The sequence below is a fragment of the Chelmon rostratus genome, chromosome 1 (genome assembly GCF_017976325.1).
Source record: "Chelmon rostratus isolate fCheRos1 chromosome 1, fCheRos1.pri, whole genome shotgun sequence".
NCBI lineage: Eukaryota > Metazoa > Chordata > Actinopteri > Chaetodontiformes > Chaetodontidae > Chelmon > Chelmon rostratus.
This window is the reverse complement of record NC_055658.1, coordinates 29,030,443-29,174,621: the sequence shown is the minus strand read 5'-3', so window position 1 is coordinate 29,174,621 and position 144,179 is coordinate 29,030,443. Positions and strand designations below refer to the sequence as shown.

General features: G+C 41.2%; 3 protein-coding genes across 4 annotated transcripts; all 3 read left to right on the top strand.

Annotated features, from left to right (window-relative positions):
* The first annotated feature begins 5,709 nt into the window (after window positions 1-5,709).
* smad3a (SMAD family member 3a) lies at window positions 5,710-33,196 on the top strand. The gene is made up of 8 exons (XM_041937549.1): window positions 5,710-6,479; window positions 24,654-24,847; window positions 25,235-25,369; window positions 26,055-26,180; window positions 27,040-27,252; window positions 27,402-27,539; window positions 28,043-28,187; window positions 30,543-33,196. The coding sequence occupies exons 1-8, from the start codon at window positions 6,277-6,279 to the stop codon at window positions 30,664-30,666; spliced, it is 1,278 nt and encodes a 425-aa protein (XP_041793483.1). The 5' UTR covers window positions 5,710-6,276; the 3' UTR covers window positions 30,667-33,196.
* Window positions 33,197-58,575: 25,379 nt separating this feature from the next.
* On the top strand, window positions 58,576-118,677 carry map2k5 (mitogen-activated protein kinase kinase 5). Of its 2 annotated transcripts, none has more exons than XM_041937537.1 (22): window positions 58,576-58,999; window positions 59,317-59,365; window positions 60,032-60,099; window positions 64,026-64,095; window positions 64,822-64,862; window positions 66,551-66,618; window positions 66,747-66,795; window positions 68,465-68,529; window positions 76,038-76,077; window positions 76,220-76,288; window positions 76,780-76,861; window positions 77,970-78,031; window positions 80,934-80,982; window positions 81,096-81,169; window positions 82,635-82,685; window positions 82,812-82,883; window positions 84,380-84,409; window positions 89,237-89,263; window positions 89,611-89,643; window positions 99,031-99,092; window positions 100,245-100,290; window positions 114,712-118,677. In XM_041937537.1, exons 1-22 carry the CDS (start codon window positions 58,868-58,870, stop codon window positions 114,820-114,822), a joined length of 1,350 nt encoding a protein of 449 aa, XP_041793471.1. In that variant the 5' UTR covers window positions 58,576-58,867; the 3' UTR covers window positions 114,823-118,677. The 2 variants fall into 2 exon arrangements, with proteins under 2 accessions (XP_041793471.1, XP_041793462.1); XM_041937528.1 differs by having other exon boundaries at window positions 68,462-68,529.
* A 10,105-nt stretch (window positions 118,678-128,782) lies between these two features.
* On the top strand, window positions 128,783-136,699 carry LOC121606867 (SKI family transcriptional corepressor 1 homolog-B-like). Its single transcript, XM_041937459.1, has 9 exons — window positions 128,783-128,893; window positions 129,949-131,716; window positions 132,364-132,427; window positions 132,523-132,594; window positions 132,774-132,836; window positions 133,878-133,952; window positions 134,164-134,238; window positions 134,851-134,916; window positions 136,602-136,699. The coding sequence occupies exons 2-9, from the start codon at window positions 129,959-129,961 to the stop codon at window positions 136,697-136,699; spliced, it is 2,271 nt and encodes a 756-aa protein (XP_041793393.1). The 5' UTR covers window positions 128,783-128,893; window positions 129,949-129,958.
* Window positions 136,700-144,179: the final 7,480 nt, after the last annotated feature.

The following is a 144,179-nucleotide window of genomic DNA, read 5'->3' as shown; positions in this document are numbered from 1 at the left end:
CATTGGAGCAGACTCATCAGTGAACATGCAGCAGAGTCATTTGTGTGAAGGATTTCGTTGGGTGTACATAGTTAGATCACAGCTGTGTCTTAAAAACAAACATGTTTGGGCTGTTATTCTAATGCTCATCAGGTTTATAACTTCAGATGAATCAACATCCCAAAGCAATTTAGCCCAAGCACTCGGATACAGCATGTGCTGTTAAATGATACCAAATGACAGACTCATATGTGGCTCTGTGCGCTGCTTGCGTTTGCACAGCGCAGCATCTCAAACTGAATGACCTCGACTCAATATCCTGTCTGCTATCAATGAGATTATGCAGGCATGCTAACAACAGGAAATTTGCTCTCACAGGGATTGACCAACAGCCATTTATAGTGAGTCATGACTCAGAGGTAAGTGCCTCAGACCGCAGTGTAACACAAGCTTTTATTTTCTAATCAGGGACGCTCGGTTATCTCTGTCATTTCGTATGATGAGTCGCACCACGAGTGGAGATAAACTGGGGGTAAACATTTCACTGCGAAGATTAGCACACCGTGACCATATAAGGGACGAGAACAGGCCTACCTGAGCTGTGAGTCATGGGTTTTCTCACACAGTGTCAGGGAGAAGTCGCATCAGCAGAGTCACACAGTGCTGATGAGCAACAAACATTTGACTCTGCTGTTCCAGACTGTTACTACAGGACACTCACACTGACCCATTTCCTTCTGACGGTTGCAGCACACGCATGGCTTCGCCTTCTCAGCCCTCCTCAAAAAACAAAACTGAAATTTTACTCCTACTGCTACTGTGACAGAGTCAGGGCCGCGGCTGCCACTGGGAAAACTAAGATCATGCCTTTGTATCCTTGCAGCAAGCTGTAAAATAACACTGTTTCTTTGTCTTTTTATTGAAATTTGACAGCATTTGGACCTTCATTACATTCAGTTAAGTGCATAAATTAACAGACACATAGAAAATCACAATAAATATATAGAGCCGGTCAACATAAAGGTGCTCTGTAAGTCTTAGCTGATTGTATAAACTGTGCATAGACTATCCAACAACCACCTCTGTGTAAACAGCAGCTTGTGATATGCATTATTTGTTCCAGCATTCTTTGCACTGCAGTACCAACCAGACCACAACCATGTTTATACACTGACAGTCATGATTTAATCTGTATATAGATACTGTTTTTTGGTATGTCAAGTATGTGTGGAGTATATATGCTGTGTTTTCATGCTTCTTGTCTGCAAATAACAGATGTGTTTGTTAGCTTAGCTTTAACTTGATTTGTATCTTACTGTGCATTTGTCGTTGGCGCTGTGTGAAACCATATTGAGATGTAAGTGACAGTCAAATTACTTGTATGCGTCCATTTTTCTGAGAGCATTTTGAGCAGATGGGGGCATAACACAGCCCCAGAGCTCCTCCCCACAGAGCAGAGAGCTCATCAAAAGTGACACCTGACTTCAATGCATTTGTCCAAGCATCAAGGGTGGTTTTATTCACTCACTAAGATGAGTAGTTATGTGACAGAGACTCTGTGATTTGTCAACTTGTTCAAACCCAGTGACTAAGAGGAAGCTAGATTAACTGTGTGATAAACAAAACGGCTGCCCACCACAATAAGTCAAACCACACGCTTGGGACTGGCCAACTTTTAATACCATGACTAAGGCTAAATCCAGGTTGTTTACATCAGTGTTGTTGGTGCACATCAGGGAAACGGCCCCTTATGTTCAATCATGATCAAACTGACAAAATGCAGATTTTTCATTTAGAAGTAAGAGAAGTGACACAAGGCCTGTGTCTGTTTGTTGGTGAGTTTAGCATTGCTGACATTTTCCAGACATACTGCATGTAAGCTGTGACCCCAGCCCATCATAACAAAACTGCCTCCATAACAGGGAAAAAACAAAGAAAGCTAAACTACTCTCAAAAGTTCCTGAATCCACATTGTCATGCATACGGTATGTAATTTCAACAAAGCCTCTGTCTTTATATGTGGTTTGCATTTATGCAGGCTGCCACTGAGGACTTTGCTGAGTGACAGGCAATTACACTGAGAGGAAAAATAGCTGTCTTCCTGTTATTCATAGCACAGCGAGTTGTGCAACGGCCTGAAGTTTCAAAAGGTTTGTCACCGAGGACTTATGAACAGAGAATTGTTTCCTCTGCTTAAGTGGATTATCTGAAGTAACCGGCGGTGAACGCACATTTACAGAAGTAAATGTGTGTGCAGATGTGAAAAACGGGGGGAGTTTGTGAAGGGAGTGCCAACAAAAGTGAAAGAGATAGAAGGGGAGACATCTACAGAGAAGTGAAGTGAGAAGGGAGGGGCCGGCTGCATGTGGAAGGGTGTGTTTTCTGTGTGTGTGTTTGTGTGTAGGAGGGCTGTGATGTCGAGCGTACACCGTGTGCTCTCGTCGCTGCAGGAGCTGTCGGGAGCCGTTGAGGGATTGATGGCTTTCTCAGACAGAAAACACTTTTATGTGCTCTTCAGCAGTTCGCCCTGGGCTCCTCGCTCGTAAACTCACCTGAAATAACACCCGCTTGTGTTTGACAAGTAAAGATTGCATACATGCAGGCAATCACACCCACACTGCATGACACAAGGTTCTGACAAATATTGAGCTTGGCTTTGTTAAGCCGGACAGAGATTTTTAAATCTGCAGCTATGGCACAAGAAGTGAGTTTTTCCATTTTTTGGATTTTATACTTCTACTGCACAACATTCCCACATGAAATATTACCTGAAGCTTATTACTCGACTAATCTTATTTATTAGATATCATTCTTGCTGCTTTGCAGACTTTTTACATGCGAAACATATTGTGCATTAAACAGTATATAAAGTAGCTAAAACTATCTCCACCTTGAGCAGCTATAACATTATAAGATTGCATACGCATTGATGCATCTGTAGTAATAATAATCCAATTATATAATACATAATAATATAAGCGGAATCATCTGCTCCATATTGAGAATTTTTTCTTCTGTGGTTGTTCTATTTAGATTACGAATTCAGAGATTTAACTTGTAGTAAAGTATTAGAATAATGTACATCTACGTTTTTTCTGTTTTATATTTATAGTGGAATTTAATATGGTAATGTTTTTTATGCAAAAAAGGTTTGATTTTTCAGCATATAGATACAACAAAAATACAAGAGTTAAATATGATGTTGGAGCTTCTTAAGGGAAACTTTAAGGATATTGGCTTAAAATTAAGTAGTCAGTACACTTTGTAGAGTAAATCTTTTACTTAAATCGCAGATGTGTGTTAAAGTGTTTGTCAGCATAACTGGAGTTTCCTCTTTGAGTCGGCTAAATGCTGGTCATCTGTGTCCTTATCGCATCTATCCAGAGACCCACGGTTTCTATTATTTCTGACCCTTCTACTCCACTGGGACACCAGCTGACATCACACACACCCACACACACACACACGCACTCTGGACCAAGTCCCCTGAGGTCGAAGCCAACACAATGTCATTATCATCCATCGGATCGTATGCGGCCACTGCCCATTCAGTCTTGCTGACGTGCCTTTTGTGCTCAGTAATTCTTCTCACAGAAGAACCCCCCCGTTCCTCTCCGCAGTCCCCCTCGTCCACCCTGTCCTACCCCCGTCTACTGCGGCCCATCTGTAATCCCATCCCCCATCCTGCACCCCCATATCCGCCCTGTCTCGCCCCGCACTTCTCCAAAACAAACCAGCTGTCTTGGCCGGTCGTGTCCCCGGGGGCGTAAACAGGTGCCGAGAGGGCCGCAGGGCCTCAGCATGTGACACATGGCAGCACGCTCCTCCGGCCTTCTCCTCCAACCTGCCAACACACCAGAGACGGAGAGAGTGGTGTGTTTTACAGCTGCAGGCTTAAATGTTTCCACAGACAAGGAGCTGTCGATGGCTAATAGCACAAAAACCCTGCAAATGTGAATTTCTCACTGGGTCTGTAGTGTAAACATTTGAGATAGTGCTGCTCAAAATAGCTCATTCAATAATTACTTAATGTAGTTAATGAGGATTTGACTCTTTCAATTTGAATGCATTATTCAGCCTATTCATTAGCCATCTTTTGGGTGCAGGCATGAAGGAAGAACCTTGACGTGCCTTTAGCAGATATAAAAATATACATCGACCAAAATAGATAAAAGGAAAGGGGTCTGTCCTGCTGCGCTTGAAGCCAGCTGTATTTTTAGCACAAACTACACACTGTTCTCGGAGAGGGGGGAGTGCTGGACGCAGGTCAATGCGCCTGTACACACATACCAAAATGGTAACCACAAGTCGCTGCTACTATTCATGTATGAGTGTGAACTGTCAATGGAGGCACTGATTAAAGGTTTGCGCTTCTTTAAAATAAGCTATGGGGATGGGAAAAATAGAAAATCAACAACAGCTTGTCTTTAGGTTTAGATCATTGCTTAATCAGTTTCGTTAAAAAAGGAACGAACAAACTTTTGCAGCCTTTTGGGGTCCTGATTTTGCAAGGCATGCAAATTTTTTCACTTTTACTTTTAAAGAATTGGAGTTTGGAAATGGCGCCGTCTTCTTTGAGCAGAACTCGCACAGCTTTTACAACTCTTTCAAGCGCTTGCAAATAAGGCACCCGAGTTGCTTTTGAATGCAATAAAGTCTTTCTTTTGAAGCTTGAAGAACAAAGGCAGCCTCACACCCTGAAAACTGTCCTACCATCGCTCCCTCTGCAGAGAGCTCAGCTGTGCTTGCACACTCTATTGTACATCTGGCACTTTGACTCCTTGACACTGTGCGTGTGTGTGTGTGGGTGTGTGTGTGTGTCTATGAACCAGTGACTGTGTCAGGGAGGGGGATGCACGTGTGTACGCATATGTGTGATGTATGAATAAGTTGTGGTCTTAAGGGCTGAGCGACGCTGCAAACCAAACTGCCACCTTGTTGAGTAGGCGGTATGTTCGTACCTCTAACAAGCTCAGGCAAGTTGGCGGCTCAGCTTGTGTGTGTGTGCACACTTTTATCACCTTCCATCTTACAGCAGCTCCTAAGTTATTTACCCATATGGAGACAAACAACCCAGCAGCAATTACTGTGGAGTCTCATGTTGGAGATGCTGAATGTCAAACCCTGCAAGTCGCAATAAGCACACACAGGAATGTACCCTCCTGCAATAGTAGTTACATGACTGCCTGTTGGATAATTAAGAGTGTGTGTGTGTGTGTGTGTTTCCAAAAATAAAATGGAACAGAAAAAATGAGTATTTTCCTCTTAAAGTTAAAAACCTGAACTTTATTACCCTGTGGAGGGAAATAGGGAGGTAAGAACATCATGGCCTTCTTTGGACTATAATTATCTTACGTAGATAAACTGAAACAGATGGATGATTTCATTTGGGGAGTTCTCAAAACGATTCAGCGAGAGTAAATATAGCATCTTTGTCTGTGGAAATATAGCTATTCCTCAGTTTAGGCACCCCTACATAGTTTATATGGTCCACAAAAAAAGATCCAACACTAAAACTAAAAAAAAGACTTAGTTACACGAAACTTTCTAAACGCATTCACGTGCCATAAACTGTTTTGCGCAGTGTTACATAACTAAATCAAGTGATCTGTGCATGTGTTTGATTGTGACAGCCACATGCAATTTTATCAGCAAAGCAACAGCAGGGAAAAGGCAGGGGTTGTGCAATATCAGAGCAGCACATTTGGCCAGCTGCTCAGACTGGCCTTTCACAGGTCTGCTGTGCAGTCTGAAGCCTGAATAGAGACTCTCAGCAGCAGATCCTGCATTTGCATTTAATGCAGACTTCTAGCAGACTTCAGCCGGCGGACCCAGCACCGCGGATGACTCTGAACTCAACCAAACTTTGCTGAGCGAAGGTTAAGAGCATCCGGAGAAAAAAACGAACGAAGTGGTGTCACATCGGTGTTTGAACCTTGCTCGAGTTAAAGACGTAGCTTGGGTGTGACTCGGGTTGGGTGCGTTTTAAATAGCTCCGGCTTGAAGAAGTGGGGACGGAACTAGGTTTCCTGGCGGAGGAGCACTAAATCCACAGCGCAACAAACTGCCGGTGCACAGTTCACCGCTGAGCTCGAGCCAGACGGGCTGAGTGCGCTAAAACTGGAGGGTTTAACTCTGGGATGCATCTGTGTGGCGTTTAACAACAACAACAGGTCGTTTTTTAGCTTAATAACGCCTGCATCTCCGCTGTTTGGACCGCTTGAGCACCAGCCGTCCCCGTGTTTTGTCCAAACCGACGGACTTCTCGACACTGGAAGGACTTAAACTGAACTCAAGATGTCAATTTTGCCTTTCACTCCCCCCATTGTCAAAAGACTTTTGGGCTGGAAGAAGGGAGAGCAGAACGGCCAGGAGGAGAAATGGTGTGAAAAGGCGGTGAAAAGTCTGGTGAAGAAGCTGAAGAAGACGGGGCAACTGGACGAACTGGAGAAAGCCATCACCACCCAGAATATCAACACAAAATGCATCACTATACCAAGGTAAGGAGAGTTTGCGCGCTGTGTTGATGGTGACCGTGAACGCAGCATCCGCGCTAGCTGCGTCCAGAGCCTGAATTTTACACATTATTTATTTGATTACAGCTTTGTCACAGAAAACTCACACTTATGCAAGTGTTTGCTAACTGTGGCACGCTCACCTTACACACGTATCCTTACATGACAGAGAAGTTGACATTTCCACTTCCTGCCTCGCGTCAATATCTCAAACTCTGCTTCACGGTTATTACACAGTAACGCGGTGGCTAAGGTAACGCTAACACTAACGAAAGCTAGCAAACACCTCGTCGGTTAGCTGCCGTGCCATCGTGTCAACACTTTGAATGAACACTTCGCTCAGTTTCTCGTGGTCGAATCGATATGTGACTCGAGTGATTCCGCTGAAGGGATGTCACAGTGTGCGCATCGCCTGGCCAGCAGTGCACATGCAATACAAAAAGCACAAATGGAGTCCAAGTTATATAACTTGGCCTTAATCTGGGACGCTTTCTAGCGCTGTGAGTTGGTGTTAGTGCGTAGGCGAGTCTGTGGAGCTGTGTCTCTCCTTTCAGTGCCCCCCCCCCATGCAGCCATTCGTCTGTCCAAACGTTATTTACAACAAATCATCATAGCACCAATATCAAATTAATGCTCGTTGTTTTAGGGATTCACTTCCCTTTGAAGTAGTCACTTTCCCCGCATGATGAAAGGCTGTGACAGGTAAGAGCCTGGGAGACTGTTTGTAAACACACAGCATGCCCCCCCCCCCCCTTCCTAAACATGTGTGTATCATCAATATGAGTAATGTAATTCTTGTATAAGGTTGTGTCCATCTTAACATTGTCCCATTATGTGAATTGCATTTGTAGCTGCAATAAAACAGCATCTAATACAGTATTTTAATAAAAGCAGCTAAACCATGTCCACCCCTTGCGCAGTATATCAGTGAGGGTATATCTGATTATTATCTATTAGCTGATCAAGAATCAATCAACAATTATTTTGATTACCAATTAATTGTTTGAGTGAAAATACCAAGCAATGGCTGGTTCCAGCTTTTTGGATGTGAGGTTGAAAGCTTTTCTTTGCCGTATATGATAGTGAACTGAAAACGATGTTGGTTTGGCCTGTTGCTCAAACTAAATAAGACATTTGAATGCATCACCTTGGGCTGGGGGACTTTATGAAAGGCATTTTGAACTGATGCCCATGCTGAACAATTAACCGATTGGTCTGGAAAATGATTGGCACGTTAATCATTAAGGAAGACATGCATTAGTTCCAGCCCTAAATGATGGCAGTCTGATTAATAGAAAGACCTCTCACTATACTCCAGAATAATTCAACAGCCAGAAAATCTGGAGCTTCCAAAATGACAAAGTTGAATCAGCACCTCTTTATAACAGTTTCAACAAAAACAGAACATTATAACAGTTCTGAATGTAGGATTTATTGCAGGGTTGTTATATTGGACTGCATTAGTTTCAGTCAGGTGTAATGCATAAACTGGTTAAAATGTGTGTGTGTCCGCAGCTATTTTTAATTCTGTGCTATTTTTGCAAGTTGCAAAAATAAACAAATAGAGGCCTCCAACTTTTTGCTTGTGTCCACAAAATCTCACTTGCATGCGTGGGCAATTTGGATCTAATAGCATACTGTGTGTCAGATGAAAATTGAACCCCACGCAGGGCACTCCCACATTCTTGATTGCCACAAGTGTGCATATCACGGCTTGCACAGGCCTGGGCCAGCGTTCAGAGTTAAGCCTACCCGGAAAGTTGAATAATGTTTGCCATGATCCAGGTTTCGTATTTCTCACCACTAATGCAGAGGGGAAGAGGCAGAGTGCATTAAGATGACCCCAGATCAGAGCTGGCTGTCAGTGTGGGCTAACAGTGTCCCTGGAGAGCTGCTGTTTCTATTAATTCCCCCACGTTCTGGCTCGCTGACAGCAGCTGCCTGCATGTTCAGGCCTGTCCACAGGGAGGTCAGCTCCTATCTCTCTGACACACAAACTCCCTGATGGGGCTCATTGCTACCCCTCTTGATGACGGCTTGCTGTGATGCTGAGTGCTGAGGGAAGCAGGCACTGTGCATTGATTCAGTCAATAGTTGCATACGGTGGTGGAATAGCAGATCAGGTATCTGTTGGGATAATTCAAGGTAGGATTGTTGGTATTGAAAAAGGGGGAAATATGTGATTAGCTCATCACAGCTTATATCATATCCATGAGGGCCAAATACCAGAAGCTGATTTTGAAATCTCAAGGCTGACATTTTCCAGTTGTGTCAAACGAAGTTAATGTTTAGAGATATTGTCCAAAACCACCCCTTCCTGTAAATTTTCTCTGTAAAGCCAACCTCTTAACTGTTCAGCTCACCAGGGGGTAAAAATGAGATGCTGAAGACCTTTAACAAAGCTAGCTGCCTTTTTTTTAAAGAGCTATGTTCTGCTAAATGACATTTAAAATAACGTGATGGTCTCTGGTTAGAGGCCGTGGTATCACAACTGGGTGAGTTTGGACGGGGCAGAGTTATTTTTGGGGTTGGGTTGTGTGTGGGTGGTTCATGTGGGTGGTGTGTGTGTATGTTTCCTAATGTTTACACTGGAGATAAAGACCACAGCCAGTGAAAAAAACATTAGTCACAGTCACTTTGACTTACATTTCCATTTGAAGTTGGAAACAAAGGACTTTTACAGTATATCAGGTTTTGCTGCCTATCACTTGGGCAGGGCTGCGGCTCTGCTTGCCTTTTAGGTCACTGAGGTTTTGTTTTTACTTTCTTGAAGCGCAATAAGCAAAGTGAATGCTAAGGCTCCAGTCCAAGTTCAGGCCTTAGTCACTCAACAAGGAGCAATTGTGGCATTGTGGTATTGACCTACACTCCCTCCCTCTTTTTCTCTCCGTTTCTCCTTTTAAAATTCTCTCTTTCTCTAAGCTGTAAACTCGGGTTAGTCACTAACATTGGTGTGTAAAGTGCGTCAAGCCATGAAAGTCTACCAGTTTCCAATGGCTGAGGGGTGGATGTAAAGTGTGGTAGCCTGTGCTGCATGAACATGAAAGGATGACTCACAAATGACTTTCCTTCTGTTGTTTCAGGGGACTCTCAGTGCATTTATAAACAGAAACCAAGTGTGTTTCAGTTATGCCTGTGTCTTGAAGGCCCTAAGCTGGTGAATATTTCAGGTGGTTATACTACAGCTGCCCGATAGCTAAATGTTCCTACATTGAAGTGACAAACCCCTTGACTCTGTGAAGCAAAGCAGGAAATAGCCACAAAGCCAGGGGTAGAGGGAGGTTAGGTTGGTCAGATGGGTCAACAAAAAATCTGATTTTGACTGAGGAGGCTGCTATTCGGTTCCTGTTTCACAACAACAGGCCAGATAGGTTCTTTTAGCTATGGCCACGATTCTTCCCTAACCAAGACAATGAAGGCCCCCTCACCTTAAGGAAGTAGTTATTTTAACCCAAACCACAATGCTTCCCTAACGTTAACCAATGAGTTATTTTAACCCAAACCATGACCTTTCCCCAACTCTAACCAAGTCATTTTCATACCTAAACATTCCGAAACCGTAACCATAGCAATGTCAAATAAAGGCACAGTTTTATTTTTCCAAAAGTGATTTGTAGCTGTTTAATATTTGAATATTTAATATTTTCTAATATTTGATGTTGTCCTGCTGTTAAGTGTGTCAGATCAGAAAACTCTTGTTGTTGACTGTCGAGCCAAGCCTTGACCAACTTTACACAAGACTTAAGTTTATTTCACACTCGGTGTTGTTATGTACCCTGCACTTGCCATTACTGATGGTGCGAATGTGGCATACTGCAAGTTTCTAAACTGTCACTTCCTCAAAATACAATAAGAGGTCTGTTTTTTTAATTAAATTATGTACACTTCTGATACAGGCTACACAGGCCTCTCTTCTTAAATTTACATTGACAAGCAGCCTTGGAAACTTGAAAGGAGACTGGTCATATGCACTGTGTGTCAGGCACAGTTAATTAGCCAAGTGCACCACGGCACTACTTGGCTGCTACTTTAGTTTAACTGGGCAGACCACCAAATCTTGGTTATTATGTGGGGGGAAACCCTGACACTGTAGCTTTGTGTTTTTGCAGACTTGCAAAAATGTACCTTCACTGAAAAACTGTAGCTTATTAATTTACTGGTGTGATAAGTAGCAGCAGTGTAAACGTTGACCTTCAGCAAGCATAATGCTTATTGTAAGACGACTAAAGCGAACTTGTATAAAAGCCGTTTTCAGACATGCACTGTTTTCTGTAAATACTCGTGAAGGGATGTGTATGGTTGATATTTTAATGGTACTACTACTCTTACCAATACAGTTTATCAGTCCAGTACTTTAACAGTACTTTAGTAGTGGTCAGTAATTTAGTTAACTCTGTGTAGGCCCGAGGCTGCTAACATACATAACGTACGTGAGATGGATGGGACAGCAAGTAATAAGTTATGAGCTATGCAGTCGAAAACTTTGCATTTCCTGTATGTCATGTATTTTTGCAAGGTATTTGGAAAGATTACTAACATGCAAAAAACTTGCTGCACATGTACGAACATTGTCAACATCGATGTGTAACCAGACTTTTGAACATTTAGTTCTTTTCACCGTTGTCTCAAAGAGCAGGATCTCTCTGGCAATTAACAACTTTTTCATTATCTTATCTGTTATTCTTTGGCATTTTTACTTAATAAATATCAATCGACTACAATCGACTGGCAGTCAACCACTCAGTAGTTTCAGCTCTTATGTTGTGCAAACTAATCAGGAGCAACTAGGGAGCAATAAATGCTGTAAAGTGTTTTGTAAATGCTACGTCTCAATGTTGAAGTGGCAGCCGTGATTCTAAAGAGAGAATATTGCAAGCTACAATATTTTTGTATCAATGGATTAAATTAGGAGGAGGAGGACATACTGTAGTTAAACAGTCTATCAATGACTTCTTGCATTGTCTAGTCTTGCGTGCAATTATTGCTAGAACACTGTGTACCTACAGTATCTGTAACAACAGAAAGATTAACGTTTTATTTCAGGCGTATGTCTCATAGTGGTCAAATAGTTAAGGGGGTTGCATAGGAGCTTACAGAGCCGTAAAAGAAGTGGGGGAGCACCGGTGGTACAGTAAAAGAAATGATCCAAGGTGTGTGTTGCATGTATGAGTGTGTTGTGTCTTTTCACAGAGCCTGGGGGAGTGGATTCCTCACTCCTACCTACCTCAACTTTCTCTGAGATTTGGCCAGTGCAGGGGAGTGCTTTCGTCTTGTCCGCACACATCCCTCCTGGCAGGAAGACTACAGTCTGATTCACACTGCTGCATGTCAGGGCAGGAAGGATGGCATGAAGGAGTCCCAGGCGCAGAAATGAAAGATGTGTTAAAATGAGAATTACGGAGATAAGAAGGAAGCAAGGAAGCAGAGTAGGACAGAGACACGAATGGCGAATACCAACATACAAGTACTAGTTTTTATGAGCCAGGTTCAGGCTGTAGTGTTAAGGGGTCTGGGAGAAGACCAGGGTGGAATAAAGAGATAAAGAGGGAATACAGAGGGATGAAGAGGAGTTGGGGATTCCCAGTGTTGTGTCTGGTGCTGGAGGGGAGGGATTGTCATCATAGTGGGAGAGCATGCTTTAATAAGGCAGGATGACACATAAGTGGTAGAAGAAGACAGAATAAAAGAATTGAAAGCCACATAGGTGAAAAAAAGGCACTGAAATGTGAGATGCTCAGAATGTGAAAGAGAAAGGCAAACCAGAAAGTCAGCGGTTTAGAAGAAGGAAGAGAAGGAGACGAAATATTTGTCAAGGGGCAGCGTGTTGGGTTCTCAGGCTTATCAGAGGGAGACTGTGGTTAGTGTGGCTTGCATGCAAAAAAAGAAACACGCTAATAGCTGAGATAGAACTGGTTTGTTTTCCAGCTAGACAGCAGTTCAGCATCAAAGGAAGGGTGTCCTCATGTGTCTGGATGACACATTAAAGATTCCCAGACTCGCACACTGCAGCTACTGTGTCAGGATAATATCATATATAGCTGCACTGCTTCGTACTCCACCTGCTTGAATGCTGCACATGTGTAGTGTACATATAGTATGCATAGCTGTGCTACACATGCTGTAATTCAACATAATAGATCTGCAGCAGCAGCAGAAGTCTGTGCATCCTGTCTTTATCAGTGCTTGTTGTTTGTCTGAATTGTGTGTGTGTTTTGTGTATGCATGTATGTGTGTTAATGCTCGTTTGTGCTTCCTAGTGATTATTACATTGCCGTTATGTCTCTTGAATCAGTTGCAGTCATTTGCTGTCTTACTGTGGTCAAAGTTGAAGTGCTGAGACAACAAATTCGCTTTTCTGTTAATGAGAGTAGACATGCATGGTGGAAAGCAAAGCCAAAGATTGAGGGTTGATGATTATGCACCCACAGAGATTTAACTTTAAGCAACGCCTGCCAAGGTTAAATCCAGGTTTGGGTGCAGTTCTGGATTGCAGTGGATTTCAAGTTGAACCAAAGCTTGATATGAAAAGATGATGGTAAACACTGTCATGGCAAATCACTTATTGTTATAACATATATAACATATAACACATGTATTTGCATCTCTCAGCACCAGGTAACATAGGTAGTGTACTGCTGACACAGTAAACTAATAAACAATCTATTAATCTGCATATTTAAGTCATGGAAAAGCAGAAAATGAGAAAAATGACTTATCAAAGAGTTACTTCTCGGGGATGCCGAGGTGGCTCTGCTGGTCAAGTGTGTGCCCCCTACACTAAGGCTGTGTCCTGATGGTCCTGTGGCCCAGATTTGAGTGTAACCTGGGCTTTGCTGCATGTCAGCCTCACACAGTCAAAACTGGCACCTTAAGAAACAATGCAGTTTTCTTGCATTGGGAGATGCTGGCTGATTTCCATCTCGCTGTTTTCTCTCATCTTTGTCTTAATTATGCTTCAGTGAGGTCAAAAGTCTACCATCTCCATTTTACACAAGCGTGCACACACACACACACACTCTCACTCACTTCGGTAGCTTTCATGTCAAGTATCACACCTGAGTCATTCGAGACAGCATTGTTCAACAGGGGCGCAACACAAGACAGGTCACCGAGAGTTTATGTGTGTTGTCTGGCTGTCTGTGGTTGGCTGCTCTAAGGATGGCAGAAGGTTGGCCTCACGATTCTTGTCATTGTGTGATTTGCTTGATAGAAAGGGGATACTGCTGTGAGTCAAGACAGATACATGCGCTAAGTGCGTGTGTTTAAAGACTACAGTACCTGTGTTATGTTCACCTTGCTGTGAGAGCTTTGACCTAAAACAAGTCAAGAGTCAAAGCTCAGTGCCTTCATCTGGCTGCTACTGCTATTTTTAAATGGGGTCATATAGTCACGGTATTATAATATTGTGATATTAAGATTTTTGTTGCTCATATTTTTGATGTTGAAATGAATAGCAGCTGTGTTTCACCTATAAAAAACTTCACACAATGACGTACAAAACATTTTATGGACAATTATTTGAAAGGTTTTAATTGAAATCACATTGAACGACTATACTGAGATGTTATTTGCTTTTGATTTAGGTTTTTTACCATGTGATTTTCTAAGCTACGTCGTCATTATATGCTCAAAAAACGTGACTGCCTCATTCAGGCCAGTTCACCAGGGGGATTAGTGAACTAATATCAAATGGATTTTTTGTCGTCATACATGTCTGTGTGAGTGTGTGTGTGTGTGTTTGTGTGGTTAGTCAGTTCAGAGGAATGCTCTTTTAGCCTGCTGGGGCCTTGAGGAGGGCGTGGGCTGCTGTTTGGTTTTTCGGCTTGCATTGGGGTGGAGGGGGTTAGTGAGACAGCTCTGCCTCGACTTGGCCCTGGTCTTCTCACTATCTGCGGGGGAGTGCACGTGCACGAAACACACACACACACACACAGTCATATGCAGACAGACAAGTTCACCAGACAACAAGCCTGCCTTTGTGCTCCACTGGCCAGTACCACCACCACCACCGCTGCTGCTGCTACCGCTGCAGGACTACAGCTGGATATGTGTGGGAAAACAGCTTGACATGAAGGTGCAAGGGTTTAAATGGAGAGAGGGAGATTACTTTTAAACCACAAGCACTGGTGAAAGTCTTAAAACACAGAAAGAGAGCAATGGATGGCTGAGGGGGCTGGTAAAAGTTGGCAGATGTTGAAGACATGAAGCATCCATCACAAACGATACCGTAGTGGTCCAGGACTCACTAAAAAGGGGATAGGCTGGAATCTCTGTGTGACACTCATCTTTTGATCATTTATTTTATTAGGTTGTCTCAAACATTCATCCTTGAATTTAGTCTTAAGATGAGAGCACCACTTAAGCCAAAGCAGAAGAACCAGAAGCTAAGAGCTCCCCAGAGACTTTACTGCCAAGGACACCCAATATAGCAACACAAGAGACTCTAGACCCCAATCAAGATTTTGACCTCAGGAATCTCATGTGCGTTTGTCATGAATCGTGTTGGATTTCACTGTTGTAAAGTATCCTGTGATCCAAATATCCTTCCTTATGTATTTTCCCCACGGGCCAAACTCTAGGTTGCGAAGTACTGGTGACATTTAACTATGCTTCATATCTGGGAACCCCGGGCGCTCTGCTCTCCAGCACAGAAACATGCAGGTTAGATCAGAATCAGGATTGTTTGCGTTTGTCTACACGTATTAGCTCAGTAATAAACTGTTGTTTATTGTCCCCTTGATGTGCTTTTCTCTCAGTATTCAGTATTCTTAGTTTGAGATTTGTTTGAGTGCATCGGAGGCACTTGCCACAGCATATTTTCTTTAACTTCAGCCACACCTGAGTTCACATAGCTTAATTAGTTTGGACTACATTTCAGATCTCTTACCATCAGTTACTGAGCAAACCACCTTAAAACTACGAATGGTTGATTGTCAAGCATTAAAAAGCAATGTAAAATAACAAATGGGCTCAAATTTGGATTTAAATGATAAAATACTGAATTCAAGTGATTAATGAAGCTCTGTTGATTTTAGCCCCAGTGTGGTCACTCTTAATAGTCGTAATTTGTCATCTGAAGTTAATATCAGCTGTTTATCAAATCACACTCAGCGCTCAAACATACTGCGAACTTACTGAATTTTTTTTTTTTTTTGGGTTGTGTATAACCTTCATATTGTGGGATATCAGATCCAGGTGGAGGATGGAACGTGTATGTCTGTGTTGAAGAATGAACAGACATTAATTCACTGGACAGGTAGACCCGCCTGCACTCTGTGCGTCTGCAGGAAAAAAGCTGTGGAGAGAAATTTATTGATGACTTGCATCTGGAATATTTTCGGTCATTCATCATTTTGATTCAGAGAGAGTGAAACGGGCTGGCCAACTCATTGACTATTAGCAGTAAAACTAATGGTTCCCAGTCCTCTTTTGTCCCTCTAGTTTTTTGAGTCCAGACTCTGTTATTTGTCGTCTAGCCCTGCCGGTCGCCTGTCTACTGGTTTCTTATTTCACATTCGGCCCTCGTTCACACTCCAGCCCTATGATATCACCTGTGGGGCACAGTCAGACTGGCTTTTCTCTCACACTCTATTCTTGGTTCTCTTCCTTCACTGCCCCCCTTCCTTTGAAAGAAAAAGAGAAGTCTGATGGCTTTTCCAGAGAGAGTGGGAGGTGTGTGTGTGTGTGTGTGTGTGTGTGTGTGTGTGTGTGTGGAATATGTTCCCCTGTGTGAGTCGCACCAGTGCTGGAATGAACTCACAAGCTTTGAGCGCTTTGAGCATATTTTTTCTGTTGATCGCTGCAGGCCCACAGTGACGAAATGTTTGTGTAAACCAAAAAAATCTGAATAAAAGATGTTTAGAGTTTTTTGAGAAAATGTCCATGTGAAAAAAAATCTGACCAAGACTCAGCCTAAAGTTTTACCATCTGTCCCTTGTTATCAAAGGACTTATTTCAAGGACTGTGACAAATCATTATTTTCATTATTGATTAGTCTTTTTGATAAAGCTTCTTTTTTTTTTGTCTTTTATGAGACGTCTTACAGGAAACAGGATAGACAGGGGTTTGACATGCAGCAAATGCTGCCAGCTGGAATCGAACCGACAACATTGCAAAGGCCATGCGATCATGCGAAGTAACCATTCAGCTGCCAGGGCGCTCCTTCAAGATAGATTTCTTGATCTTAGAACCAGTAAGGTAACATGCGTTGAACCCACATCCTCCTGATCGGGGCTGAATGTAGATGCTGCCCAGCTTGGCTGAACAGGTATTTCCAGGAGGGCCTTTAATCAGTGTTATTGTTGCTTCAGTAACATTTAACACTTCCCTACAACAGAGTAAAGTGGGACAGCAAGACAAAAAGAGAGTTTGCGGAGCAATTTGCTGCAGAGAGAACTGAAACTTTATTTTATGATTATGTAATTTAAGCAGTTGCAGATTTTTTGAATGGTGGCACAACAGTGGATTAACATGTGATAACAGTCGCACAAGAGTGGTCCAGCGTGGGATGAAAATGCGTTTATTAGCGTGTGACGCAGGTGTCCTGTATGAAACGGGGAAACGTGCAGATGAAGCAGTTTTAGGGAAAATTAATTTGGCAACAATTCATTGGAAAATAACTACTGAAACACATTGAACTTCACAGATCAGTGAAGTAGCCTCCAGAATTGGTGAATAATTGTTCTCTTCTCATGTTGTTACTGGAAGACGGCAGCCCTCTGCCAAATGTCACTGGACTGCGGCCCTGTTGGACGTGGCTCCGCAGACCGGCCACAGACTTTATGAAAGGCACAAAGGCCATTTCAGCCCTACACCCCCACACTCCCACCCTCACCCCTCACCCAGTACTGGAACGGAGGCAGGGCGGTCAGGATAGTGGGACAGACGGAGGAGAGGGAGGGGGTTTTTAGGGGCCCGGTCAGACACTCTGAGCTGCCCTGAGCTGTTGAGACAGTCTGCTAGCCCTATTGTCCAACAGCACCCTCCTTTCTTTATCCATCCACCCACTTTGTCCTCCCCCCTCTGAGCCCTTATAGGACAGATTGTGAGTGGAGGTCCTGATGTTTACATACACTTGCAGTCACTTAAAATGTCCAACATTATTTCTCTAATTTCTGAGGTAAACATGAGAGCTAAGCTACTTTAATAAAGTTTATATATAAGAGCCTAATGACCAACACTGGATGACAACAAAAACTAAGAGATGTTTAGCTTCTCACATTGTTTTCCAGCATCTTTGCAGTGAGCTTACACTTTCAGTGGAGTTTGAAGCTTGGCAGGGAGTTGTAAAAGGCCCATGTCAAAAGGTCTGAGCCCACAGTGAGAGAGTGTGTGTGTGTGTGTGTGTTTGTTCAGCACAGCTTGGACCATCGCCAGCCTGAAGACACACACACACACACACGCACAAACACACACAAACACACACACACAGTGTATATGTTTGTGTCTCTGAGCGGAGCTGGGCATGCCTCAGAGTGTTTGTTTTGTCCACCCCTCCTCCCCAGCTCAGTGAAGCTCAATCTGCTCTGTCTGAGTCTGTTTTATGAGTCAGCCAAACACACACACACACACACACACACACACACACACAAACACGCACATCCAAATGTGTGTATCTACTCCTCTGTGTGTCCTCCTCCTTTTCCATTCAAACACCTCCGTTACACAGATGATGACTAAACGTGTAACTCCTTTGGAAGTATAGTAATTTTATCTCGCTCTTGCTCATACCTGCGTGTGTGTGTGTGTTTGTGCGTGTGAGTGTGCGTGCATGCACAGATTGCGGTCCCTACCATTCACACACAAACAGAGCTGGTTGGGCGTAAAGGTCAGGTTCAACCTCAGCCTCGGGTCATGGAACACAATGATGTTGACACAATTTCCCCCGTGGCACAAAATCTATACCAATTTGTCCCTTTTATTTTTGGACATCAATTTCACTCTGACTGTCTCTTGACAGTGAAAAGTCAGCATTGTGGATCTTGTTCTCAGTCAGAAAAGGAATCAAGGGGACCTAAAGAAGCCACTAGCGTGTTTTAGCTTAGCCTCATAGGTTAAATCTGTCCAGGACAGAAAAGTAAAGGGAGGTTTGGGTATTTAGACTCTATCGAGTCATTGCGAGTGCAGTTTTGAGACTCTCTCTTTGATTAACCCTGATTGTTTTTTGTCATCTTTTCCACCCCTACGGTAAACTGAAGTGGAAATGTTAAATTTACTAGTGCCGAAATGAGTCGATGAATCAATTCATCTGTTGACTAAGAAAAATAATTGGCAGCTATTTTGCTTATTAATTAATTAGTTAGTTTTCCAGCAAAACTGTCCCTTAATTCTGTCCTGTCGGTAGTGAACATTTCAATGCTTTTATTTGTCTTATATGACACAAAATCAAGTGTTGCACTGACAAACAAGCAATTTATTGGCATCACGAAATTTCTGTGCCAATTGTTCATAATTTTCATCCTCAGTTTTCATTTTGTAACAACTTAAACTCACTGTGGCAAGTCAGATAAATGTAGTGTAAAATCAATTAAAATCACGTTCATGTCACAGTAATGTGATATAGATGAGATGTAATGTGCTAAAATGATTTGAAATGAAATGAATGACTATTTGGATGAAAAATGTAAAAAAAAAAAGTGCTTTTACAGCTTCTCCAATGAGATCATTTGTTCCTTTTCTCCTTTTTACTGGAAACTGGATATCTTTAGATTTTGGACTGCTGGTCAGACAAAATAAGACATTTGAAGTTATCACATCGGGCTCTGTGATGGGTCCACTTGACAGTTCCCTGACTGATTTTACATAGAAAGTGAATAATTGATTAATCAAGAAAATAATTGATGGATTGATGATGAAAATAATCGCTTGTTGCAGCCTTTATGCCAGACAGCGCACTACTCGATATACTCTGAACGCAGTGTTATGTATCTGCTCATAGCGAAGTCGGCCCTCTCCAGCCTCAAATTATACAGTATTCTTTTTGAGGTAGTGCTGTGTGCGTTCTTGAAAGCCAAAATCTGAGGCAAAGAGAAAAACGATTTTACATAAAGTCAATATTGCAAAGAAGTGCATCTTAAGCAACACAACATCAAAGCTGTTCCTTTGTCATTTTCCTGACATTTTTCCTGACTCTGTAAATAAAATCAGTCTGTGGCGATCTGTGTTGACCACTCTCTGGTGCTGTAAGGAGGAGCTGAAGGTTGAAAGCTGCTGGCCTGAATTCTTGGAAGCCTTCAGATCCCACCCATGTCCCTCAAAGCTTCAGTCTGGAACACACACTCACACACACACACACAGGAGCACAGCAGGGAATTTGGGGTCATGGCTCTCCCCCCTTCTGCCTCCCTCTGCTACATAGCTGAAGCACTCTGAGCTCCAAATCATTTTAAAGTGTTTAGCAGGATCTGAGGTTGGCTGTTTAGACAGTGCTACTGGCTCTTCCTCTAAACAACAGGCTGGGGCTTGATGGTGGCGCAGGAGTGGTTTTGCTGTCAGGGTGGTGTTTCTCATTAAAGTATCATGCGACGTGCTAACACAAATCTTTTCAATGAAGTGAGTAATTCAGCTCGAGGAGGGCATAGTGTGTCTGGACCTGTCTATGTGTTTGATGTGCACAGTGTTTTGACTGTTGCTGTTTGTTTTTCTTCTTCTTCTTTTTGTCTGGAGATAAACTGAATTAAACAAAACCAACATGAAGGAGAGAAAACTGGCATGGCCTGAGAACACTGTCGAGTGTACCGGTTAATTCAAATGTACCTTTGAAGTTCCTTAACACTAGTTGTGCCAGTTCTGCTTGTATTACACGTACACAGAAGTACACACATTTCGGTTCATACCCCAGTTTAGGAGGCACGGTTCAGAGTTCGATACAGCAGAAAAAATAACAAATGCATGAGGATATGTTTCTTTTTATTTATTTTGAACAGACAGTCATGTCACAGATAGACAGAGTCCTCTTACTGGGATGTAACTTTGGTGTACAATTTTTTATTATAAAAATAAGGAACATTGCTGTATTGCGCTGTACAAACAGTGAATACACTCTTTCTGAAAAGGATGCAATAGGCTATTAAACTGAAAAGCATCCCTTGTGCCATGAATTTCAAAATACAAAATAAAAAGACTAATACAAAATAAAAATGAGTTCCACCTTGGCTTGTTTTTCAAGCAAAAACTTGAGTTCCAGCTTCTCAAATGAGGCGATTTGCTGCTTTTCCTTTACTTACGTAATAGTAAGCTGAATATCTTTGGGTTCTGGACTCTTGGTTAGACAAAATAAGACATTTGATTATGCCACCTCGGGCAGGAATTGTAATATTTCATTTTCCCATACTTCATCAACAAACGATTAATTGAAAAAGAGCAGCAGATTGATCACTAATGAAAATGATTGTTAGTTGTAGCCCGAAGTCATAATTTTTAATATTTTGAAAATCAGCTTTTGTAAAGGTTTAATCAGGAAATGCTTTGCAAGCATGTTTTTTTAGGCATGGATATATGTAATATGTTTTAGTAAGAAACACTGAATAGAAGCATAGCTTTTGTTTGTTGATAAGGAAACACCGCAGCACCACCTCTGAGGCCATGGGCAAACTACAAGAACCTCACTGAAAACATGTCACACATCCAGTCAGTTCAAACTTGGATTCCTTTCACAGAAATGTTTAAATGTGATGTCTGAGGTTCAGTCAGGAGGCTGGAGATTTTAACCCTGAGCCTCCACACACTATACGATAATACACAAGATGTACACGATAGTATGGGCTGATTGTCCATGTTGATTTGTCCTGTGTTTCACATTTAAATCAACCTCACTCTGAATGTATTTTTTCCATATTTGCTAAGTTTTGGGGAACTGTTTCCTTGCCTTCTCTGAGTATTTGGCCTGGTGTGTGAACTGTTGCTTTTGTGAACCTGTAAATCCCACTGTGACATTGTACTGCATCTATAAATGAACTTGACTTGATTTGACACACTCTTGAAATAATGGCCAAGTGGGGCTTGTAACTCGGCTCTAACTCACACTTTGTGTTCCCAACATTGCTGTCTGCCTGAGCATTGGTGGCTGTGTTACTGTTATATGAAGTCATATCCATTGTTTCTGCCTGTGTGTCCACCCTCTGTTGTTTTGCACATGTGCAGTTCAGCTGTTTAACTTATTAGTGACTCATACCATACTTTTACTGTAAGTGTTTTCTTTAAAAACACTGACTGGAAGGGGCTTCACAAAGAGGAGGACACTAAGTACTGTGGGACACCAAACAGCCAGTAATGCCACTGCAGTTTGTGCATGTCTGTCTCAGCCCACGCAGTCCAGCCCCACCAAACACCCACTCAGCAGCAGGGACCTAACACACATGCCACTGCCATCAGATCAGTCCTGTCTGACCAGTTAACACATTCTTTTCAGTGTAGACCACAGTAACTGTGCATTAAATGCTGTCTTTTTAAGGATATTGCTGCACTATTTTTGTGGATGCTGTCAGAGAGGTGATGGCTGGGATTATTTCTGATTGCACAGTTTGCATCATTATTAAATAAATGTCTTGTTTCCTTAAGTCAGTGCTGTGACTGTCTACATGTGATCACTGTTCCTCCTTATAAATGAACTTTTTCATGTGTTTCCCTCCTGCCACCATCAATTTCCTATAATTCACGTTTGTAGTTGCCTAACTGAGATTTAATTACTTCAAAGATACGAGCGGTCTTTATTTCAGTGTTTGTTTGTCTGTTAATTTAATTTTGTCCAACCCGTGTAAAACAAAGCTGCACAGTGAGTCAGTCAGTTAAATACCAGGTACCTTTAATGGTTGTCTGACAACATTTTTAAGTGAGTTTTGAGGCAACTTACAGAGGTAGTGAAAGGCCTGACTTCCTGTAGCATCAGCCGCTAATGCAAAATGCACTAATGTACTAGTGCAAAAATTATGCAATCCGCTAAAGGGAAGCAGCTCCAATAAATCATGGTGATATATGACAAACACAGGAAAACTGCAATAGAAAAGAGGAACAGTGGTCACAAGTAGACCCTCACAGGCCCCAGCCAAAAGACATTTAACAGAATGTTAGCTTAACATCACTACAAGCTACAATACAGCTTTAAAAATGTCGACAAAATTAGCATTTAGCTTTACACAGATGGTATTTATTGCAGGTGGATTGTTCTTGATTGCGTAACGACCCAAGGTGTTCCTGTTTATTTGTCGACTCTGTGTAAGTATCTAGATTGTGCTTGTCTGAGCAGCCACATCTCTTTAGTATTGTTAAATGTTTTCTCTCAACACTGAGATCAAAAGCCTCGATTTAAAAGCCTGAAGTGTGGGAGCTGTTTGATGAGACACTAAGTTGTGTGTGTGCAGCCTGTTATCACGAGGCACCCCTGCCCATTGTTATGTTCTTAGCCACGATATGAGAGATTTATTATTGTTATTCTTAATATCACTGTGTTGCTCACTTCACTTTTTGATGTGTCAGCAATGATAATCTGCGTCATGTTGCAATGGCTCATGCTGAGAAAAATGACTGTATTACTAAAGACAAGCTTTAGCAGAGACATCACAATACACCATATCAGAATGTGCAGTGAGCAAGACACCAGTTCTGGTTCTGTTTTGCCATGTGTGAAGAAAAACATGCTATTTTTGTTATTGATTGACCATAATAGCATTTCATGGTTGAGGTAAGCTCTGCTAACAACTTTCAGTTCTCTAACTGTGGCTACTGGAGCACTAAGGTGTAAAGCCCCAAGAAATGGCTGCTTTGTTTACAAGCTGTGAAGAACGTTGACAGCTTAATTCCAGCTTTTCAATCATTAGAGGCCTATAAAGGGACTCCTCTTTTAACCCCTGGGTTACGTGACTTTCATCATATGGGGGATCTTACATACGGTGTAGGACAGTTCTTGTGAATTATATTGATTTATTCTCATAAGCTTTGTGTGCTTGTGTGCACATAAAGTACTCACACACCATTTACAAATTCAAGCCCCCCCCAAACACACACACACACACACACACACACACACTCCCCAGCCCCCTTTTACACAAGCCGTGAATGAAAGCCTTTGCCATGAAAAATTAAAGCACAACTCTCTGCTAGCTGGATGTACAATGGTTGACCCAGATGGGGCACTACTGAGCCTTGTTTTTATTTAGAACAGACATTTGTCCTTCTAAAGGGCTTTAGCTTATGCCTTTGACCCTTACTCTGCATTTGTGTGTGAGAGTGAGTGAGTGAGACAGAGCGATAGAAGGGACATATGCGGTCATTGCCTCTTGCATAAGATGATAAGTGTGTTTTTTTCCCCCCTCTCTGTCATGGGTCATTGTGCTTAGCGATTACAGGCTACATCCCCATTATGACAATCTGCAGCGTCAAACTACCGCTCATTACTCTCTGGCATACTAAATCATCATCCCTCCAACAGTATTGTATAGCAGAAGAGTGCAGACGTTATACGACACAATGAAATTCCTGTCGCACATACTGTAATCTCATCACGGGTTGTTTGTTATTATACCTCACAGCCTGTGCACACACAGCTGGGACCCTCGTCAATAGAAGGCAGGGTCACAGCCCAGACTTGACAACAATAGCAAACACCACACCTAGTGTTGCATTGTTTATGATGAATTCTAATATTCTTGTAAGAAAGATTTAATAGTTAAACTAGACTGAAAGGAAGGGTTGTTTACCTGCACACAGTCAATGCTATTAGAGACTCAACATTTGCTTTGTTACTGTTCAAAACATGATTTATTTATGTTTATTCTCATTAAAATGAGACAAACAATAAATGTCAAGGTCTTCAGAACATAATACAATCAGAGATTAAAAAAAGAAATATATATATTATATTTAATGATTAGATAAAAGATTAGATAGGAAATACAAAATAAGTGTTTTTTATTATTTTTAAAACTCCAGAAAAGACATTGGGAAGGCAGATCAGACAGTAAACTTGAAGAAAAACATTCATCTATAAATGAAGACAGGGACAGTAGAATTAAATTAGATTAAGGAAAGAGTAAATGGTAGTTAATAGTCTAATATTAATACAGTCCAGTATTCTTTCTCAACTGAAAATAATCCGTCTTTTAAATGAAACGTTTGCAGGCTTTTGACAAACATCTGCGCGTCTCCGTGTCCTCCTGTCTGCAGGTCTCTGGATGGCCGTCTGCAGGTGTCCCACAGAAAAGGTCTGCCCCACGTCATCTACTGCCGTCTGTGGCGCTGGCCCGACCTGCAGTCCCACCATGAGCTGCGGGCGGTGGAGCTGTGCGAGTACGCCTTCCACACGAAGAAGGATGAAGTGTGTGTCAACCCGTACCACTACCAGAGAGTAGAGACGCCGGGTATGACAGCTTGAAGTGTGTTTGTCTACTTCAGACGTTATCATGTTCCTAACATGAGTCTGGGAAGAACAGCTGTTTTTACCAGAATATCGCTTCGCTGTCAGGGACCGTTTCTGTGGAACGAGCTGCCGTTTTGCCAAGTCACATTTTTATAGGCCTGTTTTTATCTAGAGGGCTTATCCAGTATCTGTCCTGTGATTTATTACACATAACTTTGTTCTCTTTTATTGTTATATTGCGTAATTTCATTATTTTGTTGTGAAATGGTCTTTCATTATATATATATGTGATCCAGACATGAAACCGACCTCGAATGCTATGTTCTAAGGAACTCTTGTGTGTGTGTGTTTGTGTGTGTGTGTGTGTGTGTGTGTGTGTATTATACAGTACTCCCACCAGTGCTGGTGCCCAGGCACACAGAAATCCCCAGCGAGTTCCCACCTCTGGATGACTACAGCCATTCAATCCCTGAAAACACCAACTTCCCTGCTGGCATCGAGCCCCAGAGTAACTACATACCAGGTACCAGCATGCTTCCTAACATGACTCACACTGAGAGTCAGATGCCCCTTTTAAACCAGGACTTGCATGAGAATCTTTCAGATCAAGTGTGATTATCCGCAGTATGCCAGTGTCTGTTCAGTCACTTTATCACTCAGAGAACTCGTGGATCAGTATGTCAGATCATCGGGAGCCTTGATTTGGGGTTAGCCACATAAGGGCATCTGTTAGTCATCTGTTTGTACATTAAAAAAAATCTACCTACACATTAAAACATGGTAATTGAGATTCTGACAGATTCTGAAAGACTTACTGTTCAATACTGAACAGTACTCTTCAATACTGTGCAGTATTAGAAAATGATCAAATTATATAAATTGGATCAAATCCAATCAGGATTTTTTTTAATGAAACATGACCAGAGAATAAATCCAAAAAAGACAAGCTAATGAGAGAAACAGATACAGAGAACATGCAGGTGAGACAGTGAGAAACTCAATTTTTGCTATATTTGATAATGATCTTATGTGATTCTTTGTAGACTGTGAGTGTTTTCTTTTCCTTCTTGTCCTTCTGTGTTTTTGTGTCAATCAACCAGCTCCTTTACATATATAGCAGAGATTTCCACCAGATCTATCTTTGGGAGCTTTGCCACATTTGTGATGGGTTGTTGTCGGTGTGTGTGTGTGTGTGTGTGTTTTCTCAGAAACGCCACCACCAGGCTACCTCAGTGAGGATGGAGAGACCAGCGACCACCAGATGACCCACAGCATGGACACAAGCTCCCCAAACCTGTCACCCAACCCTGTTTCACCCACACACAGCAACTTAGGTAAGGACTGTGTGTGTGTGTGTGTGTTTGAGTGTGTGTTTGTGTACTTTGCTGTCTGTCTGCCTTCTCTCACAGACAAATGTTTCAATAGTCTCCCTCCCCGGTGGGAAATCTCTCTTTGATTTAACTCCCGTTTTTGTGAGAGGAAACCAGGTGATGAAAGAAGCCTTTGTTGTCTCTGCATCATGTAAGCGGTTGAACAGGCCGAGACACCGTTCAGTCCACGCTAACATCAATGACAATATCCTACGTTTCTTCTATCAGGATGGAAAACGCCAGGGGGCTTGACTGGAAAGCTGCTGGTGAAATAACAGAATCACACGAGTTTAATTTGGCAGTACAGCTCTGTTCTGGCCTTCAAAGCCAAGGACAGAATTACCAGAACCAGTTGAAGTTACTGAAAATTATCATGGATAAGCCTGTAATTTGACCGTTTTGGCTCCAGCGTCCCACCAGTGAGGGTTGACTTTCCACATTTTGTCTGGTAAATGCTTCTGGGAAACAGCGCATGGGTTTGACATTTTGTGACGCAAGCTCGGCCCGATATTTTCTTTGGTGGTGTTTTTCCTCCCCCTGTACATCCACCTCAGCCCCTTTTCTCCCCACATTTCACCCGTTCTTCATCTGTCTCGCTTGCGTTGCTCTTCGTTTCCATGTTCCCTCTTGCACCCACTTCTCATCCTGTTAACCTCGACTCATGTCTCCCGTTTGTTTCTTTCCTCCTGTGTTATTTCAAGCATTCATTTTCTTATTGATCTGCACACTTCACTCTGTGTATTCCATTCTTTAGTCTCTCTTACAACTTCCCACCTCTGTCAGATGAAAGCAAACTGGAACTTTCTCCGTCTCTCTGTGTCAGACCTTCAGCCAGTGACGTACTGCGAGCCGGCCTTCTGGTGCTCCATCTCCTACTACGAGTTGAACCAGCGAGTGGGAGAGACCTTCCACGCCTCGCAGCCCTCGCTGACAGTGGACGGCTTCACGGACCCCTCCAACTCAGAGCGCTTCTGCCTGGGCCTGCTGTCCAACGTGAACCGCAACGCGGCTGTGGAGTTAACACGCAGACACATTGGTAGAACTCCATTCAGATCTTCTCTGCACTTATGATAATTAATTCAGCTCATTTCTCATCCTGATTGCAAAGAGAACATTACTCTGCATCCGTAATTACCTCGCATGTCTTATTATCTGATGAGCTGCTCTGTCTCTGTTTCCTTCAAGGCCGTGGAGTGCGGCTGTATTACATCGGGGGAGAAGTGTTTGCTGAATGTCTCAGCGACAGCGCCATCTTTGTCCAGAGCCCCAACTGTAACCAACGCTACGGCTGGCACCCCGCCACAGTCTGCAAGATCCCTCCAGGTGTGTGCCAATCAGATTGTTATTCTGACCTTAAAGACTAAGATCCCTCTTAATTAACCAGGAACAGCAGCTATATCGCGGAATATTTTCACGTCTAACAACACATCTAAATTATTTCCAGAGTAATGACCATTATGACCAGAGAGATTTTCGTATGTCAGACTGTCCTGGTAAAAAAAAAAAGACAGTGATTACTGGCTAACGTAAACTCTGAAATGCAGTCCATTTTTAAATGCAGTCCATTTGCCAAAAAAAGCAAAGGCCAGTCAGATGCCTGTCCAGTCCAGTGTGAATCTGTGTTGTCTCTAACTTTATTAGCTTTGTGCACAGTTTAGGAATACACAGCTGGAGGAGAGGCTCTGTGTGTTGTCTGTTTCAAAATTCCCCAGTTTGAGCCCCTTCAAAGTCCGTGGCAAACGACATTGAGGGAACTTGCTAGCTGGCCCAGATTAAAAAGGACGATTCTGAGCACTTGTGACGTGATGTTTGGTTGTTTCCTCCAGGATGTAACCTGAAGATCTTCAACAACCAGGAGTTTGCTGCCCTGCTGGCCCAGTCTGTCAACCAGGGGTTCGAGGCCGTGTACCAGCTCACCAGGATGTGCACCATCCGTATGAGCTTCGTCAAGGGCTGGGGAGCCGAGTACAGGTAGCTGGATCAGCTTTGCTCAGTTAATGACAACCGCTCACTCGTTTCCTGAAGGGTAAACCCCAACCGCTGCAGAGTTGAACTGCTTAACAGATGATAAAACCCACAACCACCTTGTCAGCCAATATTGTAAGTGCTGCTGTGCAAAGATCACGTCCTCGGCGAGCCCTTATGTAAACGCAGACAATAGAAAGAAACAGAACGTGAATCACATCCCACAATCCAGCCGCCCCCGCTCCCAGGCATCTGCTCACACTCTGGTGGATCCGGCGCATGACGTCGTCGAGCCCTCATCAATAGAAACAAGCCCCAGTTGGCACGTCAGGCTATTTTTAAGCAAACACACATGTGCTTTGTCAAAAAGAGAGGTCAGACTTTCCCTCTTCCATCCCCTCCCTGTTTTCCACACTCTCTGACTCACTGATAGTAAGACAGGAGGAGATGGAACAAGAGGGGGGCAGATGATTGGCCCAAAGTTGGCTCGGCGCAGGAGGTTTCCTCAAGGGGGAAACCTTTGTGCCGCGAGCTAACCAGTCCTGTCCAGACCAAACTCTGACATGTGGAGACACTTAAAAACAGGATTCAGGTTACTGGACCAGCCAGGCTCCGTCTTCTCTACCTCCACCCACACCTCGCTCTCCCCGTCTTTTCCCATGCTGCCTGCTGGTTGTTTTTTTTTTATCTCTTTGTCCCTTGTTCCCTTGTAACTAAAAAAAAGAAAACAAAATGTAAACAGATTAATGTAAAGATGAATGAACCTTCTTGCACCTAATTTATTCAGACAGAAGCGTATTTCCAGTACTCATGAAGCAAGCCGTATAAACCAGAGGAGACCACGCAGCTGTCAAGTCTCTCTGCTCACCCGGCTGGCAACATGCAGGATGCATTGCGTCGGTCGTTGTTGTTGGCATTCACTGAGACAGTTGTTTTTTTATTTATTTAACTCATTCAAGCTGCCTCAAAACTTTTAACCAAACGAAATGTTCGGTTGTGAAAGAAGGAGAAAAAGAGCCTTTCTTTTCCCTTAAACCTGCTGCCGTGTCCACACATCAGCCCGCACAACTCTCAGGTGCCAAGTTAGGGCCGACCTCAATGCTTCAAAGCTTCTACCACTTCCATTGCAATCAGCATCCAAATCGGTATGCAAATGCCGCGTGTTTAGCGGGGGGTGTTTTGTTTTGTTCTGGTTTGGGGTTTTTGTTTTTTTTGAAGAGGAAGGAGAAGTTCCATCAGCTGCACCGGAAAAGAGGCAAAAAAACTGGCTGTCCCAACTATTTCCAATGAATTTAATTAGGCACAGGTGGACTCCAGTCACGTTTTAGAAGCATCTGAAGGATTAATCGAAGTAGGATGCACCAGAGCTCAGCTGCATGTGTTGCAACAAAGGGTGTAAGGGTCCAAAAACCTGTTGTTGATTTGTCATTGTGGAGTATTGTGTGTAATGTGATGAAAAAAAAACAGAACTGACATGACTTGAATTGACTTAAAAGTGTCTGAGAACTTTCTGTGTGCAGTGTGCAGTACAAGCTGCGTTTTGTAATACAGATCAGCAGAGTTTCACCAGGCACTTCAGGCACAAGAGCTCATTAAACTCCTCTGACACTCACACATACGACGACTGTAATCAAGGAAGGATATGGTGATAGAGCTTGAATGTCTGGGGGGAAAATTATACTGCCTCTCCTAAAACAGAAGTACATTATACTCTGAAAAACATCTTTCTTTTGAAGAACGTAGAGAAATTGACACTACAAACATTAGCAGCATTTTGTCCTGAGGCTTTGAAAGGTTTGTAGAGCAAAGGTAACAAATGTTTATGAAACTTAACTTCCTACTTTCAGTTGCAGTGTGACGCCAGTATGAAAATTACATTTTCTCTCAAGCATCATTTGAATTCTAAAGAGACGCAGGAACTAGCAAATTTTGTCTTAGGTCATCGTATTTATTCAGATTAAGATAAACTCAAGATAAACCTATTGTAGACATGTGATATACTGTAGATCCAATCTTAGGCTTTCCAATCCTAACAGAAAAAATAATCCCATCACCAGGAAAGAGGGGGTTGGTTTTTAAGTTCAGTTCACACTTATTTGAGGCTAAACTGATCTTAAACTTGGTCTTAACTTGCATTAAAATGTGTGAAAAGTGTAACTCACAGAGTGTTTTTGTGCTCTTTAGTCTTGTTGTCTGAGGCCAGCTTCTCGTGCCCGCCTCACATGCGGACTAAAATCTAATGAGAGTAGTTTGACTTTGCCGAAAACTTGACTTTGTAAGTTTATTCACAGGCGTTGTGCTCGAACACAGCTTTCTCTGTGCACCTAACATCTGTTTCTGCATTCATTGTGTCTCTGCAAGGCGACAGACGGTGACCAGCACCCCCTGCTGGATCGAGCTGCACCTGAACGGCCCCCTGCAGTGGCTCGACAAGGTGCTCACACAAATGGGCTCCCCCAGCATCCGCTGCTCCAGCGTCTCTTAGGGAAACCCTTGATCTACCCACTTCCTGTGCACCACGTCTCCTGTCAGTGACTAAAAACACACAGACTGCATGCAGACCAGAATGGCTACACAAGTCCGGAAAGATGATGAACCCCCCCCTCCTCATTCAGCCAATCCTCAATCTGTTACTTAGTCCTTCCTCCCCACCAGCTGTTCGTAGCACTTTTTATATACGTGTTGTTTGTGGCAAAAGGAGACACGTGCAGTAAAGCAGTACCATGTTAGTATGATCTCCACGTTTTGTCCAGAATTATTTTGATCATCTCATTGCCAGAAAGGTTGTAGCAATGGGAGGAGGTGTTTATCAGTCAAGAGATTCTCTTTTCTTTTCCTTGTTTTTCATGATTTCTACTTTTTTTGTACAGATTTAAAGTGAACCGTGGTTTTAAAAAATGAATTACATTTTTTAAGCATTAATAAGAATTTTGTAAAGCATGTTTAACATCATGCTGAATGCATTTCACTTGACTTTGTTTCTGCATTTGGGCTTTTGATAGGTTATGAAGACATTTGCAAATGTGACCCAGTGATAATGTAATGGAAATGTTCAAGCACCGTTTGTAAACACTGTGTGAAGGAATGTACTGTAAGCCTAGCACAAATGTTTGTCATTTTATGCAGCCTGTGTTACTCTGACAAGACAAAAAACACGATGTTAACCAAGCATTTCAGACAGAAACAAAGCACACAGCAAGGAATCAGTCCCACTTTAGATACAACACCTTTTTCTCCCTCTGATAGCTGTATACAACATACCTTGACTTGAGCCGTGAGCCTGATTACAAAGCGGTCTGATGCTTCAGGATACAGTCGAGGCGACAGGAGGTACAACTCTTTCAACCCATATATGAGTACTTAAGATATTGACATTCATCAAATGTCATGAGGAGGATGATGCACTTTTGTAAAAAGCAAATGTTCTAGTAAAGTGATGTCGGCAAAGTACATCCAGTGGCAGTTGTAGTTCACTGCTGCAATTGTTCTTGTCAGAGGGTTATATGAAATATATCCTGCATTAATTTCAGGAAGCTTTGCCAATTTGCAGAATACTTTTGCAGCATTGCATTGTGTAGTAGATGGTATATAATAGGCATTTACACAGAACTTGAAAATGTCTCACATCCTGTGCTATTCTGCAAACTGTTAGAAAGTGAACATACAAAATGTAGTTTGAATACATGTGTGTGATATGAGTCCCCTACAGAAGGCTGCGTAAAGAGAGCAGGAAGATGCCTTTGCTTTTCTAATTTTCTCTCTCAGCAGTCCATAACATTGGTCTTATTTTTAGCTATCAGTAATATTGACTTTTTGCACACTCAGGACCGTAACAAAAAAAGAAGGCAGAAAAACAGCTGAATTATGTACAGAAACCATTGAAAAGGACAGATGCATGACTCTCGAGACTTTAAAGCCAATTATTTTTGTAGGACAATAAGGTGATAACGTGGTGACGACTTTGTCCGCCCCAAGTGTTTTTGCATGCCGTGACAGGAAACAACGCTAGCAGGTGCGGGGATACTAACCTTGTATTTTTCTACCTGTGAAGACGAGGCGGTTTCAGTACAAAGCACAGCTTTTTACAAAGGGAAACGTTTAGATAGATGGAGGCATGTGAATAACAGTAGCTTCTCAAAATCTGATGTCCCCATTTTTTTTAGGTCTATGTACATAAAGTACATACATGTGTTATAATCTGACCATTAACCTTTATAATGTTGATGGTTTTGTAAACAGGAGAACAAAAAAAAAAAGCTCAAAAAAATGTTGGAAAAAGCTATTGCTGAAATAGAAAAGCAGCTTAGCTTAGCTCGGGTCCTGTTTCCTTGCAGCCACCCACTGTGGTGGAAGTGCATCGATTTCCTTCTGGTTCTACAACACTAGACAAAGACACAGTGGGTGAACATGGACAATATTTGGATTCTTTTTACAGTACTTATTTACATTAAACCAGCTTTTGATGTTAATGCCAGCCCAGTGGTGCTAATCTTTAACATTTTGGGGACTCAAGAGAACCACAAAGCCATAAGATTTTACTCTTAAAGCTGGAAGATTTTGATTTCTCTGTTAATGATTTTTTTTTTTTTTTTGACTTTTAAACCTTGGAGCTGTAGTGTGGGATCGTCTCAGAAACAGTAGCATCTACCAATCTGAGACAAGACAGCTCTTTGTAGAGCTTCTAGTGTCCTTGAACGCAGCAGTCCTGATCTTAATGGGTTCTTTAACCCTATGGTCAATGTAATTACCCAGTTGGGAATATTTTGCAAGCAAATTTGTCATTTTTATACACTTTTCAAGTTATATTGCTTGTGCTTTTCCCCCTTGTTTAAATCGTTCACTGTAATCCTGATTATTAGTTGTGATTTATGTTTTCGTGCTCTCAATTGGTCTTTTTAGATGTCTTGTATAAAATTATACCCTTTATTTTTCTCTGCCTATAAAAAGTTGATGTGATGCTTTATATTTTTGTTTATTATTGTTGGTCTATGAATAAAATATATATCTTGTGGTGATACTGGGGCCGATATGCCATGTGAGAAGGAAACTGAAACATCTTAAATGTCAAACCACATCTGTATTTCAGTAACTTATTCTTATATGAAGTCAGATATGGAGTAATTCAACATCAACAAATCAGACTTACCATAGATTTTTTTTTTGTAGCTTAAGGAGTTCTGTAAGCATGAAATGTACTTAAAGACAGTTATTACAGGCCTCTCTGGGGATGTTTCAGGTTTTAGACTCTGGTTTCTTCTGTAGTTTGGGGATTTCCGAGCCTGTGGTGGATAATATGGCGCTGTCCTCAGAAGCAAACAAACAATAATTACAGGCCCAAAGCAGACACTCGCTTCTTCCCTTTTTGCTGCATTACAGGCTAATGCAAACAATAACCATTTGATCAGTCATGGAGGCGCGACGTGACTTTGAACATGAATGCAACCGTTGTTCTGATGCCCTTAAGGTAAAGAGGGCTGAACAACCTGCTCAGCACTTCTGAGACAACTTCACTGTGGTGACAAATAGATTGGGTGCATGAGCAAATCAGTTGTTGAAGTGAAAGGATGACAGCCCCAAATTTAAATGGTGTTATATTCTGCTGGTTCACTCTTTAAAGCTCAGTCAGTGCAGCAGCAACGAGTCTTCATAGTGCATTTTTAAAATTTCTGTAGGACATGAGACAGTTGAAGGCCTGAGTGCCTCCATTGTGTGATGGCATCAAAGGGCAGACAGCTTTACATTACGTCTCCACCACAGTCTGTTCTGCCTGAGCCTCGTTCCAGACAACACAGGCATTGAATAATTCAATTTCAGGGTTTGCAGGGAAGTCAAACGCAGGGCAAATATGAATCATTGATTGAGACTGTGTGAATGTGCATGCGTTCAATCTGGAGCCGCTCCAGTAAAAACGGATACAAGGCGGATTTGTTTTTCAAGGCATTGGGGCAGTAGGTATGGCAAATACAGTCAGCAAAATAAATACAATTTAATATTGTTTATGAACACATTTTTACAGTTTGAATTTGTTTTAAGCAGCCTGACTTATGACTTAGTTTTAAATATATGGCTACCCTTTCCTATTTCAGGCAGTTAATGAGTTGTACTTCACTTTTTAAGCTGTTTTGTAAACACTTACACTTGTACCAGAAATAAGATTTAATGTACTTTCTAATTAGAACATCGTGTTCTTCTGAGGTGTACATCAAGATAGAGGCATAGAAGTTTATGCAATAAACTAAATGAAGAACAGGATGGATCCTGTTTATGGTTTTGGACCATAAATCACAATCACACAGTAGATGATATCAGCAGACACTGTGTTTGGAGGAACTAGGGAGTGGTCCTGTTTGAGTGGAAATAATTCATAAATCATGGCCTCATATGGTTTACTCCAGACAGACAAGATCCAGACACAAGTTGTTTCAAAATGAGTAAAGAACGGGAGGCTGGGGCTAAATGTTCTGGTGCACTGTGCTCTATAATCTGCTGAAACCATCATAACTTCAATAGAACCACACCAGCATTTCTATTAGAACACATATAGTTTATGGACAAACACACACAAACCACTCACGTCACAGAGGAGCTGTCTGTTTGGGCTTTATCGCTTTTAATTAAACGTAAATGACGATTCAACTGATTCTTGGTCTAACTGAGACAGCTTTATTTTATCATATTATCTCAATTGTGGGTTTGTGTTGTGTTCAGTGCACTTGTGTTAATAGCAGAAGCCACCCTGAAACTGTTTTAGCTCAATACTGCCATCTGCTGGCTGCAGGGAGAACTATATTAACAGAAGGGATGCAAGTTGAATGCTGCAATGGTCCCTAATTCTTCAGTATTAATTGGGCATTTTTGCTTTGATTTGATGGTGGACACGCTCAGCAGCTTAGGCCTTCAGGACGGCACATTATTATTAGTTTTAATGCAATGTGAATATTGTCAGATTCAACAGAGAGGAGAGATTCGCCAGTATTGGAAAGATTTCTTTCTGTTTGTATCGAGTCTGTGCAGCACTCACACATGCTAATGTTGCAGAAGTAGCACAGCTGAAGGTATTTAGCACGTTAACATCAGGCACAATTTAGATGACAGCATGTCTTCTTGTAACTTATGTATTTTCTAGTTAAACTGATTAAGACCTTTTAAAGTTGGCTATTTAATGTCAATTTATTTGAGATGCACCTTTCAAACACAGGGAGCAAATGCTTTAAATAAGGTGAAAGTAAGACATTTGTGCTGAGACAACACGTAGCACATTAAGGCACAACATGAATAATAATATTAGGGTGCAGATTCAATCACCGCACAAATATCGAACTCCCTTCGCAATCATGAGATTATGAAAAAGAAAAGGTTCACATATGTTTAGAACAGCAGAGTGTCTCCTGCATTTATTACTTCAACCTATAAATCAAGTGAGGAATTATCTCTATGAGCCCGTTTGAGCCCACATGATTACAGCTAATAGTGATGAAATGAACTGGAGCGTTTGCAGCGGAATGAAAGGGCTCCACGCATCGACAGAGAGAGAGGAAACATGGCTGTGAGACTGAGACGAGGGGGCACAAAGATGAACAGATGAGAGCCGTCAGCTCTGTCTCTGTGTGAAGGTCACTCTGGAGCAGGTGTTGACAGCGAGAACATTTGTTGGTAAACAAATCCATCTTCGCAAAGGTCAACATTTGCTCTCTCTCACCCTGCCTCTCTTCATCCTCGCTTTATCTCCTCATCTCTCCTTTCTTTGTCACCCTCTTCCTGCTTTCTGTTTGCTTCTGAGTTATTTTCATGAGGAATTCCCGTCATTGGTCGGTCGCAGCTCCGTCTGCCAGGCGGAGAAAAGCGCAGACTGCAGCATTATCAGCATTCAGAAGCCACCAACCTGATTGCACGGCCACGGGTGGCAACGCTACAGCTGTCTCTGGACAGCAGCAGGTACCCGGCCTGGCGGGGATGGGCACCCACTTCTCCAACTGGCTGCCGTTGGCCCTCTGCCTGCATGTCACCCATTCGCAGCCACCCACACACAAACACACACACCAGCAACCACAGCAGCCAACACTCATCCCCCCTTGTCAGCTTTACCACCCGTGCAGGAGAGGAAACTGTCACACCGTCTCCGCTGAGTGGACTTTTCGTTCTGACGACATTCATAAACACCTGGCCAACACTTATGTTCAGTGCAAAAGAACATGCGTATAAAATATTGAAATTCAAGCAGGTTGCAGGAAGATGTTTGGTGTAGCAGGGAGCGAGTTCATTTTGCCCCTTGAAGCAATTTTCTGCTTCCTGTCAGTATGTTCTTAGGATTTCTACCAAAGTCAAGAGTTGCACCTAAAACTATCCTACTTAAAGGTGTGAAGGAACGCCTCCATTGTTGAATCCTCACATAGAGCAAAGAAAGAACAGGTCAACATGAAACCCCAATGAACAGAGAAAAAGAACAATCACAGGAGCAGACGAGAGAGTGGGAAAGGAAAGTGGTGGGAAAAAGAGGCAGTGAGGGAAACATATTTACTGACATCCATGGGCTGTCACCGCTCTGATTAATGGTGGTTGGAATCCCTGCCTGGTGAAAAGGTGTTGTTGGGGTGTAGAGAAAGCCCAGGCGCTGACCTAGAACTAATAGCATTCGACTTGAACAAGCTGTGCAACCTGAGAGAGTGAGCTCTGCTGCTGCTGCTGCTGCTGCTGGTACAAAAGAAGAGGAAATAAGAAAAGTTAGAAAGTAGGTAAGAAGGTTCAAATCGCCACCTTTGAACTCTGAACACCTGGCCTGACTCCACGCTGTGTGCAAAATCACCTTGTTCACTCGCTAACTATTCGCTACATGCAATAAGTCTGAGCAGTAAACTCCAGATACTTATGAATCAGTCATTTTGTGGCATCACTGACAGGTGTGGTGTCACATGACTGTAACTGACATACTCGTAAAAGGTGAGTCACTCATGGGATTCGGGGCCAATGAGGACACTTCCTCTGTAAAAATACAGAGGAAGTTTTTACACCCTTAAAAGAAGGTAAACTTCCACATTATTCATCAAAATGTGTAGAAAATGAGATTCACAGACTTTTTTTGTCTTGGGTTGTTGTCCAAATAAAGATTTACAGGATTTTGGACACATGACCTCAGTATCATTCTGTGTCATGCCTCGTAGGGTCTGTTGATGTGTCTGTTCACAGTGTCATGTCTTGTTATGCACTTCCTGTTGTATTGTGAAACCCTAACTCTGCTCACGTTTCAGACCCTTGACTTCCTGGTGTCCTTCCCGCCTGTCTGTCTGCCCCGCCCTAATTGTCTCCACCTGTTCATTGTTACCTCGTGTATATATAGTCCGCGTCCCCCTTTGTCCTGTGCCAGATCGTCTTGTGCGTTATGTGCCTTGTTGTCATTGCTACCACAGCTATAGTTAACCCAGAGTCTTGTCTTGTATTGTTCGTTTGTCTTTTGATCCTCAGTGTCTTTAGTTATTTGCCCTTCTGCCTTAGTTGCCTTTTGTCTAAGCGCCTTTTGTTGTTTGATTTTTGAAAAAAAAAAAATTTTGTTAATAAACCAGCCTTTGAGTTCGCCCTTCAATTCGCGTCCTGTGTTCTGCCTGTGAGTCCTGAAAGCCCTGACAGCCCTACGGGCTTATCATTCTGGCTACAGCCGGGGTGGAAGATTAGACATTCACATGTGACTGACGCAATTTTTAGCTGATTCTGATTCTGATGAAGTCATTATTCTGATCACATCAACCAGATTGGGCTACAATTAAGGTTTATACATCACTTCACCGCTGTCACAGCAGGACCTGTCAATCATCTGTTTGATGCACAACAAGTCAAGACTGAAGAGTCCACAGTGATGCTCTGTGAGGCTGTTCTTTGACACGGCGCCGCTTTCAGCTACATGTTAATCTCCACATGCTAACATGCTCCTAATGATAATGCTAACATGCTGATGCTCAGCAGGTTAAGTGTGAATCATGCTCACCATCTTAGTTTAGCATCTTAGCATGCTAACAATTGCTAAGTAGCACTAAACACAAGATTACTGTGCAGAGTATGGTTAGTGTTGCAGGTATTTGGTCACAAAAGCAAAGTCTTGTACAAGTTAAGAGAAGTTTTATGAGAATTTTGATGAGCGTTAATGACTAAATTTCGTGGCAACGCATCCAATCGTTGTTGAGCTATTTCTCTGAGGATCAAAGTGATGGACTGACAGGCTTTTCCATCCATAGAGCCACACTCGCATCTTAGTATTGTGAGCTCTTTTCATCAAGTCCAAAGTCAAGCTTCCAATGGGCATTACAGGGCCACAACACTGGTTCCTGACCCAGGTCAAGCTCCAGGAATAACAAGGAAAAGCTCCTCAGAAAAAGAAAAACCTTGGTAGAAAGCATTCAGAGAGAGATTCTGCTCGCACACAGTTCAACTCACTCTGGAAAAAAAAAACAACAAAAAAAAAAAACACACAATCACCAACAGCTCCTGCTCACGTTCCCTCCAGACCACCAAAAAAAACAAAAAAACAAAAAAAAAACGGTCTTGCTTCAGATAATCTGCGGTGTATATTCGCCAGGAACATCATCCTGCCGAGGTTGTTTTTGCTGAGGGCAACAGCAAGCCCAACAGCTGGGACATAATGAAGCTTTCAGGCACTTGTTCTCCCATCGTGTAGCGCCAGCCCCTGTCTGCTTCCACCAGATGTTCCATGTTTTCCCTCCAAGAGCCTCTGCTGCCAAAATGGGGACGGCGGCTCGCAAAGCGGGAACCAGCTAGCTCCACAGTTGATTCATGATTATAGGGTGATAGTTGGGTTAATTGCTTGTTCCCTGTTTATTGGGCGAGGCCCTGTCACTTGGTTGTCATCTTTTGTGTAGCTGAGAAAATCTGTTTGACAGTAACTAGAGCTGCTGTTATCAGTGCCGCTGGTCTGGAGTCAGTTGGGAGTACATAAACATGATGTTATTGATTTATTCTCAAAGATCAGGGTAGCTTTCATTGTTTTTGATTGTTGTTAAAGGATGACATGAAAATGTGTCCTCAAAGCAGGATGTCACCTGGCACAGGTGATACTCCACCAAACCAAATTAACACAAGATGTTCTACAATGCAGTATAGCAGCGAGCAGCGATACATGCGTGACTCAGCACTGATCACAAGCTGCTGATCCAGCCAGCTTCCCAGAGGGAGAAGATTCAGAGATCTCTCTTCAGCAACTGTTGCTGCAAACCAGCGCTGCTGAATCGGAGCTACAGATAAACAGAGCTCAGCAGGCGTTTGCTGAACGCTCCACGTCACGTGATGGTGGAGACCAGTCGCCCATCCGGGCACCTGCAGCCGGAAAACTGACCACCGAAAACTCTGCCTGTTTGGAGCGAGATGACACAAAAGCTTCAAGACAAGCTGATCTGATGTGAGAAAACATTTGCACAGTTAGTGGATGGAAAGGAAGTAGAAGTAACTAATTACTACCTACTTACATTCACTGTTACACATTTACTGTTCGAAGCTTTTTAGTTCTTGTAGACTAGTTTTTGAAGATGTCTTAAACTCAGCTATCTGTATGTTCTATATACAATATACTGTATATATCAATATATAGGTATAATACTGTACATATAGTATATATATATATCCAGTATATGTATGGAAGTTGCATAAGTCATTAAAATATTCATTTCTTATTGGCTGGCTTCCATTTAAACACAGGACACCTCAAACATAAGCTGTTTCCCAATTATGCTACATACTGATGTGTATGTGTGTGCGCGCTAAGTACTGAACTTTCTGTTCTGTTTCACTCTTAATAATCTACTCACGAAATCAAATGTAAGTCAAACTGCACCTTTGGGAGTCAAACACATCAATGATAGTTTTCGTTTTCGTTTTATCGTTTTCTTTCCAGAGCTGTTTCATCACTAGCCACAGTTTATGATATTTCTTGCAGCCATGAGAACAGTGTATGTTTCCCTTGAGCATTGCATTGTGAAATTGTCGTGTACATAAACATTACTGTTCCAAGGTCATGTCAACACGCTGCACACCAATGGTGGAAGATGCACTCGGATGCTTTACTGAATTAAAAGCAGCAATACCACAGTGTGGAAATACTCTGATGAAAGTAAAAGTGGTACATTTTCAAATTTGTTTCAGTAAAAGTACAAAAGCATTAGCATTTAAATATATATAAGCACGAAACGCAAAAGAAGTCATTTTGCAGAATTGGCCATTTCTTTATCATATATATTATATTATTGGTCTATAATTAATTGATGCATTTAGTGTGTAAACGTCACTTTAATGTTGCTGATGGTAAACGTGGAGCGAATTTGAATAAATTCATGCTACATACCGCTGTAGGTTAATCTATACTAAAACATCATAATTCAATTTGATTTATATTTTGTATTAATAATCTAAATCTGTGACAGTATTTGCCTGCAAAATGTTAGAAGATGGAGTAGAAGCATAAAGTGACATACAGTTGAAAAAATTCAAGTAAAGTACATGTACCTTGAAACGGTACATGTACAACTACAGTACTTGAGTGAATATAGTTAGTTACAAATTCCACCACTCCTGCACACTGAAAACCTGCTCAGAATGAGCTGTTATGTTGCCTGGATTTGTGACAGTTTCAAGGCTCTACACACACCTGCACAGGTGTTACTGCACCTTGTTACACCCCCTCTCTGGACTGCGAGGGTATGTAGAGAGTCTGCTGTCAGATTTGTTCAGAACAACTTGTATCTTTATCGTTCTTATTGGTGCATACAGTTTGATGACCTGATAGAACAAGTGAAAGCAGGTGTGTCAGGCCTTTAACCACCTTTCTAAATGACTAACCTGTTGGCTAACTGCAGTTGCTAATGCTGAAACTTGCTAACAGCAAAGCTAACTGTCACTGGTGAAAGCATAGCGACGAGTTAAACTGAGAAACTCTAAAAACCGTTGAACTCAGCTCCTCTTCCAACCTGTGGTAAGTGGTCACGGCTAAATTTGCTCTTCCGGGTGTCTTCTTAAGACAATAAACCCAATGGAGGAAACATGCGTCCACCTTGTTCAAGCTAGCAAGCTAAGATAACTTCCTGTAACAGCTAACATGTAATCAGGACACGTCTGATATTATTGCTGTTATAATGTCAATGTTTGTCAAGCTTTATTGCGTTTGTGTGTTAAATTAGCTACTATTTAGCCTGCTTTCACTCAGCTTTATTAAATCAGCATTTTCGTCTGTTTTTTGGGTAAAATATGAGCTAACTAGCACACGTACAAAATGCTAAGTTCCACAAACTAATAGGGCAGCATTCTCTAGATAAACTGATGATGATACAGTTTTGAGTAGTCTTCAAACAAGAGCTACTCCTAAAATTAGATACATTTACAGTTCATTTGCCAGTTGTTATTGTTGTTGTTGTTTTTTATTGATTGATTGGTTCACAAAATGCCAAACAGGTATAATGAAGTATAAAAACTGAGAAGCTGGAAACAAAATGTTTAGCATTTTCCCAGATAATTTCCTACAAATGATTAATCAGTTATCAAAATACATATATATATTGCTTATTACTAGTTGATTGATCATGTCAGCACTACTGTAAACTTTGTCTTTATTAATGCAAGGCCAACAGTTTTTAAGTCAAAACTGTCATCTGTTGGAAATGCTGATCACTTTTTAATTAGGGTTTACTCTGTGTGTGTGTGTATGTGTGTGTATGTGTGTGTGTGTGTGTGTGTGTGTTGTGATGCATTTTCTGTTAATTACACCATCTAATCTACCCCTTGCCAGTGGAATGATGTTGCAGGCTAACTGAATTAATTGAGACTAGATGTTTTGTACATGTGTAATTATTTCAAATCATATCATTTATGCTTCACTCAGTTCCTGGTAAACTGAAGGGGGACGTAGTCAGACCTTGTTTTCTTTTTAGGCAAATGAAGAAATCTCTATGGGCTATCCTGTCACTGATCAATGCACATCTAGATGTTTAACATCTGGCAAGCCACTGGAAATTGGCTTCTATGGCAACATTGCGTTGCCATCATCCTCCCGTCATTAGCTTTCACCATTGCCCCGGGGTTCATAATGTCGTTAGCTTACACAGAGACGCAGTAAAGTGATGTTACATGACGTTTCTCAACTCCTTTTATTGAAGAAACCCGCCACGCGGTGTGCTTGTCCTATTCCATGGGCACCACAGGGAAATAAGACATGATGAGAGCAGAAGCTTGATGACAAGAGGTGTAAAATTTCTTGCGTCAAACATCATTTAATTTGGGGATTAGGCAAACAAAAAGCATCACACAAGCTAGCAGGAAAAGCTTTCTAGCGGTGGTGTAATTTTACATGCTCATGGAAAATAGGCTATAAAGGATTTGGTATTGAGCCATTTGGCCGACACAAGCTTTTATACATTTCTAGCCACTCTTTTGGAGCCAGATGCAAATCCGGAGCATCTTCTGCTCACATCTGTATGTAGCACAAAAGGTTTAACACAGAAATTCAAACTTGCACCATTTCCACACTAGTTTTAATCGAATGTGCAGTCAAAATGATTAGCCACAATGACTGAAATTATGTAGTTGTAATTACAAACAGATGGGAGGCTTTATTTGCACTTAAGGCGACTGTGTGCATGGGAAATGCAGTGTGAAAAAGAATAATTAAGAAGTTAAAGTCCTGTTTTTTTTCCAAGTTGTGTTTAAATAATCAACACTATGATGTAAATTTGTTTTAAATTAGCTATGTAGTTATATGAATGCGTCGCCAGGAGCAGCTGTCACCTTCAAGCCTTGAGGTTAGGGAGATGTAGAGATTTTTATTTATTTCTTGAGACCTCAGTTTGTTTCTTTTCTGGAGGGAAGCAGCGCGTTAAGTCTGCCGTGCCTCATGCTGAGATGTTTCACGACACCCGAGGGCTCATTGGGGAGAAGTAACTCATCAGGTGAGTCGGACAGTATTTCTGCTTTGATGCTGTATTTCTCTTCGTATGTGTTAGGGAGCACAACAGGTTTTTTAGTAGCCACTGTACCATGGATACCATTTAATTCGTCCTTTAAAATGAGAGAATAAACTAGTTACACAGTGCAATCACCCTCAACCCTGGGGGTCGGGACTCCCCAACATAAATATGAAGGTTCTGGAGATTATGACAGGGTTAAATACAAGAATACACATTTCTTTTACACAACATTATATTAACTTGTTCAGACTTTGCTCCCTTTTCACTTTTTCACAACTCACTAACACCATGACCTGTTTTCAGAGAGCAAATTGCTTTAGTGGCTGCCAAATATTGATTACATTAGTGGAAATTAGTATTGAATATTGATTTATGCAGGTCCAGGAATAAAAATGTCTGTTAATAGTCATGGTCACCATAGGAGTTAAACTTTTCTGTCTCATTTGCGCCACGATTGTACACAAGAACACGTACAGCACGTCTTCTCATTTATTCCACAAATCATCCGAGCACATTACTGGGAGATTTACTGGACAGATTTATGCTGTTTATTTTGAAATGGCCTTTCCTTCCTGTGCCGCCCTCAGGCCTACTACTAGCTCCAAGGGTCTAACAATAAATAATTAATCAGTATGTTGTTTATTCTGTCCACCGCTCTCATATAGTGTGATGAATACTGCAACCACTAGGGGCCGCTAGTGGGCTTTAGACTTTAGTGTTAAACAATCAGCAAAGCATTTTTATTAACTTCAACCAGGATTGGAATGATATGCATGTATGTGTGATGTGGTTTTGTGAAAATATGCTTTCTAGATATTCAAACGTCTTGGTTTTGCAGCTCTGCCTCCTTTAAACTGGCTGGTTTACTGCACAGGACCCCGTCAGTCCACAACAGGCTGAGTTGTTGTTTGCAGTTTACTGAGTGTACAACAGAGGTCACTAGAAGCTGCTCTTGCGTGAAGTTGGCGTCCTCTCCATCAGAGCGCTGTGTCACACTGAGTGCTGTGGACTAAAGTTTCCACACACACACAAAAATGCTGTAGTTGTGAAAGTCTTTCTTTAAGCTACCATTAACAAACAGCTTGTATCTTATTTCCACCCTATCTGATTCAGCAAACCTGCAAGCACAGGCGTGCTTTATTTATGCTGCTGCATTTTATGCATGACAGTTTTGCTGAGGGGAAAAAAAGTTCCTCCTCCCCGTCTTCCCCATGTTTCCCCCATTGATTTTGGCGCTGCTTTGATGTGAATCTGCGCCAGAAGTGTCACTTAGATAAATCACTGTTAGTCCAAGCTGGCGTAGCTCGGCACTGGTGACAGAAGGGAGAATTCCACTCGGATCAAATAAATACAGATGTGAAGTAATTAGTTGTATTCCCAAGGAGCCTATTGTGGGCATGTTAAAGATGCTAGGGATCAGCTGGCTTTCCCACTAGCAGCTTTTATCAATTTAAACAGCAACAGAAACTAGGTGGGTCATAACCCATGTGGCTTTTGATGAGTCACATGTCCAGCGTGCAAGCCTGGATATTAGACAAGGTGAAATGCTTGAAAATTTAAACAGGAGCTGATTTTTGTGATTAACAACAAAGTGCCCTCTCCTTTCATAGACACTCACCACTTTGTGAAATTAAGCAAATATTTATTCTAAGATAAATGCATCAGTAAAGGTCACTGCTGGCTTTATATCGTTCCCAGCCATGACCGGGGGCCAGTTCAACAACAGCTTTTGGCATTGCTAATTTGGTTTTTGTAGGTGATGGCTATCATGTAATTAATTTGCTTTTTATTTAACCTTGATTCAACCAACCTGAGAGCACATTCTTATTTACAGTGTCATCCTGCGTGGCAAAAGGAGTCTTAATTAGTGGAACAGAGAAAGGAGAGAGAACATAATACATGGCAGCAAAGCAGTGGAAAAGGATGGAGAACAAACAGACTTCCACATATGCTACATCTACCGCATGTTTCTTAAATGTTGCATCGAACACCTCATCAGTGTGTTTTTCTATTTAACAAGACGAAGGAAAAGCAGCATGCTAGCACCGCTGTATTAATAGAGTTTGCAGCAAATGCTGTTGCTCTGGCGCATTGAAATATCCTGAGAGGTACATTTAACACAATTTATGCAAAACACGCTTTGATCTTCACTCCGACGCAAAGCACATTTGAAAAAAACAACAACAACGCTGCTTTAAGTGCATTATCTTACAACAAAAGGAGTGTATGTTCGCCACACAACACCGCCATTACGATTAATGCCACCTCCTTGTGAAATTGAAACCCACTTTTTTTGCTCTCGCAATTATAGGCTCCTTCAGGAGGGGACGTATTTATGCCCAGCAGTTAGCAATGCATTGATTTAATACGTTTCTAATCAGGACATACAGCTTCAGGGCCTAAAATGTTAATTTTTCCTGCTGCTTACAAAGTAGCCTTTGATTTTCTGTCACGGCAGTAATTACAGTGTTTTGCCACTAGATAGGGAGAGAGCTTTGTCTCGTCTAATTATGAGGTAATCATTGCTGTAGTGCAGCATGTTGTTCTCACCTTTTTGTTTATACTATTTTTATTTTATTTTACAGCTTCTGGCTGTTACCTCCCCTTCTAATTCACACTGTGACACCGTTAACACTGTGTGTGTGTGTGCGTGTGTTTGTGAGTGCGTGTCTGAGTGTATATTTGGAGTGTAGTAGCCTAGTGACTGTAATTGTTGTGGTATGGGTGCTGTTAATTACTGGAGTAAACGGTTGAATCACGGCCAGGGCCCTTTGTGGTTGCAGAGTGGCGGGCAGCAGCAGAGAGAGACAGAGGGCTGGAAAATTGTTTTTACCATCTGGGGACCGGGGGAGAGAGAAGGGGAAGCAGAAAGGAGAAAGGGGGAACAGCGGCAGACAGAAAGGCCCAATTGGTGGCCAGAGCCTAAGGGTTCGGGGGTCCATATGGAAGGCAACACTTTGCCTTGCACTTTATTGCACACCTTGCTGTTTTAATCAATGGCAAGCCTGTTCACAGAGCCTAGAGCAGCAGTGGTTGTTTCTCATTGTCTCACTGCTACTTCCACTTTTCCTGCTCCGCTACACCCCAACACTCCTTACCAAACCTCCGAAGAGCTGTGCAGCACTTTCAGGCCTCTGCGGAAGCCGGAGCGGTGGATGTGCTGCCGTGAAAAACGTTTGCGCGGCGTGCGAGGTAAAAGCTCCTGTTTTGTAATGATGATTTGATACGCTTTTGGCTCCTGCCTGCGCTTTTCTAATTTCCCAGCAAAGCAGGGATAAGGCTGTCGACACCTGCTGTGTTTGGAGTCGTTTCTTAAAATGGAGGATACCATTCCATCTGAATTCCATTTGAGTGCTGAAAGTAATGGGATTAGGCTACAAAAGGCGTGTTAACACCGAGACTTTGAGGCGTGTGTTAATAACACCATAAAAGTGCCAGCCAGCAGAGGTCTGACTCCCTCGTAACCCCACCCTGTTCGAAGGCAGTGCTGGTAATCACCCCCCTCAGACCGAGCACCATGTCGAGGAGTGGAGAATAAGGCCATGGCGATGTGGGGGGCTGAGTGTTTAATTTTATCACAGAACTCTTGCAGGAACATCAATATTTCATTAAATTAGACCCATTTTGTTAAGAACACACCAAACGGGTAAAGCTACCTGTTTGAAATGGAAGACCTGCTGTTTTAATTTCATTGCATGGGCAACATCTTAGATAGGACAGTGGAGTGCTATAGCATGGGCCTTACACCAGATGGTACATAATGACTAGAAAGGACATTTGTATTTGAAATTTCCATTTGTATAGCAGCTCATGTTGTCCATATGTGAGCGTATACAGTATTTGGACAGACATCACAAGAATCCAGAGAGTCATGTGCCCTTTAAATGTGATTTCAAACTTTCTCCAGATGGGGAATAAGGCGTTGACAACCGCACTCCACCCACCTGACTCTGTCTGCGCTTTATGGACTCATAAGAGACGTCATCATGTAAGTAATTCTGAACACAACAGACTGAGATAAAGTTTGGAAACGTGGAACATTGAGACAGTGAGAGGAAGCAGATGTGTTCATCAAACAATAACTTTTAACACTACGGACTGAAAATTCATCAATACCTATATTTGATGGTGTTGTTAAGTAGCTTTCAGATGTAACAGTGATTATCCAGTGACTGAACCATCCATCTTAATGTAACCAGATCAGGAGGATTTTTTTTTTTTTTTGCCAAAACAAACCTCATCACAACGCTGAATAGTGTGTGCTGCACTCTGTGATTGGCCGGCACAGCTGCATCATGTCACCCAGATGTCTACGTGGTGCAATAAGCAGGATGTTCAACAGAAATTCTGCATTATGTCAACTTTCCAGAAGTCACAGTGTGACAGCCTGCACTGTCTCTGCTCCACGTAAACTGACACCGTCGCTGTTGTTTGGCTCGATGTACTACAGCCTTTGCCATTACTTGGATTTGTGATTAAATTTAGCAAAGTGCTGCCGATAGCTGAATTGTCCAGCCACTCTCAATTACCGTCTAGGGAGGGTACCTGAGAAAGCTTAACGCAGCAATTAACAACTTAATTAAGTGCCACAGCCATTGTGGCACTTCTGGAGCCATGCAACAAGGGAGGTATTGATTGCAGGGGATTGCCAGTTGGTCCCCAATTGATCGCCCGATTGATTGGCTTGGATAGGCATTCCTCAATGACTTAAGGAAGGAGTTTGTGTGTGTCCTGTGTTGTGTGTACGCGTGCGAGTGGTGTGTTTTGTCTCAGAGGAAGTAGCCGTCACGCCGCTGCGTGACACACTGATAATGACCTGCCAGACTGACTGCATGGCCTCTCCCAATCCCCCTGAAGTGTAACACACATGTCTGGTGTCAATCACTCCCTCACTCACTGTCTCGCTCTTTCACACACACACACACACACAAACAGAGGCCCCAAGACTGCTTGAATAAAGCAACATCTGCAGTCTATTCATTCTAAATACACCTGACAGGGTGCAGTAATAAATACACATAGACGCACACAACAGAATACAATGCAAGCACTGGATGCACAGGTAGAGATTTTAACTCTAAAAAACACAAAAGTACTTCTTTTTCATTTCAATGCATCTTTTTTCCAAAAACAATAATTCCTCATCTGGTGTCCTGATTTTATTTAGGTCAGATTATATCAGTATACGACTACAATTAACTCACAATTTCTTCAGGCACAGAAGCTTTTCTCAACAAAAGACACACACACACACACACAGATTCAGTGCTCCCCGGGGAGCAGTTAGGATGCAGGGCAGGGCTGGATGTAGGAGGGGAGTGAAGTGGTGGTGAGACGTCAAATAAACTGTCATCTCTTATTGTGTCAGTGAAGTAATTCCCTTTTAAAGGCTTGACCCTTCACCCCGCAGGAGCTCGGCCAATTGCACAGTGCATTGGAGGAGCCATGAGGTGATAACAAATGACTCAACTGAGGGGGGAGGGTGCTGCGCCAGACTCACGCTGGACCAGTTACGCCACTTCACCAGGTAAAGGGTGTCCAAATCAATTACAAGCAGCCAACTCACTGTTAGCATCAATTGCTTCAGTCCCAGCATTTTAATGGTATTAGAATTCCACTAAATCTACACATTATGAAATGCAAATTCAAACTTTTATCTGAACATTAAATCATTTTATACATACAGTATATTGCTATTATTACACTCCAGCTTTAGTACTTCCTTGTCTTACCACTAGGTTGTAGTATTATATGGACAGACTTGAAGGGACTGGGACACTCTGACTTCCTGGCAAGTGATCAAATATGTTTTTGGCAAATGCATCCACAACTTCCCTGCTGGTCATACAGTGCTAAGCTTCAGGATGGCGTAATGGCGCTTGATTCTGAGGATTTATGCCGAAAATGATGCCTGTGTGTGTGTGCGTGCGTGCGTGTGTGTTTGCACATGTCAGGGTGCTTGACGGGCTCAGCTCTCCCTGCGCCCGCCGTGTTTCTGAGGTGGTCAACTTATGACCTGTAATTACATTGCTACGTTGCTCTCACATCTCACCGGAGTATGTCGGTCTCGGACACTTCAATTACCTCACTTCAGAACCTCCTTTGCTCTCACATGCCCTGCAAAATCATAATGATAGTCCAGGGAATGGACTGACTCAAATTTAACCACATGTGCTACAGAAAGCCATTACAGGAGAAAACTGTTGCAAGAGAACAACAAAACAGATTAAACCTAATACTTTCCCGGCAAGTGTTATTCTTATTTCACGATTTGCATACTTAAAAACGGGCATGATTTTTCAGGGAGAGGGAAAATTAAACCTTTATCCCCATGCATCCCCAAAGACAGGCTTGTAAAGTCTTGTACCCATTTCAATCTGCAGACATTTCAATACTTAAACAAGGGGGGGGCTTGAGAAAACAGCACAGCAAGGCCAGCAACAATGCCAGATACACATTGGTGGAAAATGGTATGCATCAATTTGCATTCAAACTTGTTCTAAAATAGAGAAGAGCAAAAGATCTATCTATTGGGCCATATTTGAAGGTTGGGTCCAGGTCGCATATGTTTGCCCTTGTATAGCTCTGTCACATTGTGGTGTAACGGAGCCTCAGCTGCAGGACTGCAGCTTTTAATGAAAAAGTGGGGGCCGCCACATCCAGGTAAGACCCCTGGAGGTTGTATTTCCAGGGCTTTGTTATATCCCACAATGAGGCAGTGTGGACACACACTCATGCACGCACGCGCACACACAAACACACGCACACACACACACACACACGCACACACAGATTAAACCAGACAATAATACCTACACTAGTGGCTGATAATACAAGCATGCATCTCCCTGTAAAAAGCAAATGTTGGATGCATCTTTGATAATCTGAAAGAATCTTGAGCAGGTCTTAGATATTAATTGTCCCAAAATGTCTGCCACTCAGAACTTTGGAAATGGAAAAAAAGCTTTTTATTTTTGCTAATAATTTAAATCAGGCAGCCAGACAGCGTGGAGCTCTTTCTGGGCTTATTGCAGGGTTCAAGGCCAGCCTTGTGCAGTCATGTTACTGTGAGCTGAAATGACTCAAAAATTTAGATTTTTCTAACCTGATTTTTTTTTGTCTCATTTTTTAATGGTTACCAATGAGCAGCAAATTAATGTAAGTAGTGATAACAGATTAACAACAACTGGCTGACATCAGATATCAGAGAAAACATCACCCTAGATAACTATAACTATATATTTTTTTGTTTAAGCAGAAGGTTTTGCACAGAATCACCTAAAACATGCCTGTAATTGGCATTTCAAACAGTCATTTTTCTTCATTCTTGTTGTAAAACCTTCTCTTTTTATTCGCCTTTTTTATTGATATCTGAGTTAGTTTATATTTGACATGACACACTGAGCCCAATGATTTGAAACAATTTAATAATAAACGAGGGATCTGAATGTGCAGGTGCTGGTTGAAATGGCAGCAGGACAGCTGAGGGTTTACACTGTACGTGCAGCCTCAGCAGAATGAAGTTTTACCCAAAACAGCTTCAGAGGGGAGCTCATCAGTAAACTGTGGCTTTCCAGAGACTCTGATTAAATCTACACTCCCCTACACGACACCACACACCTCACTCCTCACAGACACTTATTATTAACCAAAAACATGTCACCCAGTGCTGTTCAATCACACCATGAATCTAAAAATCCCGGGTTGAAACTGTTGGCTCAGCCGTTCTGAAATGACCTGCTCAGGAATGATTGGTAAGTTTGGTTAACAGTTGTTTAGTCTGTCTGATGCTTTATAAATTAGTGAAGCTTAACTCTGTGTGTCTCCAACCAGCTGTTTGTTACCCTGCTGGACACACAACAGACAGATTGTACACCTCTCTGAGCCAGCTTAACAGGCAGGAAGCTGCGCCACTAAAACAACTGCTGGTGAGCAAGCTTTAATGTTGAGATTTCTCATAAGGCTACATGAGACAGGAGCTCTCTAATATTGTGATACAACCAACAAATATGTTGTATACAATGAAAAACAAAAAAAAAAAAACAATCATATAATTTTCTACGACAGTATTTGGAAGTCCATATTAATGAAGTAATTAACTAATTTGAATGATAAGAGGGTAGTATGACAAGCTCAAGCACTGTTCTTAAGTAAACTACAAGTATATTATACTTATGTAGAAGTTAAGTATTTCCAATTTATTCTACTTTATACTTGTACTCCACTGTAGTTCAAAAGGAAATATTCTACTTTTAACTCCATTATATCTATTTAATGGTTACAAGTCACTTTTCAGAAAAAATTAAATTACATGAAAACTACATTAAACATCAGTTTAGTGAGAAAAATCGACTTTTCAGATAGTTTCGTTTAAATAAGTGTTTGAGGCCCAAAGAGGTAAAATTATCTGATATTTCACAAAACAAAGCAAAACAAGGAAAACCTCAAGCAGCTGCAGCAGTAAAATACTTCTGATACATCAGTATTAACAATCTAGCAATGTCATAGTAATAAATCAACTATCAATAATCAACTTTTACCTGCAATTGATTATTTTAACTTTTATGTTAGTAAATGATCTTAAAACATCTTCCACAACTGCACAAGAATGATGAGTCCACTCAGCAGTTCAAAACCACTATTTGCCAGAAATGATTCAATATTATTTATCATCACATTATTTTTTCTATGTGCAAATCTTAGATAAACATACAAAACTATGTTGGCTTTTCTAAAAAAAATCCAATATTTCTTTTTTTCTTTTGATCAGATGCTCTAGTTCTGCTATATTTTATATGTATGTAATCAATATGTATTGTTGATTTTATTCTATTGGCTTTCCATATTTTGAAATATGTTATTAATCATAATTATCAATATATTCAATATCTATTAAGTAATGTCACACATAACTGGTGTTACTTCTGTCCTATAGTGCAGGGGTGTAACATTTCATTTGCACATGTAAGAGATTTTGATGACTTGCAAATATCACATAAGAATCAGTGTTTTGGAGTGTGTCCAGACAAGATCATCACGTCATGCTGACTCGTGGCTGAAACACGCTCTGCTCTGCAGGTGCTGCAGAGGGAATTGGAACCATAAAAACGCTGTGCAGCCACGGTTATTGGTTATTGTGAGCAGAAGGTCAGACAATAGGCAGAAGGATAAAGATTTGAGTGTGTTGGCAGTCGGAAGGATCTCATCTGACAGGAAGGACCAACACACACCAACCGCATTACAACTTTCCACTGACTCACCACAGTATCAGGTATGTTGTCAGCCATAAATTAGATCAAACGTACGTAGGTGCTAATGGTCTACTTGATTAACAAGCTGTAAATAATTTGCAATCCACGCCACATGCTGATCACAATAACATGATAATATGAAATTTTATTAATTCTAAGACAGAGTTTTTTCCCCCGGGGAGGTCAGAGGTCAGATTAGTGACAACACAGTTTCCTTGTAACTTCTAGGAAGTGAGTGTTTGAAGGATACTGAAGAGTGATGGATGCTTTTTTCTTTTTTTCATTTTGAAATTAGATAAATAAGATAAAAAAGATCTAGAGATAATCTGCAGTTATGACAACAAATTAATAAAATATATTACTTTGAATAATATTAGCCTTAAAGAAATAGTATAGATATTTCATGGTATTTTATGCTATTCTTGATCAAAATTATCACATCGTTAAATAATACCTTGACAGTTGTTAGTTCATAAAATGTAATTAAAAAAATACAGAGCATCCATGCCTTATGAAGGACATTTACATCATAAAATGTCTTTTTCACATCAGTATTATACAGTTTCGTTCATATCTACTTTGAATCTAAAGCTAATAAATAAGAAAATAAATTCACTGTGCTTTTGTGAGTACGTTGTGTAAAGTATCCACACAGTATGCAAACCATTTAGTCCAGCATCCTCATGAAAACTTGGTGTTGTTGCCATTTTATTAATAATTTAATACAGCATTATAATTCACATCTGCAGCGTAAAACTGTTTTCTGAAAAGCGCTATTTAAAACTACTGATTCACATGAAAGACAGGCAGAAAAAGATTCTAGTTTCTAGTGTCAGTACCAAACGATTAAGTTCACCCTTTCATACATTAGAATATTCCTTTTCTTTCTTACTTTCACTGTTCCGTTCTTCGTGTCGGGCTTTATATGACATGTGAGCACTGACCATGATGGGTTCTTTCACACACCAAAGGTCAGAGGCATCACTTACAGAAAGAGAAGGACCCCCCCAAACACTCACTGAGTCATTTACCTCATTCCCTATCAATTATTGACATGCAGTTGTCAGTTGAAAAGCCAGCCAGACTTTCCGTTGATCTGTTTGATGAATATTTCAGCTGACAAACAGGCCACCTGACACTCTGCACCAAAGCTATGTGTGGTTAGAGAGAGGTCGCTCATCTTGGCCACAGTCATGCACATATGCACGCACGTGTATATACAGTTACAGTGTTGTTGTTGCTGTTCTGTAAATGTTTATTTACTGTTTATTTACATTGATTTTCCTCCAGACTGAATGTTTGTCACCTTTCGTTTTGACCACAACCAACTAAAAATCCATATTTTAAAGCAGGTATATATATATAGATGTAGAGTTGGAATGTTGAAAGTACTGCAAGTACAATTTTGAGGTACTTGTACTGAGCATTTTGTGCTACCTTATGCTTCATATCACTACATTTCAGAGGGAAAGATTGTGCTTTTAAACTCCACTACATGTATCTGCAGCTGCAGTATACAGGAGGTACCACTTAGTTTGCAGGTTAAAGCGATGAGCATATGAAGTACAATTCACTGTTACAGATAAAACTACCCAACAGTAGTAGTTAAAACTAGCTCCACTTTCACCAGCTACAGCATTAAAATCAGTGTTATGCAGTAAATTTCTCAACATTTACTTAAGCACGAATTTGAGAGCAGGACTTTTACTTCTAACAGAGTATTTTTATACTGTGGTACATCCAAAACTTACTTTCACTATCATCTATCTATCACTATCATCAAGGGTAAAGTAGTTCGGGCAAGGCTTTTGAACATCCTGAATAATGTGGAAAAACTTGTTTAGGTATTTATTTATGTACATTAGAATAGAATAGAATATAAGAGAAGGAGAAACAAACTGGGCTCGTTAACCCACTTCTTTGTCTCAATTAGTCCCATTAGTGACCTATGTGTACATATGCTTAAACATATGTCACTGTATGATTTGGTCATAGTGTTCCCAATGTAAACTATTTGATCCACCTGTCAATCTCACGCTCCATCCTTCCCTCACTCATGAACAAGACCCCAAGATACTTAAACTCCTCACCTGGAGGCAGGAACTCTCCTCCAACCCAGAGGGGGCAAGCCACCTTTTTCCGGGCAAGAACCATGGCCTCGGACTTGGAGGTGTTGATTCTCATCCTAGCCGCTTCGCACTCGGCTGCAAACCGCCCCAACGCATGCCGGACAGCCCGTAATAGAGGGGCCCGGACTCCATACTCCCGAAGCACCTCCCACAGAATGCCACGAGGGACACGGTTGAATTTCCACTGCCCGACAATATCCCCAGTCGAAGTCAACAGCTCCCCACAACCACTGTAAACAGTATTGGCAGGGCACTGCTTCTACTGCTTCCTCTTTTTGAGTCCGACCGGTAATCCTCCTCCATGGCCTCCCCGAACTTTTCCCATACCCAAGTTTTTGCCCCCACAACTGCCCGGGACGCAGCACGCTTGGCCTGCCGGTACTCGTCAGCTGCCTCAGGAGTCCCATGAACCAACCAAGCTCGATAGGACTCCTTATTCAGCTTGACGGCACAAAACCAATGTTTAAATCCAATATTTCCACAGACTTCCACGCTGGAATGTACATAAATTTCAGCAAAGACAAAGAGCAGAGCGAAGCGGCGCAGCCTGTGGAAGTATTGGACTGAAAAGTTGGTTTCACCCCGGGCAAACGTTTTGTCATTCTGTGCAAAAATCAGACATCGGTGAGATCACGACAGATACCTTTGAAGACGCAAGCCACTGCTGGAAGAGGTAAATAAAATAACATGTAGACTTTACACCTAAGGTTTCCAGACTACAGATGTAACTTAGAGACTGCTGAGATCAATAATGCTGTTGTGTTTCCATGGGTTTGCTAGAGGAACAAAATGATGCATCATGGGAATCATCAGTGCAGTTGAAACCTACAGCTGGAACATTTTTAACAATCAAATTCCCGGGCTGAAACTACCAACAACTTAATGCATGTTCATGCAAGAAATGCTACTCCAAAGGGAAACAACTTCAAGCAAAATGAAATATTTTATGGCTTTAAGTGTTTTTGTTTTCACTGTATCATGTGCAATTAACTGCATGTAGTCACATCTTGCCTTCAGCACTTGACCACAGCATGAAAGAAGAGCCAGTAGAGCTCTGTTGGACTGGTGATGTGTTATTTATGTCAGGCTCAGTTCAAAAGCAGCCTCTATGGAAAAGACACACCTCATAAATTGTTCTATGGCCCCTATGAGCAGGTCAGGAAGGCACCAATATTTCCTCTTTATTAGAAACAACAGAAACAACATGCAGCCATAAAGAGGACCTCAGAGGTGGATCGGAAACACAGGGAATGGCCTGGGAAGCATGCTGCTCTGAGAGCTGAGAGGTAGTCACACAATCCATTTCCTCCAACCTGCTTGTCCATATATTGGTGCATTTCCTCATAACTCTCACACCAGCGACTCGCAAACTCTCCATGCTTCACCACAGGTCAACTTGGGGATGAACTTTAAAGGAAGATGTAACGAATGATCGCAGCCTCTCAGGAAATTCATATCTGCTGAAGTGCCATAACCCTCTACATATCCTGACCTCAATTTGGAGTCTGCGTGTCGAAGGCCCATCTGAGGGGAGATGGTATCGATCTGAGCAGGGACTCTGGCAGCATCAATAAACAACAGACTTCAGGCTTCAAGGCTGAGGAGACACATCTCTATTTCAGCCGAAGGGGTCGCATCTGGATACCTGAGTTGGGACGTGGCCGTCGACAGATGGTGGGACACGTTTTTCCTGCTGAGCTCATAGCAAGTCCAGCCCAAATTTGAGACCAAAGCCAGTCCCTACTCTTGATTCTATGAAGGTAAATAAGACCTTAAACCACAAGCTCACACATTTTCACTTTGAGTAATTACCATTAATGTTAAGGGGCATTTTAAATAGAAAGCTACCAAGTAACAGTCAATATCTGCAAGAACGATCAATGCTTAACCAGCAGACAAATAGTATTTTAAGATCTTCTATATCAGCATTATAGTGAAGGAAGACAGTGCTGACTTTGGCTCATTAATCAATAAACACAAGTCAACCAATACCTTTGACATAGACTAATGAAATAATAATCATCAGAGGAGGAGGAGGAGGAGGAAGAAGAAGGAGCAAACACGTGCTGCATTTGGACACTTAGTTACACACAAAACAGCCATAAATAAAAATAAAACTATAGTAAATAAATAATGGCCAATCTTGCTGGACAATTTTGTTGCTGTCTTGTTTACTCGATTTTCCCTCTTTGCTGAGAAAGTTAAATAAGTGTGCCTCATATATTTAGAGTCAAACTGAGCTCACTTTGCGCTAAGCATCTTGTCAATAGCAAGAAAAGAGGCACGGGGCAAGAGAGGAGGTCTGATAAAATGGCTTTTAATTACCAGACAGTGAATGCTGGCCTTCCTTTTCCACTTTCCCCTCCCAGCTAAGTCAGGAGTTTGATTTCTGATAATGTGGATTGCTGACTGGGCTTCATCCTCGTTGCCCCTAAAGCAGAAGGACCTAACGTCAAGTCCTGGGAGAGTACGTTTGACAAAGTGCCACATAGATCCTCTGCTTTTCATCAGAGGGCAGTGCTGGTGGAGGCATTAATCAGAACGCTTGACGGCCACGCTTTGTTTTTCCCCTTTACTCTCCTGCAACAATTAGGCAAAGTAATAATTTCAGGCATTACATGGAAATCAATGGGTCTTTAACCCAGCTATTGGTACAGGTGTAAGAGATTAGATGCAGGTCGATGCAATGAACGTCTAACCTCTGTGTGTGTACAGTATGTGTGTGTGTTTGAGCTAGCTAGATAGAGAGATATATAGATAGATGGCAACAACTGATAGAGAAGTTCAGCCTTAGGCCAACTCGAGGTGGAGACTTTTGTTTTGGCAGCCAGTGAAACCCAACCTCCTGCGATGGCTGGCACAACACACGTCTCATTGATATTGTTTTCAAGTACCACATGTCCAGCCAGATCTGAGCCATGGGAAGACAGAACAAGCTTTAACAAGTTCTCATCATGACACAGAACCCCGGCAAACAGAATTGCGTATCACTTCTGTGAGCAGACGCCGTAAATTAACAGAGAAAGAGACTTAATTTTGTTCAGGGATCAATGTCTTGTTCTTGGAACTGCAATCAGAGCCCTTTGGTGAGCAGGCAGAGAGACTGATGCAGCTCCTCAATCATAAGGCCGTAATCAACAATGGTTTTAAGTGCCCGCTTGTTTTACATTCAATTATACACTGATAACTCATGCTGAGTGAAAATCTGAGGGAAAAACCTACATGCTAATGCTGGGTTAATGCAGAGTGAAAGAGGCAGAAAACCTCTTTGAATACTTGGAAAGTCATGGTCATGAGGGCACAAAGTTGGAAAAGAGAGCAGGTGGGTGTCAGCAAAGCTATACATTTCTGTGAAAGAGAGGACAATTCATACAGTATGCACATATTAATCGAACATTTCCAGTACTGCTCTGAAGCCAATTCTAGAAAGAATATTTGCCGTTTAGATACTCGCCATTATACCTACAGAGAGGTATTTCATGTTCAAAATTGTACTCTCAGACTTGATCTCACATCAATGTCATGTCCAGCAAAAGCAGACCAAGGTGGCAACAATCTCTTCTGAATGAGTGTTCAGTACTTCCAGTTCAGTGTAAAAGGCTGAGCTGCATACACACAGTGTGTCACCCTGTGTTGCCTTCAAGTACTTTTCCTTACAAAGCTTTCAGTGTATCACTTTCTAGTTCAAAGCACATTAAAAGGCTGTGAAAGAGAATAATGACAACTGACACAAAAAATGTATTTGAAAAGCTATTCTAAAGAAAACAAACTATATTATGTGTTTTTTACAAAGGAAATAAAAATGTGATTTTACATATCATGCAAATATGTGATCAGTAACTTGTTGAAATGTACTTCTGTTGGTTAAGTGGCACAATAGCCTACTTTTACTGCATGCATGGCTTTAAATTTTTGGCTGCATAGGCAGTAATACAATGCTAACTGAATGTCAGGCCACTTTGTTGACAGTAAACGTAGATTTGAGTCGATACAATGCTGGGGTCTTTTATTTTGAAATTCCCACAGCGGATGTTGATTCGGAAGCGCTCTAGGAGCAGTTGCGGTTTCCTCAAAACTAGCTGCATGGCTAAGTCTACGATAACACAGTGTGAAACTTTGCTCCAGACAGCGGGTGAATTCACACTAACAGTTCAAGCTTAACCTTTCACGAAGTTATGACGTGACGTCGGTGTCGGCGGCGACTGTTAACGGTTTTAAATCTCCGCATCACTGAACACAAGTGTCCGCACTGAGCAGGATGCTAGCATGTGTCGTTAGCAAACCACTGCAGGAAATTAGCCCGTTAGCTTAGACAGCCAGCCAAACGCTAGTATGAGGCTTAATTTTTCTTCTTTATGTTCATACTCGATTTAAATAACATCTGCGCAATGGACCCCGAGGCGATAGTGATCCGTATAAAAACGCCGTCAGGGGACATGGACTCGTCCGTCGACTGTCCGTCTCTTCTGAACTTCAATGACTTGCTGGTGAGCTACAGAGCTAGCTAACTGCCATTCTTTATTTCACCTGATGTCAACAGTTTTCAGTTAAAAACAGCTGTACAGTGAAACGACACACATACAGTTTGGATTTGGCAGTTTATGTTTCTGACTGAACTTGTCTGAGTTTCCTGAACAGTTAAGTTTTACCACACTGTAATCCCACTTCAGATATGAATATCTGTGAATGTAGTTAGGTCTGACTGGCCCCCTTAATCCTGACAAACTGTGTGCACCTTTCAACAGTAGTAAACTCTGTACTTTATCATTGTTCCTGTAATAATTCACTCTGCCAAACATTTCAGGTCGCAATCAGAGATGTCATGCCAGAAGCCACTGTCACGGCCTTTGAATGTAAGTTTCACACTTGTATTATTTAACAGTCACTGCTGAAACACAGACTCTAAAGCCCCCATTGGTTGACAAGGTCTATATAACTTCACACTACTTGTTCCACTCCAGACGATCTGAAAGTTCACAGTACTGCGGACCTTCCTGTGTTTCTCGATGGCAACAATATTTTCTATAATAAAACCTTATCCCTATAATTTACAAACGTAATGTCAATCATTGAGATACTGTTACAGACAAAAACCCTGTGTGTACTGTATGGGAGCCCTTTAATTATCATTCCCATAAGTTTTACACTAAAGATATTTCTCTAAGGATGTATATGATCACTATGTGGAGAGGTCGGGAACAAGCAATCAGTTGAATCTTATCCTTTTGAATTTGTCGTCGTTTCTCTCATGTTGTTCCTCACAATGATGTGTACAGTTTAAAAAAAGAGTGATCTACTTTGCTTTGAGTGTTTTGAATGTGGAATAAGTCTCAGCATCAGTCATCTCATCTGTGTATACGTATTTGTTATACCATGAGTACAGTAGGCTAATCTTATCTCTTAACCCTAAATCAGTGATGTTTTATATCAAAAGGGTGTTTTGTGTTGCCGATGGTGTTGATAGTTATTTATGTTTTTGTTAAAAAGTCCAAAGTTTAAGATGCCTCCATGTTTTTTAGATGAGGATGAGGTCGGGGACAGAATCACTGTAAGAAGTGATGAAGAACTCAAAGCCATGTTGTCATATGTGAGTATACAATTTTATTTATGAATTTGTAATTTTTTCATCATGTCACACATTCAGCAGTTTTATTGGGGGCTGTTTCTTCGTTAGACAGTAGTTCTGATTAAACATTTCACAAACAAACACATTTCGGTCAGACCTCTCTGTTGCCATTTCTGTCTGCAGTTTAAATACGACACCCACTGCATGTCTGAACAATTTGTTATCCGTTCTAAGGTTTCTCATAACTTTTGTAAAGGGTTTTTTGTGTGTAGCTTTTCCAAGTCAAAGGTCAAAGGATACAGAGTGATTAATTTTTTAAAGATTGTGAAGCCCTCCAAGGCAATTTTGTGATTTTTTTGGTATACAAATAAAGTAAACTTTACTCATCAGAGTAAAGTAAATGTCCTGTATTTCTGATTGGTTTGTGCAGCACAATGAAAGAACCACTCACCTTTTCATGGGGTGAAAAAAACCTAGAAAACCTGTCAGTTATGGTATCGAAAAAATCCACTTAGTGAACAATTTGAAAATCTTTTTAAGTTGCTGTTGCTGCAGTAGCTAATCTCATTTAGTGGTGTTCAACTGGCCACCTCGTGTCTGTCAGATCTAACAGATACATCTAAAACGAGAGAGATACATGCAGATGACAAGGTAGGATTGACAAATTTTGACTTTGTGCTTCCACTTCAACACTGACTTTGTATTCATCTGCAACACAGCAAATTCTAAAGAATTTTGAAACCTTATAGCCTGATCCAGTTTTATTTACCCTGAGATAAAAACTGCCTTATTTGTAGTTTTCAGGCACACACACATACACATGCTCACTTCCACTATCCATTCAGATCCTCCACCTAGTGCAGTGCATTTTCATATTCCACCATATTTACTGTTCATGCCACGGACAGTAAGAGTAATGGCATGTGATGGGTTTCTCTACGAGGTACACTGAAAGCTAAATGAACTGTCAATTTTTATTATTTATTATTCAGTACTTAAAGTTTTGCCTCATTAAGGAGCGGGCCCCCTGGGCTGCAGAATTGTTCAAAATCTACTTTCATCTGTGGATGTCTTTTACCCCCCATCAGCTCACAATGATGCTGCTAGAGCCACAGGCACAATTTACACTCCTTGTTTTTTGTCCATTTTCATCATGCATTCACTTGTGGTTGCTTTTTAATCATTAAGTAGCATAGGGTAGCAGGGTGATTAAGCAAAAAGAGACAGCTGTTGTGCCAATGAGCGTTGTGAAACAGGGATGGCAAAAGTATTGACCTCAGCCAGCTTTATTATTCACAAATCCAGTTGATAGGTTTTGAGGTTATTTTGCAATTTTGCCTTGTGATGATGTGTGTCCTGTTTCGGTGGGAGTAGCTTTCAGGAAAATCACAGTACTGATGTACCAATGAGGTTTAAGCACTTCCCATCCTGGGGGTTTGGCATCATCACCATTATTTTGTGTATTGTATGCTAAAATTGCATCTCAATATACATTTATCAACCAAATTCTGAAGTAAAGGTATGCTGCTACAGTAGATTATACCAGTGCAGTGCAGTTGTTCCATGCTTTCATGAGATGTGTAAGTTCATAATTTAAGATACTTATATCGTAACACTAGTTTCATGAACGATCAACCAAGTATCAGCAATAGTCACCAATATACTGATGCATTTTTAAAGGGCAGAGAAGCAACTGTGATGCAGCTATAACAACTACAAACTACAGAGCCATAAGTGTCCCTGGTAGCCAGTTTTTTGTATGTGACAGCATTTAATAATTTAAATATCAGATGTTATTTGGCTACAATAAACATTTAGTATTATTTCAATTTGTAGTGTATAATGGCATCTTATTTTCCCAACTCTTTATTCAGATGATGTCTCATGACATCATATTAATTCATGGCCCTGACCTGCACCTCACTCTACCCAGCACAAATATTTAGCATCCACAACACTGCAGAGCTTCATCCACAAATGTCAAAAACCATTTGTACGATGAATTTTTGCCAAACGAATCCAGGAGCCCTGTAATGGCTTTCTACTCCTCGTGGGACAGCCAAGTGTACAAAAAGCTGCTGATCACCTGGAAAATACTGGGCTCACTAAAATATAATTTACACTGGCCGAGTACTTTAAATGTCTTATGCAAGGGTTATGCATTTCAGCAGTCATTTGCATTTGTATTCAGAGGATTTTCTTTATTGTGATTGTTTGCTGTGGTTGCCATTTGGCCTCCGTAGGGACCCCAGTGGATTTTTGCCTCAGTGTTGTTAATTCCAGGTGAGCAGACAGCCATTATGTGAAATTAATAGAAATTAAAGGAAACCAGCATGTTAGGTGAAAGGTGGGATAATTCATTACAGCCTCTCACGGCTGCTTCTTGTGTGCATGTGCTTCTGTGTGATGTGGATATTTGAGATCATAAATTTACAACCAGACTTTTAAATATGCTTTCACAAAAGTGTTTTGTCTTATTCAAGATCTCTGATTTAACATTACCTCGTAAAAAAAGTCGTGCTCCTTGTTGCTGAGCAAAATTAATGCTCAAATTCAGCACTTAATTAACATGTGTCTGCGGAGGGCATTTATTGTGAAAAGTATCTCCCATCACTGAGAACATTGATTGCTACATGCTCCTGTGAGACCCGCTAGTCTTCCAGGCATCTCTAATCATTGTTCGACACCTTGAAAGACAGACGCCCCTGTTGAAAGTTAAAGACTGGCCTGTGTCAGGTGCTAAAAAAAACAAAAGCGTGACCTCATCTGTTCCTCGCTCAGCTCCCCCTGGAGGTAGGAGCTCTAATTCCACCATTCTTACTCCCGTTTCCCCTTAGTCTGCTAATGATGATGAGACCCACTCTCCGCTCTCGCTCTCCCACTTGTCCCTTAAGGCTGAGCGATGGTATTTGGGATCGGACACTGTTTAGTTATTGGCCAACAATGGAGAATGTCGTTTAATAACACACCTACTACAGATTAGGTGGTAATTGCAGCCTTAATCAATAAGCTAGCTGAGCGGAAAATTAAAGGTACGTGAAGCCCGACCCCCCCCCCCCCCCCCCACACCCTCAACACACACAACACGTTTTTTGGTATTAGGCCCATTGTTCAGATGTGGCCTAGTGAGAACGCTGGAGGGCGAAAGCAGAGGGCTAGGAGCAAGGAGGGACCTGACAGTGATAAATAGGCCTTTTAATAACAGCTGTGCCACTTGGGTAGCCATTCTGATCCATTCCCATCCAAGCCGGTCCCATCGTCCTCCCTCCCTCCCCCAACAATGAGAGAGCAAATTTACATATCGCTGTGATGAGTTGGTAGTTCATACTGGATTGTAAATGAAACACAATGAACACACGCACATGTGGACTACATAAAGACAGACATCTTCTAAAGTGGCGAACAGTGTCTTTGCTTTGGCTGTTCTGTTAATTTTTGTTGGTTTGAAGCCTCAAAAAGGAGGGGGCGCACACACACTCACACAAACACACACACGCTCACAGTTTAACAGATGGTTTGGTTAACTGAAACATCAATTATTGCATTGCCTTGGCAAGTGTGTGAGAGGCTCCAGAGTGTGTGTGCACGTGTTAGTCCTGTAGGATATGAGTGTTTGGTGAGCTGTTGACCTGCAGGAGAAAAGGGTTAATGCTACACTCCTTCAGAACAAGCCCACAGGGCATTGATCTTCATCGGCAACAGATTTCAGCACAGCATGCTGCTTTTTTGGAGACACTGTGGACTAATTCTGACGTCATCTAAATACACATTTGTGTGTGTGTAATGTTTTAAAACCTTTCAGGATAGAGCATTCTTGCACAGATCTTAAGTCTTAAGTTATGAAATTGCTTTGATGGATTTGTTAAGTATATTTCAGTTCTCGTGTGTAATAATCACTTAAAACCACCATTGCTCTGAACTATTTGTGACTTTCTTTTCCCCTTTAGTACTGCAACACAATGAATGAACAACGCATGAACGGACTGCTGCCGGACCCTTTGCAGATTTTTCCACGAGGTACGAAGTGACATGTCACAGTTTATCATGGATTGGTGATGCTGAAAGGCTCGTTGCATCTTTGTAATTAATGTGTTGACAACTAATCACAAGCAGAATCGAAATGAATAAAGATATTCCCGCAACACAAAATGTCACAGATTTCAACTGAAATCTGTGTTCAAACAATCAGAACATGGGAGCATTTGGTGGCTGTAAGTAACAATGCAGCCTCTGGACAACATTAAAATTCATTGGCTCATCCTGTTATAGTGTTGACAGTCATTTATAAATCTATGTTTCTTTTGCTCCAAGAGCAAGACTTACCCACATCTCTGCCATTGTTTCTTCCTGAACTGGTTTTCACTATAAGTGCTTTTTCAATACATACCTTTTTTATATCTTCATATAGTTTTCTCACCGCTCAAAGTCATGCATTATCACTAACCAGCCCCAAGGGCAAAGTGACGAAACATTTTATTCTCTCTCTCTCTTTTATTTCGTATCTGGTTCTCTCTTTGCATCTCTTTCTCTTTCTCTAACTCTATGATTCTGTTTTTCCTTCCTACCTACCACCAGCTGTCTCAAGAGCCCAACATCTCGATCACTCTCTTGTCCACAACTAATTTCAGAGTAACCCTCATTTCATTTCATCTTTTTTTTTTCTTTATAAAGAACTGATTCCTTTCAGCACAATTGTAAATGGCCCAGTGATGTGTTCTACAATCTAGTCAATTACTGTTTCAGCCGGCAAGACTCCAGGGATCCGGAACATACATGGCCTGAAGGTACCTATCTCAATAATTGTTTCAGCTGCCTTACACGGAGAACGAGGGAAGGGGAGGGAGGGAAGTTGAGGCAAATGGATTGGTAACGCTGTGTTCCACTTATTGAAATGTCAATTTAAGTCAAGACTCTCCTTTTCTTTCACTCATTTTCTCGCTCCCCTCGTCTATAGCCGTTTTTAAACAGAGATCCCGCAAGACTGACGGAAAGAAGAGCCGTCATTATGCCGGATTTGCTTTTTCCGCAAAACCAAACAACACTGTTTGATTTTAGATCGCATGCTCCCCCATTTTACACTGATGTCAATTTGGTTATGTTATACCTCCGCTGCCGGCTTAGAAGCAGAACAACATTGCCCCTCTGATACTGTGTTTGTACGTTTTATACAGAACGGCGAGAATAATGGAACAACAGCCCTGCCTTGAACAGGCTGTATAAACGGAGCTGAAGTTTCTGTATGAAGATGGCTGGCTGTGGCTTTGCTTGTCTCTCTCCTTCTGTTTCTCCCTTTATTCTTCTTTCATATGCTGGGACAGTCATTTAAGAGCAAGGTGTTTATGCCGATCCCCCTCCAGAGTGTTATGATCCTCTCATTCCATGTGATAGGAAGAACATCAGCGTTTGTTAGAGCAAAAACGAAGTCAATAAGAAGATGTCATTGTTCAACCATGAAATTGTCATTACAAGCCCCCCCTCTGCCATTTACAAATGGCCTTCCACAGACCTTCCCATTTTATGTTAGGCATATGTTGCTATTGAAACTCATTGCTAATTACCATGGGTTAAATGAGTTGACACCTCCTCCATCTCTCCAGATGATCCATATTATATCCATCTCCATTTCAATAATAAAATTACCCCCCTGCAAACACTAAAAGTGCTTTATTTAATGTATCCTCTGAGGAGCTTTGGTAACGACTACTGAACTGTGTCACTCTTTTTTTAAGGTCAAAGGTCTGTTTTGAGAAGATGATGTTTTCCAAAAACCTTTAGTCCTTTGGTAATCTTTCCCCTCTTTTCTCCTGTTTTAATATAAAAGTAATTGGCTGAGGGGAGTCTTGTGCTCTGTTTAAATTAGGTCTTCCTGGGCACTAATTAAAGAGAGAATCCCTGTGCTTTAGTGGACCCAACACACCGGCCTTTTGACCTCAATTAAATGAGTTATTTTTAGTATCGTCTTTACAGGGTCTTGTCTCCTCTTTTGTGTACAATATCTGGGTTGAGCACAGAGGTCTTTGGAGTAAACATAGATTTAGATGAATAAATGCAAAGAGCTATATCCCTCGTAAGGCATGACATTTTTAATGTCTTATCTTCACTTTCCTCCAGCGTTTGCCCAAATCTGTTTTATCTGTTTGTTTGTTTGTTTTAAGCCATACTTTCACGCAAATATGTTTTTGCCTCTCCTCCCCTCTCCTTTCCTCCCCTTTTCCTTCTGCTGTCTGTCATCCTTTCCCCTCCTCTATGTGGACACCTCTTTCTTTCTTCTTTGCCTGCCTCCCCTCTCTCCTACGAAAGCCAATTAACCTTCAGGCTGAACTGAGAGCTTGTGTTTTGTTCTTGTTCATTAGGGGGTCTGGCCATATGACTGTCTGTCTGCCTGTCTTTTGGCCTTGACCACTAAGTGTGCGTCTGCGTGTGCGTGTGTTTGTGTCCTTTCACATTTCTGTGTATGTGTGCACACTTTCAGGTTAATACGAGACCTAACCCGGCCAACGACTGCACTCACGCCGTCCCAGACTCCATGGCCAACAACAGGTGAGCTTGCTGGGGCATGAGGAGCATGTTTCACTACCTGGACCAAACTTTGTCTGTGTGTGACAAGTGAGAAAAAGGATGTCTGTGACACTGACGTCAGCATAACTGTGCTGTGTTTCTTCCCCCAGCTTAAAAAAATCATCCGCTGAGCTGAAGAGGATTCTGACAAATGGGCAGGTGAGCCTGTGTTTTGGGTTTAAGTAGAATTTGACTGCTGTTATCTCACTGCTCTTGCTCTCACACCTAGTTTCCACTGACTAGAGCTCATTCTCAGTAGGGTTTGGCTTGATTTTCTGCAATGCCAGTTGAGGGCATGTTGTACAGAGAGTGGTTATCGTCTCTTCACTGTGCCACACGGGGAGCATGGGGTCTGTGGGTTCCTGAGAGCAAACCTGTTACAGTCGTGTCTCTCTCCCTTTAATAAATACTCTCTCTCTCACAAACACACACACACGCACACACACACAGTGGCTAGCGTGTCAGGAAGACAATTAAGCCAGCAGCCTCTCAGGTTTCTGCTGTAACACAGTGAACTAATAGAGCTGTTCTCTCCCTTCGCTCCCATCCTTTCATCCATCTCCTCTCATTCTCTTTACCTCCCCACTCTCACCATGTTATTTAATCAATTGAGGTTGGGGGTTGCATGTATGTTGTGTGCATGCATGCTTGCGTGTAGGTTGTGATGCCTGCCTCTTTCTGTCTGTACAAAATTGGTCTTCGTAGCCCCACACTGATATCATATCAGCCACAGTGCAAACAGGCATCTGTCCACACAGACTGGCTTACTGACAGGCACCATTAGCCTGCAACCTGCATGGACTGTATTCTGGCATTTTTGGAAAGTTTTTCTTTCCTAAAATGTTTTTATATTTGCTATTTTCTGTCTATACATAGGGAATTTTCAGGACACTAGCATTTTGCAATTGTACATTTTTCGTTGCACCAATAGCATTATATGATATATCATAAATTATATGGCTTTTCAGTTTTAGAGTTAAGGTTTGTATCATAGTAGTCACTATGCTTATGTGACTGTAAAAAAAAAGTTTTGGGGCAGAGATTGGGTGTGAATTGTATTTAATGTATGAATTTAAAATATGGAACAAATTTTTATTTTCACAGAAGAGAGATTCTGTTAATACTGTAGTTACTGATGAAATACAAGAATGAACCTGAGGAGTCAGTGTTTTCCTCATTTTTATAATCATCCACACGACATCGTCCGACAGGCAGTGCATGCTTACCCTCCTCCATCTTTAGGGATTTTACAGAACTAGTGCTATAATATTCTTCAATGCTGAGGAGGTGCATTTACACGTGCTTTAAATAAATCAGAACTACAAGATTATTTGAGTGAATAGAATTGAGTAATTTCATTGGTTATATTAGTTATTTCAAAATGGGCAAGAATGGGAAGCATTTCAGCCGTGTTTGCTCAGGCTACATCATATTTGCCGCTTCTTGACACTTTTTTTTTTTATGAAAATAGAGTGGAACGACAATAGCAAACAAATTGTCATTAAACTCTACATCAGTCACTCCCCCACTCACCCAAGCACAATGTCCTTTTATAAATTGGACAGCAAATGTTGTATTGATCTCCCTTTCTCCTCCTTATGTTGCTGAACTTGGAGTGACCTGAATGCTTGTCTCGTTTATAGCCTCCAGTGACACTGTAGTCTCTCTCTCTGTCTCTCTCTCCCTCCCTCCCTCTCTCTCTCTCTCTCTCTCTGTCTCTCTATCTCGCTCACACACACCTGTGTAGTTGCACAGATCATCCACTGGTTGCATGTCTTCTCAAGTTATAACATCTAAGAACCATCATTGTGTGTTTGTGGCTCAGCAGATAAATGCCCAAGATATCCACTATCAAGAGCAGCTTGGTCATGGAAACGGAGGCACAGTTTACAAGTAAGTGTTCGCTGGCTCTCACGTTGTGGCACCAACATTACAAGCACAATAGCCAATTGTGACACTGTAGAGACACATCAGTACAGCGCAAATATTAAGGAAGATGTCTTCATTTGTGACCAGTCTGTGTGATACGATTCTCGACTTTTCATATTTGTCCTGGTCATTTTTTTGACAAGCACATCACTCAGTAGGGTTCTGTGAAGGGTACTCCATTGTTCACCACACTTCCTCTGTTCCCCCATCTGTCCATTTATCTCTCAGTGTTTGCTATGACATCTATCAGGCTGGTTTGTGTCTATACCTGCATTTATTTATTTTGGTTTGAAGGTTGCAAACATATATGATATTGATTTCGGGCTGTAAGGTATGACAGCAATTGACTTAATCTGTCTCTAGTACAGCACATTACCTGCCACGATAGAAGAGCTCCATCCTCTCTGGCTAGACAAATGTATTACTGCCCTGCTAAGGTTATGACAGGGTTGGCATTTGTGTTGCTCCTTCTATCCTTCTTTTCTCCACCTTGTGTTCCCTCCTTCCCATCAATCCTTAGCTATTGAGCTGTTTTATTGAGATTGAAGTATTGATCACTGCTCAGACTAACCTTGACTTGACAGAGTGGTCTGTCTCACACATTCTCTGGCAAACCCAGTAAATTTCCCATCTAGAAAATCCACAAGACTGTCGTTTTTTATTTTCACTCCTTTCTTTCCAGCCACCCTTTACCGTTTTATGACTTCGAGATAGTTTCATTAAGAGCCAATCTCTCATAGTTGTAGGAGAAAAAGACTGCTGATAAGTTTGGCACTAGAAATGGTTACACTGCACTGGGGAAGGCCAATATTGCAAGCCCAACAACTTCTCAGTCAATTTAGCCCAGCAAAAAAATCCATATTCTTTGGTGCTGAATTTTTTATGGTTGGAAGGAGAAAAAAAAACAGCCTGGTTGTTTATGCTACTGTGGTATAGATGGTTTTATTAGTTGGTTATCAGAAACATACTTTTCGTGTAATTAATAATGTGTGTGGAATGAGTACGTAAAAGTGACAAAATATACCCAAAACAGCCAGTGTGTGTATGAGAAGAAAAAATCTGAGTGTGCCATTGATGGACATTATGGACATTTTTCACTGCAGACATTTTGACTTCTCATAGCTGGAACCAGGAAAGACATTTCATTAACGATGGCTCAGTTCCCACAGGTGTCCCAGTAACCATGACATTGTGCCAGCATGTCAAATGAAATACAGTCATTTTTTAATGTTATCAATTACACTTGTGTTTTTCCTGCTATGACATGACAAAATATCTGCCGTAAAAAAGGTCTATTTGCTCACAATGCACCGCACAGAGGGAACTGAGGAGCTTCTCACAGCTGGAGAAAATAAAGTCAATTGAATGGCAAACTTCATCGATTTTTCATTTCATATTCTTTAATCGGCGGTTGAATTCTAAAGTCCCAGTTTGACATCCAATTGTGCACATATTGCATCATTTCCTGTTAGTATAAAGTGATAGTATGTTGATCTGCTATTGTCCCATTTGAGGTCAGTTCTTTCCCACTCTGGTGAGGACAGCCAGGGTGATGTTTTTTTCCTTCTATGCAGTAACAAATGCTTTTTAAGAAACTTCAAGGATGCCTGTAAGTCACTGTCCAAGCTTCTCATAAGTTCACACCCTACAACTACCAGAGCTACATCCTGTCTAGCCTGCTGGTCCCTTTCTGCTGAGTCAGCAGTAGCTCAGTAAGCACCGACTGCGTTCTGGGTAGCCTCTTCCTCTGCAAAAGTTTTGAAGACAGTTTATTCTGAGTCCACGTACCCACTGTCCAACATGACACTGGAGAGTTTGGCTTGATGGTGAGAGCCCTCAACCAGGCATTGTCAACAAAACCTCTATTGCCAAAGTGCAGCAGGATCACCTGCCATTCGATCCAATCAAAGAACAGAACACTGAACAGCTGACTCCTCAGCCACTCGCTGTCTCAATGCCAACATAGTTATTGTAATTGTTGACCTATGACTTGAGGTTTTGCATTGGCATGCACACAAACTTGCTTAAAGGTCTTCATATAGCACAGCTCTGATCTACCCTAACTTCCCCACACGCTGCCTGTCCAAAACACAGACACACCTGCACTTTGCAGGTTTGACTAATGTTGATAAGGTACATAAAAACAACATCAACAATCAACCTTTTGCCATGCAAAATGAATGAATATCATCTGTTAGCCTTTTTATATATTAAACAGAAAGGGCATAACATGTGCTAGTGTTCAGGGCCAACCACCTCTATGTAACTTGTCATTAGAGCTAGAGGAAACTCAAATTTGTTACAAATTGGTGTTAATTGTGTTGGTGGCCTTTTCATCAGCCCTAGAAATTTTCATCAGTAACTGTTAATTGCGTTCTCGTTTCTTTAATTTTAATTATTTTTCGTTGCAGTCAGAAAAAGCTTCAAATATTTAATACCGGTCCTTCTGTTACCTTGTATTCTGTTTGGCTGGATTTTTCTCTTTTGCAGTTCCAATCAACTTATTACTGTTGATATAAAGTCCTCCTCTCTTCTCTGCAAATATCTCCTCACAAATATTTTATGCCAAAAGTAAATGAGTGTAGTGATCCAGCAAGTACATTTGAATTATCTAGTCTGTCTTCACAAAAGCTTCATCATGGTCGGATTTTCTGGTTTGGACAAGAAACTTGTCCACATTATCCAATCAGGCCAATGAAGAGATGAAACATGAAGAGTCTAGGATCTGCTGTCCAGCTCAATCAACCCCAACCTTTGTTTTTAGTTTCTATACAGAGACAAAAGAAAATAGCATTACATTAGAATGGGTTAGTCTGATTCTCCCAAACATGCAGTATTTAAATCTTTATTATTTTCAGTGTTTAAATTGGTATCTGTCAGCTGTGTTTACAGTAGAATTTCTTTGAATAAAATAGCAAGATATAAAATGAGTTGTTCTTTATGTTAAAAAAAACTTACTCTAAACTACTGCATACTTCTACAGACTCCAGGCTGCCTCACTGTGGCGATCCTGTTATTTTTGTGGCAGAAAAGAGGAGCTTTCTCTGTTTTGTTGTTGCAGTTTTTATTTTTATTCTCTTACCAATTTTTTTTTTATTGTTTTGGTTCAGTACATGCATTAATGGATATCACTGCAGTAATCTAATTTCAGCTGAAGAGACCAAAAAGTCTGCTGCTAACACATGCATGCTTTTCTTTGTACTCAACAAAGTAATTGCTGAGATTTTTGATCAACACCAGTAAGAACAGACCCAATGGGGCAGCAAAACCAGTCAGACTATCATACAGGACAGAATTTGCTGCTGACTTTCTTCTTTCGTGTGTCAAACAGTGTTGCGTCAGTTGATGCCTATAGCACACATCCTGCGTGCCACACAGACTGACGTAGCCAGAAGGTTGATTGGCAGACACTGCTGATGTGTGGGCTTGCATAGAAAACAATAAGTGCCAGTGTTTTGATGAATCACGGTCCTCTGATGATGTTGCCCTTGACTTTGTCTTTTGGCCAACTTTAAGAATGAATGTTAAATATCAACAGCTGATAAAATATGCAAGTGACAGTTTATATTTCAGCAGATAAATATTATTAAAATGCTTTGTTCATACGTACCGAGGGAATGGACAGGTTTCCTGCTTGCTTAGAAACGAAATCTCTCTCGTCTTCAGCCTCTACCCTTTGTCCAGCTTATATTAAGCTTATCACGTGTGAAAAGCACTACCACTCCCCACCTTTTAACCTCTTAGCCCATTTATGACCCAGAGCCATTTAGACTCAATTGGATGTTACCAACACCTCAGCTCTCCATAGCCACATGCTGACCTAGCCATCCATCAATGTCAGCCTTTGTTTTTTATTACACACTCTCTCAGAGGTCCATCTTGTCCACCAATCTAACTGACTCTATGGCTTATAAATACAATAACAAGGACACACAGGCTGTTTTCGTGACTCATGGATCCAGGAGCGCAATTAAAACAAGCACATTTGCCTGGCTGTGACTGTGGTGACATCTACTTAGACAGCCACAGCTGTTCCTTTAGTCTTGCAGCACATTTTCCCTATTTATTAAGCTTTTTCACCTCATTGGTTAGACTGGATATCGAAGCTCCAAGCCTCTTTGGTTAATTGGTGGCAACTTGTTTTCTTATATCTAGATATTTTCCGATTGTTTCTAGAACCGGTTGAATGGGATTGCAGTTTACACCTGGAGTCACAGTGCATCTTGAATGAAATCTTTATGATTGGTTTTCACATCTTTACCTGTTTTCACCTTAGATTTTATTTTGGTGGAGAGACTGTGATGAATGTTTTAATTTCTTGGCTGAAAAAATAAGTATTTGCACACTGATGGTGCTAAAGATGAAGACTGTGGTGGCCTAGCCTTGGTAAACTCGCTGTGGTTGTTTGGAATAGTAAAATAAGCTTTGTTTTGGACATGAGTTGTATTACATATGCTACTACAACTATAATGCTGATCAGGCACTCCTTGTTTAGCCTAATACAACATCTCCATAATGAATCCTGCCTTCGTGAAGGTTGTAATGTTAAGTTGATTCCCTAACCAACCACACATGATTAATGAATTCAGCTGCTGTAAAGTTAAAATGCTAAAATTGTGTAATGGAAGAGCCTGAAAAATTGTAATTTTATAGCAAACCAGGGGCAAGTTTTTTCTGAATCGAGGGTCGAAGGACAAAGGGTGCGCTGCAGCTCTACATTATACAGCCCCTTGAGACAAATATTGATTTGGGCCATATAAAATAGAGTTGACTTGACTTGAAGAACAGGTGCGTTGTTGTGATGTCTTTCTCAGCCATAAGAGGCCTGCTCTCAATAGTGATGTCCAAGTCAATTCATGGAATTAAAGAATGTTGACTTTCACTTTTTTAGCCTGGTAAGATATAAACATAACAAACCTTTCAACTGTGATGTCTCTCATCTTCTCATCCCTGCTGCCTCTAATGTGCTGGATATTTAGCAAGCCTTTTTGTGGATGTTTATGTGTACATGAATGTCCGTCTGTGAGTGTCTGTGTTTAGGTTGCTGTCTGTGTGTGTCAGTTAGGAGACCCATTACAGCCGTATCAGGTGAGAGAGTCTGGGAGAGAGAAAGGCATCCCGTCATCCATGTGGCAGTGTAAAACTACCACATTAGCCCTGATCCAGGAGGCCAGTCTCTCAAGCCCACAACCCCAACTTCAGAGACATAGAGAGAGGCCCTATGAATACTGCATGATGGAGCTTTTATTACAGAGCGAGCTGGAGTGTAAATAAGATCCAGGCAATGGGGCACATTTACTGGGGTCAGATCAGGGGGAAGTGGCGGGGGGTGGCTATGTAACCTTGTCCCCATGTCTCCTGCTGTCACAAGCCTGTCACTGTAACTCATACAGGGATGCTCGGCCCTGAGGTGGTCAAGGACAGTCTGAGAATATAGCTTTAACTAAGCAGTAGTCACACCATATCTCCAGCCCTAAAACGTGCCCTGAAAACACCGGGATTTCTCAACTCTTGTGTATCTAACTTAGACAAGCAGTTTGTTTATCTTTTAGTTATTACGTATAAAAATTAACTATTGTTTGTAAACATGTCCAGTAAAATTGGGCCTGCTGTGCTTAAGGTTATGTGATGGAACAATGAAGTTACTTTAGTGTGCTGTCCTTTCTGAAATGTTCTTTTGTGTTTTTTGTTTTTGTTTTTGTTTTGTTTTTTTTGTGTGTGATTGCTCCTCAGTCCACCCAAAAAAGCATTAAGGAAGTCCCCTGTGAAAAAGCACTGCATGTGGAAGGCTTTAATGTGTGTTTACCTTACCTCTAACTCTGGCCAAAACGTCTGGCTCACCATGTCCAGACCTCTCATTGAGAACTACAAGTTGTTGAGCATGGTGTAGACTTATCTCTTTTCAGACTGCCTTACGCACACAACCTGCCCAGTCAGTATTTAACATGTCTACCCCTGCGATCTTGCCTCAATTAACATCTTCATCTTAATTAAGAGGCAGCAGTCATGCTTAACCAATATTGATTGTAGCTTAAAGGAAGACTGAGACATCAAAATGGAAACAAGGCCATCAGCCTTATGTGCAAAGAGTTCTTTCCCAGGAAAGATGATGCTTAAGATCAAAAACACTCACGAACACTCTTGGGGCAAAAAGAAATAACCTTGTCCTCTTAAGTCAGAAGGAGGCTTCTGGTTTGTTCAAACAACTAAAACCTTACTTTGTGTCTTTTTGCTATTCCAAGTGTTTTGTTTTAATGTGCAAACCTTTGGTCATAACTACCTGATGGCTGATAAAACTTGTCATGTGAAACAAATTGAAGTTGGACATGTTATAGAAGCGGACATCTCTTCTATTACAACTATTGTGAACCTACTACATGTAAGATTAAATCAAAAGACTTGACAAAAATAGTTATTTAATTGAGATCTTGCCTTGAACAAAGACATGAATGAAAATTAAATATGTGTGATTACTGTGAATTGTCTGGACAGCTTCAAATGAAAATGTCTTACAAAAGTTATGTAGTTTTGTTTTTGACTTCAGGAGTGATAGGACTGTTATCAGAGGTGTGTAAACTGCAGCTCACATACAGCATGGAAGAGCTACAGTCAGAGAGCAGTGTTTGTTCTACAGTAACTGTGGGTAAATACCTGACGTGGCACTAATAGGTGTCATTAATTAAAGGCCTGGGCCAGTTTTGAGGTGTCTGGCCTTAGAGCAATGTGATACTCCAATCTAAGACACATTAATCACACCTTGCACCATACACATTCTCTCTGGAAGACCCACTGACAGGTGAGTAGCCAGGTATCACATTTACTCAGGCTGCTTGCAAGCTAACCAGACTGTGTGACGTCCACTGCACCCACCTCAGCCCCATCACCTGACAGCTGTTGGGCAGTATTCGTCCTTGAGGATTGTGTGTTGGGAGATCCTGAGGTATTGTCACTGGTGCCGTAAACTAACCTTCAAGGGCTGTAACTAAAGCCGATGTTTGGCATGAAGGAGTTTGATAATTAAATCATTATGGGGACAGTCTGTGACTGCTGCTTTACTTGCAACTCAAAACTCTGTCTGGAACAACTAGTGATAGGGCTGCTGGATCTGGTTTTGGGTGGTGACCTCTCACCTTGAACAGAATTGACTGAGGCGTATTGTCCTGCTAAGTTCTCTGTCGCTTAGAAATACAGAGGATGTGTGGAGTTTTTATTTCTGATCAATATTAATTTATTACCTAAACTGGAACAGTGACATCTTATTTTTGGGGTGCGGAATGGATGTAATGGGGCCGTACCTTGAAGGGGAAAATAAACTCTATGATCAGAGCTCCTGATGTAGAGCAAATCTAAAATACTACACTTCAGAAAACTACTCCAGGCTTCAAAATCAAAACACAAACCTCATTTAAATAAACTCAGGTAGCTGCATTCTTCACTTTTGTTTCATATTATCTTGTGTTTTGTCCCTCTAGAGCGTACCATCTTCTTGGCAAGCGAGTTTTAGCTGTCAAGGTGAGAACACCTTCCATGTTGGTGATAGTACTTTCTGTTTGATAAGTGACCCTCAATCCAGTCGACTCCATAAGAAATTCGACAGAACTTGTTAATGTTGTACTTATTAAAGGATGCGCCTTTTTTCCATGTTTGATTGCAGGTCATTCCCCTGGATATCACGGTAGAATTACAGAAGCAAATCATGTCAGAATTAGAAATCCTCTACAAGGTAAGTTCACGCTGATTTCGTCTGATTTAATTTCTCTTTTCTCCACTTAAATTCCCTGTACAACCAGGTCTACATTGTTAATAAACCACCAGTCTTAATGAATGAAGTGTCATTTATCGCCTGCGGTCTGACAATGTAAGCCGTGGATAAGTGGTACATGGTCACACATGCAACATACACATGGACTCAGCTGGTCCTCCTCTCATGCAGTGTGTGTGGAATTAAATCATGAATGAAAGTTTCTTTCCAAACAAAAACAGTTTGATGGACTGCAATTTGATGCTGCTGCCTCATGCTTTTGAGCACTGATTACAATCATTTAAGCGTGAGTGATCATAAGTAACTTAAAATTTAGTAGAATTCTGTGCCGCTGTTGCACTTTTGCTCAAATTCATAACAAGGATACTGTATAAACAGATTCTTTTCTATCACAGATCATTATTTTGGCTCTTTTTCGCACTTTGATGATTTGTCTCCTCTCTTGAATGCAGTGTGATTCGCCCTACATCATCACTTTCTTCAGTGCCTTTTTTGTAGAGAACAGGATATCCATATGCACAGAATTCATGGATGGTGAGTTTCTCTGCAGCTGAGGCCAGTTGCTCATGTTTTTTCTTTGCTTGCCACAGCTACATAGAAGAGACTTTGGGGAACTGTCCTCTGTCTCTCTACTGTTTATCCATTTACACTTCTGCAGATCAGAAGAACGTCTTATCACTGTGAGCTACTTAGCATGCCTGTGTGCTAAAAGCTACAAGGCTGTGATAAATCTTGACTTAAGTGCATTTGTGTGTGTGTTTGTATGTGTGTGTCCAGATTGGTGTGAGATGGGGGACTGTCTATGTTTTTAGGTGTATGTGTGTTTGTCCATGTGTGTGTTAATGCAGTGATTCCCCTGTTTCACACATTTGCCGGCTTGTCAGCAAAATCCGTCTAACTTCTCTTCGCTCTTTACCCCATGAAACTTTTCTTTGACCAGTCGTTTCTAGTTGTACTTGATTATTGCAAACAAGAATTTGCTGTGTTGTGAATATAGGACTGCAGGAAACATCAGCAAATATGTAATCTTGTTTTATTGATATGACAAATCAATGTCAAATACAATTAAAGTGCCAGCAGGTGGAATTAAAAGAAATGGTGAATGTAATTGTGTTGACTCACTTTAATTTTCAAGTACTGCATGAATTGTACCTGGAGCATGTCATCTACATTTCAGCCTTTTTAAATATGTACACTAGACAGCCATTCTGAGAAAAACGTGGGTTTTTTTCTCTGCTTTGTTTTTCTGTGAGCGTTTCTGTGAACATTTGAGATGCGTTTGTTTAAAGTTAGTCACGTGTTGCCATTGAAATATTTTTTGGGAGTTCTGCTACTGCTCATCTGTACTTCAAGCTGAAATACGATTAAATACTAATTTTGGCCAAGTTTCCAGTCTAAGTGGATCAGCAGTTCTTTATTGGCAAAGAAGCCAGTTTGGACTACAAAGTATTGTGGGAAATGCTGGATTTGCATCCAGTATTGTTTGGCAGTTGTTTGGATTGGTGTGGGGTGTTGCAACCTGCATGTCCAACATGAATTTGGCTTTGTGTTGTGCCAAAAGGCCATTAGCAGGTTAGTTAAGAAAGTGTACAAAATCTGTGACACTATATCACTGCCTGAATGAATAATTTGTCTTTTGCAGGTGGATCTCTGGACGTGTACAAAAGAATTCCAGAGCACGTGCTGGGGAGGATCGCAGTGGCAGTAAGTTTTCATGAAATACTCCCCATGAGTAGTTAGTTTTACTGAGTGAAGAGAATTGAAATCAAAAGGCGTGTTAGACAATGATCGTCCATGTGTGCCAGCTAGTCACAGTTTTCAGTGTGACCTGTTATTTGTTTGTCAGATACAGAACAGGTCTGGGGATAAAACTCATTTTATTAATGAAATAAAAAGGAACCACAGGTGTGAATTTTTCAATTACCTTCTATTTGATGAAATGACAGGACAAAGTCAGTGTTATTTTCCCCTTATCCGCCCCTCTCTCCCTCCCTTTCTCCTCTCAGTTTAAACTAACATTTTGATAGAAATGGCCTTGATGTTGATAAATACATGCCTCGTTTCCACACTCATTATCCTTCCCCTGTCTCCACCTCCTCTCTTCTGTCTCCCCCCTTTAACTTTGTCCGTAATCAAACAATGACAGCTATTTAGTCAGTGTTAATTCTAATTCACAGCTTTCCCTCCTTTCCGCTGTCACAGTTGTTAATTATCACAGAAGGAAAAGCACCCAAGAGAGTGTGAGTGAATCTGCACACTGCAGTTGTTGCACTCACACCGCCACCTTTTGAGGCAGCAGGACTTCAGAGAGCTTAATTTGTCTCAGAGGTTGCTGTGCATCAAAAATGGACAGCAGGAGCCTAGAGGCTAGAATCAAGTCTTGCATCCCATAAATGAAAGAATCACCACAAAGCCGTTTTCCACATTGGGATATGAGTAATACTGAAGCAAAAGCATAATGATTATATGCCTGTTGTATGAATTTACCCAGGTGGGTGGAGCCATGTGTGAGGGCTGCACAAAGGTGAAAAACAAGTGCCTTTCTTCTCCTGCCTCACTTTACCAAAATATTCCTCCTGTCAGTGTGTGTTTTACCCTGGTTTCTCCTACCAGCCGGTTGTACACAGGATGCCTCCAAGGAGACGCAGCAAGGAGGCATCCTCACTATGTTCCCAAACAAACAGTGAATTTCTTTCAATGCATGGAGCTAAATGTCATTACTGAGGTCCTCCCTAATTGTTTAGCTTCACTCGAGCCTGAAAGATCCTGTGAAGAAATGTTTTCTTGGTTGCTTGTACTTCTTGCAGTCTTATTATTTAAGTAACTACCCAAAGTGTGTGAACATATCCAAGGACTGGAACGACGATTGACCGGCCAAATGAGAGCTTTAATGTGCAGCTCAGCTCTCCCTTTGCCACCACAGTCTGATACAAAGTCTGCACTGTTGCAGCTGACACACCTAAACTGTAGTCAATTTTTTCCTGTTAATAAGATTCGAAGATGGCTTAGGTCCTCTACTTGGGAGAGCTTTTTCTTGAGTGAGTAGGAGCACCGGCCCCATGTACAGGAATTCTTGATGGAGAGAAATGTGACCTCAAAATTAGAGGGCTTTACACTCAGGTATAAAACATAGTAGCCATGTTTTCATCAACATATTTTGGTGAGCATTTTGAAGTGTCATGTTCAGAAAAATTAATGGAAACTGCAAAATTTGAAAACTTCCTCAATTTCTCCAAAAAAGTTTTTGTGCTCAATTGAGGTAGTTTTTGCCTTTTTCAAATGAGTGCTTATTTGGAGATGGAAACACCTTTCCCAAATAAGTTCTGTTATAAGCAACATTTTATTCACACGACTGATCTGCTCTTTCTGCTCCAGAAGAAGAAGAAGCCGTTTTCACTCTCAGTGTCTCTCTGGATATTCCCAAAATATAAAAAAATCAGAAAAAGTCCTGAAGGTCTCTCTCCATTTGTCCCTCGTAGATTGCCAGCGTGACTGGTTTTGTTTCTTCTTCTCCTCCTCCTTTTTCTACGTCTACTACTTCTTCTCTGAGGTTTATTTATGGTTGCCAAACAAGTGGTTCTGATGCCAGTTTGCAGTTTTTGCCTCCTCTACGCTGTTTATAACATCCCTGCATATTGTATCCTATACTCCCACCTCATGTTGAAACTGCACTCTGTGTAGCCTAGTTTATTTGCTTCGAACTAGTCGATGGAAACACACATAATTGGCATTTCCCTTTTTATTTTTTTGTATTTTTTATTTTTTGCGACGTATCAAAAGTTCTCACCAAATTTGGCTCACAGTTAGATACAGTCTAAGGACACCCAAAGGACATCATGCACTCTAGTCACTGGCTGCTCCTGGATGTCCTCTCCATGAAACCATGAACAGAAGTACAGACAAGTCGCATCATTGTTGGATTTGAATGCCCACGGAGTGTGAAGTTGTCCTGAATGCTCACAGCTCTCACTCCATAGTCCATCGTCTAAAAGCACCGTCTACAGACGTCCTTGGGCAACACAGTTTCAAGCCTTTTCCCAGGTACCGCATATAAAAAACACATCAGAAAAACAAATTTCTGGGACGCCCTAATTATCTACTAGTCTTTTAAAAACCCTTATAATTGTACCACAGCCAGGATAGTTAATCCTGAATGTGAGGTTTAAAAATGGACCCGATTCTCCTCTCCAGACTACAATTTCACAAGGCTGATCAGTGTGAACACACCCTCCAGTCCTCATTTATAATACATGCAGCTCCAGTCCTGATTGCCAGTCGAAGGCAACATTAATACAACATTAAGACGGGTGAACCATAACAGCATAGCAGTACCGAAACCTTTTAGTGTTTCTGGGTGAATCTTGTCTAACCCTCTTGCCTCCAAGGAGCTTACTGACCACCTCAGCTACATGTGCCATGACAAGTTGTGAGGTGCAAACAGAGTCACAGTAATTTTCTTTCCCACCTATGAATGCAGTTTGTTTAGTTCAGCTTGGGTTAACCGCTCCACATTAAGCAAAGTAGTTAATTTCATCAGCGACATGTACTGGTTAAACCTTGAATGAGGTCGAAAATAAAATATTTTCTCTTGCGTCTGTGTCTCCAGGTAGTCAAAGGCCTGACATATCTGTGGAGCCTGAAGATACTTCACAGAGGTGAGTAAGGTAGCGCGCTGGCTCTGTGTTATTAAAAAAAGAGCAGAGTTGATAAAGACAAGCTACTACAGAGTGCTGATGTTGCAGTTCTATCAAGCAGTTTGTCTCCGCAGATGTCAAGCCCTCCAATATGCTGGTGAACACCCGGGGACAAGTCAAGCTCTGTGACTTTGGTGTCAGCACGCAGGTACACTGATTTGTTTGTGTGAGCATGACAGAGAGAAAGTGAAAGGAAGGAAGAGAGAAGAAGAAAAACAATTGTCTATAGCTGCATGACCACAGTCCTGTGTGTGTGTGTGTGTGTGTGTGTGTGTGTGTGTGTGTGTGTGTGTGTGTGTGTGTGTGTGTGTGTGTGTGTGTGTGTGTGTGTGTGTGTGTGTGTGTGTGTGCGCACACAAATCTCTGTGCATATGGTCAACCTGTCAATCACTGCATTCATTTTCAACTCTAAGCATCAGCGCTATCCCAAGGGTCTTCCTCTCACATCTTCATTGTTCTGCAGCCTCCAAAAAAAATCACTTGTTATAATTATGACCCGCACACACAACAGCAAAGCCTCATTGATATGTATTCAGAAGATGTGGAGAGAGCGTGGGTGGCAGACAATAGCTTAGTGTGTGTGTGTGTGTGTGTGTGTGTGTGTGTGTGTGTGTGTGTGTGTGTGTGTGTGTGCGTGTGTGCACTTGTACATCTATCTTTGTGAGAACCAGACCTTAGACCTTCAGACTGAGGACATTTTGCTGGCCCTCACTTTCCTACAGACCTTCAAAAAGCTGTTTGAAGGTTCACACTTGGTTTTCAGGGTTTAGGTTAGGGTAAAGGTTTGAGTTAAGCATCTCGTTTTGATGGTTAAGGTTAGAAGAAGGGGCTGGGGAATGCATTCTGTCAGCGAGGGTCCTCACAAGTATAGAAGTACATACCTGTGTGTGTGTGTGCACGTATGCGTGTGTGTAATGTAATCATCAGGGACAGACCTTCAACGTTTCCCAAAACATCAACCCTGAGGACTCTGTCTCCCTTTTCGACACACACACACACACACACACACACACACACACACACACACACACACACACACACACACAACATCGCTTCTGTGGCAAATTGTTATTCATTTTTAACCTCCACTTCCTTGGAAGCTCCAAGGTGAATTTTACACCCTGCCTGTATAACACTAGCAGCATTGACTTGTCCTCTGTCTGTTTAACTCTGTTTTTCTGTTTATCTCTCTGCGACACATATACTCTCTCCCTCCCCCTCTCACATTGTAGGGCATGCTCCACAAAAAAAAAAAAAACAGCCATAAGGGAGCAGACACTCATTATCGCAGTCCTGTCATTGATGGCATGTGCCATTGTATCCACACGCACATGCACACACACAGACTCGCTAATGTCTCCTTGTCTTACTCCTGTTCCCTTGTGGGTGGGTTGAGAGCCCAAAATATCAACCTGACATGTCAATAGATTTAGATAATGTAAGTTAGGTCCGCCTCTTTTTTATTCCCTAATATAGGACTTTGAAGTAATGACTTTTCAAATTTATTTATACAGGTTAATGTTTCTTAATACAGTCAGTTGAGTAATCTAAATTAATGTTGATATGCAGCAGAATTAATTCGTTTATCCACTGTTTTTTAATTTCATGTGCAGTTGGTGAATTCGATTGCCAAAACGTATGTCGGAACGAATGCATACATGGCGGTGAGTGATTCCTTTAACTTCAGTCACAGGTTCCTTTAACTTCAGATCATTTTAAAGTTGCACCAGTGAAGACAGGAGTCTCTAATTTTGTGCTCACAGTTTTTGATGTTTGCTTTTGCTCCACAGCCGGAAAGGATATCAGGCGAACAGTACGGTATCCACGCAGATGTCTGGAGTGTGGGAATCTCTTTCATGGAGGTACGACAGTGTATGAATGACTTCGTGCCCTACCTGCCATCTGTGCTCAGAGAGAAGTTCAGGACATTTGTGGAGAGGAAGTGGTCCATTTATGTTTTTTTTGTAATTACACAGTTTAGTGTCATACACTTCAAACTGAATGTCTTTAGACTGACTGTTGCTCATCCACTGAGCAGCATAAGATGCAAGTGTTCATGTGCGTGTGCATCAGTATCTCTGTTCATCTCACCCAGTAGCGTTGATTGAGTGCTTGACTGACACCCTGCGTTTTCAAATAACATTTTAATTTCAGTATTACACTTCCCTGGTCTCTTGTCCTCCCACAGATGTTATTGATTCTCCATCTGTTTCTGTCAACAGCTCTCCCTCTGCAGTATAACAAATGATTTGGGCTTCTGCCTCGCCTTTGCTTGTCAATAATGTTTAGTATCATTGCAATTATAACAATAATGGATGAGTTCACAGGGAAGCAGCCAGGTCAAAATTATTGACATGATCTTTGTGTGATAAAGATAGAGTTTTATAGCAGTGGACCCCCTGGCCCTGTTCTCTTTGTTTCTAGCTGTGGATGTATGCATTAAGCTAAATGAAATGGCTCGCAGTCCCACTCAATTTGGATTGATCTTTAGCCTACTAGTGGGTCTATTTATGTTCAAGGAAAGACCGTGAGCATTTTGACGTTTTAATAACGTAATGTTGCCAATAAGCTGCCCTTGACCAAGATGAAAAATGCCCACCCAAGTGAATTGCCAAATGTCAGGGAGAGCTGTCGCCCAGCCCCCCCCCCTCCCCCAGCCAAAATAACGTACAGACACGTATTACATACAACCGTCCCACAATCCCGTCCTCCTCCTCTTTATCCCTCCATTTTGTTCTCTGCAGGTGGTAATCGTGGGGGGGTTATTAACTAATAGCTGATGTTGTTTGATGAGGAAGTGTTACCAGCAGGTGGGCACTAAGCTTACCTCAAAGACAGAAAGTCTCAAGTTCTGCACGCTTCAGTGGCTTTAGCAGCATTTTCGATCTGAATTGAGGAGAAACACTTGAATTCCATGCAATTAACACGCTGGCAACGGAAAGAATGTATATATTAATACACGTGTACATATATACAAGGTGTTGATACTTTATCATGAGTGCCTGTGTGCTCTACTTTTGTGAAACATTATTTGTCAGAAGTGTTGACTCCCTTTTCAAGGCCATAATTTCTTGTCCTGTTGTCATGGCTGCATTATATCATCAAGGATATACACTCACACGGTATCTATTAGGGGGGTGGGTAAAATATTAGACACAGCCTAAAATATAAAGTTACTAAAATTGGCCTTGATAAGCTGCACAAATGTAAGCTTTATAGAGGGGCTGTTGGACTGAATTACATTAATTTATACATAGGCTCAGCAGTGACACAAACTTTTCCAGTGTTTTTTTATTGTTATTGAAAATTTCTCAAGAAGCATCATGTAGCGCTGATTATTACCTTCTTCTTTACACAGTTGGCGCTAGGCATGTTCCCCTATCCGCAGGTGAGTGATCTACACTCTTTCATTTATTTGTATTTTAGTCTTTTTTTTTTTAATTAAAAAAAAAAATCAATTTCCACCAAAAATATTTCTTTAAAGGAGCAGATTTGTGCAAACTGATTGTGGCCGTGATGAACACCATTCGTTTACAGTAACAGTGTCCTCAGTGGTGTTTGTGCTTCAGATTGCTTCTTTTTTTTCCATGTTCAATTTTCCAACAAAGTTTTGTATTAATCATTTTTTTAAACCTGAAGTAATTACTGAATACAGATGAATTTTTTTAATATTTTACATACCCTTTAAATGTTCGCCCCAGGAAATAGGAAAAGTTTTGTAACGATTCCAAAATGCAAATTTTGTCAAATAATTGATAGAAATTTTCCTCTATTACGTGAGGCCCTGAATGAGACTGAGATGTCTGCTGAATTCCCTGTCTTCTGTATTACTTTCTCGATAAGTTGCTCAGTATTGACTTTACATGTATAAATCCACTGTTTGGGTTCATTTTTTCCCCTCATTACACTAAGTTAAAATCCTGCTCAAATGTAATTGCCGACCACAGAAGTGACTTCCCAATCCCATCAAGTCTTAATTAGCCCTCTAAGATGAGTTTATCTCACTAATCCCTAGCAGAGCAATCTAAATCTGGTTACCTCAGGTTACCTCCTGGCCGCCTGCCTTCCTGTAATGTGAAGGAGCAGATTTTATTGAATTAAGAGTTTCTCCTTAGAACTACATTGAACTACGTGCTGCAAGTTCTTATTTTATCTACAATTTGATAAAGGAGGAAAAAAGTGAAAAGTCTTGATAGTGTTCATCATATTGGCGTTTTCTGTGTAATTTTCCCGTGGGCTGTATGTATGCAACACTTGGACTGCTCCATCAGTTAAATAACGCTTCATTGCGGTTGATTAAAAAAGCAGAATGTGATCTAACCGCTGCACTTTCTGCAATCCATCCTGGGAAGGACGGAACCAATTTACTAAACATGGGGGGTGGATGACATATGAGACTTTAGAAATCTCAAAATGCAAATGAAAGAGGATGTCTGTTAGGTGTGGTTAATGTCATTTGCCCCTGTTTGAGGATGTTATCTAATTAATGTTTTTTCCTCGGTGCTGAGAGAAAACCAAAATGTGTTTTTACAAGAATTAATTCAGCACCTAGTTACATATTTCATGGTGAACAGCCATCTGTGAGACAGACTACAGTCGAGACCTAGTTATTATACTTATTTTGTGTTTATCATTAATTCCTAGGCCATGATGAAAAACAGATGCCAGCCTTTGTGAAAGGAAGTAAAGGTGTAAATGTCACAGAATGATCAATCTTTGTGTTCGTGTGTAGTGTGTGTATGACTACCCAAAATGTTCTTCCTTTATTTAATGCTTCCATTATCTCGTTAGTTATTCCCGTATTTTAGTTTAATCTGCCCTCATTGATATAGATTGGGGAGACAAAATATTAGAATCACCTCTTAGTTTATAGTTTAGGCTCTCCGCTGTCACGCAGCGTTCCTCATCCCAGTGTTAATTTTCCCCTAACTCCATATGGTACTGCAGACAGTTCACCTGCAGGCTGTAGCAGAGCGGTGTGGCGAGAGCGCTCGGATCCAGCTCGTCAGGCGCAGCCAGCCAAAGTCCTCGGGCCTAAGCTGTCATTTTTGCAGACGCTGGCACAGCTGTCTGTGTAAAACCCCCTGCTTCACTTCACAGAGAACATTTTAGCACAGATGAGGTAGAAGTTGGAGAAAACGGAGGAGAGAGAGAGAGATTGGAAGGGAATCAGTCGCATCTGAGTTTCCAGTGTAGACTAGAGGGAGACACAGGATAAGTTGTTAAAGTTGAATTTGGCTTTGAGGCATTCATGATTTGCGCTATTTAAAAAGCCAATTTTAGCTTTGTTTGGGGTCTTTTGTTCACCCTTTATATGTGTGGTTGCCAGTTCACTTTCGTTTGTGGATGTTTAGTTGATGCATTATCTCACATTCATTCTACTGTGTGCGTGTGTGCGTGCCTCCATGCACAGTGGAGTCATCACCTCATGTTTGTCATGATTAGAGATGGTCTCTTAAATTCCTCTTCACCACATGTCGGGATTCATTTGCGTCCTTTGTCAGGAGTTAATGGAGTTTTTGCACGGCTCGCTCTGAAAGTCTTTGAAGACACCAGACCTGATGTGATGTGTATACAGCCGCCAGCACTATTGCTTCTGATTGATTTGTAGTGTTTTTGTTTGCTCGGTGGTTGTTTTTTATTCTCTGTAGTTTGTCATATTTTCTCAAATTTGAATGAATTTCAGGATGAAATATGGTGTCAGTTTTGTGTGTGTGTGTGTTTCAGGAGCTCAGTTTACACATCACTGCATCCATCAAAAACAGTATAGACTGTTCACTCTTACTTTTTTCCCCTTTCAAATTAAATGGAAAGAAAATGGTACTATGTGTCTATGTACTGTGTGTGTATTGTAAACAATGTTTGCTGCAATTTATAAGTACCCAGCACCCTACAGACTCTGAAACTTTGCTTGGTCGCATGTCCTCCATTAAGAAATTAGTTAAAATTGTATTTCAGTGTATTAGACTTCTGACGAAAACATTTTTGAATAGTGCATAATGTCAGCATAACCTATTTGCCTTCCCGATGCAGCTGATGAATGATTAATGATTTTTAAGATGTAATATTTTGATATAGCTTTCTCTATCACTAATTAAACAGGTAATCCAAATCTGAATCTGCCTCTTAGTGTATCTAAGGTGGGTAGTGTTGAAGCTTTTGGCTAAAAGGTTGTCAGTGTAGATGATCAGAGAAGCTGCAGTTGTTAGAAGATTTTTTTTTAACACTGTACAATTTCCGGGTAGGACATCTACCGGGTAGGCTACAAAGTGACTTAGTTGTTGACCTCACAGTTAAGAAAAGAATAGAGAAAATGGCCACTCACCATTTTCCCTTTTCTTACAGTGATACCCCTGTGGTGCCAGAGTGGGACTACCCACTTGCCACCACTAAAACATGCTTGTAAAGCTTTGTTGAAGTTGATGGTTTTGATCCCAAAAGAGGAGTCTTGTGAGAGTTTTCTGATTCCTTACCCTTGAAGAAATATCTTTTGAAATCCTTATAGAGGGAAACAGCCATCTGATCTTTTACAAGTGTTTATTGGCTTCCTCTTGAAAGGAACAGAAATCATTTGACATCTAAAAATTTTCAAATTGAGATATTTTCAAATAATGAATAAAGCTTGATGCATCAATTGTGCCATTTGAGTGGCTTTATTCCAGCTCAGGGGAACAAGAAGCTGGCGTTCTTCACAACTAAAGTCGTCATTTTGTGGTACACAAACATCCAACATGCATGCACACAGCTATAAACACTGTCATACACAGTCATGCACAGACTCCATACAAACAGTGAAGGACGCAGGGCCCTTCTCACTTTCTGCAGTAAACACAACACCCTGGCTTTTCAAACATCAATTTATTTTTCTTAGATCAGGTATTAGAAGAATAAATTGAAAGAAATGTATTGTCAGAAAGTCTTTTCTAGTATAAATGTCATCTTAAACAATGTTTACCCTCGGGACGAACATGCAGTTAATGATAGGTGCACCAGATAATCAGCCCACAGTGATGGGAGACTCTGTTAAGAGGGAAAGCCAGAGAGGGATTATTAAACCTCTCTTTTTGATAGGTGGTCAAGTTACCTAGTACAAGAAGAATAAGTGCTCAATTATGCTTGAATAAGTTAGTCTCCTACTATCCAATTTCAACCCCTGGAGTAGTGCGCAATTTTGTCCTAGTAATTATTTCTGAACAAATTAGTTTTCCATAGTTGCCTTTAATGTGTCTGAATCAGGCAAAACTGGATATAGAGGCAGTTTAGGGGTCTCTTGGTATTTGCAGAGTGTGAAAACCTGTATTTAATTGAGTGAATCAATAAGTGCTCTAATGCACTGTCAAAACACCTGGAAAAATTAGCAGTCTATTTTCCAAACATTATTAGACATTTAGCTGAGCCTTGGTTTCAGGCCTTATACCATTTGGTCTATATGATGAAGTTATAAATTTGGGTTTTTTAGAAATTAAAACGTATTGTCCTGATGAATTCAGTCCTGGGGGTTTTAAATAGGAAAACTAAATGCTTTCTGTTGCACTGTCATACGTTTTTGAAGACGTTATCTCAAAGGCGGTGTGTAAGTCTTCCAAATTTAAAGTTCTATTTTTCTGATTTTTTGAGGCCTCTTTCCTTTCATATGGTGATTGTGACCATAGAAAGTGTACTTAGTAACTCAACTAAGCTAATATTTTCTATGTGAGTCGTTTGTTCAGAGCCCAGCTAATTGTTTTGGGTTATTTTTCTGCAGTTTCAAAGATTCGCTTTCAAATCACTCTGTTTTGCCTAGTCCAAGATTGGTACCTGTGATCCCATTGTTATCGTGTATGTAGGCAGCTTACCATGTCCTGGTCTGTTTATTGCCATTGTTGCACCTGTGAAATTGACACATTGAACGTGCTCATTACAAGGCTTGCTGATACTGTTTGGAACAGTTATTCTACATTGCAGCACATCTATATAACCTGGAGGGCAGGAATAAAGTACTACTCTGAAAATTAGCATGAGTGGATCTTTTACCCCCATTCTCCACAAATGAGAGCAAGGCCATTAACATTTGTGTGTTTTCATTATGTAAATGGTGTTAACGCATACTCACAAATTGCCAACAGGAAAGCAATAATTTTCTCCGAGTGATCATAATGTGTCCAAGTGCATCATCTTGATTATGACACGCTAATTACATATTGCCTCGTTCCTTCTTCTCTGTCTTGCCCTACAGATTCAGAAAAACCAAGGATCTTTAATGGTAAGTTTTATTGCAGTAGAATAGGAGGAAAGGAAATAGAGGTCTCCCACACTATAGTCTGTTACTCTTGGTTGGCTTGCTCATTCGAAAAAAAAAAAACACTCAAATTGCATTTTTGCAATGAAATATTAGATCATGCTTAAACTGCTGGTATTACATTAGGTGCCATTATGGAATAATAAAACATTCAGGAGCAGAACGATGGCTTTGCCTGAGCTCGCTGCATTTGATTAATCTAAGTAGATACTTTATTTTTTATCACACTATTGATTTTCCTTATTGCCGAGAAATTCTATGTAGGCTAACATGTTTTGTTTTTCATCTCCCTGTGTCTCTTCCTCATCCAGCCTCTCCAGTTACTACAATGCATCGTTGATGAGGTGAGTCGTCGTCTTATGTGCTTTTGCATCTAAAGTCAGTCCTAATGGCCCGGAAAGCTTATATTTTGTTTCCTAATGAAGCAAGCCACTCAGGCGGCTTTGCTCCCCACTCACTCAACCCTTCACCCTATGCAACTGCCTCAGGCAATACACATATGCACACGCACATTACTGTAGAGGTTGGACCTGTCATGAGTGACACACACTCACAGCAGCACTGCTCTGAATCTGTGTACTACAGAGCCAAACACCAAACCAGACGAAAATGTGTTGAACCAGGACTCTTCTCTTGACTGCAGTGTTTGTTTCTATAAAAAAAGGCATAACACTCACACAAACACACAACTAAAGAGACTGATAATGACACACAAGCCCACAGTGAGTGCTTAACCATCTAATAAGTAACATCTATCTTTATATCACAATAGACACACAACATATAAACACACGTATAAAATCAGCGGTCAGGCCATACAAAAATCAAAACAAATAGGAACAGACAAAACGGCACCAGACTACACACAAAACAGCTGACATAATAAATTAATTCTTATGATGCTATTTTGACCAACATACAATATCTATCCACTCTGTAAAACAGGTTCCCCTTTTTAGTTAAAAAAATTTACGTGCCCTTGCACCTTCATTCAGTCTCTTCCACTTTTCAATGATTTCAGTTTCACGCTTTTATTTTAATTGATTTTAACACTGTGAATAACCCAAACTTGAACATTTCTCATAATAAGGAATAGGCAGAGCAGTGTCCCATTACAGAAGTCTATGGTGAAATTAGGTTGAAGTGATATCTGCCATATTTATCACCCTCTTTATAATGAGTTGAACTGGATAACATCTGAAACAGAAATGCCTCTGCATTTCGAACACACTCACAGTTCATCAATTCAGAACCTTCAAAAGCCAGACTATCAGCCAGCCTGAGCCTAACCTGAAGACTTATAGGTTTCTTGATCCATCGAAATGCTGTTTTATTGTGCCTGTGTAAGCTCACATTGCCTTTCATCAAAAGCATTCATTACAACCTTCTCTCGTCCTCTCATTTCCTCCTCATCAGTTCTTTGCTGACTTGCACTAATAGCAAAAATGCCACAACACCTCTCTAAACACCTAAACCTCCCCCCAAACCCCATCACCAGCCATATCACACATTAAACATACAATGTCGCTTGTCCTTAACTGCCCATGGATTGGCGGTAATTAATAATTAAATGCTTTTGGTTGTAATGGATTGACCCGAGCTGAACTGTTCATTAGTCAACTAGACGGAGGCACCAGTCAAACTATTTTTCCTGCTCAATCCCTTGAGGCGAGAGAACATTCTCTGTTGTCCCTAGTGAGCCTTACTGTCCCCGCTAATGTAGTGCTTTGGAGGAAGAGACAAGAGGATAAGCACTCTTTGGAAAGGTGAAGTCGCTCAGAGACAATCTAAAGGTTGAGAGTGAGCAAGTATACACACTTCAGTGTGCAGTAGAATACGCAGAGAAGGGGTCTCTCAGTGAGCCAGGATTGTTGCCAGTTCAGGACCAAGTGCACTGCGATCCCTTGCTCAGTCATTTTTAGGCTATTTAAAGGATGCCATTAGAAGTTTAGTTTGGCTAACGTCATCAACCTTTAGAAGTTATGGCTGCTGGATTTCTGAAGGTTTTCAACAGTGCTATTTTATTATAATATGTGTTATAAGTAGCTCTCTGTCCACTGCCTGTGTTCCCTTCTGCCTTAAGCACACATTAATGCACCCACTTTTTCAAGAAACAGCCTTGACCCTCTGGATTTCACACATTTTAGACCCATTTCTAAGTTACCGTTTTTATCAAAGGTTTAGAGAAGAATGTTAACTTGAAGTCTATTTCTTTAATGAATAGTCAGTCTGTATATTTGATAAATTTCAGTCAGGTTCAGGTTTCCGTTGACGTCACAGCAACAAAACTGCCTGTCTTCATCAAACTGTCATTAAATTAACAACCAATCTTTTAGTTACAGCTGGAGATTTTAAATCGTCTCAATCTCAGCTCAAAATTTGAACCAGCTGATGGTTCTGTTCTGTTGGACCCCCTTGAAAAGTAGGTTGGCATCAGGGATACTGCTCCAGACAAAATCTTCTGTGCCCCGTTTGACCTGTGGTGTTCCCCATGGCTCTATTTTTGGCCCTCTGTGTATTTGTGCTCCCACTGGGACATATAAACACAAAATTCAGTACCATTGTTCTGTTGATGACACACAAATTTATGTCCCATTAAAAACAGTGAAGAAGGAAATTTTCATCATCATTATCTTGTCTGTCAGGAATAAAGTGCTGGATGTCCCAATTCTTTCTCAAGCTAAATGAAAGCAAATCTAACTTTTTTTGGTTCCCTAAAGTCTATCCCAATTTTTACAGCATCTCAGCTCCATATCTACAACTGTCAAACCTGCAGCCACAACCCCAAAATCATATTTTTTTTTAGCAGCTGAGGAGCGTCTCAAAAATCTTCTCTGATTACCTGCAAGTTTTAGAGTTGATTTTAAGGTTTTAGTTATTACCTTTATAGCACCGCATGGTTTAGCTCCCAGTAATGTTACTGAATTGAGTTTTGCATTTGCATTTAGAACTTTAGAAGGGTTGCAGAATCAGCTACTTCATCTTTTTAATAAAAATATTACAAAAATCCTTAATGTTAGCACACTGCTTTATTTCCACCTTGTCTTATCTTATTTATTATTATCATTTTTATTTTCTATTTTTGTTGGACATTTTACTTAATTTGATTTTTTCTGTTATTTTTAATAAATTTAGCATTTTTCTTTTTGCATCATTGCACTTCTGAAATGTTGTATTTCTAGTTTATCCATGTACAGCACTTCACCATTTTGTTGTGAAAAGTGCTAAATAAACAAAGTTTATTATTATAGTACAACTTGTAGAATTTAGAGGAGCCCTGTGGGTTGCCTTTTTATTTTTCCTTCATAGAAATGCCCCTATGAATGAACTGATCCAATGGAGTAATTAATTTAATGCTAAGGTGTTTTTAATTGGGCTAGACGCACCTGACTTCAACATCATGGCAGGTGTGATGAATTATACCCGATTCGCTGAGATTTAGTAAGTATTGCCTATTGGTACATACTGTAGGTGCGATTCAAATACTTCTTATTTTCTTTAGTTGTGATGCTTTGATATTGTGTGTGACTTATCCACTGGGGATTTGAAAGTTGCTGTAATGGCTAAATGAGTAATAGGCTCCTGTGAGTAGATCATTAATATTGTTGTAGCTGGAGGTATGTGTATGGTGGCAGGTGGAGTGTGACAGTCTGCCACTCTTTTTTTCTTTATTTTTCTATCACACACAAAACCACAGTGAGGCATGGTGGAGAAAGACTCAGAGAATTCTGTCTCATGAGGCCCAAAATAAAGACCAAATAAATACAGAGATGATCATTAAAGTAAGGTAGACAGATGAACAGGCTCACAAAGGAGTGTAATTCTGAGCACAACGGTGGCTACTCAAGAATCAGACAAAGATTCTGAAATAATTTTTATGTGCCATGTAGCATGGCCTTGAAAATCATGTCAGCATCTTCTTGCTTACTTACCAAGCGGTATCTAGCTTTGCAGATTCAGCCGGCATCTCATCCCAAAATTGACACTTAAGTAATTCAGAGTGAACCAGTGTCCCTGTTTATCTGGATAATCCACAGAACAAGCTGTCCACAGTTTTAATAATGGACGTTTTCTTTGAAGGATAATAGTTGAAGTTAAAACAGTTAATTGGTGAAATGGAAACTCAAAAGAAAGAAGTTGCAGTATGGCTTTAACAAAATCCATATTTAAAGTATAGCTATTTATTCAAGGCCTGCTCACAAAGCAAACAACAAAACCTGGACCCGTGAATGTACGTCAGCTTGGATGAGTATGTGGAGAAAACCAAAGGACATAATAACCCTGATTCTCTATAATGGCTGTGCAATCTGCAGCAACACACACACGCTCACTCATATTTCGGGGCTTGTATATATGTCAGCAATTCATGTAAGCCTTAAGTGATATTGAGGCCAAAGAGTGGTTCCACTGCAATTTCAGTAAATTACCTATTCATTTAAGTGTATGCAAGTATACCTACACCATTAGGAATTATCCGGTGCATCCGATGTTAGTTGGTATTAGTATATGGCGGAGAAACACACTCATCTTATTCAGCCGAGGTCTTGAACGCAAAGTTCTCTGTAGTTGTTCCTGCCATCTTTCCGCTGTCCACCCTCATTAATGTGCCTCTCTCTCCTCTATTTGTTGAATAGCAAGTGGCTCCACTAATAAAGAACTCCCGCTTTATGTTCAAGCCTGTAATTACTGATCTAATTTTGCCTAATAATTGCTTCATGGCAATGACATGTATATTTACTTGTACCCTTGTACCCTCGTAGTGTGTGTTCTGTCTCATAGTGGAGCGCGTTGACAACCAGAGGAATAATTCACACAGACCAGCCACTTTCATCAGCCTGCTTGTCTTTTGTGCCATCGCCTGCTGCCACATCAAAGCTGCAGCGGTGTTCCTCTCAGCTGGAGACATGAATACATGCATAAATGTGTGTTTATGTCTGCAAAAAGGCGCATGTGCATGCAAATATGTGGGGAAAGTGCAGAGAGAGATTTTGTATCAGATTTGGCCTACAACACATAAATTAGTTGTGTAGTCAACATAAACTGTGGGTCCAATTGATCCTGTTTTTTCTGTGTGTGTGTGTGTGCTACATACTACAGCGGTTGCAAATTACTTGGTACTCTCCTTCTAAACTGAGTGTACACTCAGGCTTGTGGTGTGCGGTGCTCAAGGGCATTTGTTTGTGCATGCCTGTGTGTGTGTATGCATGTGCTATGATATATTGCTCATCCAAGCGGCGGCAGCTCTGTGAAGTGCATTGAGATTAGAAGGGAACCCATTCCTTTGTTAATTTAAATGGGTTCATGCATCATGCTTTGCGGGAGCCTGCCGATCAGAGCATTAAGGAATGGCGAACACTGCCCAGAGGTGTTTTTAATGGCACAGCAGGGCTTCAGATGTAAAGAGGTTTAATTCCCTGCATTTGAATAAATGCCTGGTTGTGAACCCAGGTTTTATGATTTTTGTACACATCTGAGTAGTTTCTGTATTATTGTTCATATCATTGGATGCCACTGCTGTGCATATTTTAGATCTTTTACAACTGACACCTACTATTAATCTACTGTTAAACTTATTTTGAATATTTATAGGAACGTATATTTTAGTAATCCAGTATTGTTGTGGTTTTGCATAATGGGAGTTTTCTCATCTGCACAGAATGAGTCTGCGTCTTTTGACATTTCCATATACTACATATTTGAATGCTATATATTAAAACAAAGAAAATCATATACATTGAATCACCTTTTACCATAATGCTTCCTTAGCACCAACATTTTATTCTTTTCAATTAATCTGTAACCTGAACCCTGTCTCTCGTATCATTGAAACCTGCTGTTTGTTTTAGTCTTATTTCTATATTTGTACTTTAGTTTACGAAAGTAAACTATAAACGTACATTTCAGTGCTAGAAAGAAAAAATTCTAACCCTGTTGCTTTTCACAAACAATTTAACTTACCACTCTTCTTCAGTTTACTGGCACTGAGACAAAGACAGAGAATACACGTTACAGCACTGATTCCTAAAGAGTTGGGATGCTGTGTCAAACATAAAGAAAACAGAATCTGATAATTCGATAATCCTTTTTGACATATACTCCACAGGTAAATAGGTTGATTAGTAACAGGTGATAGTATCATGATGCAAGGATGGAGCAAGGCTCACCACTTTGTGAACACATCACTGTATAAAGGAGATTAATACATGGGCTCAGGAACACTTCGTAAATCTGTTGTCAGTAAACACAGTCCATTTGCGAATGATTTCATTCTGTTTTTATTTCCATTTTACAGTAGATCCCAACTTTTTGGGAGTCAGGGTTGTAATTTGCTCAACATTTTCTCTGTGAAGATGTCAAGGGTAAAAATAACCCAAAATATTAAGAACTTTTCATACCAGCAGCCAAAGGTAGAGAAAGATGCAGAGTGAGATCAGGGAAGATGGAGTAATGAGGTGAGGGACAGTAATGGAAAGTCAGTCTGGCCCAGCTGTTCTACATGACACGGTTCATAGAGCCTTCATCGACAGCATGTAGCAAACCACACACACACACACATACACCTATGTGTGCTGCTGTTCATTATGATAGTTAACCATGCATGTTTTGTCTAGTTTTAACAATTTGGTTCATTATTACTTTAGCTGGCAGTAAATCTTTGAGATGAAAACAAAGAGGATAACATTTCTCTTTCATCACATAAAATACTGTCAATGAGAAAATCTAAGCTGAAACCACACATACGCACAGAGTAAAAGCCTGCTAATAATGGAGAAAAGGCCACTCTTTGCCTGAGTAATCAACCATCCCTGAACCATCCCTCAGAGTGAGAGAGTGAAAAAGCACAATGTAGATAAAAAAGGAACAATATTCATGAAAAGTCTCATACATGAATCACCACCACTCAGGAATGTAGCCTTCGTTTGAATGGCTTAGCATAGTTTATAACATCTGTAATTACTCCGGTTTCTGTGTCCAGGTGCACCTTCAGGTATCTCTTGAGATCTCTTGTATTTAAAGCCGTCTCTCTCCCAGCACCTTGACACGGTTACTTTTTCCTCTCCACAGCATTACACTGTAATTAAAGTGGATCGAACACTTCATTTTAAACCTCAAAGATGTGTGAGTAGTGTTTTTCTACATCCACTGAAGGAAAATTCAACATTTTGGGAAATCCTCTTTCTTGCAGAGTGAGATGAGAAGGTTGATACCGCTTTCAGGTCTGGCTTCCAACGCCGCTCAAATGGATTTAGAATTATTGTTTTCTTCTTTCCTTCAATGATGCCTTCTTTAACATAGATAAAGCCAGTATAATTCAGACAATAAATGTATCATTTACATTTGCAAATAGCTTTGGCACCAAAAACCTGCGCTTCTAAATATTTTGGGAATCCATTTTTCTTTGGGCCCTCTCAGTGGTTTCATTGAATAGGTTCAAACTGTGGTTTGTTGGTTCCTCGTATGTTCAGCTGATATTCAGTGATCCAGTTCCATTAGAGCTCACCCTCGACTTCTATTTCTGTTGTGACATTTTAAAAATAGCTTTTCTAAAGCAGCACATCTGTTAATTAAACTTGACACTGAAACAGGAGCCTGTTCCTGTTTAATTCTGCGCAGATTTCGATGCTGAGCTTCCAGTTTCTTTTACCAGTGACGAGTGATTTCTCATATTTTTCTTTTACTGTTACTCAGAAGTATCTTTGTCTCTTTCTGCCCTTTCATTTGTCAGTCTGTATAAACAGTTGAACAGCATTTTTTCACCATGCACAAAACATTACCCTTCGTTGAAAATAATATTTATTTGTAAAGAGGAATTTCTGAGACCTAAAAGCAAGAAAGACCATTCAAAAATGTGGAGTAGTCCTCTCAGCCATCTGACTGAATCAAGCTTTTGTGGCCGGTGATTCCCAACTTTTGAAGGGAATTTGATGCAGTGGTGCATTTTGGCACAAAGATTAGAAACATGGGTAAACAGCTAGCGTGACTCTGTCCAAAGATAACGAAATATGCCTGCCAGCACCTCTAAAGCTCACCAGTTAACCAGCTGTGTCTTGTTAATTTAACCTGTACAAAATCCAAAGTATGAAGCTAACAAATCACCATCTTTCTTCTCCAGTTGTTCACTGTAATCTAAATAACATATTTATATTATAAACAATAGTTTTCTTCACATTTTAAGTGTTTCTTCCTTGACCAGAACACCTTGATTTGCTCTTTTCAGTGAGAAGTGCATCTTGGCTCAGTCACAGAAAAAAGCCTTTAAACTTTTTCCATATGCATTTAGAATGAGTCAAAGAATTAGTACATATATTACTAACCATTACAGATAAACTGTGGCATTCATTAGCTGTTACAAATTGCTTTTTCATGGTGTCATGTTGTTTCAGCCGTTTCAGCACTGGACTCATGGTGGTAGAAATCCATACCACGACAGCTTTGATATACAGCAGTTTCTCTTACATTTGCACTTTCACCTTTTGAATCACTGGATGTGTTGATTGGTTGAACCAATGAGACAATATCCTGTCACCCTGCAGGTGTTGTACATTAAGCCGACTGCCAATCACAGCTCTGTGCTGCCGCGAATACAAAGTACAAAGAGTGCTGCGTGCAGCCTTGAGGTCACACACTAAAGTGTTCGTATAAGAAAGGTAGTTAATTCTGAAACTCACTGAATCCAGACTCTTCAACGGTATCTACTCTTTGAGCAAACGTTCTATCAGTAATTACATAATGACATATAAATGTTAAGCGATAAATGTTGCACTTGACCTTATTCAACTGGTGCACCTATGGGTCCTTGCTTTTTCTGAATGTGCACTAAAGCTTATAGAAACATCTTGCTGTAGTCTTTTGGCAGGAACTGCAACTTTTCTGTCTTTACAACTCTTTTGCAAAGTTGCTCTGTGTGTCCTTCAACTTATGTTTATGTCCCGAATGGAAAGCAATCAGTTAACGTGTAAACAGATTACATCAGATTTTCGTGTACAGCTTTTTTGCACCAAAATCGTGACTCTAGTTTTAAACGATCCATCCATTGTGTATAACGGCTTATCTTTTGGAGGGTCGTCAGGGACTGGTCCCAGCTGACATTCGGCGAGAGACGGGGTACACCCTGTGCAGGTCACAAGTTCACCACAGGGCTGACTCATAGAGGCAAACAACCATTCACACCCACGGCCAGTTTAGAGTCGCCAATTAAAACTAACCCGCATGTCTTTGGGAGCAAGCCCACACTGGGAGAACATACAAGGCCCCAGCCAGCCGGCGGGCTCAAAACCAGAACAGTCTTGCTGTGAGGCGACGGTGCTAACCACCACAGTGCCGCCCAGTTTTAAACCAATTTAATTTTGAACCTTTCTTGACATTGGTCTAGCCCACTGAAAACCTGGAAAATACCCAGGCCTCTTGGCAGTTTCCCAGGAGAACAATAAGAAAAAGATTCATCCCAAAAGTTTGGGATGATTTGAATTTTTAAAGCACTGCCAGTGGAACAAATAGCCTGTCATGTCACTTTATAGGTTTTAATGAATATAATTAATGCAACTAAGACAAAGCCTAATCTTAGTTTAAATAACTGCCTGTTGATGTAAACCACCTTCATCTTTTTTTTTTTTGATTGCAGTCCTGTGCACTTGTGTCCGTGTCAGAATTCTTCAGTCAGTGCAGCGAGTTATCATCATCCCACATTCAAACGTCGCTGGTTGTCTGAATTGTTTTGTGCCTCTTCGCAGGATCCTCCAGTTTTTCCTGTCGGCCAGTTCAGTGAGAAGTTTGTTCACTTCATCACTCAGTGGTGAGTCAGCTGCTGTTACTGTTTAATACGCTTTGTTTCTAGAAAGAAGTGATTTTAATTAAACACCTTCAGGTTTTAAAGGGGATTTTGTCTGTTTTCAATGGCTGTTGACTGTGTAGTGTATTTGTTTGTGATTCTAGCTTGTATTTGCCTAATAAGTGTTTGGCACAGTCAACCATCTAAGCCCCACAGAGCCAGACTGAACAATTACAAAGACCGCATGCTGCATTTGACATGATGATCCAAATTATTGTCGATGATTCAAAGGTATAATGGGATTAAAGTGCATGTACCTGTGTGTTAATGCATTGTGGTTGTAGTGGTTTTGGCTACGACTTTCAGTGCTGCTGATGCTGAATAAAAAGCTGTTCTTTTTGAATTTCTTTTAAAGTCAAGATTGATTTATCTCATGCTACAGGACAAAGACAATGTTTACCCTGCACTTGCCTCTGATTCATTGCTCTCTTATAACCTTTAAAGTAGCACAAACATCTACATACACACCCAAACCACATGCAAGGTGTGTGTTTGTGTGTGTGTGAGTGTGAGTGCAGCTCTCACTAGCTGGCTGTACCAGCTGTTGTTTATCCCCGTGCCTGCTTTATTTACTCAAACAAGGCACTTCTCTCTCAGGACAGACTGGGGTGCTGGTGCCCTGCCCAACCTTCTCGCAGGCTATTCTGAGCGGCTCATGTCCAATTCATCGTGATAAATAAACCAGTTACATGACTAACTGCAGACTGGTCCCTGTTTTAATTCCCCCAATATAGTTTTTGTTACTTATCCTGTACATGTATACAGTACAGATTATGGAGGACACTCACACAAATCCACTGAACCAATCTGGCAACTACTTCACTTTTAGTTTTCTGAGTAATAAGAAATATTAATTGAAATGAGAAATATTAATTAAATGATTCTATTTGAAATAAATGTGTGGTGTTGTCAGGCAACAGTGTTTATTGTCTTTCAAGCCCTCTCTTTCAGCTTCTGTGGCATGAAAGGTTCGTTTTAAGCCCCCTCTTGAATATTCATTTATAAATGAAAATTATGCCATTGAAATGAAAGTTTGAACAAAAACATCTCTTTCACACTTACAAACACAGTTTGAATAGTGGCTGGATATAAACTGCTTGTATCTCTGTTTTTCAGTATGCGGCGACAACCCAAAGAGAGGCCTGCCCCTAATAACCTCATGGTAAGTTAAACCAAGCCTTCCATTAAACAGCTCCAAGGACCACAAAATATAGGTTTTGAATAACTGTGCACACAGGGTGATCATATTCATACATTCTCATAAAAATTCAATTAAACATAATTTTATTATCTTGGAAGTGTTTGGAGTATACAATTGTATTTTTCGCAATGATTGAGGTGTTTTGGGTCAAGGACCCTCAAAGTTGGCATTGCCGTCTGGAAAGAACAGTAATGAACTTTTTGCTGCCAATGAAAGATGTCAGAGAGAGGTCAGCGAGAAACCTTGAGGTAGTATTGAAACCTACTTGAGCGATAATTCGTTCAATTCACTGCACTGGAGCCAGCCTGAATAAATCAGTCCTATTTGTTGTACAAGAGTCATATAATTCTAGTTTACAAAATTAAGTTTTGTAGCCTAATGAAAAGTTGAACAAGGGACAAAAGGAAATTATTTTTAAGTGTGTGTGTGTGTGTGTTTGTGTGCGTGTCTTGTCTTTGTGCGGTAAGAAAGCGTGCCCAACACCAGGTATTTTAACATCTTCCTGTACAAAACATAATTAATTCTCAAAATCCTAAAAGTTTGCCTTCACCTCATGACTTCACGTCTCCTCTGTGAATTAGAGACGTGGAGTTTCCACCACTGCTTTCTTTTATTCATACATGTAAATCACTTGGGTCATTTTAAAGTGTATTATACCTCACCTTTGCTTTTTGGTCCTTTCCATGCATATTTATTATTGTCCAGGTTACATTAAATAGCCTTTGACATGGTGTAGTTTATATGTCCTTGCTGAAATATTGAAGTTTCACATTAGATCGGCTCCATTGTTCTCTGAACCCAGATATAAAGCTGTAACAGTAGATGAAGCACATTCATACATTTCTGTCATGACTACATTTTTTAAATGTGAGGAGCTGAAGCCCTAATAAATTAGGTGTCTTCAGGTGTAGGCTTAGTGTTAACAAGGTCTGAGGGTATGAAGTTGGAATTTTTTCCTGAATAGCATTAGGAGGCTTTGGAGGATGCTATAGATAGGCAGGTGCTAACAAAAGCAAAACAGTCTAAAAGCCATGGAAGTGTGTGTGTTGTGCCACGGTACATAGTACCTACATACAGTATATGTATATATATATACAGTGCTGTGAAATAGTATTTGCCCCCTTCCTGATTTCTTACTTTGTTGCATAATTGTCACACTTAAATGCTTCAGATCATCAAACAAATTTTAGTATTAGACAAAGATAACCTGAGTAAATACAAATGCAGTTTTGAAATGATGATTTTGTTTATTAAGGGAAAAAAGCTGCCCAAACCTAACTGTCCCTTTGTGAGAAAGTAATTGTCCACCTTTGTTAAATCAGGAATTAACTGTGATGAACCATATTTTTGGAAAACAGAGTTTAATTTCACAAGCCACACCCAGGCCTGATTACTGCCAGACCTGTTGAAGCAATTGATGGAACCATGAATTCTGCTCTCTACCAGAAAATCCATCAATTTGTGACCTCAAGCTCAAGCGCACTTGTGTTATGCAGCAGGACAATGATCTGAACCATACCAGCAAGTCCACCTCTGAATGACTTAAAAACAAAATGTAGGTTTTGGAGTGGCCTAGCCAAAGTCCAGACTTAAATCCGACTGAGATGCTGCTTTGAACAGGCCGTTCGTGCTCAAAAACCGTCCAATGTGCCTGAATTAAAACAATTCTGTAAAGAAGAGAGGGACAAAATTCCTCCACAGCGATGTAAAAGACTCATTGCCAGTTATTGCAAACGCTTGATTGCACATGTTGTCGCCAAGGGCGGCAGGTATTAGGTTTAGTGGGCAATTGCTTTTTCACGTAGGGCCAGTTAGGTTTAGATAGCTTTTTTCCCTTAATAAATTAAATCATCATTTAAAAACTGCATTTTGTATTTACTTAGGTTAAATTCGTTTGATGAATTTAAACATTTAAGTGTGACGAAAATGCGAAAATAAAAAAAGAAATCAGGTATAGTAGAGGTTTATAGATCAGGGTGAGAACTGAGTTCGAACTCCTGCTGTCCGTGTGTCTTAGTGCTACACAAGCCAACCCTGCCAATGTGGACTTTTCTCTGTTCTAGCATTAGCTCACAAGGCCTCAACAGTTTGCACAAACTGCCTTTTAAGAGTTGCAACACACTCTGGTTTCTGTTAGGACCAAGGACAACGACAGTTAGGTCCACAGAGAGGGGAGTGGTGAAGGTCTGTGTTGTGGGGAAGGAGGGCTGGAGGGTGTAAATGCAGAGCTGCTAACAGATTGTATGTTCTCAGTCTCACACCAGAAGGGAGGAGTGAAGGGAAATGTTGTCTAGACAGTCATTGGGAATTCTTGGCTCCAGACAAAAGTGTTTCTCTTGAGGGAGAGACCACGCACTACTTCTTTTGGGGAAGTTTAGCTTGTTGTGTTTGTTGCGTGCTGCCTTGAACACAACTTCCATTGTTTTTGTCAAGTGACACCTTTGACTCCAATCATTAATAGTTGTGTGTCTAAGTTTCTCTGTATAAGTGTTCCGATGAAGAGGGTGTTTTCAGTTTGATGGAAAAATCACTCTACATCCTCTTTTCACTCAGTCTGGCTAAATGCCCACTTCACACATCTTCTCGACTGCTTTTGTATTCACTCTTCCATGAAGAAGAATATGAATGCTTGACAGTGTGTTCTTGTGGTTTATTGTGTCCTCCATGACTTGGTTTGGCAAACAAGCTGCAATTGCAACCAAAGCTTCATTCCAATCCAAAATAATGCAAGGACAAGAGTTACACCGACATTCAGTTACTAATGTTTATCTCATAATATATGTAAATATATAGATAGATATAGACAATGTATCTCCAATGTATGAACACAGTTGATCCAACTTTCTATATATCAAATTATCCAGTATTTCTTATCAGTGGTGTCTATATTGCAATGTACATAATTCTCTCATATATATTCGTTTCTGTAAAACCAGTGGAACAAACCAGACAGTCCTCCATAATTTGAACCAGCTGTCAAGAAAAATGGCCCAGAACATCGACCATATGTGTTGAACACAAGTCATAATTTCTTTGTACGTAGCCAACAAACTGGGCAACAAAAAGTCTGTGTGTTAGTGAACTAGTGCTACTGATTGAATTAAATAAAAGAAAACTGCAGGAATTTTTAATATACTTCTTAATTGGAAATATTTCACTTACGTACATTTGCGAAAACCATAAATAACGTTCAGCCGCACCTCAGTTTGAAAAAAGGTGTACAGTTGTACCAGTTCTCCATTGAAACCACTGCCCCTGAGTGCTCAGAATGACTGCTGTCAATATGAACTGCTTGTGTCAGCCACATGTTAATGTGTTTTGTGATAAGAAGTCGTCATATTTCCAGATTTGGCGATATTTTGTCACCGCTGAACTTCAATTTGAGCCTCAAAGCAGAAGGCCGCAAGACGTCTGAGCAGTATTATTGTCTCGACTCTGAAACAGCTAGAAAGGCTCTCTCTTTAGTGATGCCCGTCTGTAACATGGAGCATGCAGCCCATGTTAGACTACGAGAGAGAATATTTGTTGCCTTTGGTAGTTTCTCCACCCACGAGGTTTGAAGGATTGACGTGGCGAGTGTTGCTGTCTTTCTATTTTTTCTTCTTATTTGTTGAGAAGCATCAGTGTTGCTATGACTCGGCTATCCTTTCATCACAATACTGTGTGTAGCTTCCTTTTCCTCCTGTCTGGTTTTTAAATGCTGTGGGTCATCGTCGCTCACGTGGAGGCGTCCCACTTCCTTCACATTCATTATAATCCTTCTGCTCTTTTTTATGTTTTCACAGTTCTCTCTCTATTTTCTCCTCCCACTTTCTCTCCATCCTTTTCCTCTTTCCTTTGCATATATTTTGTCCTCCTGTAGGCCTTTGGTTTCCTCCTCTGCCCACGGTGAACTGAGATATAAGGTCATGGGTGCCTCCCTTTGTGGCACCAGCCTGCTGATTGTCTTTCTCTCTCCTTCTCCTTCATTCCCTCATTCGTCCCCGCCTCTCACTCTACCCCCAGCCTCCTGAGTACATTAAAAGTCTTTACCTATTCTATCTGTATGTTAATGCACCCAGCCACAGCTCCCCTTTCCCCCTCTCCCTGCGCTGTACAGAAAGTGCCACCATTTGCTCTCACATTTTATCTTTGCAACTCATTCCTCCTGGAAGGTAATGTGGGAAATCGCACAAGAGTGTAGACACTGAGCAAATAATGTTGTTTTATCACCATACAATCTCACCTAGTACCTCTAGTTTGCTCATCGGGTTTCAGCATGTGGTTTCTCTAATCACTGGTATAGCTTTTATTGACGTTATTTTCACTGGCATTTTATCCTATTAGAGGGCTGCTGTTTGATTGCATGCCTGCTCTTGATGGGTTCTGTCCCTGAAGCTCTTAACAGTATGCTACAACTACTTATGCTGGATGCTTTGCTCTTTCTATTAATATTTTATCCTATTCAATTAAACGTTTTTATCAGTTTTACCCATCTAAGAGGCGCCGTGAAAGGAAAACCTTTTCCTCAGGTTAATGCTGTGTTCCCAACATGAATAAAGCAGAGCGAGAACAGGAATAATACAAAGAAAAAAAGGGGAAGAGCAAAGCAAAATAGTGCCAATCGAAGAGCGTTGTTAATGATAGCAGACGTAGCATGAACCAGTCCCTCATTCAATGATTTTATGTTGCACTGCAGCAGGAGGTTTCAAACATCAAGGCAAAAGCTCATGCATTTGCACTTTGCCACCGTGAAATGACTTTTCTTTCGCATAAATTCTATAATTCTCAATAAAGCCGCTTTATTCTGCAACAGTGTCAATAACCTGTGGAGACACGGGCCCAAATGCTGGTCTGGTGGAGGCAGTTAGATGGTCTGAACAAGTCTTCTGAGGCACAGGTTGACATTGAAGAAATTTTTAAGTACTTGATAAAACAACAACAACTTATGACTGCTTATTAATGGAATCTAGAATCAGTTTTGCATTTTTGCGTTTTTGCTCTTACCACAAAAAAACATTATTTTAGTCCTCTAATGCACCTAAAATCCTGTTAGTGTCAGTTTCGTAGCCAGTACACACAGTCCATTTCCAAATGATTTCTTTCTGTTTTTATCTACATTTTACACTCCCTTTTTCCCAAATATATATATATATTTATATACACACACAAAATTGTGGTTTGTTTTCTAGCTCCACTGCCTATTCACTGCCTTTGTTTGCACATTATGATGTTTTTTTGCATGTGTGTTCAAAGTGATCAAAAACTCCACTGGATATCTGCAAGTGTTGAACTGAAGCAAAAGAAAGTGAAACCAACAAAAAGCAAACCTTGCCCCATGTCCTGTTCTCCACATTCTGCTACGGAAACACTATTCCAATAAAAAAAAAAATATATATATATATATATCCCATCGTTGAATTTTTTGACTTATTAACATATTTAGTCATTCCTGTCTCATTTAAGCTTCTCTTAGTAATTTAGCCATTTTGAATGGATTTTCATACTTTATTTGTTATATTGTAGTTTTTAGCTGTAGCGATTTCACATTACTCTTCTATCCTGTGAGTTTACAGAGATGTACAGTATTTAACCAGTAAATCAGTGTCATGTAATTTGATTCCTCTACAGCACCAATGAGTCTTAAGGCGAACCTTCAGTATATTTGAGCCCAGACGGTTTTCACCATGAATCATTATCTGTCACTTTGTTGGACATTAACTAGTTCAGAAGAAATATCTGACAGACTGAGCTCTGTCTGCCTCTATCAAGCTCCATACTTCACTTTTATCAGTCAGAGATCTTTCTTCTTTTCGTACCATTTCCTCCCAGTCCCTTCAGTTATAAAGAATCACATGACGAGCCATCACAGAGGAAAGTGAGTGTGTTTTTTCCCTCCTTATACTAATGCATCTTTCATTGTGGACACCCTATCCTGTCATCATAAGCTAATGCCGTCGGTCAGTTGAGGAGACTTTCCATTGGCCTGCTCCCAGGACGCTAGCTGCAGGTACTTGCCGATGACCTGTTCCTGTCTGAGGTTTCTTGCCTTTAATTCTTTCTCCTCCCCCTTCTCCCTCAATGCATGGCCTGGTCTGTGTGGTGCATTTATTGGCTTATTCAGGAAGCTTTAGGTCAAGAAAGACAGAAAATATACTGTTTGTGATCCATTATATTTAGCCTCATGTTGGTTGATTTGTACGACCAGATACAAATGCTGTCGCATTATTTTGTGTGTCTGTGTGCTTGTTTTTGCACGTGTGCAAAAAAACTAAGTGATGATCCCACACCCTGATTTTCTTTGATTGTGATTTGATGGACATTTCATTTCTCCCTCCCCCCCTCCCTCTTCGTCCCTCATTCCCCAGCCAGCAGCCTTCACACAGCCTTTTAGCACCCTTGTCAATGCAGCCCTCCTATTCTGCTTTTCTATTCATAGACATACACACACACACACACACACACACACACGCGCACACACAAATTTCGTAGCCCCCTCTCAACCCCGGAGACACCAGATGAGCCCCTCGCTTTTTCACAAAGGAACCCCTCCTGTCTCTGACTGTCCCCAAATCTAGTTTCAAAGTGCACACAAACACACAAAAACACAGATAGAAGCTGAGTAGCATCAAGTTTAGATGACTTATAGCGCCATTATCAAAAACTGTGGATTAAAAAACTCTCTGAATCATCTGTCTGTCCTAAACCACGTCGACATAGCAACCAATGGCTCCCAACACCCACACTGTTTATTATTCGGCTCCTTCATCGAATAATTCCATTCGGAACAAATTTCTCTTGTGACGTGTAGTTTTAGATGTTTCACAAAAGCAGAGAAATTCTTTTGTTTGTTGGTTTTTTTCCGCCACACTGCTGAGCAAGCCGCTGAGGAGATGCTGATGTTCCCTTTCTGACTTAGTGCCACTTCATTGTTGAGACAGACGTGTGTGAGATGAGGCAGACAGTCTGCTGGAGGCCACAAGCTGACTCACAGTGTCCTTGTATTTACTGGTCATCCAGAGAATATGGCAGACAACTCTCAGCGTTTTCTGTCCAGTTTATGTGCTGCCTGATGGAGGTTTCCTTTGTTGTCTTGGTTTTCTTATATAGCTAATACACGATATTCCCATTTTTGAAGATATTGTGCTATTTTACTGCCAAATGTCTGGGCAGAAAAAGGCGTCATACTGATTGTTTTGTACATATACTGATATTACATGACTAATATAGGTATATGTGTAGTTGTTTGGTAATTCTTGATGTGGATGATGTCTTGTATGAATTCTAGTTATCGTATGTCTCAAACTTTGGTCGCAGTTTTACTGTCTGAGGAGACGGGTGTCTTTGGACCTCTTTGTGGTTCCTCTGGCCTCTCTTCAGACTTGTGCCAAATCACTGGTGTCTCCTCCTCCCTAAACTTTTCTGTCAGCACCTTCGCTGCCAAATGTTTTCACATTTCACCCTTGGGTCTCCATTGACATGAACCCCATTCACACATGCTGGTACGACAGAGTGGCACTGCTGCACTGCTGCTGGATAGATGGAGCCAAATCACGTATAAATCAATGTTAACATGTCATACAATAAAAATCACATTGTGGCACTTGGACACCATTGATTCACCATTGCAATATTGCAGTAAAAATGACCTCCTCTCATTTGCTAGAAAAGTTAGATTGCCTTCTATCAGCAGAAATTGATTCATTTCCCAAAAGGTTCCTTGACAGAACGTCTGTAAGTAGCTCTTAAGACAGGTATTAGGTATTATTTCTCCCAGCTTTAATGACCAATTCCACATAGCCCTGGTCACTGCTAACCGCTAACTACCTCTGTTGGACTGGACTGCCACATGTCTCCCCCAAGCACACATATTGCTACCCTCTTCTGCCCACAGTCCCACTTCTGTCCATCGCACTCAGTAGAATTTGTTAGTTCAGCAACAAGCTACAGCTCGATCTCAGTTTAATCTGCCAGTCATGTTTGGTGGCACAGAGAAGCCAGGAGCTGCCCAGCTTTGAGAGTGAATCATGGCCGCTGCTGTAGTGGGCATTGTGCTGTTTTATATACCTGGTTGGGGGCTAAACTAGCCCATGAGAATGATGGTTCTCTTGTTTTACTGTATTTTTCTTCTACTTCTTTCCATCTCGGTGGCTAACAGTTAGTGTTGTGGCTCATTGATAGGGTGCATGTCTGGAGAAAGTGCTGCCTCACTATGCAAACAGTTTTGAAAGCAGCAGATAGATTTGAAAGTAGCATTGGATGCTTGGATCATTAAGTTTAGAGGGGAAACAGCATCGTAACACCAAGAGAAGTTTCCCTGTATTCCACGTGCACGAAGATCCAGCGAAGTACACACACGCACACATATAGTTCTTTCATACGCACACCAACCGAAGCCAGCCAGTTTCCAGAGGGAGCGAGTGATTAGCATGCAAATCTGTAAAGACCTAGTTATTCTATCTACCTCTTCACCCTTCTCTCTGTCTCTCTCACACACACACACACACACAGTCACACACTGACAAACACGCCGCGTCTCTTCCAACACTATTCTAATGAGGTGATGACCAGTCTCTTGTTATAATTGCCTCAAACTCCTTTTAATTTCTTCTGAGCATATTAATCATACATAGAGTTATTTAAAATCGCATAAATTAATCTTAAATTAAACAGACCCTTGAAAGGCTTCAAACAATTACAGAGTTAGGTAGAATTTCCCCAGGGTTTTGGCCATTTCTATTTGAGCGGAGCAGTTTCAGGTGATTATCCCATTTTGATGTGGCCAGACGGTGATTAATGTAACTTTTAAATGAGTCCTTCCCCCATCTCACCTCTGTCCACGACTGCTGCAGCAGAAAGCCACAACACCTTCAGTGACCTAACAAAGGAGTGGCTATTCGCTCTGTATTTATAACTCTTCCCTTACAGGTTTCATACTTAATTTAAGTTCCAAGTCATTTAATTATGAGGCGTTTAAGCAAGTGTGTGTGAGAGAGAGTATATATTACCGATTTCCTCAATATCAGGGTGTGTATGCACCTGAATGCATCAAAGCAAGACTCCGGAGGCAGCTTATGTCTGACGTAATGCTGGCAGTTGAAAGCAGTTTTTCCCAACGTGGGGGTATGCTGGGTGGTGGGATCACCAGATAAACCACTGGGTTTGCAACAAGATAAACAAATTAGAACAAAAAACGTTTCTGCTACACAAAATTCTCTCTATGTGGACTTTCTTAGTCTTATCTTTTTTCTTTTTAAAACCTCGATAGTTTCTTCTCCCCAGGACCAAACTAGCAGGCGTAAGTTAAGTTTTGAAAGTATCCAACCGAAAAAAATCCCATCCCCTCCCTTCAGGTCTCCCTCCAAAGCCACTTCCTCAAAGCACATGAACATCCACCTGCTGGAGGACCATATCCAACTACCTCATGTCTCAAAAACTCAGAACATTTTCATCGTGAATGTAAACAACAAACATTGTTAATGCTCACAGCTGTCAAGCTAGCATGTTAGCATTGAGGAATTTTGGCTGCGCTTTCTGCCATTCTTGTGCAACTAGCTCTCTTGAGTTTTAGCACTACGTCTGCCTAGCCTGGTGGAAGACTTCTCAGGCAGGAAGGCCATTTCATTACCCATCCCCCTCCTCACCCCAGCGCATTTAATTTGTTGCTTGCTGTCGGGACGTCAAGCGAATTCAAACAAATATAAGAGGAGGAGGAAACATCAGTGTTTGGTTGAACTGCTCACAGACTTGTGACCTGTGACAAAGCGCATATTTTTTGGCTGTAAAGTGTCGCACAGCCAAACAGGTACGATGGGGACTGCTTTCTTTTTCCTTCCGGACGTGTGTTCAGAATTTTTGGAAGCTCTTGTCGCCACCAGCTGCGTAAAGATCAGCTCACTGCTGTTTCCACAGCATTTAAATGTATCTGGACTGAGTCCAGTCCCGCAAACAGCTGGATGTCTGCGATGTGTTGCCAGTTGTGCCACTCTGGACAATTACAGCGCTGCATGGTGCATAAAACCTGAGTGTGCCCATGACCTCGTTATTGCTGAGAGTATTACTTGTTGCTAATTTTAATGTAGTAAGTAGCCACAATGAAATGAGTCAATTAACTGTGTCGGAACAAAGGCCATTTAGTAGCTGCTTTGGAGCTTTCAGTCACATCACATGATTGAAAGTTTTCTCAGTTGTCACCATGTTTCTGGGCACCATGACAACCTTTTTCAACTTCTCATCCATGTAGGCTTACATGATTAGAATGATTAAAGTTCACTCTTGACCATGGGAACAGAAAAACAGGCTCAACACAAGGTCCATTCACTGGCTGTTCTGGAACTTACGCCGTCTATCCATTTTGCCTTAACTTTGCCTAGTTTGACTCTCCTTCTTGCCTGCTCTCTCTCTTGTATTCATGCCTACTTTCAGTCAGGTAACAGTGCTTATTTGTGTATTGACTGACATGTAGACAGAGAAAGATCAGGCCTGAACCACAGCTTCGGATGGAAAACCGTACAGTGTGTGTGTTTGACCGAGATAATGTTGCATCCTTGCACGTGTGCACGTATGCTGTGCGATTGCGGTGTGACGAGCCATGCACCTTCATCCAGGTCAGATTCCAGCAGATGTCTCTGGCCTGTCAGGGCTAATTTCTGGAGCAGAAGGTGGGAGGTTGGATTTTAAAAACATCGCTCAGGACTTCCTTCTTTATTTCTGTATCGCCCCCCTCTACTGAGGCAAGGAAGAATGATTGATGAGATGGGTATTCAGCACATAGGGGCACCCAGGAGCGTCCACTCCACCCGTCTCATACTGACACACACACACACACACACACTCACACACACTGATATGAGAGTAATTAACCTCAGACTGTGTTAACCCCAGCTGCCCATTAGAAGGACAACAGGATTGATGGGGCTCCCCGCAGTCCTTCACGATCTCTACAGTTTGTGCAGGATTTGAACACACAGGAATGTTTTACCATTTTCCTTTAAGATATAAAACTACACCAGACGAAACATGCAGTGATTCAGTGTTCGCAGTCAGAAAGTGAGCAAAGAAAGAAGTCAAACAAATTGACTTTGGAAGATTTTATAAAGGAATCACAATACTTAATTAACTTGTATTATACTTAAATGTATTAATTGTATTCACCCCTCATGTGGTTTTATTGTATAATCTGCACATATTCTTCAGTTTAACATATTTTCCAGTAACCGCAAATAGACAAGCAGGATCCCAGGAGGAAGAAAGTGGACCATCACTACCAGTCTGTCCTAGTTTGTTGCTAATCCTAATTGTCTGCACCAGTTTGGGTGTTGCTGGGGGGTATTTAACATTGTGCCACCCCAGAAAAAAAAAAAAACAGCTGACAACAACACAACTCACTTTGAAATCACTTTCTGCTGTCGAACTCATCACGGTTAGTGCGGGACGTCCAATTCATGTTGCTCAGAGTCAAAGTGTGAAAGGTGCTTGTGAATGTTTGGGCTGTTTTTATGATAATGTGTCATGGTTATCCATACACCTGTTTACTTCGACGTCACTTTGAGCCTTTGTTCTACTTTTAAACATCTTGTTGTGACTGTTGCTCAGCTGATTAGGCCAGTGCAGAAACTGATATATGAGAATGTAAAAAATCTGAAAATTATATTCAGATAATATTCATTGATTCACAACAGAAACATTTTTGATAAGGATTCCTTTAATTTTTATTTATTTTTTTATTTTTAGGTGTTACCAACAGGTACTGAGTGAATAATAAACATGTCCTTGGTCTCTGGTGGACAAAGCTTGATTTAGTGACGCTGTGTCTGAATTGCTGAAGCAGTTATAATCAGTATTTGTTTGGAATAATACCTCTCCAGCACCAGATGTCAGACAGATGTTTTAACAGGTTAATGACTAGCTGGTGAACAGGTCGAGCCTTTGGTTGCTAAAAGTCACATATTTTTTTTAAAAGTTATTTGCTGGTTTAAAAGATTTTGGTACTGCAATTTCTCGTCCCTTATTGGTCAAAATGTACGCAGGTACAAATTTATCTCTGATAATCGTAATCAGTTGGCGTCTCATTAAGAACTTGAGTAGCAGAGCAAAAGCCAACAAATTCCTCTTTTGTGAGATGATGTCTTGAAGTCGGGCAGACAGATAAACAGGCAGATTAAGCCTGATTTTAGCCCTGAATTTAGCAATTTTAGAATCAGGCCAAACTTCTGCTGCTTTGGTTGTCATTTAAAGTGCATTTTGAGGATCAACGATCTGGCTCGCAGACGATCGGATGGATTTCTGACTTGTCTTGCAGTTTAAGCAGTTCCACAGTTTGTTAGCTGCTGTCAAACATTTTAAGTTGTAGTGGTCTTAATATTGCTGGAGGAGTGTTTTGCATGTTGTGGATGAAACTAGTCTTCTGCTCATCTTGCTTGAATAAACTTAACTGGAGTGAAACCTGATGAGGGGTCTTACGTCCGGTGCGAGCACCCACGCTGCGGCCAGCCGGCTGATCCGTGCAGTTTGAGAATAAAAGTCGCAGGTCGTGGCCGTGAAGGAGGACAGATTAAAATGTTTAGTGCGAGTTAACGCAGCGTTGTCTCAGAACTGAACTCCTGTTAACAGCGACAGCCTCTTGTTGTTAAGGACAGACATCGTTGAAATCAGTGTTGACAAGTTCATTTAAACTGGCCAGCCGCGGCGTTGTTTATCTAATTGGACATCTAGACACCACAAATAAAATTCATGGTCAGTCTCAGTTGAAGTGTCTCATTTACAACCTCCTCCCCTCTCACCTCTGACCCCGCTGTGACCTCTGTGACCTCTGGCTCTGGTCTGGAAAGTCTCCCAGATGAGGCTGGTGATTGGGCCTGTTGTCATTGAGATATCACATGCGACGTCTCTGTTTCAGCCCCACAGCAGTAACAAGTGAGCCCTGCCAGCATTTAACACACTTGATGAGCCACCAATCGACAGAGACTTTGTCATCTGTTCGCAGGTTTTCAAGAGCTCATTTATTGGCACTGTTGATGAAAATCTGTCAAGATTAAAACTGCGTTATGGGGTTTGACGATGTTTCAGCTGTGAAATGGGAGATTTTGCCACATTTATTTATTAACGTCTTATAAACAAACAGAAACTCGCAAGATGTCAAGAATGGAGATATTCTTACACCTTTTTTTCCCCATTAAACAGGAAAATACAACCGTACACCTTCTGAATTCAAGTTTCTGTCTTCACCAAACTAACGTTAGTAGCTTAGTTGCCTTGTTGCCTCAACGTTAACACAATTCATTCAAATTCAGCAGAAACAAAACTCAGCAAAACCATCTTGGCTAGTTTTTCCACTGTTCCAACAATCACCAGCTCTGGTTTGGTCAGAATAAGCCCTGAATGGAACGAGTTAAATGTTAAAATACTCTGGTGTTCCCCGCCGCCTCTCTCTGTCGCCGCTGTTGTTGTTGGGTTAGACACCGAGCCAATCACTGATGGCCCAACACTGCTGTATTATTTGTTAAAAATATTAAAAAGAGATTTCTATCTTATTAAAAAGCATTTGCTAAGTCTATTTAGGATGGTTCACAGAGATGATTTGTGCGGTTGCCACTGCTACCTTTTTACAACAAAGCTCATTTTACAACCTGTGATGATTCATGCAGCTCATTAAAGACATTTCTTTAAAATGACCTGACAAACCATTACTTAAACGTTTGGCATTTAAAACCAAATCTGTTGGACATAAAAATTTAAGAGGGTTTAATGATGTTCCTGCTTAGTTTATTTCTATTTTATTATTATTTCTTGAATCTCGATTTAGAATAATTATACCAGTAGAACCGAACCATACACTTCATATAAAGGTGTAATAAATTTTGTGGCTCCAATCTGTTCGATAATAAAAAATAATATTGCAGAACAGGTATAAACATTTTGTAAGAGCTGTTAGAATATAATTTTCTTCTGTTTTTATGAGAAAGCTCATTTCTTGTGTTTTTACAGCCACTTTAGTCCATTTTTTTTCCATGGATGACAATTATTCTGAAGGTCATCTGTATAGATTAAGATTAGTGGCAGATAGTTGCAGTGCACAAATGTTCATGGAAATATGAAATTTTGCTCCAAGAAATTAATGAAAAGGTTATGTTTTTCCTGCATAATTTGCAATTGAATCCAAAGACTTTTGAGTTTGAGTGAAGGTGATAAAAGCTAAATTTTATCTCTTAAGTATAATTTCTGATCTGGCACAGAGTAAATCATATTTGTAAAATCTGTTATTGTTAGAAAAGCAAATCCAAGTTTTTCCAAATAAAACCTTAAAATATACTTACCTAATTACTATACAAAACAAAATAAATGTCATTTGTTCTGTGAATGAAAGTGACATAACACTTCTGTCTCTCTCTCTTTATACTTTAGGACCATTCCTTCATCATACAGTATAATGACGGTAACGCAGAGGTGGTGTCCATGTGGGTCTGTCGCTGTCTGGAGGAGAGACGAGCTCAGCAGGCTCAGGGACACGTGTGACGTCCTCCTGCTGTCCGCCAATGATGGACCAGGACGCTTGACCCCAGACCTTGAACACTTATCAAAGGCTCCAGGGTCAAGTACGTCCATATGCACTGTACAAGTGACTTCACATACAGGCGCAAAAATCCCTAGATGTTGAATACTGTCTGTGAGTAAATCTCACCTACAGTATTTATGTGTCGTGCGTCCTTTGAACTCTGCATCTGAATCTCTGCATCCAAAAAGCACACAGAGATCTGCGGCTTCTTCCCGGCGTGGGTCTCCACCCGCGGCTTCGTCCCCACGTTTTTTCTTGAGCGTTCAGAAATGCGTCAAACTCTGATGAATGGAGGTAAACGGTCCCGACTTAAAGGATCAGTGACAATAACTTCAAAGCATCAGACTGGGATCCGCTGGCAGGGTTGTGCTTTGTTTCTAAGGATGGTATCTCAAAAAACCGTCTCGTGCTTTACTGTTGACAGTCCTCTAGTGAATGTTAAGGTTTTTGCCTGTGAGTAACTGCCCATGTGTGTGCCTGTTTTTACCAGTGGTGTAATTTATTACCTCAGCAAACTTAGGTTGTCACTGGAATAGGAAAACTTCTCAACAACTTCCCAACCCCCTCGTCTCGTGAGGAAACAAAGCTCTGTCTCTGTCTGCAGGGGTGTTGAAATGAACAACAAGCCTGCAGTATCAATGAGTTTGAAGCAGCTTTGCAGTTTTACACAGTGAAATGAACCATTAACGAGCATCTTTTCTTGCTTATCAAGCTTACTGACCAAACTATTTCTTGCTCATACTTATCGGGAGGAACCAGGGTTTCTTTGTTTTTAACCTGTTTTTAACTGGGTTGCACACCTTCTGCTTTCCCCTTTGCACAGGAAATTGTTATTTGTTTGTCCCAGACAGAGAAACAGACACCATAGCTCTCCTTATAAACTAAACTAAGATATTGTTTTAACCACTTTCTCACCAGAAAATCCTTACTTTTGCCAAATATGTCATGTGTGATACAGAAAGTATACAGATCAGTTGATATGCAGTGCTGTAGAGGAAGAACGGTAACACTTTATATGAAGGTAGACAAAGTCACCATTAATTGCTCATTAGCGTGCATGTTAGTAGCATATTGGCCCTTTATTAGTCATAATTTAGGGCTTATTAATGCCTCTTCCTCAGGGTGAGGTTATTAAGATCATAATTAATATACAACAACTTCCTTACTTACTATCAATAAGCAGTATTTGGGAGGTTATTGCAGAAGGGCCAATTAGCTGCAAACGTGCTTGCTGATAAGCAGCTAGTTAATGGTGAAAGTGTTACTGGGAGAACATTAATGCAGTGCACTTAACACCAAAGACCGGTGACAACCCACACGGTGAATCGTATGGATTTCTCATGAACGTCACGGGTTAAGTGACTGAACTGAATGCTTTGACGAGGTCTTTATGTGCAGCTGTTGAAATGTGTCGTGCTCAAGTGCAATTAAATTCCATTGCTTCCGCAAAGGCCCAGTAGTGACATGATGTGATACAGTGTGAGCATCGCTAGCAGCCCATCAGCGCAGCAGAAGAGGCTGAAGGCAGCAGTTGATCTTCCGTGTGGTGAGTCGTTTTCTTCAGTTCACTGTGCTCCTCTGTAACGACGAGGAGACACACGGATGGTAGATTTTAATTTGCCCGTAAATGATCCGAAACTGAGAACACATTTGTTGTCTGTAGAACTATGTGCTCCGTCATGTCGTTCATAATTTGGGAACTCTTGTTCTTACATGACCAAGCCCACACTCAGCCTGTTTTTTATCATCTTGATTGTCAGGCTTGTTATTTCCAAAGCCAGTTAGCGTTTTTCTCACTAAAGTAACATTAACTCTAAGAAACGACTCTACTCTGGGCAGGAAATGAAAGAAATACTGTGTGTGTCCCAGCTCCATACTACACACTAATTCTAAGCTATTTTGGAATATGTAGTGTGTATGTGTGCACACAAAATTTAGTATGGAAGATGCAACTATGAATATGAAATTTGCCTGATTTTATTTTTTGTTTTTGTCTTGATAAACGCTGTTGACCTGCGGTGCAGTGTGCAAAACTGAGGCCCAACAAAAAACTGAAAAACAAAACATATTGAAAACAAAACATCTAATTTGACAAAACGTTTAAACTCAAGGTCGACTTTTTCCAGAACAGGTAGACCACGAGATGCAATTCAAAATTTTGGTGAAAGCTCGTTAGCAGTAAGTATTTTTGTCAGGTGAGGAATGAACATTTACTCTTTGAACAAATGTTTTGCCTCCTGTTGATGCAGGAACATTCAAATCACATGTATCGTTTATTATAAACGCAAAATTATTAAGTACAAAAATGTCTTGACGACTAACTGCAAAACGGTTTACCAGTAAAGTACTGGATGGTGCAGACTGTGGGATGGAATTTGGACACAGCACCCCAATGCAATGGGTCACCGCTGCATTGTGATTGGTCAGTTCAACAGGTTTCGATGTGGGAGGGAAGCGTATCGCGGCGCCCTCTATTGGTAGTGCTCTGAACTCATCGAGACAAGATTTCTCAGTGAATTTGATCCCAAACATCATTACATATTTTATGGAATCTTTTCCATATCTAACAGTTCATTATTGTTCATAAACATTTCTTATTGTGTGTTTCGTTCTGTGTGACAGCAGTTAGGGTTTCAGTTCATGAAGCCAGTCATCCCTGACAAACTTTGTTACCAGCGGAGGTCTTGTGTGTCATGGTCCCTCCCATGTTAACAGATTTCATGAGTGCCATTATTTGCCTCAGAAACGGGAAAACGAGGCACAGCCTTTTTACTGTTAATGTACTGTACATAAATTTACTTAAATGTTGCAAAGGACGTCCGTGCAAGATGCCATTTTCATAAAAGACTCTGATAATTAGTGAAACTCAAAATTTGAAGATGATCCAGCAACTGAAATGCATCAACATGTATTTTCCAACAGTTGCACAATGAATAGAATATGTGCTCTGTATTATACCTCATACATTGTTAAAGGTGAGGTGAGTCAATCCAGCAAAAGAAGCTGATGTTCGTTGAATTTGAAATTCAGCGTCGCAGCTTGTTATCTGTCCGTTCTGCGTTTACGCTGAAAAAAGATTCAGTTTTTGTACACAGCCCTAACTCTGTAAATGGGAACTGAGCCACACAACACTATTCCAACCAGTCAGCTGGTTCATCGTGCACAGAACAAGGAGAAGGGGAGGAGAGATCTGGTGTGTTAACATGTAATTGTATCGTCATTGTGATTCATTCTCCAGAATGACTCACCTCACCTTTAATTATACCCACCTGTCACTTTGGGTAAGTCAAATTTGACCGAACTATCAATACGTCTGTGAGGTGTCCACCTTACATTGAATTGGCCTCAAATGTAACTGAAGTTATAGATACTTAGTCTGGTAAAACTACTAAATACATGTGAAATAAGTTTTGTGGCCTCCGGCTGCTGATGAGCACTCTGCAGATGTTGTTCTGATATTCTTTCAACTCAAATGAAACCAAAAAGAAAAAAAAAAAAATCTGAACAGATGTATGCGCACATCTTTTATGGTTTGTGTACTCATTGACTGTGATTTTTAAATATGCATCTGCAGTATCAGTGGAAATATTTATTATTTTTTTACTTTTCAGCCTGCTTATAACAGACATCACGACTTGTGACTCTTGCTCTGTTATTTTTCCTGTTTTTGCCTAAACCATGAAGCATTAAGTCAGTGATGGGACTCAGCAGAAATATTAGTGCTGCGATGTTACTGGCTGATTATGGCCTTTTCTGTAATTATCTGTGTTGGCACATATTCCAACCATAATGCACAAATAATAATAAAAGCTATTTCAACATAATGATGAGTCTACATGTTGATTTTATTTTGAAGGGCTGTCAGATTTCACTGCTATCACACAGACACAAAGGTGAAGTTAATCAGTGCCTCTGTTTTCAGTCACTCTGCATGATTTTTATTTTTATTTTAGTATTTGAGAGTAATATATTACCGTCACACTTCTTCTCTTCACCACGCCAGATGTTTCCAATAGTTTCCTTTGTAGATGAAGTTTCTCTGTACACGTCTGCACATCTGGAAGAAATGGAGTATCACTGTACATCTGGCCGACTTTTATTCTGGCCACTTGTCAGCTGGAATTTTGGGAACTTGCTCCATTTTAGACTTTGTGTTTTGTTTAAGTGCAGCCACTTTCACATCTTTTACAGTCTGGCTGCAAAGAGAAGTGATAAACTGATTATGAAGTTACACTCTAAAACTGTTGCAGTCAAATGCAGCAGAAGTGCAATAAATCCTACCTTCATGTTCAGTTTGTAGAGAGGTGTTGATTAAACTTTATGGACATATTGGAAGTTGTAGTTTATTGTGCTATTATGTTGTTTTATACAGAATATTGAGGAAATGTTGGAAATGCTCTTACAGCAACATGTGTCCCAGCTCCATGCTACATAGTAATTCTAAGATTGAGTATGTAAAGCATTTAAAAATCATATTTAAAAAGTACAATTACATTCAGGATACTTAAAGATGTAAGTGCTGAGTTTGAGGTTTGAGTTTCGAGTGTGATCAAAAAATTAAATTAAAACATGATTATGTGTTCATAGAAAATTTGTATTGGACCTATTGGCCCCCACATTAAAATACATACATGCAATATCGTGCAGGAACAGACAAGGCCGTTCAAGTGCATGCAGCACAGCCCCTCATTTCACACCCTGCTTGCGTCCTGAGTTGAGGAGATGTCACCGATTGAGGAATGAAAGGGCCTACGCTTGATGATATAAAGCAGCCTCCAAAATGACCTTAAAGTTGAATTAGCGCAGCTCTGAAACACTTTCATAAAACACTTTCAACTAAAAATGAACATTACAGCCTTCATGAAGGGAAGATTTATTGCAGGACTTGTAATTAGACTGCATTTGATTTAGCAAGTTGTACCTAACAAACTGGCAACTGCGGGTAAAGAACATACAACCAGTTTGATGATGTTTTCATTGAAACTACAACAACAAGACTCGGGACACCTGTAGGACATGACCCCCGCTCTTCACATGGCTTTAAGTATGTAGAAAAATGGCGGTCTCTTCATTAACAGTTTGACATTTGCATGTCGTGGTGTAGAATGACCCAAACCTGTGAGCACCTTGCTGCCCCGAGTTAAGTTACAATTTGCATTTCATAATTAATCTTAGTCAACCTTTAATTAATGTCAGCCTTATTCTTGGTTATTAATTTGTGCATTAACCTGTGAAAAGTAGTTCAGAGTTCACATATTCAGTCCAATAAGAAGAAGGTGTTTACGTTGTGTTGTTTTTTAGGCACTATGTCCGTCTGTACGTCCCATTCTCATGAACAAGACAACTCAGGAACGCCTTGATGTCACAAAACACATCTTTGACTATAACTCAAGAATTCCTACACTAATTATTATTATTAATATTTCATAGCATTAAATGATGCGGCAGTATGGCTGCGGGGATGCTAATGTCAGTGTGTCAGTCAGTCCAGAATAAAATATGCCAACAACTATTACATTCATGGTCCCCAGAGGATGAAGCCGTCTGTCTCAGTTGACCTCCTGACTTTTCCTCTTGAGCCGCCATGAGGCTGACATGTTTTTGTTGAGAATTAAATATATTGTGAAATGTAAACATCTTTTGGTATCCTCATATGTATTTCTTTAGTTTTCAGGGGGGAAAAAAACAAAGAAAAAAAAGGTTGAAAATCCGATCTTATTCCACACAGAAATCTGAAAATGACCTAGACAATATTTTTGGCACCTTTTTCTGAGTTGCAAGAAATAACTAGCTTTCAAGGAGGTGATTCACCTTGAACAGACCTGTGGTGAGTCACAGGTGCCTGCAATCTAATAATCGCTCATTCAGCCAGTTTAAATGGAGCAAAGTACTCATCTAGCTGTTTTGTGTTGGTGTGCACCACACTGAACGTGGACCAGCGAAAGCAAAGGACAGAGCTGTCTGAGGAGATCGCAGAGAAAATAATGGACACGCATGGCAAAGGTAAAGGCAGCAAGACTGCCTCAAAGCAGCTTGATGGTCCTGCGACAGCAGTTCCTAACCCTCGCTGGGTGTGACCACAAGAGGAAAATCAACCCCAGACTGAACAGAGGGATGCTAGAAAAAGAACCAAGGATCTGAACTCCAAGGTCAAGCTCCGTCAGTTTCTGATGGCACCATCCGTCACTTTTCAAGCAATACTCTGCAGAAGAAGACTTCACTTGGAAAAACATTAAAAGGCCTGACTGAAATTTGATAAAATGCCACAGTCCTTCTGGGAGAATGTGTGTTTGGGTGGAAAACAAAACAGTCACGTCAGCTCAGCGTACCGACAGGAGGTTCAGTCATGTTTCAGGGCTGCGGCTGGGACGGGGTGCTCTGAATCTGAGCAGGACACAAGAATATGTATTAAAGCATTGAGCTTGTCCTCAGTTACAGGTCAGGAGTCCTGAAACAGGATAATGACCCAGAACAATCCATCCAAGTTGAAAGTACCCAAGAAGACGGTGTTTACCCAAGAATGATTAAGAACTGAACACTGGGTTATTCTGAAGTAGCCTTCATGAGTTCTGATCTGAATCTTACCGAACATCCACAGACAGAGTTGAAACCCGTCAAACCTGAGATGGCTGGAGCAGTTTGGACCAAACTACCTGTTAACAGGTGCAGAAGTCTCACTGAGATCGAAAGAAAACAGCTGATTGCAGTCCTCTAAAGGTTGTGCAACAAAAATAATTGGGTTAAGGGTCCCTTCATTTTTGCTCAAATCACTTGTTTTATTTATAATATTGTTGAATAATATCTAATAAAATTACTTACTTACTTACTTTTGTCTTGCGCATCAAATGAAAAGAAAAGAAGCTAGTGTCAAGATCACTAAATAATTGTCTTGTCACCATATAAACAAATGTCATATTTACCCATGTCCTCTCTGGGCTTCCGTACAGACACGTGGCCTTCATGGCTTTGTTGTGTTACTTACTGTTGGTCATGCTTTGTTCTTCAGTGTGAGACCCTGTATAATGCTGTTTATACGCTTTTCTGTCTGAATGCAGCCAAACCGGCAGCCGATAATTATGGCCGCTGTGTGTAATACAGCAGAGGCATGAAGGCATTTCAGGACCCTGACACACACCTAAACAGCGTGTATTAGCGCTGTTTTGCATTGTATGCATTATCAACTTTTCAAAAGGAGCCCCAGAAAGCAGAAGGACAAAAGGTGTGATTTCCAAAGCTCATGTATTGTTCGTATATGAGCATGCAGGAATTCCTTCCTTGCTTTAAATGAGAGTCAGGTTAAGCAAAATGATTTTGTGATTGAGGTTACCTGCACTGATCCCCGTGCCGCAACAGATACAGCTATTTGACCCCTTTTACGGTGCAATGTAAGCACCAATTATTCTGCTGAGGGACACCAAAGGCAGTACTACAACAAATACCCGCGATGAGCCAGAATACTGCTCGTCCTTGTATTTCTTTTTTTTTTAATAACAAGAATCTCCAGTGGGAAAGAGATGTGCCTCGATGCCGTGTGAACCTCGTGCCACCAGCGTCCCAGAAAAGTTTTTCATGTTGGAGAAAGTTGATTGGAGGTTGAAAAGTGCGGGGTCGACTCCGCAGTGCACGCCACAGCATCTGGCAGGAAATTCTTTTGCTTTAGTCACATTTCCTGTAGCATCCTTTCAAAGTTGTCCTGAAGTGTGGACCTATAGGCTGCTGCACGCCACCAGTCAGCGGCTCATCGGTCCTTTGGAGAGCTTTGCAGAACATTTGTTCACGAGGGAGCATCTTTGCATCTTTCTGAAACTGACAATCCTAAAGTGTCTGCCTGCTTTCCACAGCTGGCCAGATGTGCTTCTTTTAAAATGAGCAGCATTGTTTCCTGCTAACTGTTCAGCTACTACCACCATGCAAAGCTTTAAAAAAAACCTCCCTTCAAGGCCGCTGTCTTTGATATGACAAATCTAGACTTTGCAAAAGGGTACGATCAGTTCATTAGCAACAGGAACCTTTTAAATTGCTTTATTGTTTTAACAAGGAAGGAATCCTATTGATCCAAATGGGAACAAAAAACTTGTGACTCTGAATCTAACAAAATGCCAACCGGTATCTATCAGTCTATCAGTAATGTTAATAATGTTTGCCATCATAATTTGGTGTGTTAGCATGCTAACATTTGTTAAATAGCACTTAACACAAAGGTTGAGGTTGATGGGAATGACATCAGTTTCGCACGTATTCGGCATTTTATATATTTAAAGGTAGACGACAGCTGCTCAAAAAAGAAGTCAAAGCAACTTAATCGCCCCCTGATGGCAGGCGGCAATATCTACCATAAGCTCCGCCTCCTCCATGTTAACAGGTGGGACTTGAGCCAAAGTAAAAAAAAAAAAAAAAAATCAACCTACACACCAAAGAGAATTTGTGTCATTTACAGTCGTTCTTCTCATGATGGTGCGCGCTCAGGTCTTCATTTTCTGACAATAATTAGTTATTTGATGCGATCAAGAGGAGGTGTGGACTCCATCACAGCTCTGACAACAGCAACCAGCCAATCACAAAACAGTGAGTTACCCCCCTAAGAAGAGCCTGAGTGCTCTCCTTAAGCCATGCTAACGGCTTTATGTTAATGTCAGCGTGTTAGCTGGCCCAGTTTGATCCAAACTGAACTCAACAAATGTTTGATCTCCATAAAACGTAGTTCAGACATTCGTGGTCCTCTGAAGATGAATCCTGCTGATGTTGGTGGTTCCCACACGTATTTTCCATCACCACCTGCAGCTTCCTATTTGTGCTTCAGAGTGAAACCTGTCCGCCACTGTTGGTTGGTTCATGATGGTTATAAACCTTAGCTTATACCACCATATGCCATAGCTTCACAACAAGGACTGCAGAATTGGACCTCCATCTCTTACAATGGTGTCGCATTAGGGAAGGATTTCTTGACAGGCAGCATGAACAGGAGCACAACAGCGACCAAGAACTCTCTCCACGTACATTTAAGTAGTTTTAATGTAGATTTGAAAAAAATGGACCCTGTGATCATGGCCCACACCTCATGCATGATGTGCAGTTCAGATTTTGTAGCTGAAAACTGTTTTTTTAAAAGGGTGATTTTCAGTACTTTTATACACATTGTGTTTTTAGACCACAAAAAAAGAATAAATCAGGATTTGTTTGCATTTTCTCGACTGTAGAGCATTTGGATCAAAAAGTTGAGTTAGGATCCAGTATTTTCCTGCTCCATATGTGTGCAAAAAACAAAACAAAACAAAACAAAACAAAAACTACTGAACACTAGTGATAGTGAAACACGTTTTTGGGCTTTTTTCCTGCAGGTGAAGGTTTCACCTGTGAAACCCTGGCTATAAAGCAGTGATGAGACGCCCCTGCAGCTCATACCGGTAAACCGTGGTGTCCTGACAAAACCGACAGGATGACCTGACTGTTACCTGCAGGTCAGGTGGGTTGATCCAGCTAAGCTGCAGCCTGCAGCATGATCAGTCAGTGCTGTTGCAGCTCTGCCTGCCACAAGCGTTTTCTGCTGCGGGCAAATCCATCAGATGATCTATGGCGGCGCTTCGTGCGACCTATAGTGATAATATGTCCGGAATGAAAATCTGGATGCTGCATGATCTCATGTGGCGGGCCCCTCTCCGGGATATTGACCGCGCTTTGTTTGGAGATGCGTCTTCATTTGTGGCAGTCCGGGACCCTCATATTCCCAAATTCCCATCGAGCCGCGTCACCGCCGCGCGTCGGCCGGTGACCTTTTTCCGGAGCGGTCCGACTTGATTAGCACGTCAGGCGGGACAATGAGTGGCCGCCCTGTGCACAGCCATTACCCAGATCCCTTTATCAATGTCCTGTAATTAAAATGTCACCGTTTAATTTTCAAGCCGTCGCTTTCCTCTCGGCGGAATCTCTCCTCCAATAAAAAGTGCAATCGAAACGCTCTTTTCACTGGAAACAAAAAAGGATGCGGAGAAGGCGTTTAGGTGAGCCGAGCAGAGAGGGGATCAATAGGCCCTTTCGTCCACGAGGAGGATTGATTGCTCTCTAAAATGGGATTTATAGGGGTCATGGTTTTATAGGGTGCTGATACAACTGTTAATTATAAAACATTTGGCCTCGATTGCTGCTGTTATTAAAGCTGTCCTGATCGAGGCGGCCCTGATTTATCTTTTTTTGCATCAGCCGACAAAATGCAAGTGCGTGGGAAATTAACGATGAGACACGACGTCCTGCAGGAGGGCTGTGCAGCTGCAGACCTCAACTCAGTGACAGACAAACATCTCTGCATTAAAACACATTCAGGGAGCTCGTTTGCAAGCTTACAGACACAGTTTTGCAGGCTGCGTGTTTGCGTTGGACCATGATGTGACAGGCGACCGGATAAGAGGTTTGAACTTGATCTCAAGTTGCTGATCAGGCCGTCGATCAGTCGATGAATCAACATGTGATGGGAAGGCAGTTGAGAATTCTCCCTGAAAGCACCAAAATACATCACTGTCATGAGATGAAGAAAGGTCAAACACGTTTAGAGGCAAATTAAAGGGCTGAAGAGATCAAGATCGACTCGTAAAACACCAAAAAGGCGGAATAAAAAAATCGCAGCCTTGAATGCATCTCAAAAAAAAACAACCTGAATCATCATTAGCACATGAGGTGTTTTGTCCTGATGTTTTAAGATGTTTATGCCGACTTATTGTGCAGACTGTTTCCAGAAAAAAAAGCATGTAAAGCTCCACTCTGTGGTTATAAATCGACCATTTATTAAACGTTATTTCCAAAACGAGCTGTCGCATCTACCGCAGGTTTAAATAATCCACCTGGCTCACCTGGTGAGCCGGGACTCCTAATGACTTAAGACCCGAAGCGCATTAATGTTTCAGGTTAAAGGTTTGTTTAAACAATTGAGCGCATATCAATGAGGCCCGGGTCATTTGTATCCAACAGTAATAATAAAGCGCTCGCCTAAAATTACCGCTGAAATGTCTAATTAAAAACTCCTCGCTGCTGATGCAGCCACGTCAGCTCACGTTTCCCCCGGAATAAGCCGCGACAATGGCTGCATTCAAGTCGGCGGTCTAAATAATTAAAAAGAGAGGAATAATTACAGTATAAAATTGTAATTATTGGCGGGGGCTGCAGGGGAAGCCTCCTGATGGTGAAAGAGGAGAGGATACGCTCCGGATCAGGTTCAGCATCAATATTGCAGGGAGGTAAAACTGGCGAGCTCAGGCTGCACACGGGCTGATGATGCTTCATACACACCTCATACACCGGCTTCATGCACGCTCATTTCAGCCCTTCACACACACACCCACATCACTATGAAGTGTGTTAGTTTGTCCGCTGTGGTGTCACTTTGTTAACCACAAACCGTCCAGCGTCGAGCTGACCAATTGTTGGGTTTCTCTCCCAAAATGTGAGCTTGTTTAGTGGGATTTGCCATCGGCAGTGTTCAGAAACTTCTTTGTCTTTCTACAGATAAATAACAGTAAAATATGTACTCCAGCTCTGCATCAGTGCAGGGCCGGTCCGAGACTATCTGGGATCCACATCAGATACACTTCCTGGAACCACCCCGTCATTTTTTCTTTAGAGGGTTTCCCTTCACATTATTCTAGATTTTTGTGATTGCCAACAAATCCCATTAAAGACCAAAAACCAACACTTCTTATTCGGTCTCTCAGTATGATCCTGCTGCCTTACCCTGTCTGTGACTCTCAGCTCCAAGCCCATTGGCTCAGAAACAGATCAAATATATAATTTCAGATTTTAAAAAGGATAAATAATTTCCAGAAACAGCTGGGCGCTTTTAGCAAACATAACCCAAACATGAGGAAATGGTGCATTTGCCGGGGACTATTTTGAGCAGGAGTATTTGTGGGGGGACTGACTGAAGATAAACCACGGTGCCCATGTTCATGTTCTGTGTTGCTTATAGGTGTGTTTTCATAATTTCTGGACAAAAACGGAGACCTGTAGGAATTAGTTACACCGAGCTCTGCGTACACAGATACTTTTTAGTATTTTTTTTTCTTTTAACAGGATTTGTTGACAGAAAAATCTAGAGCATCATTAGCTTTGTCCTCGTTTAGACCTCAGTGTGAATACTGTGGTATTAAAGCGCACCTTGAACAAAGGTGCGTTAGAAGGTCGTGAAGTCCAGCTCACCTTCAGCACCACGTTTACTGAAAAGACGCTGTTGTTTCATATTCTCTGGGATTTAAACGTTAAAGTCAGCGCTGAGGGTGTGCCTTTATTTTCAGGTGCGACCACGAAAACGGCAGCTGTGAATATTTCAGTCACAGTATGTAACCCAGACAATTCTGTGTTTTTAAAGCTGATAGCCGTATTGATATTTGAGACTTAATTAAGTCAGACAATGATATAATGGCTGACCTTTTAACATTTCACCATAAACAGATAAACAAACAGTGTTGATAAGAACCACTTTTTAAGATTTTTTTTTTAGGAACTGTGACCAAGATATGTATTCAATGGGCAGTTTGATGCAGAAAGATAAACCTTGATGTTTAATCAGTTGACATAAACCAACACAAATATATCTGCAATAAGCTCATATTGGCCCGTGGAGGAGATTTCTTTTAGGGTTTATTTCATGAAGAGTCTTGCTTGTATTTGCATTTATAATCAGTTTCAACTTTAAGGCAGCTGAAATACAAAAGTCACAGAGTAGAAACCCCCTGGAAAGAGTGCAGGTGCTAGTCTGACATTCATCAGACTCTTTCCCAGAAGAAAAAAAATCTCTATCTCTTTATATATATACATATATACACGTACACACACATACATATACATGTACACACATACATACATGTATGTACATATATACATATACAGATCATTGAACATTCTCTCCCTATCTCTGAGTGTGTGTGTGTGTGTGTGTGTGTGTGTGTGTGTGTGTGTGTGTGTGTGTGTGTGAGCGAGAGAGAGTCTGGCCTGAGGCATCATCATCATCATCATCTCATCCCACATTCACTCCATTTTCATCGCAAAGATCACAAAAAGCCTCCAAATGATTTGAGGCGTGAACAAAAATCCCCCAAATCCCATCCAGTCCCCTCCTCCCCTTTTCTTCCGTTTTTTTTTTTTTTTTTTTTTATTTTTTATCCTTCATCTCTTCCTTCCTTATTTCTCGCGCGTCGCTCAGGCCTCAGATTGATCCGCGTGGCCGCTGTGGAAGCCTAACAGATGGTGGTGTAACTTGATAAATGAGCCCGGGCCTTTTGTCATTCTTGCTGCCCTCCAAAGTGCCACTCGCGCCGCCTGTGTTCGTCAGCTCGCTCCTGCTGCGGTGGAAATCATACAGGATGTGAATGATTACAGCTGAACTGATGCTTAAAACACACCGTGCAGGATCAGCTAGGGCAGTGGTTTCCAGTGTGGGGTCTGGGGGCCCCCTAGAGGGTCCTTGACGGGGTCCATGGGGGTCACAATCATCACTGTTATAATTCGGCTCTATTTTGGAGTCTTTTTCCAGATATTTCCAAGACTGTGTTATGTTGTTTTTTTTTTAATTATATGTAATGACAAATATATTATATAATATATAAACATGGCTCTTATAGGGCCAAAATTGTGCGTGATATTTTTCTGTTTCTGATCATGTTTATGCGTCAGAGCTGCGAAACTGTGACTTTTTAAAACTGGTGTGTGTAGAGAGAGAGAGGGAGAGAGGGATAGAGAGAGAGAGAGAGAGAGAGAGAGAGAGAGAGAGAGAGAGAGAGCCATGTGCTTCCTGTCTGCACGCCATTCACCTCCCCGGGATCCGACGGGATGGAGGTCCTGCCTGCTGCTGCTGCTGATGCTGCCTGCTCTGAAATAAACTGAAACAAAGCCTCCAGCTCAGAGTTTCCAGTGTCAGATCGTCCTGTCTGCGGCTTCGTCCCTCTCTGGACTCACCGGGCCTGCATCTCCGTCTGTTTATTCATATTAATTATCATTTTTTTCCATCCCAAGCCCAGTTGGAGTGTGTCGTCTTTTTAGGAGAGAAAGGTATGGGGTTTATTATCATTATTATTGTTAATAATAATCTATCCAGAAATTGTGACAATTTTGCAGTCGCCCTTTAATGTTTTTTGACTTTTATTTGGCATGAAAAACTGTGTTATGAGTCGTCAAATGCTGGTTAGTCAGTCACTCTAGAATAGTTGTGTTTATGTCCGTCGTTTGTAAGTCAGAGGAGCCGCTGCGGGCTGTTTTGCGCGGATCTCAGGCCTGCGTAAAGACAAGACTGGATGCAAAAAGTAAGTATGCGCGGGTGAACGTGAGATAGGCCTGCTTCAACCTAATTTCGAGCAACTGGCTGCGGCTAATCTGCGCAGAAGCTTTAATTATATATAGGGCTAGTCTTTTATTAACAATGCGAAGACGCGCTCCTGGATCTGTGTAATTACCAGGAAAGCAGCTTATGGTTGCTGTTTTCCTCTCTGCTAAGCGCATTGGCGCAGCTCAGGCTGCATTCTCCTTCTGTCCTTATCCGCGTATAAGGATCTTATGTGACTCTTAAGTAGTTGGCCCGTAAGTGCTGAGCCGATTTGGAGATAAGAGGAGCGGCGGATCCACCTCCGCGCAGGAAGCCGGATAACCTGAGAGAGGAGGAGGCCGAACGCACGGAGGAATGAACCGATGCGAGAAATAATTAACAAGGCTTCTCAATCAAACGCCCGATGTTAGTCAGAAATGGTCATCTTTTTTAATGCTTTATATATTATTATTATTATTATTATTATTATTATGTCCCATAAATATCAACCTTAACAGGTCTACCGCTATATCTACTTAATAGGCATAATAATAATGATAGTAATAATAATAATAGTTATGTGTATGAAAACATAATACTTATCTCGTGCCAATTTGACATCTTGGAATTAATTTTTTTCTTTTTATTTAATTTATTTGGGTTTTTAGTTTGTTTGTCTTTTCGTGAATTTTTTCTTCTTTTTTTTTGTCACGAGCTACATATACGTGACGCACTGGACATGTTGTGTTTTTGCACACTGTCAAACAGCCCCCCCGAGTCACTCCAGTTTCTCTTTGATTGACAGGCTTCCAGGGATGGAGTCGATGCCCGGACAGCTTCGAGACGCGGGACGAGACGCCAGCTCTTCCCCCAGTTCAAAGCAGGACGCACAGAGCTTCTCCAGCCCCAGCTCCCTCAAGCCAAACCAAGTGAGTGAGACTTCGCTGTATGGGGTGCCCATCGTGAGTCTGGTTATAGACGGTAGGGAGAGACTCTGCCTGGCGCAGATTTCTAACACCCTGCTGAAAAACTACAGCTACAACGAGATCCACAACCGCCGGGTCGCTTTGGGCATCACCTGCGTGCAGTGCACCCCTGTCCAGCTGGAGCTCCTGCGGCGCGCCGGGGCCATGCCCATCTCCTCCAGGCGCTGTGGCATGATAACCAAACGGGAGGCCGAGAGGCTCTGCAAGTCCTTCCTGGGAGCCCACAGCCCCCCGAAGCTGCCTGAAAATTTCGCATTTGATGTGTCTCATGAATGCGCCTGGGGCTGCAGGGGCAGCTTCATACCCGCCAGATACAACAGCTCCAGAGCAAAGTGCATCAAGTGCAGCTTCTGCAACATGTATTTCTCCCCAAATAAGTTCATTTTCCACTCCCATCGCACCACGGAATCCAAGTACCTGCAGCCGGACGCGGCCAACTTCAATTCGTGGAGACGCCACCTGAAACTGACGGACATAAAAAATGAGGACATTAACCACGCGTGGGAGGATGTAAAGGCCATGTTCAACGGGGGGAGTAGAAAGAGGACTCTGCCCATGAGCGGGTCGGGAATGTCCTCGTCGATGAAGTCGCAGGCCTCGTCCAGCCTGACCCAAACCAGTTCCCCTGAGATCCCTCACAAAACTTTAAGGTGCGACGAGGATCAGGGGAATAATAGCCTGAGTCTGGCGAGCGGCGCTCGGACCTACCCAGTCATCCCTGTGCCCAGCAAGAGCTTTGGCATGCTTCAGAAAATCCCCCCGCCTCTGTTCCCTCACCACCCCTATGGTTTCCCCAGCTATGGGCTGTGTCAGAAAAAGAGTGACGGTGTGCCAGACGCGAACAAAACTAATGTCCCTGGTGTGTTTTGGCCTGGCGCGAAGGACAACCTGTACCCTGCTTTCCCGATGTTTTGGCCTACAGCTGGAGGCCTACCTATGCCCCCCTACCCGGGGTCTCCACCCAAACCTCCTCCAGAGCTGCCCGGCGTCCGGCAGGGCGAGCTTGACTTATCGGACCAAAGCGACCGGGGCGCAAACACACCCAAAGACTCCAGCCACCACCCTCATCATCAGCAGGACGGCGGAGAGCGCTGCTCCAGCTCCCAGTCCTCCTCCACCAGGAACGACGAGGACAAGTCCGGGGACGAGACGTCTCAGAGGAAAATCAGCTACATTTCGGCCTTCAGACCTGTGGTCAAAGACGCGGAGACCATCGCAAAACTCTACGGCAACCGGGACGGCTACGGCGCGCGCCCTGGCTACCTGTCCCCGGATTTTATCAGCGAGAGCTCCAGTTACAGATCGATATCACCGGACAGGGACAGCGTGGAGGACGATGACGACGACCCGGACGTGGATGTGGAGTCCAACCGTGGGCAAGACGAGGATGAACCGATCCAGATCTCGCTGGAAGAGGACCGCCATGACTCCCCCGTTCAGGACCGGGTCTCCTCGGGTGCTGAGGAGAGCCAGGAGCAGCCTGACGCCTCCAGCCCCGGAGCAGCAGCAGCATCGCCGGATGATTCCGTGCACACTGGGTCATCAGATGAGGACAGACGGATGCGTAATGGCTCTCCTCTTCATGAAGTAAGATTAAATTAAATGAAACTTTAATGATCCCCGTGGGCGAAGTTGAATTGTCGCAGTAGTGGAGAATATGATAAGAGTTTGTCTAAGAGAGGAGGCCGATAAAAACCTAATCAAGATCAATTGGCCTGGAATTAAAAAATAAATCGAGACGGAGACAACTTCTTGTCATAGTTTCTAAATATTAATAAGAATTAAGGTTAATAGGGGGCCTGGTGTTTGGAGAAAATGTCATTCAGCTGCCCTGCCAAGGGGCCTTTGAGCAAGGCTGCAAGGCTGACTCTGAATTAAGTGAGAGAGAAAGAAAAAAAGACAATAAGGAGCCACCTTCATTTGGAGCTCCTGTCGCCGATTCTGCCGTTTTCAAACAGGACAATTAAAGTACGAAACCTACATTTATTCTAATTGTTTTCTGATTTATTCTTATTTAAATTGTTTTTCTCCGTGTTTTTCTGTTCAGTTAATTCATTTTACCACCAAATCAGTGCTTTTGAACGGAAAAATGGTTTCTTTCAGTAATCAGCTCAACATCTCCACAACAAATTGCGGGGCTTTGAAGAAAAAGGCCTCAATTACGTGAAGAATCGCAGTAAATGACGCGTAATTGGTCGCCGTTATTAAACACGAGTGTCTGCCTCCTTTTGTAGGTGTACGCCCATGAAAAGGACGAGCCTCCGACATTTGGGTCCAAACAAACGAGCAGATCCAACGGTAATTATTTCACCAATTTATGATTTAGGCTTCGACTATGTATCTCAACTGTGGCTTTTTTTAACTACAAATGTGTGTCACTTCTTGTTGCTCAGGTGTCCATCACGTGTCTGAAATACAGAACCACCGCAGTGCAACATCCCAGCAGGAGCAGAAGGACAGACAAGGTTTTTAATTATTCTGCCTTTGCATTTCAGTATTTTAAAAAGTAAAAATCCGCCCGTTCTGTCTCATTTAGCTGCTGGACCGCATTTCCTCAGAAGCCTTTTGCAACATCCCAGTCAGGCCTGCAGAGACGACTTCGCCTTTCCACGTTAAATAATGTGTTTTATTGTTTTTTGCGCAGCCGATGGAGCTTTACGCATCGATATCAGCGTGCGTGAACGAGATCTGGAGAACATGGCCAAAGGTAAGAGGCTGCTTTCAGGATCAAACGCAAAACAAAGGAGAGCGAAAACGGTAGCAGGTATTATTAATTATCATCAGCAATTATTCCTGTTTTGATTGTACTTTGGGTGCGTGTGTCGTCGGCCAGCAATTGCGTATTTACGCCGCAGCTGAACGGCTGACGGGGCCTGGTCACCACGTTTCATGAATGCGGGTATTTAGCTGTTACTTTTAAATGCAAGAAATGAATCAAACACGGACAATTGTTTGCTAATTAGGTTGAACGTCTGCATTCATAAACCCAAATTTAACGCGCACGTGTGTCAAGTGTTTGATTATGAAAATAAATCACGTGTATTCTATTAATATTAAACACTGACTTCCAACTCATTTTAAATGCAGCTAAATGCCCACGGCCTGCTAAAGATGACGTGCCAAAATCCAAATGTGAATTTACATTTTTGTGGGCCTAAAGTGTTCCCATAGTAGTTGTTAACCACTTAATCACGAGATGTGGGAGTTTTGACTTATTATTGTAAGAGGAAATCGTTTAGAGGCTATTAATATTTTAACGAACAGAGCCATAACCCCGAGGCACGACAGCTAATTATTTTACAACGCTTGGAAAAACCCTGGGACTCCATTATTATCGTCTCAGCCTGCAGGCAATGCATGGCAATTACTGTGGCAGCAGCGAGAGGAAGGCGCTGAAAAACGGTTGTTATGAAGGATGTAAACGCACCTGAATTCGGTTTCACTGAGCTGACATAAATCTTCACGTGTAGAAATTCAAAATATATCGCATGGAGTGGAATCAAATTGATGCCAGGTTGATGAGGATAGAGAAGAGCCCGTTTTTTTATGATTTTTAAAGATATTGGTGGTTGTTTGCATTATGGTGCATGCTCCCTTCTTGCACCACATCCCTGCTTGTTAATCAGAAGAACTGCCGGCGTCAGATGGGGCATGTTTCAGTGTTTTAAGGTCAATGATGACACTTCTTTGCTGCAGACGAGAATCATTTGGTGTTGGGAGTGACACGTTTTGGCTTTTGGCTTTGCAGAGGAATTGCAGAAGCAGCTTGTGGAGCAAGTCGAGCTGAGGAAAAAACTGGAGAGAGAGTTTCAGCATTTAAAAGGTAGGACGAAAGTGAGTCTGGCTGCATTTTGTGGGTCAAAGCCACAGGAGGGGGGGGCTGATTTTGCCTCTTTGTTTGGATCTTACACCCTGTGCTTGCAGCCTGGATGTCAGGAGAACATTTTTGTCCTTTAAGTCCAGGAATGTGTCTTTAAATTTATCTCCACGATGTCAGAGAGTTTCCATCTGATGTGGCCTTCGGTACTCTTCAGATAATTTTCAGGATCAAATGAAGCGTGAGCTGTCCTACAGAGAGGAAATGGTCCAGCAGCTGCAGATTGTTCGAGGTTGGTCCCCCTCTGTACTTTGTGCCTCCATAGATTATGACTGTAAAGCAGATGTAGATCAATGCTCTTTAAGTTTATGGGGGGAAAATTTGAGCCACAAAAAGATGTCAGAGTAACACAGGCCATATGAATCAATCCGGACCAACCCACCTCCAAACTAACTCAGAAAGGAAAAGTGACACTTGCATATTGAAATACTGGCGATTTGTGTCCACCCTTTTTCCTGTAAACTCCATGTTTTTCCTCCTGCAGTTGAGTAAATTCTAAGATATCAAAAGGTGAAACTGGAACCACACTGTTTTGTTTGTAAAGGTTATTTTCTCCTAAATCATGCTCTGGAAAATTGAATAGACAGACCATTATGCAGTGCTGTATCGGTTACATGCAGTAGACAGCAACTAATGCCACCCGTTAAAGGATTGGTTTAATGTTACAGTAGTTTAAATACAGGGTTCAAGTACACAGAGGGGTCACTCTAAATACCATAGGGGCAAACGGCATACATTACACTCCTCCACTTCAGATGCAACACAGCAACTCACTTTTTTTTTCCTTTTTATTCCTTTTTTTGACCATTTTTTTTACTTTTTTATTCATTTTATTTTTGGATAGACACTTTGTGCAGCGAGTTGGACCAAGAGAGAAAGGCTCGTTATGCAATACAGCAGAAGCTAAAAGGTAATTTTATCTGGTCCAAAAAAGGAACATGAATACATGTCATTTTTTTGCCTACAAACATGAATATGCAAGTGCTACTTTTTTATGAACCATGTCCTGTGATCAGTGTGGTTGATTTTTACAGTAAGACAGCATTAAAGAATAGAATCACATTTTTTCAAGTCTGTCTTTAAACAACACTCGCGCGCCCATGTGTACAGTGAAAGCACCGTTAGTCGCTTGAATTGTGGTTCTTGTCCATTCTGACTGGAAAGAAAATCCTCACAAGTTATAATTAAAGTCCGAACCAAAGCTAATTTGTGGCTTCACAATCTGAAACAGTCAAATCTAGTGTCTATCTCCCAACGTTAATGTCTTTTTAGAACAAAATTTCCCCTTTTTGTTGCGAACCCTCCACCACGGCTCAGCGAGGAAAAACTGTCACAAAAAAACTTTGTGGAAAAGTTGGCGTATTGCATGAAAGTAAGATGCAACAAAGTGCAATGGAAACAGACTTGAATAAAACATGATGTACATGAAGCATGAGACTCAAACTCAACTGGAGAGACATAAAATATCGGCAGAGGAAAACATCAGATCTGCGTGGAGCGATGAGGAGACTAAATGCCATGTTTCCATCATGTTTCCCACATGGTTCTCCATCGTTTGCCGCTCTTTTAATGACGTCATCTCATTGTGCCCTCCTCGTCCGCTGTAGTTTAATTGCACCTGACTGGAGAGTTGGCGTCACCAGCTGTTTAACTCAATGAACCAAATCCAAATATTCAGTAGTGGTTGTAAACGCACATTGATTCTCCTTTTCTTTCACCAATTTTCTGAAAGTTCTGCTACAATGTACGCTGTATTTAGTTGGAAACCAGACTGCACCTTCTTCACCAGAAGAATGTCTGAATAGGTCACCTGTGCAAGTAGGTCAATACAACCCATGTTAATGTTCATTGTTCGGGAGCGACCACTAGTGGCTGTAGCAAAGGAGCAGGATGTAGTTTAAAGATGAAACAAACAGAGGACTTTCATCCAGGAGACCGCTCTTCATGTCCCGCACAAAACCTGAAGTCAACTTCGACTTATTTTAACTTACACAACGTACTTAAGTTACGTCATGTACGTAGCACTAACTTACGTAGCAGTAACATATGTAGCATTAACGTACGTAGCAATAACGTAGGTAGCAGTAACGTACTTATTTCAACACAAACCATGAACTTTTTCTAAATTTAACCAAGTAGTTTTGTTGCCTAAATCTAACTAAGTAGTTTTGCTTCTTAAGCCTAATCAACATTAACCATACGAAGACAAAAACTGGTACAGTGAAAGGCCGGTACAGCGAAGGACCGGTACACCCGTCACTGATACTCTCCAATGAGCTGACAGTATATAAGTTGCTTTGGGAGTCACTTCATCTATTCAGTCGTTGAGTTACACATTTCACCCCCGTCGCCTGCACTGAAATCACGTTGAGAGCAGATCTCGTTATGGACGGAAGGAACGATTGCAACAACCGAAAACCGTCTCAGTGTGCGTACGGCCGCGAGAGCATTGTCTCAGGACAGACTTGAAAAAATGTGAACGTTTCCTTTAAGGACAAAATGACGCAGCTCACACCTGTAACCTGAACAGTCATTTGTGAGTGTGTCGTGTGTGTTTGTCTGCATGTTCTCACTGATGGACTCGTTCCTCCCCAGAAGCTCATGACGCCCTTCACCATTTCTCCTGCAAGATGCTCACCCCCCGCCAGTGTACCGGAGCCTGCACCTTCAAACCCCCGCTGCTGCCTCCCTAGTGACCGACACGACCCCGCACCTGACCCCAGCACAGCCAAAAAGAAAAAAAAAAAAAACCTACTCACACAGGTCCGCCTCAAGAGCTCTCATGTGTTCACCTCCCACCTGTAACCCAAGGATTACCAACCTGTTGTATAGATACACTCCTGAGTTTAGCACTTGAGACCACATCGAGACTCGGAGAAGGTTTTGGCAGCGAGCTCTCACCCCAAAACCAGAACTCTTGAGTAAAAGAGATCAGGATTTACTTAAACATGGAGTTCATTTTATGTTGTGAATCAAAGGATTGTCGATCTGAAGCTGCAAAGCTCAAACCAAGGAGTCTCTCTGAATCAAAGTCGTCTGCTCTTTAGCTACTCTGAAAAGAAAAAAAACACTATATAGGCCTACATATACATATATATCACGTGACGATGTGCAATGGCTTGTATAATTGTGATATTAAGTTCAAAATGAATCTCATTATTTAGCTTCTGTTGCTTGTTTGAATATCTTGTGTTTTTACATATATTTGTTATTTATCTGTCTTTGGTTTAATTTATTGTTTAGATTATTTGTAACACTGTATATGTTGTTAAGCACTTTAAATGGGCAACATTTCTGAATTTGACCATGCCGTCCTATACCAAATTCTTGTATCAAAAATATGAGCATCTTTATGTCTAAAATAGAGCACATTATTATGAGCACTTACTTCAACAGCCGTTCAGGTCTGACATCAAACAATAAACAATTTTCTTTCGCCGGGTTTGAAGGGATGATTAAAAAACAGTCTTGAGCCATTTATAGATGTACAGTTTAGACTATTTTAACACAACTCCCATAATTCTCTCTGTTTCAGGGTTTTTTCTATCATCACATGCGTCTGCAAGTCACAACAGACAAAAACCAAAACTGTTTCCTATCATCTGATGGTCTGATTTTATAAAAGACACTGTATGAAATATGTGAAATCTGCCGTTCACACAGCTGCATTTCATTTTCTCTCATTGGTTGAATTTGGTTTGTAAAAAAAAAAAAAGAAGAAAAAACACACACACAAAGAGTGGAAACAAATCCTGGTTTCTGACACAATCTACCCATAAGTTTCCTGTTTATGTATGTACCCATGTCAATATTAATAAAATGTGAAAGCCACTTTCTGCTCTATGTCCAGTTTCTTTCACTGGTGTGAGCCTGACACCTACTGGCCTCCACACAGAACAACGCCTCATGAGATGGATCATATTTCCTCTTATTGTATTTGAGTTCAATATGATCTCTTTCATTAGCCGGCTACATCAGTGCATGACATGTCCAGTCCACTTATAATGTTTGACGTCGAGTCGGGGGAGCGGGCTGATCTAATAGTGAAATCTAATTCTTCTGATGGGAGGACTAATAGATATTGATTACGCGGCTCTCGGTCCCTGGATGCCTCATACTGAGACAGATACTCGCATAATGTCACTGACACACAATGAATGTTAATTTTCTGTGAACGTAATTGCCCTCCATGGCAAAGCCGGCTCCCTTTGAATACTAACTAGGCCTGCAAAGCCGAGCAGCGCTGAAGTACCGTGGGAATGATTGGCTGCTTTACTGTATTTTTATTTAGCTGCTGAACATTAAGAAAACCCTGATTAAGGCTGATATGTAACGACAAGTGTGGATGGATTATGTGACAATGGGGCCCTGGGCACAGATATGTAAGAGCCCCCCGACTCCTCATGCTTAACAGGAAGACCCACAGAGTTGAAAAGAAGCAGAACGTCTCTTTGCAGTCGTATTGCGTCTGATTGTGATTGTTTTTTATCTCTTTGTGGTTGCTTTGCATCCCTTTTTAGTCATTTTGTGCATCTCTGTAGTTATTTTCTGTCTCTTTGTAGTCGTCTTGCAATTCTTTGTAGTTGTTCTGTGTCTCTTTGTGGTCGTTTTGCTTCTTGTTGTGGCAGTTTTGCATTTCTTTATGGTCCTTTTGTGTGTCTTTTAGCTGGTTTGCATCTCTTTGTGGGCTCCCTCGGGCCTGTGCCCGGTAGGCCCGCTCAGTAATCTAAAAAAAAAAAGTCCCCTTAACAAGGTGATTTCAGGTTTTGCACAACCCCTCCAAAGTTAAACAGTAAACTGAGTCTGTTATCTTAAAGAAGGCCTGAAAGCTTCTGACTACTGGCATGATAAATTATTTAATGATAATTTCATGATTATGCAGCTTTCAAATTTAAAGTAGGACTTAAGGCACTCACTCAAAATGAGGCCCGTGTTCCCACATCGCTCCGTGGTGCGTGTATATGACAAAATAACTACATACGAGACCAGTAAAACACACAATTTCAACTTGATATAATGTTGTTTATTTCATATGTATAAGAAAAGACAAGTTGATTAACAAAATAAATATGTAATTAAAAAATAACAAATGTAAAAATCTATGAAGAAGAAGTGTATGCATGTAAAAGTCAAGCATTCACAAGTTTACTAAAGTAAAAGGAGGCAACAATTGGCAACAAAATGTACTTAAAGTATCAAAAGTAAAAGTATTCTTTATGTGGAATGATTAGATTTTTAATTCTAATCTTTCAATCATTAACACTGATGCATTGAAATACAAGCAGAATTTACAGTTATGGCTGGTTCAGGTGGAGGATTTTTTAACTAAAAGCAACTTTACCTGTGAAACAAATGTGTTGGAGTAAAAGTGCAGTATTTCTATAATGAAATGTAGTTTTAACGTAGTAGCAGAGAAGAGAAATACACATGATAAACGGTATCTCAGTAGATTTTTTTTCAACATGATATATGTATATTTCTATCTTTATATATATATACTGATAGATTGGTATCATTATATAAAATTACATGCACGGTGCTGTAACAGAGGATTTTATCCATATCACTCACTGCTCGTATTGTTTTACATGTTTTAAGCAGTTCAGTTACAGCTGTTAGTTCTCCTCTCAGAAAAAAAAAAAGCCACATTGTCCACATTGAGTGCATTTACACAAGCCAACGGTAAATCCATACGCTGTGATATCAAACATTTTAAAAGAAGAACTGTGTATTTGCAGTCTGTGCTTATGATCCATTATTTGCTTGTATAAACGTGTGGTCAGCGAACACCTGTCCCATCACCGGCCATCAACAATACGACAGATGGCAGCGATCTATAATGATATAATGAAACCTCTGTGATTCGCTCTGCATGAAACAAGCAGCAGAACTAGTTTGTCAATAGATTCTTTGTCTGAACCTCGATGGAACGAGCTTTTTCTGATAATGGATTTAGGCCTGAAGCCTAATGTGTTTGGTTCAGTGTGGAAGCATAAAACCATTATACTAAGCAAAGATGTCCTTGCTTTGGAACAAATAGGCTATACAGGCTGAGGAGGACCTGGACCTGAGAATTAACTTCATGTTATTTTAGATTGCTCTTCATTTGAAATGATAGGGCGCCACCTACTGGCTTCATCAGCACTAAATCCTTTACCCGGCTTTGAGTTTCTCCTGTCCTTTATATCTTTCCTGTGTCTGGTTCAGACCTTTTTGTCTGACTGTATTTTCAGCGTTTTGTACAGGAAAGTGGCAACAAATTTGTGCAAAATGAATATACTCCCCCAGCACATCCCACCACTACTCCACCTTCCATTGCACATATTCAGAATGATTTCATGTATTCACAGGTTCATAAATATTTACTGTATATTTCACTTCCTAACATGAATGTTTCAAATTATTCTCAAATATTCTGGTGAAGAAATATTGAATCCTTCATTATTTCAATATAATGAAGGTAAAAGTGTTGGAATTGGCATATACAATGACAGCCGTGTTAGTTTTTCTACTTATAAATGCAATGCTCAAATTTCCAGGAACGATATACCAAGGACATGACCTCAGTGTCCTCAGTCGCAGCTACAGTCCGGACTTTGTTATGTATTCTGCTATTTTTCAGCTCATATTTTCCTTTTCTGCATGGTTGGAAGAGAAGAGCAGCCGAGCAGCAAATAAAGACATGAAATGTATTAATGTTCAAGTCTTGACAAAAGGGCGCATAACCAAAGCACATGGATAGTGCTTGATTTCATTACTGTAAAGCCTGTTTTACTATGAGCTTGATTTTCTGCAGAGGGTGCACTCCAGTGATTTAGTTCTGCACTTCCAAAAGTTTGCAGACTTGTGAGAGACGGATTAAAAAAGATGAATTCAATCCAACAGAGGCCGAGATATCCTGACTTTTAGTGACTAATAATACGGATCACACTCCAGAAACGCCGGATCCTACACTTCCCACGATGCAACTTAAACGCATCTTTATGTTCGACCCCACCCGAAGCTGCTATTTGTAACACGTGCTTTTCGCCAAAACAAATGTAGTCTCCAGTCTCAAACTGAGGGTTATTTTTTCAGACCTTAACAAGCTCCCTCCAGGGCCTGAGCTGTTTTCACAGGCTGCGCAGGCTGCTCCCTGTCATAAGTAAACTGACCTTGATGTTTAAAATATAAGTTACCGTAGAAAAAGAAAAACCTCAATGGAGCCAATCAAAATGTACTCAGTGCCCCTCAGAGTGCAGGCCCATTGTGTGTATGCTGATGCGATGCTTTTCATCTTCTTGCTGTTAAGTTTTCATAAGAAACACGCACATTTTCGGGATCAGAGTCCTGCTGAAGTCAGGTTTTCATCGCACCACAGTTGAGTTCAGTGGATCATAGCTTTTGATACAGTTATCACGATGGTGATACCATAACTCACGTGTGCGACTGTCTCTGCTTTACCGGCGACTTATGTTTGAAAATAATAAAAATAACAGCAAGTTTTGACCAAAGTTGTGATCAACTTTGAAATCTGAATCATCATGTTTATACATGAGAAGCTGCTTTGCTCCAGCTTCACTCCTGCAGTGTTTGTATTTGTTAGATTGTAAAGATTAAACGAGTTTTAGCAATTGAAATTCAAGTTCAGAGTACAATAGAGGCAGCTGATGTTAAACTACATGAAAACATGATCCAGGACAATAAACCATGCTGTATGTGTGATACTTTCGGGAAGTTCTCTTTGACCACTCGTTGGCGTCCGGCGATAGTGGTGATTCTCATCTTTAGGGCACTTTGAGCCGCTCTGACACCACCTGACTCTGAAGCTTGTTCTCCTCGTAAATGTCGGGCTAATTACTCTTTACGTCACCCCTCTGCTCAAGTCATAGTGTATTTTTTATGACAGGCACTGCATTTATTATAACCTCCACAGCCCAGACAAGACCAGATGGAGGGTATGCATGAGTGATACCAATAAATCTATGCTATGACTGAACAATATATTTGAGTTTGTCAAAGAAATGTGCTCAAAATCTGAATATTTCAGGGCAAATGTTCACATTCCTGCCTCCAGATGTATCTATGCTTTAAAATACTGTGTTTCCATCAGTGTTTGAGGTCCAAAGAGACACTTACTGTGAGTACTTGAGATTAAATGTGGTAATTGTATCTTGAAAACCATGAAAATGTTGATTTATTCTCATATTACTCCTTATGCTGCTCAGAATCTATGCATACTTATTTAGTTTTCAGACCACTTTCAATACATACAAAGAATTGTAAGCTCTATTAACACAGAGCAAACAGAAAAGGAGGGATTTAATCCACCTCAAATACAACCCTGATTCCAACAAAGTCGAGATGCTGTGTAAAACGCACATAAAAAAGACAGTCATTTTCAGACAAACTGTGTTACGTGGCAACAGTTTTATGAAGTGTTTCTGAGCCCATGTATAAATATCATTAATACATGTGTTCACAAAGAGGTAAACCTCGCTCCATCCTCGCTTGTGAACGACTGAGCCTTTCCAGGATGCTCCTTTCATACCCAATCATGATACAATCACCTGTTACCAATGAACCTATTTAACTGTGGAATGTTCCAAACAGGTGTTTTTGGAGCGTTCCACAGCTTTCCCAGTCTTTTGTTGCTCCTGTCCCAACTTTTTTGAAACATGTTGCTGCATCAAATTCAGAATAACCAGATATTTACAAAAATCAAAGAAGCCGATGATGACGATGTCAGACATGAAATATAGTGTCTTTGTGCTGTTTTCAGTTGAGTATATGTCAAAGAGGATCAGCTAGTTACCACATTCTGGTTTATTTATGTTTTACATAATGGAACCAGTGTTGTAAATGATGCTCTTATATTCACCTGGATTCAATATTTGTTTTTGAGGCTTTGATATATTTGTGAGAATATGTCATATTATACAGATATATGATTAGCAGTAACATAGTTGGTCCTGGTCTTCTTTCATGCTTTGCACGATAAGAAATAAATGAGTCTCACATAGCATCAAACTTGCTTGAACACATGACATCTTTTTCTCAGTGGTTAAAAACTGTGGGAGCAGGCTGGTTTCAGTGTTATAGCATCTGCTCTCTGGTTACTAAGAGCTGAGAAGGCTTTATAATGTAACTGTTCCCTTGAAACAGGGCTGCATTCTTAATACAAAAGACACACGTACAGGAATGTGGTGCAACAGGTCTATTAAAGGCTCAGTTCACCCAAATTACAAAAATGGGATTAAGCCATGCGGGCAGTTTTGAGAGATTTTTGCCTCCACCCAATACTCAGCACTGAAAAACTCGACAGTAACCCCGAGAACATACTGTTACGCTGAATAATCCAAACATGGACAGCGTCAGAAGTCGTCATGCAGACTATTTCTCCAGTAGAAAATAGTTCCAGACTGACCTGGACACTGTTTCTGCTTTCTCTTCAGTGTAAGTTTTCATTGCTTTAAGCAGCAGAAACAAAAATTCTGTACCAGATTCGTGTTTAAATCTGATAAAAGAAAAATCTACAACAGAGTAGATTTTTAATAAAATCATAAAGGAAACACATTTTTTAAGTGCATTATCTAGTGCACTATTTTTCTATTGCAATGTGTCAGACCCATTCTAGTGCTTGGGTCAGGATGTTGGTGAAGAATGATTTAACCCACACAGCAGACCAGATGCGTCTTCAACTTGGTACTGCTGGCCTTTAGTCAGCACTGGCAAATCGAATATGAGCCAAGCATGTTGAGGTGTGGCACTGATGCCACCGTTTTTTAAGATGGCAAACAAGAAATGGGTTCTTTTCTGAAATTTGAGACAGGGAAGGGATTAGACTGTTGGCTCCACATTGTTATAGCCAGAGATCACCTGTATTTGTGATGAATAATGTTGACATTTTTACACCAAAACCCACTGTGGAAGATGCAAATAAAAAAGTTTGGAAATCAGTTAAAAAGCTACAGTGTGGGCAAATTCACAGGTAATATGTATCTTGTTCATAATGGTTGCAAACAGAGAAACAAGTAAAAGGAAAATGACATGGAGAATTTGTTTAAGACACTGAGCTAAGCTGTGTGGAGTGTTTTTCCCCAAATAAACAAAATGTGAGTAATTTAATGAATCTTAACTAAAAGTTCACTTATTTTCTGGCATTTGCAATTGCATCTCATAATCTTCATCAGT

Excerpts from the sequence above, each read along its gene's own strand:
- LOC121606867 (XM_041937459.1), top strand. The coding sequence starts at position 129,959 with ATGGAGTCGATGCCCGGACAGCTTCGAGACGCGGGACGAGACGCCAGC. Across the intron at positions 134,239-134,850 it reads GCAGCTGCAGATTGTTCGAG|ACACTTTGTGCAGCGAGTTG; the intron begins GTTGGTCCCCCT and ends ATTTTTGGATAG. Across the intron at positions 134,917-136,601 it reads AATACAGCAGAAGCTAAAAG|AAGCTCATGACGCCCTTCAC; the intron begins GTAATTTTATCT and ends GTTCCTCCCCAG.
- map2k5 (XM_041937528.1), top strand. The coding sequence starts at position 58,868 with ATGTTCATACTCGATTTAAATAACATCTGCGCAATGGACCCCGAGGCG. Across the intron at positions 66,619-66,746 it reads GACTCCATGGCCAACAACAG|CTTAAAAAAATCATCCGCTG; the intron begins GTGAGCTTGCTG and ends TTCTTCCCCCAG. Across the intron at positions 81,170-82,634 it reads ACTTTGGTGTCAGCACGCAG|TTGGTGAATTCGATTGCCAA; the intron begins GTACACTGATTT and ends TTTCATGTGCAG.
- smad3a (XM_041937549.1), top strand. The coding sequence starts at position 6,277 with ATGTCAATTTTGCCTTTCACTCCCCCCATTGTCAAAAGACTTTTGGGC. Across the intron at positions 24,848-25,234 it reads CCAGAGAGTAGAGACGCCGG|TACTCCCACCAGTGCTGGTG; the intron begins GTATGACAGCTT and ends TGTATTATACAG. Across the intron at positions 25,370-26,054 it reads CCAGAGTAACTACATACCAG|AAACGCCACCACCAGGCTAC; the intron begins GTACCAGCATGC and ends GTGTTTTCTCAG.